This window comes from Liolophura sinensis, chromosome 3 (genome assembly GCF_032854445.1).
Source record: "Liolophura sinensis isolate JHLJ2023 chromosome 3, CUHK_Ljap_v2, whole genome shotgun sequence".
Lineage (NCBI taxonomy): Eukaryota > Metazoa > Mollusca > Polyplacophora > Chitonida > Chitonidae > Liolophura > Liolophura sinensis.
This window is the reverse complement of record NC_088297.1, coordinates 9,589,360-9,733,538: the sequence shown is the minus strand read 5'-3', so window position 1 is coordinate 9,733,538 and position 144,179 is coordinate 9,589,360. Positions and strand designations below refer to the sequence as shown.

At 40.5% G+C, this 144,179-nt stretch overlaps 7 protein-coding genes and 1 non-coding gene across 8 annotated transcripts in view; 3 read left to right on the top strand and 5 right to left on the bottom strand.

The window, feature by feature from the left end:
• The first annotated feature begins 781 nt into the window (after positions 1 to 781).
• On the top strand, positions 782 to 5,253 carry LOC135464100 (galactoside alpha-(1,2)-fucosyltransferase 2-like). The gene is made up of 2 exons (XM_064741591.1): positions 782 to 856; positions 3,774 to 5,253. Exon 2 carries the CDS (start codon positions 4,004 to 4,006, stop codon positions 4,847 to 4,849), a length of 846 nt encoding a protein of 281 aa, XP_064597661.1. The 5' UTR covers positions 782 to 856; positions 3,774 to 4,003; the 3' UTR covers positions 4,850 to 5,253.
• Positions 5,254 to 10,492: 5,239 nt separating this feature from the next.
• LOC135463871 (endoplasmic reticulum-Golgi intermediate compartment protein 3-like) lies at positions 10,493 to 29,304 on the bottom strand. Its single transcript, XM_064741327.1, has 13 exons — positions 29,137 to 29,304; positions 27,567 to 27,725; positions 26,683 to 26,802; positions 26,199 to 26,230; positions 23,604 to 23,671; positions 21,888 to 22,053; positions 20,541 to 20,598; positions 19,400 to 19,431; positions 18,333 to 18,429; positions 13,688 to 13,752; positions 13,180 to 13,316; positions 12,677 to 12,732; positions 10,493 to 10,881 (listed from the first exon to the last, which is right to left on the bottom strand). The coding sequence occupies exons 1-13, from the start codon at positions 29,231 to 29,233 to the stop codon at positions 10,802 to 10,804; spliced, it is 1,167 nt and encodes a 388-aa protein (XP_064597397.1). The 5' UTR covers positions 29,234 to 29,304; the 3' UTR covers positions 10,493 to 10,801.
• Positions 14,102 to 14,173, bottom strand: Trnap-cgg (transfer RNA proline (anticodon CGG)). Its single transcript has one exon. It is a non-coding gene; the product is annotated as a tRNA-Pro (tRNA).
• Positions 29,305 to 37,744: 8,440 nt separating the features above from the next.
• Positions 37,745 to 47,784, top strand: LOC135463331 (acid-sensing ion channel 3-like). The gene is made up of 8 exons (XM_064740592.1): positions 37,745 to 37,890; positions 40,202 to 40,760; positions 42,629 to 42,730; positions 43,517 to 43,706; positions 45,015 to 45,089; positions 45,701 to 45,797; positions 46,157 to 46,248; positions 47,639 to 47,784. The coding sequence occupies exons 1-8, from the start codon at positions 37,745 to 37,747 to the stop codon at positions 47,782 to 47,784; spliced, it is 1,407 nt and encodes a 468-aa protein (XP_064596662.1).
• An 8,360-nt stretch (positions 47,785 to 56,144) lies between these two features.
• On the bottom strand, positions 56,145 to 66,797 carry LOC135463330 (acid-sensing ion channel 3-like). The gene is made up of 8 exons (XM_064740591.1): positions 66,652 to 66,797; positions 64,583 to 65,141; positions 59,971 to 60,072; positions 59,288 to 59,477; positions 58,815 to 58,889; positions 58,069 to 58,165; positions 57,060 to 57,274; positions 56,145 to 56,290 (listed from the first exon to the last, which is right to left on the bottom strand). The coding sequence occupies exons 1-8, from the start codon at positions 66,795 to 66,797 to the stop codon at positions 56,145 to 56,147; spliced, it is 1,530 nt and encodes a 509-aa protein (XP_064596661.1).
• A 5,793-nt stretch (positions 66,798 to 72,590) lies between these two features.
• LOC135463329 (acid-sensing ion channel 3-like) lies at positions 72,591 to 81,297 on the bottom strand. The gene is made up of 8 exons (XM_064740590.1): positions 81,193 to 81,297; positions 79,769 to 80,296; positions 77,571 to 77,672; positions 76,791 to 76,980; positions 75,174 to 75,248; positions 74,524 to 74,620; positions 73,914 to 74,005; positions 72,591 to 72,727 (listed from the first exon to the last, which is right to left on the bottom strand). The coding sequence occupies exons 1-8, from the start codon at positions 81,295 to 81,297 to the stop codon at positions 72,591 to 72,593; spliced, it is 1,326 nt and encodes a 441-aa protein (XP_064596660.1).
• Positions 81,298 to 108,755: 27,458 nt separating this feature from the next.
• Positions 108,756 to 115,960, top strand: LOC135463328 (solute carrier organic anion transporter family member 2A1-like). The gene is made up of 7 exons (XM_064740589.1): positions 108,756 to 108,930; positions 109,596 to 109,682; positions 109,982 to 110,200; positions 110,901 to 111,113; positions 112,739 to 112,752; positions 115,088 to 115,239; positions 115,804 to 115,960. Exons 1-7 carry the CDS (start codon positions 108,756 to 108,758, stop codon positions 115,958 to 115,960), a joined length of 1,017 nt encoding a protein of 338 aa, XP_064596659.1.
• A 21,402-nt stretch (positions 115,961 to 137,362) lies between these two features.
• Positions 137,363 to 144,179, bottom strand: part of LOC135463857 (uncharacterized) — a 12,019-nt gene continuing 5,202 nt past the window's right edge. Inside the window, exons 3-4 of the mRNA XM_064741313.1 lie at positions 144,123 to 144,179; positions 137,363 to 138,617 (exon numbers count right to left, since the gene is read on the bottom strand). The exon at positions 144,123 to 144,179 is cut by the window's right edge and continues 657 nt beyond it. Coding sequence (XP_064597383.1) covers positions 138,130 to 138,617; positions 144,123 to 144,179 — 545 coding nt within the window. The 3' untranslated portion in view covers positions 137,363 to 138,129. The remainder of the gene's footprint in view (positions 138,618 to 144,122) is intronic.

Here is a 144,179-nt window from a genome sequence, read left to right as displayed (position 1 = left end):
TCATTTTTACTTTGTGATTAGTCAGTGTTGGTAAAGAAACAGTAACCACGTGCTACCATGGCGACAAGCGAGATCGACATTCATCATTTTGACTTTGTAATTAGGTCACTGTTGGTAAGAAAATGGTATTCACGTGCTACCATGGCGATAAGCGAGATCGAGACTTAGCATTTTAACTATGTAATTAGGTCAGCAATTGTCGGTAGTTTATCCCTGCCATCCCCATTTCTTATACCTATAAAAATGGCCACCATCGTATGAGTGAAAAATTCTTGAGTTCGACGGTAAGGCAAAATATAATTTCCCATGGTTATCACAATCACTTCTTCTTTTATACCCTTGTTGTGGGTCGAAGATCATAGTTTGTTCTCCGCGGTGAAATCCAAAACCAGGGAAAAAACAAAAAACATTAAAAAAAAATTGAAAAAAAAAACACACATAAAAAACACAATAGGCCATCGTACTAAAAGGTAACGATCCGTGTCAGCATTATACACAATTACACATTTTTATTTAGATATATCTCAAGTTACTTCAACGCATGTTCAAAAGCAAACAAATTTACTTATGGATCAAATCGATAACCCGCCTTTTAACAGCCAACCACATGGAACACAGTCACGCGCGAGTGTTTTAAGTGTGTTTTTTTTAAAATGACTGTGCAATCTTATACCGCGGATCAAGGAAGCGTTTTACCGGAGTCACTCTTCCTATTAAAGCCACCGTGTGCGACAGAGACACGAAAGATCACTCCGATCTTTCGTTTTGCCAACTGGAACAATGTTACAAAAGTCACAATTTTCTGTGTGGTTTAGAAAACGGACTACCGCTCCATGTACACCAAAAGACCTACTAAGTAAGTTTAATTGTTGGAGTCATTTATTTATTACCTTTGTTTTGTTTTGTGATATTCACATCAAATATGAACCCAGTAACAGGACCGATAACAGTAAATTCTCCACCCAAGCTTATATTTTGCCGGCGTTTGTCCGTCTCTGTCTGTATGTTTGTCAACAAAATTAAAACTGAAAAAGTTAGTAACAAATTTTGAGGAAATTTTGAGAATGAGCCAGTTCATTGAAGTATGGATCCAGCAAATTTTCCTCGCTGTTAAAAAATAAAGTAAGCTTTGTGTTACGAAAATGCGGAATTCGCACAAAGAAAGTGATCTCCCCAGAGCTCAGATGATACCACTTGAGCCCCCACACGAGCTGTGCCCTAGTGATTGACATGTGGATACAATTTATGTCATGGTATATCCGAGGTCGTCTCGATTTCCTTTCTTCTTCTTATACATACAATATACCATAAATCACTCAACTTTTCTTCTTCTTTAAGAACATATCTTATCTACTTTATTTGTCTTCATTTTCTTATATATAGAATATATATTCTGTCCCCTGAATTTGTTTTCTTCCTCTTATAAAATATATCTTGTCCACTCAGTTTGCCTTCTTATCAAATTTATCTTGTGTCCACTCAATTTGTCTTCTTACAGAATATATATTCTGTCCCCTCAATTTGTCTTCTTCCTCTTATAAAATATATCTTGTCCACTCAGTTTGCCTTCTTATCAAATTTATCTTGTGTCCACTCAATTTGTCTTCTTATAGAATATATCTTCTGTCCCCTTGGTTTGTCTTCTAAATATAGCTTATGTTCCATCGATTTGCCTTCTTTCTTATAAAATATATCTTCTGTCCACTTATTTAGTCTTCTTGTAGAATATATCTTCTGTCCACTCAATTTGTCTTCTTACAGAATATATCTTCTGTCCCCTCGATTTGTCTTCTTATAGAATACATTTTCTGTCCACTCAATTTATCTTCTTCTTATCGAATATGCCTTCTGTCCACTCAATTTGTCTTCTTCTCATGGAATATATTTTCTGTCCACTCAATTTGTCATCTTTTATATCTTCTGTCCACTCAATTTGTCTTTTTCCTATGGAATATATCTTCTGTCAACTCAATTTATCATCTTTTATGTCTCCTGTCCACTCAGTTTGTCTTCTTCGTATAGAATATATCTTCTGTCCCTTCGATTTTTCTGCTTCCTCTTATAAAATATATCTTCTGTCCACTGAGTTTGTCTTCTTTTAGAATTTATCTTTTGTCCACGCAATTTCTCTCCTTATAGAATATATCTTCTGTCCCCTCGATTTGTCATCTTTTATATCTTCTGTCCACTCAGTTTGTCGTTTTCGTATAGAATATATTTTCTGTCCGCAGAATTTATCTTCTTCTTATCAAATTTCTCTTTTGTCCACTCAATTTGTCTTCTCCTTATGGAATATATCTTCTATTCACTCAATTTGTCATCTTTTATATCTTCTGTCCACTTAGTTTGTCTTCTTCTTGTAGAATATATCTTCTGTCCACTCAATTTGTCATCTTTTATATCTTCTGTCCACTTAGTTTGTCTTCTTCTCGTAGAATATATCTTCTGTCCATTCAATTTGTCATCTTTTATATCTTCTGTCCACTCAGTTTGTCGTTTTCGTATAGGATATATTTTCCGCCTACAGGGTTTGTCTTCTTCTTATGAAATATATCTTCTGTCCACTCAATTTGCCATCTTTTATATCTTCTTTGCACTCTGTTTGTCTTCTTCTTGTAGAATATATGTTCTGTCGATTCGAATTATCTTCTTCTTATAGAATATATCCTCTGTCTCCTTGATTTGTCTTCTTATAAAATATATTGTCTTCCCACTCAATATATCTTCGTCTTATCGAATATATCTTCTGTCCACTCAATTTGTCATCTTCTTATCGATTATATTTTGTCCACCCAATTTGTCTTTTTCTTATGGAATATATCTTCTGTCCACTCAGTTTGTCTTCTTCGCAAAGAATATATCTTCTTTGTCCCTTCGATCTGTCTTCTTCGTCTTATAAAATATATCTTCTGTCTACTGAGTTTGTCTTCTTTTAGAATTTATCTTCTGTCCACGCGATTTGTCTTCTTATAGAATAGAATATATCATCTGTCCTCTCGATTTGTCTTCTTTTCATGAAATACGTCTTCTGTCCACTCGATCTGAGGTCTTCTTATAGGAGCACTCCAGAGCTTTCTGTAACCATGTTAGAAAAGACTGCAGTTGTTCCGTGAGACAATTTTTTTACTATTATAGGGCTATAAAACGTGAAGGCCCGCCATCTGATAACGCACAAATCCCTCTCTAAAATGTGATTTGGCCATACATGAATTCCACACGATTCAGAGGTAAACGTCTTAACCACTCTTATATGAGCATAGGAACCTCCGTGGCCGAGGGGTTAGCAGGCAGGCTCGGCGCAATGACCCAGGAGCCTCTCAACAATGCGATGAGTTCAAGTCAAGCTCAAACTGGCTTTCCCTCCGGCCGTACGTGGGAAGGTCTGTTCGCAACATGCAGATGGTTATGGGCTTTCCCCAGGCTCTGCCAGGTTTCCTCCCAGCATAATGTTGACCGCCCTGGTATAAGTGAAATATTCTTGAGTACGGCACAAAACTTAAATAAGTATGTATGAGTTTAACACTTGAAAGAATTACTTAATTTGTCATTTGCGTCTGTCCATTTCTTACCATTTTATATATGTGACCAGGCTTCTCCCTTCCCTTTGCATTTTTGCAAAGTGTTTGTATGTTAAAGGTGATGACAACACAGCGTTTTAAGTAATTGTAAACTAGTGACGTCTAATAAATTGCGACTAACCTCACTGCATTTTTCTTTTACCTATTTCTGCCTAAACAATGGTGTGGAAATATTGAACATTTCGTGTGTTTCAGATATCTTGCTTATCTTACTGATTGCGTCATGCCTGGCTATTTATTTAGTTTTATCGGGAGGGGAGGAGCATGGAAAGCAACCTTCGGTATGGTCGGTTCCTTACTTACGAGGTCTCTCGGTTGAAAAGTTTCCATTCTTGGTTCCTAGTCAGGCCCCTCGTGTTGGGAAAAAGTGCGGACCTGTACCAGGGCGTCTGTTTACTCCGGGAAATGGAAGGCTGGGAAACATCATGTTTGGATACGCCGCCACGCTCGGCATTTCTCGCCGACTGGGAATGACTCTTGTTCTGCCATCTCACAGCAAGCTGTTTGACATCTTTGAGGTGCATGCAGATACGATCGTGAATGTAACAGAGGCTAAACACGGCATCCGCTATGAGCGATTTGCATCTGCCTATGATCCAAAATTACTGGAAATCCCATGTGAAAAGGACATTTTTGTTTGCTGTTATCTACAATCTTGGAAATATTTCACGGGCTATGAGAATGAGATTCGCATACAGTTTCGATTTCGTCCAAGCATTGTAAGTAAGGCCCAGTCCGTCTGGGACTCAGTGATTTTTCCTGCGACAAAGTGGAATTCCTCCACCCTACTGAAAGACCAAGGAAGCATGAGGGTGGGAGAGCCCCGTGGGGCGGAAAGACCAGTCTTCGTGGCGGTCCATGTCAGGAGGGGGGACAAGGCCCATCATAAACAAACTATCAAAATGGGTCACAGAGTAGCCAGTGAAGAATATTTACAAAATGGCTACCGTTTCTTCCTCAATCGCTACAACAACAACGTCATCTTCGTCGTCTCCTCGGACGACCAGGCCTGGGTGAAGAAGGTGGTGCCGTCAGGGATCTCGGTGTTTGTGAGTTCTAATCGGCCGGAGGTAGACATGGCCGTGCTGAGCCGCTGTAACCATACCTTGATGACAGTGGGCACATATAGCTGGTGGGTGGCCTGGTTGGTCAATGGCACCACTGTATATTACAAGCACTTGTTTCAACCTGGATCGTACATTGCCAAACACCACAACAACACGTTAGCAGACTGGGGTCCTTCCTCAGTGGATCGGCATGGAGTAACATAGGCCTATTCACGTCAAAGGAAAAGATCACATAGCCTATGAAAGTACAACTGGTACACAGTATTGTGGCAAAAATGCACATATACATAATTTTGTCCACCAGCAGTATACAAATTATGTAATTTGTGCAACACGTGTATAAGTGGTACCGAGCCCAGTCTGTCTACCAGTGATGCCCAAGTCATTGTGGGTAAAGATGTGATATTTTTAGAGAGCAAACATGAAGTGAGCATCCACAGAAATGCAAATTGTGTCTAAAATATATTTACTATTTCAGACATTTTCCCCATGAATTAGATGCAATCAAATGTTCGAATTGTAAAGTGGACTTGATGGACCATACTGCTAGTGGCAAGGTATGCTCCGAGCTCCGACAAAAAGTTTAAAAAGCATAATTTTCTCCCGGGCTTTGTTAGGTTTCCTTCCCCCATAATACTGGCCGCCGTCGTATAAGTGAAATGTTCTTGAGTACGGTGTAAAACAGCAAATAAATAAATAAATAAAAAGCATAATTTGCTGTGTGTGATTTAGCACAATCGAATTATCGCAGTTCAAAGTAAACAAAATCGCAAAAGTCCGGCCATTTTATCAGATTTAACCAATCATGTGCGGGTTATTTCTGTAACACAAGGACGCAAGTGTTTCCGCTTGTGTCAACTGAATCTTTCCCATTTAGCCACCTTTGGAGCCCATTAGCGACCTTTCAGCGGGGGGTAATAACAGCTATTCCAACAATAATATAAAAGACAACATTGGCTCAAATGTAACCCTATAAATGCACCAATAAAGTATCAGACAAGAAGTTAAAAAAAAAACATAATTTTCCCCTGGGCTCTGCTCGGTTGTCTCCCGCCATAATGCTGGCCGCCGTCGTATAAGTGAAACGTTGCTGAGTACGGCTTAAAACACCAAATAATTAAATGAATAAATAAATAACTACATGAAAAGCATAATTTGCTGTGTTTATGACTGAGCGCAAACGAAATATCGCAATTCAAATGTCAACTGAACCTTTGCCGTTTAGCCGCCTGGTGTACGAGTGCCGCGACATCGTGTCTCCGGTTGAGGTAATTTGGCGCATCCTATGACCCAGTAAGAATTCCAGATTCGATGGTTTTAGCGTTATCAAGCACGTAAGAAAAAATGTTTGTTGCCGTTGAGGTTTGCTTCCGAAATGGCAGTAGTTATAAGATCTGTATTCTTGTTTTTTAAAATCTGTGTTTGGAATGGGCAAAACTACTTGTCACGAGACAGTCTATATATCCAAACAAAAGTTAAATTTGGGTCATATAAAAGGCCAATCCTATAATTCAAACATTGAATGCACTCTTTAATAAAATTCTGTAAAATACACGAAATGTAAAAAAGACTACAGTACAGCATAGAAAGTAAAACCAGGGCAGTGACAGTTGATAGATAGTTGACAAATGGTCACATGTAACCGGTGAAATACGGCCTCTCGTCAGTTTATATATATATCGTCATTGCTCATAATCTGACAGGTGGGGAGGACTTAGTGGGGGTGTTTAATGCAGTGCCTGGAGTAAAGAACCGACACTTGGGAACGTTTATGACCAAATTTCTCACGTAACGCACAGATATGCCACAATGGTAAAAGGCAAGTAACTCACTTCAACGAAGGTTACTTTTGAGGCCGTTTCGGTGGCCTAATGGTTAGAGCGTCCACCTCGAAGTCGGGAGACGACGGGATCAAAGCCGGGAGATCCCGAGATCAAACCCGTGTTGGATCATACCAAAGACTTTTGGTACTTGTTGCTGCCTCGTTTGGGGATCAGCACTGAGAGGTTAGAGCAAGGAAACACGACTGGTTGGCCCAGTGTCAATGTTATGTGACTGGGTGGGGTGTGATGTATGGTGTCTTCAGTGATATGGTGATATTTCAGTGGTGACAGCACCTTGGCGACATGGACTCGCCCTATCACCCTGCCACAAGAAGACATGGTACATATAGGAAAACCTAACGACTCCTTGTCGTCATAAGGCTGTTAAACCCCAAGCATACACACATAGGCCTACATTTAGAAACGGCCACGTGCGAATCGTCGACCACATTGTCATCAATGCACCGCGAATATGAGCTACGGGATCAACACGTCGTGCGTCCTCACGTGGGTTTAAGGTTACACATGCACAATTCAGGCAACTGGGTTCAAGATTTGCCACCGGACTGAAGAATGAAGGAGCACGTGGATACGTCAGGTTTTTAAAAGGCCCCGGGTTCAGGCCCAAATAAACAGAATGTCTTCCACAGCCCACCCCTGTACAAATGTGAACGTGAACAAAAAATAGGCCGCTCACGATGTGTCAAGATTACCATCAAAGTACACCAATATAGTATAGGCGTTTTGCATGACAAACTCGTAAATCAGCATGGGAAGCACGTAAATCTGCAAGACAAGCACGGAAATCTGCATGACAAGCACGCAAATCTACTTGACAGGCACGCAAATCTGATTAGGATGCTTTTCGAAATTTTATTTCAATCTTGTCATTTCGTCTCCAACCAATGTAACCGCTGTAAATCCCGACTAAAACTGTATACCCTAATGTTACTGATAAAGTATTTAATTTGACACAATGAAAATTAGAACTGTGGTTTAATTATGTAGAATTTTTCTACACAATACACAAACTGGATTACACCGATAGGCCAGTGAGTTCATATGACATGTTGTAAGCTATAGAGAAATTCTCAATGGAATGTTAACGACAACACTGTATTAAACCACGGGGTTCAAAACTATACGATAACAACACATATAGGTCTGATGTCAAATGAATATGAATAATTAAGAATACGAATCAAAAATAAAGCGGAAGAAAAATATGCTTTTTTATCAAACATTATTATACGACTTTTATTTTAGAAAATCGTCTTAATTTAATTTCCGTATATTTGAGAAGATATATATGAACAATCACCACCAAGAATGTTAGTTAATATATTCAACACCCTGAAAATGAAAGTAATGTCTTTTACCCCGTTCACATAGCCAAACTTTAAACCATATCAAATCTGAACTGGTTTAAATCGAAACCAGTTGTAAAAATGCGTGCGTTCACACGAATATATGGCCAAGCCGGTTTTAAGTCAGGATTTGACCGTTCACACGGTCACATTTAAGTAATTATGACGTCATCCTGCCCTCTACCTACCCGGGCCTTAAAGTCACGTCGCAAACTGGCTCAAAGCCACTATCTCAAGTTTAACCAGCTTAACGATGCCCGTGTGAACGGGGTTTTTGCCTTTGATCATGTGTGTAAACAAGAGGACAAGAAAAACAGACATACTAACAACATAACGACACAAAACAACCATCCACGCCATTCAAGGAAGACAGAAGGAGTGGGACTGTTACCCACAGTATATACTATACCACTCAATGAGTGTTCTTTTGTAGTCTTACGTTAAGCGAATAGCGCGGTCGGAACTCCTATTTTAAATTGACTTTCGAATCTGGAAACAATTTCACAAGACAACACTTCCGATGTATCTTATTTTCCGGACATGATGTAAACCACAGATTCGAAGGTCGTTTTGAACGTGTTACTTTTGCTCAGAAATGGACAATCCACGACACAATCCTTGTAGATCAGTTTAGAAATGTTCGAAATTCCACACTTCTCTGTGGTTCATCCTAGCATTTCCTAATACTTACAAACATGAGGCCACTAATTACGATAGTCTTATAAAATATGATCATCTCGGACTAGCAAAAAGCAGTCTCATTATATTTGGTCGTCTATGTCTACGGGTATACACTGAGCATACGCAATATTTACATCTTGGAGCCACTGTATGTTTAAGTTACATGCTCTGTGCAACGAGCAGAAAACTTGATAAAGTCATGCGCCTAAATCTCCAGCTATCAAATCGTCTGCCACAATTTACAGCCATCAAATCGTCTGCCATAATTTACAGCCGTAAAATCGTCTGCCACAAATTACAACGATCAAGTCTTTCACAACCTTCAATAAAACGAAAACTGTAACAATCTTCAACCATACAATCTTCTGTCCCAATCTACAGCTACAGAATCTTCTGTAGCAACTTACAGCTATTAAGTCGTCTGCCCCAATCTACAGCCATCCAGTCGTCTGCCGCAACACTAAGCTATCAAGCAGTTTGTCGCAATTTACAGCTATAAAATCTTCTGTCGATGCAATCTACAGCAAGTCGTCTGTCGCAATTTGCAGTTATAAAATCTTCTGTTATATGCAATTTACAGCTATCAAGTCGCCTGCCGCAATAATCAGCTAATAAGTCGTCTGCCGCAATTTACAGCTATCGGGTTGCCTACTGCAATCTACAGCCATCAAGTCGTCTGCCGCAATCTACAAGTATCCAGTCGTATGCCGCTACAGGTATCAACTCGTCTTCTGTAATCTTCAACAATCAAGTCGTGTGTCTCAGTCAAGTCGTATTCCGCAATTTTCAGCTATGAAATCGTTTGTCGCAGTCTACAATTATCAAGCCGTATGTCTAAATGTTCAATTATCAAGTCCTCTGTCGCCATGTTCAAGGACAAGATCGTCCCTTTTTGTAGTTAGCAATTTAGGTGCTTCTTTATGAGCAACAAATCCACCACCCACCCACTCCACACCCAACCCCCCAAAAAGAACAAAAATAATACTGCTTGGAACGTTTTGAAAATTCTATAAATCACTACATGCGTTTTCCTTTTTCTTCTATCTTGAACTAATCTTTCACGTCAATTTGCCCTGATTACCACTACAAAATCTTGATAAAACATCTTGTACAGTGTTACTCTATTGACAAAAATGGACGAATGTTTGCACTTAATTCACCATGAATACATCTGGAAAAGCTTTGGTTTAGAGAGTACCACATAATTCATGGAAAACATCAACATGCATGCATACCAATAAAACAGTCTCAGTCAAAAACACACACTTTAACATTTTTCCAAAAAAGTAAAATTCCCCTATATGCGTAGGACATAAAAGATCGAGAGTAAAATCAGAACAGCCACAAGTGCACGACTATGTGAAAGTTTACAAATGGTCACAAGTTAACCGTGAAATTGTAAATAACTTTTTCCCATGATATTGACGCTCTACCTGTATTCTTTCATTGGGGATTTCTTGTTCTAAAGTATGTTAAAATAACGTCTGTATGAAAATATAAGACATACGAACCAAAACGAGAGTCACCTATATGATAAAAAAAAACCCAAAATGGCACAAGCCTATAGTGAGAAACATTGCACACAAACGCGGTCTTTCTTCAGAGAAGTCACGGTATTCTCACTTCAAAGTTACAAAGGTTTTCTCAGTTTTCTCTATGAAATATATACGTGGATCTTCTAGCCTGGATTTTCAGGCGTAATTCGATCCTTTCAGAAACGTCACAAACGACTAGGTTCTAAGAGCTAGTTCGACCACAATCATACAAGTGAAACGTGTTCTTAAATAGCATAGTCTTAAGTTGCAAACTTATCTGTTAAAATGTAAGTGCGTGCATGCTGGTTTCCTAGCCGTAACATTATCGTTATTTGCGATTAAAATCTTGGTTTGGTGAGGTTAGGCCTGAAAGTGATTCCCACATAACTCTCATCCAGACATGAGGTTCCATACATGAGGTTCCATACATGAGGTTCCATGCCTGAGGCTTCCGGCAGCAGTCACTAAACATGAGGTTTCATGCATGAGGTCTCCGGCAGCAGTTACTAGATATGGGGTTTCGTGCAAACTTTGCCAACTACCACATAACTATATGTATATAATATATCTCGGTGAGCCTTCCTGGGAAGCAGATGGTTAAACATGTTAGCTGAAACAGTTCATAAAAACAGAGATGCATCAAACCAGCAAGCAGTAATTATTGACTTGAGACAAAATCCAGGTGCCATGAAAACAGTAACAGAGATGAAAGGAGTTGTTTATTACAGGTAAATTATCCAGGTATCAGGGTCATGACGCTTTGCCCAGGTCTATCTTCTGCTGAATTGCCCTCGCTGAATGATACACCATGGAATCCACCAGGCCCGCCACTACAACACACCGAACCACATGTGTGCATAATGATAACAACAACAGCAACAAAAACGACGACTACGACGATATTAGCAATAATAACATTCAACAACGACACTATAATAATAATAATAATAATAATAAAAATAATAATAATAATAATAATATCTTTATTAGTCAATTTACAACGAAACTGTCCTTCCCCAAGGTCTTCATACACAAAAGAATATTTAGGAAACATCTACTCCATTGTCATTTAACACAACACTAAACTCAGCGTCATATAGTTCCATTCACCATCCAAGATAGTCGATATGGGCAGGACTAAATTTATCAATATGTGCCCTAATTAGAGGGCAGTCGTATTAAGTCTACCGGACAACAAAAATTAACATTAGCAGAAGCACCTTACATACTAATACACATATTATTGTTTCTAGATTTCGATTTGTTTTTTCTTTTGGCAATACCTCGCATTTTTCTTTGTCTGTTCTTTGTGATATTACTCCGCTATATCCACTATGAACTGTTCTCATACAAACTAATCAGACTGCCCTCCCCTGTTCGCATATTTGCTGAAAATATTTTCCACTTCATTACCCATGGCGAACCTGATATACACTACCTGTTGAACCCTGTGCCGTACGTGCTTCGATTCCAACCTTATTTTTTATTTACCCTAGTTCTATTACCTTTTCACATCTGAGCGAGCATTTTTCAATGTGATTCATGCACTACTTCAGTTTGGTTTTGGAGACAGAACTGTCTTTAGTCTTTGTGTTGGCCTATTTCAGGGCTTCACAAAAAGCATAACTTTATCAGTTTATGCTGAACAATGCCCTCAGAATATGCTTGAATAAACATGAACAAAAAAAAAAAAAAGAAAAGGTCTGATGCATTCTAAGAGATTTATTGAAAGGCGTTTACTGAATGACGCATTCTGAGAAAAGACCTAAAGAATATATATATATCAGTGCCAAAAGTTATATTTTTTGATCGTTATAAATGAACTATTTTGCGTCAATTTTTAGGACAAATACATCATCTAGCTCACTTTTTTTTTGTTTTTTTTTTGGCTGCACTAAGAATAATTTATTTTATACACAAAAGCAATCAGGTTTTTTGTTGGAAAATGCCCAACAAAGAAACCATGGCATCTGATAACTCTTTAAAGCATTTCTCCTACAGAAATTACTTGTTTATTTATTTATTTAGTTGATTGGTGTTTTATGCCGTACTCAAGAATATTTCACTTATATGACGGCGGCCGGCATTATGGTGGGAGGAAACCCACAACCATCTGCAGGTTGCTGGCAGACCTTCCCACTTACGGCTGGGGAGGAAGCCAGCATGTGCTGGACTTGAACTCACAGAGACCGCATTGGTGAGAGACTCCTGGGTCATTAGGCTGTGCTAGCGCGCTAATCAACTGAGCCATGTAGGCGCCCCAGAAATTACTTAGCCGAGATTCTTGTACTTATCTTCTCATACTTAAATGGATACGTTTTAATGTTTATTAAAATGTCTTTCTTTTAGTGTGCTTTTAGATGCTGCACATTTAAAAACCATTGTGTTCCAAAATCCAAGGTGAACAAGCCATAAAGTTTTGATCAAGCTCAGATATTTTTCTGAATAGTATCTGGTCAAACTTGAGCTAAAAAAATGCAAACACACAAACAAAATAACACAAAAATGTAACTCAATGACCATCATGTATTTACTCCGATATTTTCACTTTCAGTTTTGAATCAAAAACCTCTGTACACCTAGTTCAATTTTAAGCCACAATCATCGATTTAATCATGTGCTTACCTGTAAATATACCTCCAACTATCGCACAGACTCCAGTTAAAAAGTGCATGAAGGACCTGAGCAGGGGAGAAAGAGATTTACAGGGCTGTGATAAATACACAAGAAACAATGTCTGCTTATTTATTTATTTATTCATTTATTTCATTGGTGTTTAATGTTGTCCTCAAGAGGTTTATGGGTGAAGGAAATCAGAGTGCCCAGAGTAAACCAACTGAAACAGCAATGCAGTAATGTAATAAATGTAAATCATGTAATAAATGTAAATCATGTAATAAATCGGTGTGATAAGCTTCGTAGTTAAATACCATCATTCACACACTGAAATCCTTTTTCGTTAGCTTTGTTCCATAGTATTTCCTTCACATAATTCTAAAACAGTCCACCAATTTTCTCTGGGAATTGAAATAGCTCTTCAAGGATTTGTAGGATTACTGAAGTTACTGAAATCAATGTATTAATAAAAAAAAGTCACTGGTCTCACTCCATGGAGAAATTTGTCTCACCTCTGTTTTTCTGTATACTTCACCATCATTGGAGACAACTCGTACATGAAAAACACTCCAGGCAATCCTGACTCGCCCGAAGAATGAGATACAACTTTTGAGTGCTTTGTCACAGAAAACTGATTTGTGTACAATGTCTGAAAACAAAAAATAAATAGCACAAAACAGTTAAGAATATAGATGTATACTAAATTGTAAAAGTTTTTTTTCCACACATTTATCTAATACATGTATATGAAGATAACTGGAAACAAGGACAAAATTCAGTTTTAAGATTTCCATCCATTCAAGTGACACTAAAAAATGTAAAATCTGAAAAAAAAGAATGAAATGAAAAATCCATGTCTTTATTTTCTCCATTCTTGAGTTTCCTATGATCTTCCTGTTTTCAGGGCTTTCTGATCATATAACTAAAGTGTCTATCAAAAAGTGACAAGTAGTCATAAAAAATATATTATTTACTAGTATTTCATTTTTTTATTTATGAATTCATTAATTTTCTCCCTACCTGTCCTGTTGTCTTGACGTATGTTGTTGGAACAACTTTCACAAAGTACTGGTACATCATTTGTACTGAAATAAAGAAAAAGAAGATATATTATGCTTACCAATAAATCCTGTTATTTACAGTTATATTTAGTGTTAAAAGTGACCTGAAATTGAAGTACAGCTTTCAAAATACAATCATGTATTAATTAAAAAGAAAAAAAAAACAATATCTGAATTTCCCACATTTACTTCTGCTTCTATCTAAAAGATTTCAGTCACAGCATATTAACTTTAACTCAGATATATTTACTTCAAAATCTTCCTCGATCCCAAAGATTTATGAGAAGAAAAAATATTTAAATACATGAATAAAACACGTACACATGTAACACACCGCACCAACCTGAATTATTGAAAAACTAAAATCACAATTGGGCCAAGCCGGGAATTGAACCCGGGACCTCTCGCACCCGAAGCGAGAATCATACCCCTAGACCACTTGGCCAGCACGCTAACAACCGCTACATTTACGGTATCATCAACGGCCTAAGAATCGCAATTTTCATTCGCAGTACCTGTCTTCATCTTCACATTTACTTCAATTTGACCAACAGCCATGACAAATACAAATAACCAAAATCTGAATCCACAAAAATTTTCCATGAAAACAGCCTAGCATTCAGTCAGTCCGGTTGTTTACGTCAGCAATTATTTAGCGGAAATGTACGAGACTCGTCGACATGCAACTTCCGGTTTAAATTTTGCCATCAAGTGCATCGCAAAATTTACAAATAAAAGTCCCCGCCGTCATAAATTCTCGACAGTGAACGGTAAGAATCGTTTCAGTGCTTGAGATAATAAGAATACCTATTTGCAAAGGTACCGTTCGTTTAATGTGAAACGATAAAAGCTTGGTTTCGTTCAGTTGAACATCAAACTCAAGGGCAATGGTCCAGGCAACAACAACAACTTCACGTGTTTCCGTGCGACACGATCTTGCGCTATTTTCAATCTGTGAGCCGGAAGGCATCTCGTTTAGCATGGACCAGTTTTCATAGTAATCAATGGAAGGGCATCAGATATTAGCATTTTCAGGACTATAACACACACAGTCGTTCTACAGTTACATTTCATGTGATAGTCTCAGCTGAACGTCTTTCAAAGTTGCGGCTATGACCTGGTATTTCCCATCAACGTAAATGTAAATCACAATGTTCACTGTTCATTTCCAGAGCCCGTAACAATGCCTGCCCCTCCCCCCAGTGGGTACACCATGGGGCGCTCAGGCCCCAGCTGTTTTGACAGGATGAAGATGGGATTTATGATCGGTTTCTGTGTAGGCATGGCGTCTGGAGCATTGTTCGGTGGTTTCACTGCATTGAGGTGAGCGTGAAAAGATTGCAACTTCTGCCTCAGTTAGATCACACGTCAACCTAACCATGAGCAGTTTCTGTTTGAAATACTGTGTAGTTACACATCTTGCACCTTCATCGCTCAGCATTGTGGGATGGAAGTGGGGGTATGGTCTACAAACAAGATGTTGGTGAAGTTGCCTGTGTGGTGTTCTGATAATTTTTCATCCAGTAAACTGTCGAATTTCATTTTTTTTTTTTGGATCAGAGGACTGGTCCTGTATTGGCATGGGAAGGTCCGAAGATATATATTTTGCAGAGTGTAAATCATTTTTCTGACACTTATTTTGCTTGATCCATGTTAGTGCCAGTACATCTGTGTAATTTTAGTAAAATGTTTTTATTTTAATCTATAACAATTAACTACAAACAAAATTACTATGGTTATTTAAATTTGATAGCCTGGTTTTAAAAACATTGTGTACGAGCAGAAAAATGTTACTAACTCAATAACACAAGTCTGCAAGTAAGCACTTGTAACACTGGGCCCAGTTGTTCAAAAGTGTGTTACCATTAAGCCCAGTATTTTCTGTAGACCAGGCTAAAGCGTCATTTACTTTGTAAAGGTTTAAGCTTGGCTTGAATAACTTTATTGCACTCTGGCCTCTGTACATTGATAAACCAGACTGCATTAAAGCAAATTGGACAATTCAAACAACATAACGAGGCCAAGTCAGGAAATGAAGCCTGAACAGGAAGAAAACATTTCAGAGAATGCAAAATTATATAAGTGTATTTAGGCAACTTATTATTTGCGATGGTGTCATAAAATATTTCATGGACACTGGCTTAAATTATGAGTTCTAATTGTTATTGTTACACTATATCCTCATCCTTTTAGCATATGGAAGAGTAAATTTCAGTGCAATTTATGCATATTTATAATTAGGTTTAGACAAAACTACATTTGTCAATTTCGGGGCTTCACAGTATAATTATATCAGTATAATTTTATCAGTCCACTTAGAAGAATGTCCCCAGAATTTGCTTGATTAAACACCTTGCAAACATATGAAAAATTTGAAGAATAACAGTATTATAATATACATGTATAAAGATATACACATATGCAATTTTCTAGATTAACTTTTATACAAACATTGTGGTTTTTTAGTTTTAACTGTTTTAGTTATTTTCATGTGCTTTTAAACATGTGTGACCATTTTTGTTTCATTGTTGATCTTTTCATTACCTTACTGATAGTCATTCCTTATTTTCAACTCCAGGATATGGCTGAAATATTGCCGATGTGGCGTTAAGCCATAGTCGTTCATTCATTCATTCATTCATATAGGTGATATAGATGTGATCAAGTGGTTCAGTGTTATAGAACACAGCAATTTTATCACTTGTCCTTAAATATTAGATTTGCAAACTGAGCATGCGTTTTGATTGTGTTTGTAGGTATGGAATGAGGGGAAGAGAACTTGTACAGAACGTAGGAAAAACAATGATTCAGGGTGGAGGCACATTCGGAACATTTATGGCAATAGGAACAGGCATCCGATGTTAACACTTGCTAAATTCTGGGATCAAACAGGATAAAACTTTCCTTCCTACAGCGTGTGGAAATTTACTGGAGGCCGACAACCAAGGCTTTTAAGGCATTCAAATGGACGATGTTCTGGTTGCCATGAGGATGTAAATTTCCTGATGCCGTTTTTGTTTATCTCATGTTTCACTCCAGCAGCGTCCATTTAGGCATAGTGTTGGAGAAATGGAGAAGGGGACATTACCTCTACCAGTTACTAATTATGGCATTCTACTTTACGTATTACATGCACATAGCAAATCAAAACCTGAAATTTAAGATTAAGAACCACACAACAGTACTGATAATATGTGTATGCTGTGAACTTTTTTTTCAAGACCTGAACATTATGGATTTTGGGGGCAATGAAATGGAATGGAAGTGTGCCGTGCTGGATGTTGAGTTGGATAAAAAGAATTAAAAAGATAGACAAAACTCCTGGCCAATCAAAAATGTTCAAAATCTAAATCTCATGCAACTTAATGGTTTAAGAATCCAATCTCAGCAGCTATGCCCTACATCCTGATACATGTCTGTGTTGAAAACCTTGATGGGACAGTTATATTTATGGCAGAAAAGCTTACAATATCATGCATGGCCAAATCTGAAAGTTAAAGTATGCACGTCAGGATTCCCATGGAAAAGAATGTGATTTTTGTAGACAATATTTTTGGTGTTGTAATAATACAGCAATTTAAATAAAATGTTACAAGTGTATTGAAAGATGAAGTTTGTTGAATTTACTTTGAACTGAGATATCTCATATTACACAAATAAAATGGTGCGCTTTATAAACTTAGTAGGATGCTGAGTCGATGCATGTTTTGGTCTAGTGTTGTCTTTTAACATGTAAGCGTGAGAGTACGGAGAGATTCTGAAAGTGAGTTCCCCGAAAGTCCTGCCACCTTGTTGATCAGAGTGATTGACAGATGAACAACAACGATAAGTGAAATATTCTTGAGTATGGCATAAAACACCAATCAAATAAATAAATAAATCTATTAACACCACTCTCAAGAGTTTTTCCCTTATACGACAGAAGTTAATTTTATGGGTGAAGGAATCCAGAGTTTCCAGGGTTAAACCTACGACCACTGGCAGCTTACAGACAAACTCTTCCATGTATGACTCACAAACATGCACACCATACAGGTGAAGTGATCTTCAACGAACGTTTGACTCTGAAAACAATCACAAGAGCACTAAAAGGCCAGCACCTTAACCACTCAACCCTTACCCACTTCCAACACAACAGATTTAAAACTTCAAACTTTCTCCATAACAGTTTGGGCATAAGGCTTTATTTCAAAACCACCCTTTTCATCTCTTGTACAAAATATACCTGGAGATTATTTATTTATTTGATAGGTGTTTTACACTGTACTCAAGATTATTTCACTTGTACGATGGTGGGAGGAAAGCTGGTAGAGCCCGGGGCAAATCCACAACCATGCGCAGATTGCTAGCAGCCCTTCCCACGTACAACCAGATAGGAAGCCAGCAAGAGCTGAACTTGAACTCACAGTGACCGCATTGGTGAGAGGCTCGTGGGTCATTGGGCCGCCCTGGTGTGCTAACCATGGAGATCTCCCCTCACTCACTCCCCACCCCCACCCCCTCACTCACCCTCCTCCCCCCTGTGGAGATTCCTGAAAAAACAATTTGTTACAAAAAATGTAGCTTTCCATGCAATAAAGATTCTAGAAGGGAGAGTCTCCTACCTTCAGTGGCCTTCACATTTAGTCCATCTAGAGGATTCACAATGCCCGGGTAATCCTTCCCAAAAGACAGGTGGTTGATTTTGTGCGTGATGTTGAACTGAAAGAGGATGTAATTATTCATTTATTTATTTGATTGGTGTTTTACGCCATACTCCAGAATATTTCACTTCTATGACAGTGGCCAGCGTTATTTACGAAGGAAACTAGGCAGTGCCTAAGGGAAATCCACGACCATCTCCAGACTGTTGGCAGACCATCCCACATACAGTACATGCAGACAGAACTCAGCATGAGCTGGACTTGAACTCACAGCCACGCGCTGCACACTAACCACTCGGCCATGGAGGCCACCAGTAGATAGTTAAGGGGACGGAAAAACTGGCAAAGGTCTGAGCATACCAGATACAGAAAAGCAGCTCTCCTATTTTTATGTGCTGACAGATGGAGTTCTAAGATTGGTGGGTAATTGTGTACAGACTGATCCTTGGCTAAATATCTAATACTGAAAGAGAGGGCCTATCACTCAATGAAAACGCCTGTTCTCAATAAGTGAAATTCGCCACTACTGGGCAGCCATGGTCAATTTAGCACCCAGTCGAGAACAGTGGCCTTTGAAGTTTGAGGCTGCAGCTGCTTTGCACGGCCCAAAAAAAAAACCGTCAACATTTCAAAGTAACATTCTTTATTTTGCATTTTTAGTTTCTCCTTTGTGTTTACTATAAGTCACTGTGAACGATGACAGAATTTCCAATGCAGAATTTCAATGAAACAGATATATAATGCAGTGAGCATGCCACCGCTAGGTTAATCATAGGTAGTTGAGTGAAAATTAGCACCCAGCTCTGTGAGATGTTGCAATATTTTTAGTAAAAAAAATGGCAGCCGTCTGAAATGCGAATGTGACTTAATGGGCCTATAAGAGATACAAGTTCTTGAGGAATTCTGCGTGGGGGTACTTCCTGTCTGTTAGCAGAGTTTAATACTTTCACTACATGCTGTAAATCATTCAATCAATGACTATAAATTCCATGCAGTGTTACAAGCTCAAGTACAGAGTTAATTCTCACCTTTTGCCCTGCAAAAGCTTGAAGATCGTGCACTGAAAACAATAATTAGATGCTTTGATTAAAAACGTAATTGTGAAAGATCTTTTGGATCACATACTACACAATTTTCACTGAAATTTCCCTCTGAGCATCTTAAATTTTCAAAGTGCTTTAAATTTACTGAACTAAGTGCATTTATTTGCTCAGAGTTTTCAACTTTTCGGTTGGTCTGATTTATGGGTGGGGAAAACCGAGTAGAACCCCATGGGACCTTACCTCACCTTACATGACACAACTTCGACTTAAAAGGATTACACTAGTCTCAAAACCTCTTTGTCTTAAATGCAAGGTTAAATGATCATTATCGAGAAAGTCTGAATTGTTTTCGTAGATTGTTAAATAATTGCAGCATCAGGGGGCTAATACGGAAGCAAAAGTCATTTTCACTTTCGACTGGCGTGACATCAAGCACGAACACGTGGTATCACCATATGCTGATGTATGACCACTAATCACGCTGTACTTGAACACAATTCTACGGACATTCCGGCATAACTGCCTTCATGTGTGCATGCCTGATTCAACATCACATACAAAACATCATGTTTTTCAAAGATGTTGTTTTTGACGACTCTTTAGTTTTTTTGCATTAAATACTTCTAAATAATACATCCTTTTGAAAGATGGTGTGAATTTTGTTGCAATGAATTCTTTTCCATTTTCCCGCCGTATTCCTGTCAGAACTCAAGAATTTTAATGCTAAAGCTGAATTACTAGTTGGGGAACCATTATCTGCTGGGCAAAGTGAGTGAGTGAGTGAGTGAGTGCTTGGGGTTTAACGTCGTATTGAACAATTTTTCAGTCATGTGACGACGAAGGAATCCTTCGGGTGTATGTAATGTGCCTCCTTGTAGCAGGACGGATTTCCACTACTCTTTTATATAGTGCTGCTTCACTGAGACGCCTTACCAAAGGCAAGTAAGCCGTCCCGCCCAAGCCATTATGCTGCTACAGGTCAACCAGTCCTTGCACCATCCCCTTCATGCTGAACGCCAAGCAAGGAAGTTACAACTTTGGTGTGACTCGACCAGGGATTGACCCTGGATCTCCCGCTCCCAAAGCAATACTTCTTCGTAAAATCAAACAAGAGATAAAAACTTACCATGAACATGATGCTGCTGAAAACTCTTACCAGGTGCAAAATGGAAATTTCCTGCAACCTACAATATACACAAACATATAAGCCATACAATATACAAAAACATATAAACCATACAATATACAAAAGCATATAAACCATACAATATACAAAAGCATATAAACCATACAATATACAAAAACATATAAACCATACAATATACAAAACCATATAAACCATACACCAATGTTTTCATACAGGACAAAATTTAAGTAAGTTTCCAGCATGAAAACAAAATTGACGAAATTTTATTTCTAATTTTGAACGGTAATATTTGCACAGACAAGGCTGATATTTTGAAAAATATAATGATTTGGCAATTGTCTTTGCTGTTAGCCATTTTCTGACAAAAATCTCCAGCATAAGCACTCAAGATCCTTCAAAAAACAATTTTTGAAGTGGCGTATATATAATATAATGCAGACAGTATCTGAGTTTTGGCCACATCTGAACTTCTTCAAAAATACAGGGCCAGAATGAGTAATATAAATGGATTTACTATTTATTATTATCTATTAATTACTGACTGATATTATCAACTACGATAAATAAATCTGAACTCTTCCGTTACACCATTACACGTGTGGTTATTACCATAGTCTTCATTATCAACAATGGAGGAGTTTTGTTGTTGTACTCTTTTATAGCTAAAGGTAAAAAAGTCCTACTGTATCATATGACCTGCAAAAAATGTTAGACAAATATTACTAATCACATTTAACACGGGCGTCTGACAAAAGGTTCACAAGAAATTATTCAGAGTAGATGAACAATGGAGAAAACTGTGGAGCTGAATCCTTGTGAACTTTGGAAATTCTTAGAGGAAAGACGTGTCATTTGTTGCTCTAGCTCATGGTGGGAATGAATGAATAAATGCTTGGGGTTTAACCACGTACTTAACAATTTTTCAGTCGTATGACGATGAGGAGTCATTAGGTGTGTGTACATATACTGTGTGTTCTTGTGGTGGGGCGAGCCCATGCCGCCACTGGAACACAGTGAGTTAAGTCACTGGTAAATAATGTCAACAAACGTTGCCCAACATTTTTCACAACTCACATGATACAGCAGGGCTATTTGTACCTTTAGTAACAAGAGAGTTTGAACTTGAAACTCCCCTATTTCAACACAATCCATGGATTTTCAAACATTGATTCTTCACCAATGCCATATAGGTCAAGAAACCCATATTTTTCTTTCACCTTTTAACAGTGCCTATAAGAGTGTTGTCCCTTTGTCAGAACTCTCCTGTGGTTTTCTACATTTAGTCATAGTTAAGGTATATGGAAGGACACTATCAAAGGACTTCACCTTATTGACTTGTAGGTAGCCCATAACTTGACACCCCTCATTTTTCTGTGACATCATTTTGTCACTCCAGCCTTCTCGGTCACACTGCTCTATTCCATCGGGGTTGTTAAACGCCCAGCCTTTTTTCCTGTACGCCTCTCGTACCTCCTCACAAGTGTTACAACATCTGTAATTATAGAGTCAATCATTGTCACACCTGTACAGGTATGTTTATATACAAAGTGATCATACTGCATGACCCATAAATCTCACCCAGTTCCCTCCTCTGGCTGTGTAATCGCAGTTAGTACTGGGCAGTCTTCACTTAGTAGCAGAGAAAGGCTAATCAACTGTGCATTCCTGGATAAGAACGCACAATGCCCGAGGACTTTATTCGGGAATAGACAGCTACGAGGTCTTTCTCCCACCAAAAGGGTTGCATTAGTGTTACATAATAAATGATTTCTGTGTTTAGTGGCGGAAGGAAGTGAGGATAGGAAGTGCACAGATAGAACGAAGGCTATGTTTAGTTATGATTCTTTATGTATAGCGAAATGGCCCAGATATGTTTTAGGAAAAGTCAGGCTGCCATACATCAGCCTGTAACAGGCTTCATCATAACATCTTTTAACCATGCTGTTAGCTCTGCTCTTTACGATTTATTTATTTATTTATGTGATTGGTGTTTTACACTGAACTCAAGAGTATTTCACTTATACAATGACACCCAGCATTACGGTGGGAGGAAAATGGGGCAGAGCCCTTGAGAACTTAACAACCATCCGCAGGTTGTTGTCAGACCTTCCCATGTTCGGCCGAAGAGGAAGCCAGCTTGAGCTGAACTCACACTGACAGCATTGGTGAGAGGCTCCTGGGTCACTGCCCTGCGCTGGAGAGTTAACCATGGAAGGCCCCTCCTTACAATTTCTATCTTATCGTTTCAATATTTGTATCCAGTTTCAATAGTGACTGGAGCAGCACTTTGAGCTTCTCCTGAGGTTCCATGATTAAACCTGCCTATATAAACACGAAATGACAAAACGCAACAAAGATTGGTTGCTGTGAGATGACACAGACTTAACCTAAATATCGCTGATTGCTTTTTAAACCCTCTGGTCTGGAATTCAAAATAATAACAATATACCAGCACTGACAATCATGAATTGTACTAGTGTAAAAGATCATCAGACGTTTGTATTTCACCTGAAGTTTAGATTTTTTCAAATGATACATTTTGCTCGATTCTAAAGGATTTATCCACCATTTTTTTAATTTGATTAATTTCCTATCAGAAAAACTTCAGTGTTGGCATGAAAAGTATCACTTTAACGCCTTCTGAAAGTGCCAGACTTTAGGTGGCATTCGGTATGTTTGTATGAATGTACGCATGGGGTTTACTTTGTACTTAACAATTTTTCAGTCTTTTACTTTGGGGGCCTCCGTCACTCAGTCGGTTAGCGCGCTAGCACAGCGTAATGACCCAGCAGCCTCTCATTAATGGCTTCCTCTCTGGCCATACATGGGAAGGTCTGTCAGCAACCTGCGGAAGGTGGTGGGTTTCCCTCGGGCTGTGCCCAGTTTCCACTCACCATAATACTGGCCGCCGTCGTATAAGTGAAATACTGTTGAGTACGGCGTAAAACACCAATCAATCAATCAAATAAATAAATAAATAAATTCACTGTTTTGACAAGGACTGAAATACAGCAGATGCCCTCAACATTATTTAATACTCACTTTTTATCAACAGTTTCAGCCCCGTAACAACTTTCACAACGATCTGGATCTAAATCTTTTTTGACAGCCTGCAAAAAGATTGACACATTTGGGTATTTATTTTTTTGATATGTGTTTTCTGTGTTGTACTCAAGAGCTTAAAAAAACATATATTCCTTTAGCTTGCATCAGACAAAAAGTTTCTGTTTTCAGTGGACAACAACGGTCACCAGGGTGTATTCTCCCATATCCTGCAGCCGATGCCATATGTGTCTGTTGACTAGATTATCTCCCTTTGTTCGGCTAACGTGATTTGCCAGTGCATCAACAATCAGCCCAATGAATAAGGACAATCTGTATTCCCAGGGTCTTGGGAGTTCACACAGATTTAGGCGACATACGGCGGGGGCTCTCGAAAACTACACTGGCTAAAAGCTGTGATTATAATATGATAGGTGTTTATGTATATTCATTCTACTAGCAACTGTGAAATAATGCCCTTTACCTATGTAAGTTTGCAAAAGCCCCCACCTTGTCTCCTCTATATCTGTATGAACTCTCTGACACCCTTGAAATGCCAATGGAGCTTATTGATGGATCATTCGCATGGACCATTTGCGTAAGGATGAGTTCGTTATGCAGTTTACTCACTGAGACGAATATGGAAATATATGGTGTCAATAACCTTTGTATTGGGCTCGGTTAATGTCTTGATGTTGTTAACCGAAAACTCTTCTTCATGTGTGGTATGCTTTGATGTAACAACGTTGATTGAAGAGAGAGTATTAGGTTTGGTGAGTTTGGCATAATCTTGTTTCAAACCCTTTAAGTAAGTTCTCCAAGCGGAATGTTCAAAAAAAAACAAAAAAACAACAAATGTACTCCCCACAATGAAGGGTCACCACTGGTACTTTTTTTAAGGTGATGTGTGTGGTTTTCACAATGTTTTAGCTCTCATGGTGGACTAAAACTTGAAGAAATGTCATAACTAGGTTCTGTAGACTTAGTGGTGATCTCAAAAAGTTTATGTTCACATAGACAGACGGATGAATGGGTGACACCATACTGACCGTAATATAATGCAACCAGGGTTACTGACAAGTGAGTGATAAAAGAGGAACCACATGATCATATAACAGTCATATACACTCACTACAAATGGCATCTGTAGGGTGTTCACCATGGATTAAAGAGGAAGCACCCGAGAGTTTTGGCCCAAAATCCATATTCAATACTCAAATCAAATTTCTGTATTCACCTATAATACCTCAAATCATTGTCTTTCAAAAAATATCAGGACAAATACCTGTACTATTTATTGTTTAAATATGATTTCAAAGTTTATTACTGATTTTAAACAGTAACACATGCACAGAAAAAGACCAATATATTGTGAATATTTTGTAATTATTCGGGCTATTCTAAAATAATTCATACACATTTCTACATAGATGGAGGTCTTAGCTACACATCGGTGTTGGGAGATGTTTGCTACACATCCATGTTGGGAGATGTTTGCTACACATTCGTGTTGCGAGATGTCTGCTACACATCCGTGTTGGAAGACGTTTGTTACACGTCCGTGTTGGGAGATGTTTGCTACACATCCATGTTGGGAGATGTTTGCTACACATCCTTGCTGGGAGATGTCTGCTACACATCCATGTTGGGAGATGTTTGCTACACGTCTGCGTTGGGAGATGTTGCTACACATCCATGTTGGGAGATGTTTGCTACACATCCAGGTTGGGAGATGTTTGCTACACATCCGTGTTGGGAGATGTTTGCTACACATCCATGTTGGGAGATGTTTGCTACACATCTGCGTTGGGAGATGTTGCTACACATCCGTGTTGGGAGATGTTTGCTACACATCCAGGTTGGGAGATGTTTGCTACACATCCGTGTTGGGAGATGTTTGCTACACATCCATGTTGGAAGATGTTTGCTACATGTCCATGTTGGGAGATGTTTGCTACACATCCATGTTGGGAGATGTTTGCTACACGTCCGTGTTGGGAGATGTTTGCTACACATCCAGATTGGGAGATGTTTGCTACACATCCGTGTTGGGAGATGTTTGTTACACATCCATGTTGGGAGATGTTTGCTACACATCCATGTTGGGAGATGTTTGCTACACATCTGTGTTGGGAGATGTTTGCTACACATCCGTGTTGGGAGCAGTTTGCTACACGTCCGTGTTGGAAGATGTTTGCTACACGTTCGTGTTGGGAGATGTTTGCTACACATCCGTGTTGGGAGATGTTTGCTACACATCCATGTTGGGAAATGTTTGCTACACACCTGTGTTGGAAGAATTATCCTACACGTTCGTGTTGGGAGATGTTTGCTACACATCCGTGTTGGGAGATGTTTGCTACACATCCATGTTGGAAGATGTTTGCTACAAGTCCGTGTTGGGAGATGTTTGCTACACATATGTGTTGGGAGATGTTTGCTACACATCCGTGTTGGGAAATGTTTCCTACACTTCCGTGTTGGGAGATGCTTGCTACACATCCCTGTTGGGAGATGTTTGCTACACATCAGTGTCGGGAGATGTTTGCTACACATCCTTGCTGGGAGATGTCTGCCTTTGACCAAATCACTTACCTCCACAAACTGCTTGGATTTATCTCCAAGTCCTGAAATCACAAACAAACACAACGTTGTCTGAACCGAGAAAAGATTTTTCTTGTTTTCTCCGAGACATACCTAAGCAGTATCGGCATATATGTACAGCCAAACTGGACAAACACTGTCTTTGTAGCTCATATATAAAAAAACAAATTCTTCATAGTATTATATTCCTGTATATTGATATCTGTTAGTATTAAAATCCTGGGAATTTGCTATTAAGCATAGATCTGTCATTTTTGTGCACTGTTTATGCTATCAGTAAACCACAGAATGTTACCATCAATCATCTGTCATTTCTCTGTATTTTATGGGTTAAAACTGCTTACAACTGACATCATATGAAGGTTTGAGGTGCTCCAATGCAGAATAGGTCAATGTAAGTTCTTACATTTCTGAAAAAATGTAAGGTGTCAGCTTGCATAATGGTTAGTAGTAAACTTGATATGAAACCAGATACCTTCTTTATGAAGTCTGTCATCGATAGGATTTCCATCCAAATCAAGACGTTTTTTAAATAAGTTATGATCAACATCAATTTGTTGTTCTCCTGACACATCCATTGCATCTATGCTTAAATCTGTAAGAAAAGAAAAAAAAAAAAACAAAATTCAAAATATAAATAAAGACAGACCATACACATAAATATTGTTTGCAGAAATGAATGCATAAAAGGGTTGATCAAATATTGGCCAGGGATAATCATATCCTCAGAGATAATGTGTTGAGTAAGATTAGAACAAATTTTAGTTTGTTTCAGATGACAGAGAGATTGGGCTAGATACAAGTTGTGAGTTCAAATCTTACTCTAGCCAGAAGTTTCAGTGGTCTTAAGATTGTTACTTTAGTGTTGAAAATTCAATAGGTATACCCTGATCAGAATCATTTCCTTAAAACTCACCTAAATTCTAAAAACTGGGGTTGTTTAATTTCCTAAGGATTGTTGTACGCCAAATTTATTTATTTATTTTTGTATGTCTATTTGTTATTGATTTGTGTTTGAACTCACTGTTGAGCGGCTTGTATCAGACATCAACCACACATGGACCCATGTTGTAGTACAAGTCAGTTACAAATAATTCAGCAGATTTCATGAAGCTTAGGTGAATTTTTTTATTTTTACACTTGAAACTGCACATGGACTTGGACATAGTTTCAAGTAGAAAACTTATAAAATACATACAGACAAACTAGAACAAATCCGAATACTGATCTATTGCTAAAGTCTGTCAGGTTGTAACCACAGTATAAGTCACCTCTGGTTATGAACATTGGTGCTGATGTGCTGTTGGAAACACAATCTGGATTATTGTCACACATGAAGAAACTAAAACTAAATCTTACAGCCACAGGGCATTCTTGGGAAGATGATATCAATGTTGATCTTCAGTTTTTGACCCCTGGACGTGTCCACGAATAGCTCTGGCTGCACTTCCTTAGAGAGGTAATAGTTCAGCTCTGATAAAAACAGGATCAGCATCAGAATCCCACTTACAATGGTCACTGCAATGGATAAACAAATTACATCAACACTCAAAATGATCAAAGTTAAAAACTACAGGTAGATGACTCCTGTCATCATGCCTTCAGGCTTCAGGCCTTTATCTTTCATGAAATTTACAATACAGAAGTTGAAATCGTATGCTCCATGAGGTAAAATCATGAGCGTTAGCAATGCAACAAAGCTTTGTTAAAATTGAACCACACCACCATATCAACGGTAAATGAACTTTAGGGCTTAACCCCTAACCACTCGGCCATAGCGTGCTCTCTGAATTTTCTGTATTTGATTTATTCACTCAAAACTATTTCACTTATATGACAATGGCTACCATTATGGTGGGAGGAAATCAGGAACAGCCCGGGGAAAACCCATGACCATCCGTAGTCTGCTCATGGGTCTCTGTATAATATTATAAATCCCTTGCAATTGTCACTATGTCAGTGTTACACATTTACAGTGTCACGGTTCAGCTAGAAACATGTTGCTGAAGGGATACAACTCGAATCATTTACATTGTATTGCAGAATTAGGTGAACTCATTTGCTAGATGTCTTGCAGTTGAAGTAAGTTGACCCCCTTAAAAGCAATCGATCTGACTAGCTCTGTAGGGATTGTTTCATAAGATTACCTTGAACACCTCTGTACTTCCCTTGCTAGTTTTAATATACTACTGCTGGGCACCAAATAATTTGTCTGTTCATAGTCTTAGTCGTTTCAGCTAATAATTCTCGGCAGATGTTCCCATGTGTCATCGCTAATAAATCCTCACGAGCATGAAATTATAGTGGAAACTGGATAAATTCTCCAACCGCCATGTTTGAATGCATACTCCTAACAGCCCACACAAGGGAGATAGCCACTGACATTACTAGCAATTTTGTGCATCTTGTTCAATCTATTCTTATATTGTTTCAGAAATTTTTTTTTATTATTCAACGATATTGATTATGGGTTCTCTCTATGCCATTGCTGGTGAGACTGATCCTAAACAATTAGCCACTATGCGTGCCAAGGGTCTAACTTGCCTGATAGTGGCAGTGGTAATTGTATATATGATTGGCATCACTTTGAGGACTATGCATTCAAGAATGGCGGTTTGAGTTAGAATTTATCCAGTTTCCACTAGTTTTATGCTTGTGCAGATTTATTAGCGATGAGAGATCTAGGCCTATTCCTACACCTACCTGGAATAATTATCTGTGAAGACTATGACTTCGGAGTGACAAATTATTTGGTGCCCAGCGGTAGTATATTAAACCCAGTAATGGAGGTACAGTGGTGTGCAATGTAAGCCTACGAAACAACACAGGGCTGTGATAGTATACGTAATCACAACCTTACGGAGCTACGATCTGACATGAAAACTTCACACTCTTGAATTGAGGCTTTGAGTTGGTTGTTCGAACCTACCTACAGCACCACCGTACGTTTTCACCCGAAAATCTTCCAGCGTTTTGGGGTAGGCGTCGAACTGACGCAGCCTCCCGAGCAGATCTTTCGTTTCCATCTCGGACGCTAATGACAGATGTAAATAAAGTCAAATGTTTAGGAGTCGGAAATCATCCGAGAAACGAATCAAACAACGACATGTGGAAAGTCGTATTGTGTTTATTTACCGACACAAACAGAAGAGTGATAACAAAGGGAGACAATCAGGACGCAACACGCACATCTAGCGCTCTAAGAAAACTCTGAATAGCATTTTCTTTTTCTGCTTTCGTTTCTTTATTTTGCGAGCTTACATAGACATCAATTAGAGACTTTTTCTTTCATTTCGAAGCTGTCAAATCTGAAAAATATGTGCCACAACGTATAGACAGTAGTTACACCCAAATTAGCCTACCTTATAATTTATAACGCTATGGAATTACCCAACCATAGGGTATCAGTTCAAAGGGCAGATGTTTCTTGTAGTTTGACACTCGGCCATGGCGATGTTCGTGGACAAAAGCGTCGTGTTTTAGCTGTCCTGCTCGTCCTCGTTCGTCAAGGGTGTAAGCATTTGGCCTTGTTTGCTGGGCCGACTTCAGGGAATTTACGAAAACACAGCAGGACCTTCTGATTGATGACATGCCTTTTCATTCGGATCTTGGGGAGATATTTTCGTAATAAATCTGAATTGCTAAGGAAAAATAATGCAAAGTCGCCATATTTTTCTTCAAACAACGAATCCCCCTAGGAAGTTTTCTTCCCAGCTCACCCTGACAAGTTACTGCCGTCTCCTGCCCAACACGTACGCATTGTGATACGGGTATATCCGTTCTCAATTCCCTGCTCATAAATGTGTGGTTCAAAATGCATCATTCCCATACTCAAACTAAGCGCAAAATCCAATTCATTGCATCGGCTTCTGTCTATCCACAAAAAGAAACTGCGCTGGAAATCGAGAGCAAGAAGGTTTTTTGAAGTGACCCGTGACGCTTTAAGCGCTAGTGGTTGGTGAAGTTCATAAGGGCCTCTGCAACAGGCTACTCGGCGTGAATTGTCCGCCATTGCCATATCCCCAGTGCTGAACTTCAACTTCTCAGCTTCCAAAACTTTAAAGAATTTTTTACATATTTTTCTGTGATAACTGTGTCCTACATCATTTTTTCTATGTATATACAGTGACAGAGTTGATGTTGACTTTAGGCATATTAACGGTATGCCTGTTTTAGGTGCCAGGCGCAGTGCAGTGGCTTCCTGTTGGTTCTGTCAGCTTTCCTGTTTATTCTGTTAGGTTTCCTATTGGTTCTGTAGTTTTCCTGTTACATGGTTGGCTTAGGTTTCCTGTAAGTTCAGCTAGGTGTTCTATTGATTCTGTCAAGCCTCCTGATGTTGGATTTATCAGTTTTCCTGTTGGTTTTTATCAGGTTTTCTGCTGACCATAGTTCTTTCAGAGCTTCTGCAATTTTCAACAAATAAACCTGATCATTAACGAATGAAGGAAATAATAATAATAATAATACAAAAAAAATCGATAAAAAATAAATATACACTCAAAAAATTAATCTGTTAATTTTAACAGAAAGCCTGTTGTCTAAGTGATGCTAGGATATGTGTTTTATTATTATAACGCAATTCTCTCATATTTCATCATAATATTTTGTTAGTTTAATAAAATCTGTATGCTGAATTAACAGAATATGTGTCTTATATTGTACAGAACAATCTTCTGCGATAACTGAATACATTCTAACATGACTCAGACAAACGATTTTTTATTAAAATGAACGGATTAATTTTTTGAGTGTATATTTCACAGAACTCTTTTCCTTCGGTTGGTGAGGATTGCTGTTATTATTACCTGCATGTAGGTGTTTAATTAGTAAACGTCGCAAACTGAGGAACGGTGACTGAGAGGTGTTGACTGAATACGCAATGGCGTGCTGTACGGGCTTATATAGTCGTGGGACTATAGTCACTGGAATAAATCCGAATACACAGTAAACTCTCTACCTTGTGTATATATGGTGTCATTACAAATATTGATTATAGCTCTCTGTCATGTAACTATATAGGTAAATGTTTGTAGAACACATGAACAGAGGCTTCGTTGAAAGCACCTGCTGCACATCGAAATGACATTTCTCGTCATCATTTTTTTCCAGATGCTTTCATACGGACTCGTACCGTTGTTTCTCAGGTATGGGCTCTGGTTAAAGTGTATATATATTTTACTCGTGGAAGGTGTTATGTTATGTAATGTTTCGTTGTATTGGGCTAAACGTCGCTTTCAGTATAATTTGGGTAACATCATATTTGTACTTTTAACACTTTTCGCAGTTTCGTCATTTCATTAATTTTTTCATTAATTTAATTTATTTGATAACCAGACATGGCAGTCAAACTATCGACCACCAGGCATGACATTCCATCCAGCCTGTCACACTATACCAACACCAGACAAGACGTCCCGCCCTGCCACACTGTACAGCCACCTGACCTGACGTCCTACCCTGCCACACTATACAGCCACTAGACATGACGTGCCATCCTGCCACACTATACAGCCACTAGACAAGACGTCCCGCCCTGCCACACTATACAGTCACTAGACAAGACGTGCCACCCTGCCACACTATACAGCCACTAGACATGACGTGCCACCCTGCCACACTATACAGCCACTAGACATGACGTGCCACCCTGCCACACTATACAGCCACTAGACATGACGTGCCACCCTGCCACACTATACAGCCACTAGACAAGACGTCCCGCCCTGCCACACTATACAGTCACTAGACAAGACGTCCCACCCTGCCACACTATACAGTCACTTGACATGACGTCCCACCCTGCCACACTATACAGTCACTTGACATGACGTCCCACCTTGCCACACTATACAACCACTTGACATGACGTAACGCCCTGTCACACTATACTTACACTAGACACGACCTCTGAACCAGTCATACTATACCGAAACCAGGCATGACGCCCCACTCAGTCACACTGTACTGACATTAGACATGACGTTCCACCCTGCTACACCATACTGACACCAGACATGAAGTTCCACCCAGCCACAGTATGGTCACACCAGACATGACGTTCCGCCCAGCCACACCATACTGACACCAGACATGAAGTTCCACCCAGCCACACCATACTGACACCAGACATGACGTTCCATCCACCCACACTATACTGACACCAGACATGAAGTTCCATCCACCCACACTATACTGACACCAGACATGAAGTTCCACCCAGCCACAGTATGGTCACACCAGACATGACGTTCCACCAAGCCACAGTATACTGACACCAGACATGAAGTTCCATCCTCTCACACTATACTGACACCACACATGACGTTCCGCCGAGTCACGGTATGGTCACACCAGACATGACGTTCCACCCAGCCACACCATACTGACACCAGACATGACGTTCCACCCAGCCACACCATATTGACACCAGACATGGCGTTCCGCTGAGTCACGGTATGGTCACACCAGACATGACATCCCACGCAGGCACAGTATGGTCACACCAGGCATGACGTTCCATCCAGTCACAGTATGGTCACACCAGACATGACGTTCCACCCAGCCACACCATATTGACACCAGACATGACGTTCCGCTGAGTCACGGTATGGTCACACCAGACATGACGTTCCACCCTGTCACAATATGGTCACACCAGACATGACGTCCCATCCAGTCCCACTATACTGACACCACGCATGACGTCCATCCAGTTCCACTATAGGGACACCAGACATGACGCCCATCCAGTCACATCAGTGAAATATTCCCGAATGCTGCGTAAAACACCAATGAAATGAATAACTAAATAATAAAGTTATCCCAAAAGACTGTCACCCTTCTGGTGTTTGATGTTTGACGGTTATAAGCCAGCAGTCCGATGAGGATGATGGTTGTAAAGTCTATAAACAAGAAATCTATATTTGGTGTGCCAAACGCTTTGATTTTTATTGCTTTCCTTACACTTAATGTAACTATCGGATGTACAGCGCCTATTAACAGTTCTCGCCTCATGGTTGGAATAGTGCCAACGTTTCGTTAAGCCATGCATAATCACTGATTTATAAAACAGTCTGGTTTGAGCTTATGGAATCCAATCGAAAAGTCAAAAACGTCTGAGCTTCTAATTACTTAATTATTGACCAATTTCTAATTTTATTACGCCTAGATGAATTTCATCCTTTTATAAGCTTTTGCATCATTTGGTTTCCATGGACAACAAATTTATCTACAGTCTAAAGGCTTGCCTTAAGTCTTCAGATCTTTTATTTGGAATTGGAAATCAGTGCACGAGTTCGCCGCTGAATTTATGAGAAAAGTGAGCTCGTGGATTTGAAGGATACAAGAAACGCTTGTCTTATTTATTAATACGGAGTATATGAGGTGGTCTAACATATAAAACTACAAAAAAAAGCTTCTCGGTTTTCTTTTTGAGGCGTAACTTTCCTATTTTCCTAAGGCCCCACTGGTTAGGCCGATAGTTAAATAGCTATACTGAGGTGACGTAAACCGTGATAACTGTCAAAATAACGTTGATGGGAGGAGAGCTAGACTTGGCTAAGATGGTCCCGCGTTCCCAGTTTGTTCATTGATGACATCGTTTCTCAATATTTCCGACCAATGACGGAAAATATGAATGAAACAGAGATGTTATTAAGAAATATAAAATTTGTCTCAGCAAATTAAACTAAAAAAACGATTTTTAACGTGTAAGTTAGATCAGAGTCTAAGGCACTCCTGGGTATTCCATCAACTACCCTCACTGGTGCATGAGTTAGTTCGATGGAGGAGAGATAGGGTGGTAGGGTGGGGATGGGTTAACAAAGGCTGTTTTTGTAAACGGTGTGGAATTCTTGAAACAGAACCAAAATTACTAGAAATGGTCCTGTTTTCAGAATCACAGTAGTAACAGATTGCCAGACAAGATGAAACAAAATCCGATCTGTTTTAAAGGCTGTTGACTAGACAAAACGAAACAGGGGATTATCTTTCCCAAAAACGCCCATGTTAAAAATGACCCGTAAACGAAATTGGCGATTCTAATGAGGGCGGTACATGTAGCGACTGCTTAGGGTACATTTGTGGTGACCTTATTGGATAATTACTTTCTAATTCACGTACTTTATACTTCCATGGAGTGGAGGATTTTGCCAGGAACATGACATTCATTCTTACGACGGTAAGGAAAGTGTGTGTGGTGGTGGCTAGGTGAGTGGCGGGTGGGGTTGTGGGGGTGTGGTGGGCGGCTTGTGAGGTTTTGTCGAACGTATCGGATGGTTAGTTCATGATCAGATCTTTTGCTATCAATTTATCTTTTACGTATTTGGTGGCTTTGTTTGATGTTTAAAGTTATACTCAACTAGCATTCCTATACACATGTTCAAAGTACATGTCATATTGTTGGAAAGCAGGCTTATATCTCCTCTCTACCATAATTTATGCTACCAGGAATTGTCTAAAAGGCGTCTCGGGCCACCTGAAAGGCAAGAGTTTCCGGGTCCTAGGCCGGTCGTATAAGGCTGGAATAATATACTTTCGTAAAGTACAAGACGTTCCCACGAAGAGGAAAATATGTGGATTTTTATTCGGTTCCTATTACAATTTTAGTGACCAAACACTCGTCTAGAAGCGCGTCTTCCGAAAGGCTAAAAGCCCGGGATCTGAACGGGCGTCAATTGGTTCCTGTCATGTTTGGCTGATACAGTAGTACCGCGGTCTCATGATCCCAAAACGACATTCAATCAAAACGACTAATCATCCCGTCTTGCTAAATATACCGCGATTTCACTTGCTAAAAACCGTCTTAAAAAGCGTTTTTGTCTGTCTGAGCTTTCGGGGGCCAATTCGACCCCTGAACCATCGATCGTTTTTGGGCTGGGATAGGCTTGTTCATCAGAGGAACATCGTTAAATCAATACTTGCGGTTGTCCCGGACTCGTCTAACAGAATCGGATTTGCATCTAACGTTTGTGACAGAAGACCAATTGTCTTGCACCCATATGATGTGCAAGTGTTTGTCACATAGGGGAAAGATCTTCAATAACTTGCCAAATGTCTGCAGTTTAACACCGACATTCTGGTTACCTGCACCCATAAAGTAGGCTTAGTAAAAGTGAAAAAAAAGTGAGTATTGCGCTAAAAAAATTAAATGAATGTAAGTAGATGTAATGTGATTGGTCGGGAAAAATTTACAACATCGTATAATGCTTCTTCAATTGATTTGCACTCTCTCTGGTGGAGCTCTGACAGAGGTGCCAATGGTCTCTGCTCGAACTTGCACCCGAACTTGGAATTCTGTTGATAGAGATCCAACATGGTCGCGACTGCAGTGTATCTATATACAGTATATATCGTCTCGCACTTGACCTTCTGTCACAGTTCTATGTTTCATGTATAAATACACACAATGAATGCACTCTGATAAATGACGTCCGCTCCGAAGAGCATTCTGCAGACCACGCTCGATCTTATCACGTGACTTGATGAAATGGACGAGTGACACACCCTCAGACCGCTACAGGCAAATTCGCATTCCCAGACCGTGCGTTAACCTTATACGTTCATGGAATGCAAAGGTCACCGGTTTGTCTCAGTTGTAACATTAACTGACAAGTTTAGGAGGGCAATGTAGTGAGGTTCTAGTTATTATCAGGTGATAGGTCCATTAGTCTTGTCCGTCGGCTGTCATTTACATGTATTATGGCGTTATCAATTCAGACTGAAAAATTAGAAAACATCTCATTTGAATTGTCGCCAGAAATATTATACGCATGTACGCTTGGAGTTTCACCTCGAACTAAACAATTCTTCAGTCATATGACGACGAGGAGTCGTTAGGTGTGTGTACATATTCTGTTAAATATTAAAAACTGGGACAATTCGACTGGTCTTATATTTGACATCAGTTGAAACTTTTTTTAAACGTAAAAAAGTATTTTTTTATTTTTCATTGGTAAATGAATTAACCAGTGCCACAGTGTCGTCATAATGTTCCAATGAATAAGCCATGTCGTTTTTGAGAAAATTATAAACTGTTCAAATTTGTACAGTTTGTTTCTGGCCTAACGTGGGCCATAAAGAATATATATTTACACAGGGTAACATAAAAATGTAACACAATCATCACGATGTATCTATTTTGAATATATGTATGTTTGCTTGAGATTTCACGTCGTACTTAACAAACGTTCAGTTATATGACGACGGGGAGTGTATGTGAACATAATGGGTGTTGTTGTGGCAGGACAAGTCTATGCCACCAAAGTGCTGCCGCCACTGAAGTATCACGCCAAAGACACCAGACATGACGCCCCAGTCACCTTACATGCGATATTATGTTACATGTTACATGTTATCATAATGTTTATATACTCCACAAACCTCTCACTGTTGAGAGCCAAGCGATCTAGCAACGAGTGTACCATTTTTAAAGTCTTTGGTATGACCAGACAAGGGTTTGATCCCGGGTCTCCAGCTTCGAGGCTGATTAATACAGGCAGGTGGAAAGGTGGAAAGGTCTGTCAGCCACCTGCGGTTGGTCGTGGGTTTCCCCCGGCCTGTGTCTGGTTTTCTCCCATCATAATGCTGGCCGCCGTCGTACAAGTGAAATATTCCCCAGTACGGCGTTAAACACCATATTTCATAATATTCAATAATTCATCAAATAAATCATATTAATAAAATACAGGCGCTGACTCATTAAATTCGCTGCAGCCGAGGACCCGTAAAACAACGCAAAAGACAAAACACCAGGCAATCAACAGTTTTGTCTGTTATGTATGTGTTTTTACCAAACCATTCACCAACACAGTGCTGAATAACACTCCTGTGACGTGAAAACGTCATGATTACTCCTCTCCACATATCGCTAAATCTGACTTACCTATCTTAATTACCTATCTCTTGTTAAAAGGGCAGAAAAAAAGTAGTCTCCATGGTTGCATATATAGATAAAAATAAGGAAAATAGTACGTTAACCCTTTACTCAAGCACTGCTCCTGAGCCAATCCCCTGGCTTCGTACAATAGCTTGGCTGTAGCCTGTATAAATTCACTCTCTCTAGTAGGCCTACTGGAACGAATCGTGTCTGTTCCTGACATGCAAATGCTGAGCTACCTCCAGTTGTGTGGGTCCATATCTAGCGTTGGTTTTCACAGTGCGCACAGATGGTTGCTCTTCTGCAGAGGCTTTGTCGTTGACCTCTAGTCAGGTGACGTATCGCACCTCATCTCTGTAGTTTGCTGTCATCTTGCCACATTGTAATTAAATAGAATTGCAATCAAGTCGGGAGCCCTCCGTAAAACAGGGGTACACATCCAATTAATCATTCTTGGGTTGATTTCGCCACGTTGATTGTTGGTGTGTGTAATTGCTCTCGATGTTGGAGTTACTGAATACCGGAGTTGTTATTTTTACAGCTGCTATTTTCGTGACTGGTTGAGCCCCCCACCTCCCTCTCCCCCTTTCCATTAGTAGTGTTTAGACAACAGCTAGAAACGGCGAAAAAAAAAATTTGTTGGAACTACTTTGCTTTTGCTATGGCATCAGAGAAGAACCATGATACGGACCGGACCGGTGACAAACCTCGACATGGGATGTTAGGCATGGTGGCGGAGTTTTCCCAAGACACATCCCTACATGGCGTCAAATTCGTTCTGCAAACTTCTGTATCTACGCCTAGAAGGTAAGTTGACAAATCCCACCTCTTTTTTTAAGAAAAAAACTTAAAATAAACGCTTGACGTCACAATTACAAGCTCGCCATGTGTATAACTGTAGTGCGTTTTTTGTTATAAAGGCGTATATTACTCATGTATCTCCCGTTTGAACACTCAGTGTATTCATGTATGTGGAGGACAGCGCAGGGGGTGGGGGTAGGGGTGGGGTGGTTGTGGGGTTTACTGGTAGACATGTGGCGTTCAGATCATACATTTATATTATACAATTTTATTTTCTCTATATTTTTTAAAATTTATATATTTATTCTTTGGTGACATCTGAAACAAAAACGTTTGAAGTTTTCGATATAAACATGCAGCTTCAATCTAAAAAGCATAATTCAGTTTTGTCAAAATTTGACATTGAATGAATATCTCCGCATATGCTGGTGCCTTCATGTTTACACGTTAACACACTTGAAATATTAAACACGAAACCAGCATATTTCACAAAAAAACGAATATTGCATACCATTTTAATTTATTTATGTTGTGTGATTTAAGTCGTACTGAATAATATTTCACTTATACGGCGGTGGCCAACATTTTATGGTGGGAGGAAACCAAGCTCGGGCAAAACACAGGCTGCTCTAAGGACTCCTTCGTCGTCATACGACTGAAAAATTGTTATGTACATCCCCAATCCCAAACACTCACTCACCCACTCACTCATACACTCTCATTTCTGGCCGCCATTGGTTCACAGTATACAATAGTATGTACAAAATACTGTTTCCGGAATTCCGAATATGAAAGGTCATTTTGATAGGTATTTTGATTTGATACGTATTTTGATGATAATAACTATTGTGAACACAACTACGATTACGTTTATGAACATAAAATGCAGTTCCAAAGTCGTATAAAGTTGTGAAAAATGATGAATCTTTAAATGATTACATTTGCTAAAAAACGTGGTATTTGCTGATGCTAGTACAACTGCGCACTTCGCGTCCTTGCTAAAATGAGTTTTTTTTATGGGTGAAAGAAACAGAGAAAAACACAGACATTAGGCAATTTACTGACGGACAATTTTACACATTTGTTTATAACTTTTTATATAATTTAATTGTTTATAAATTATGCACATCTCACCATTTCTGTTATGTCCACAAAACGCCTGTGACATGTTAACATTGACTTAAACATACAAAAATTGACAAATTCTCTTTGAATGTTTTTCATGGACTACTTAAAAGTCTATTCATCCTGGCACTCTTTATTGGATCAGTTTCGCGCCTCTCGCGCGCATGCGTAAACTCATACCACGACATAAGATCTCTGTAAAACGCACTCTGCCTGGAGTAAAGATCTAATGGTAGCTATCTGTAAGATCGCTTGGCCATCTTCTTAGCTTAGCTTCCATATTAACATTATTTCTGAAAGCTAAGATGGGAAGAATGAGATAGATCTCAGATCTAAACATTAGCATTGCTCGTAACGTATAACAGATATAGCAGATAACCAGTATATATAGTGCCGAGGGGGGTGGAGAGGGAGGGGGGCGTGTTGTAGATCAGTGAGTACAGTGAGTACAAAGTAGGCGACTGCTATTTATTTATTTTTTTATTTATTTGATTGGTGTTTTACACCGTACTCAAGAATATTTCACTTATACGACGGCGGCCAGCATTATAGTGGGAGGAAACCGGGCAGAGTCCCGGGAAAACCCACGACCAATCGCAGGTTGCTGTGAGACCTTCCCACGTACGGCCGGAGAAGAAGCCAGCATGAGCTGGACTTGAACTCACAACGACCGCATTGGTGAGAGACTCCTGGCTCATCACGCTGCGCTAGCGCGCTAACTAAGTGAGCCACGTAGGCCCCAGGCGACTTCTAAACAAAAAGCATAGGAGATGTCGGGTCAATACCTTCTTTAGACGGGGAATTTGTAGTTTCCTCCGCTCTCAGCAAGCGTACAGGTTCTTGGTGACAATAATAAACACTTTCAAAAACTACAGTTGTACTTGCATTACACTAATATGGCGTTCAAACATGTACGCCACACGTGTGAAAGGCCGTTAGAGACTTGCCTATGGTCGATGGTTTAATTAACCGCCATTATATCAGTTCGATATTTGTAATCGAACAGCAGAGGTTTCTACGTTCTACTTTGTTTACAATCAATATCATATCCTGTGATATGTTTTTTGTTTTCTGTATATTTTCACTTCTTTTGTTAGTGATATACCGGTATCAGAACAATGTAGTTTGATTTAACTTGAGAGACTATATATGAAGTGCTAACTTGGATCTTTTTTTCATCTCCTCCCTCCAGAATACTCTGGACAGCGGTTATTTTTGCTCAGCTGGCTGCCTTCTTGGCTGTTATCACTGGTCAAATAATCCATGTTAAAAACCTACCCGTCCTAACTAATGTCGTCACAAGCTACGAGGACAAGCTAGCCTTCCCGGGGGTCACCATCTGTAAACCACTTTCCACAACTACTCATCCTGACCTCGACCCCTTCGAGAATGACGTCTTGATGAACCTCGATATAAGAAACCGAACTTTCTTCACGTCACTTTCTGATGAGGACTACGCCAGAATCGACACCGGTGAAATCTATCAAAAGAGGTTTCTTCTTGAGGACAAATTTCTGCGGTTTTGTGTGTTTGCGCACGTTAACTGCTTACAACTCGTCAAGACAAGCCTCGCGAGAAAATTCCTGTGCGAGAGTGTAAATAGTATTTTACCAGACGACAGGTCATGGTCACGTGATGCGGATGACCCTGAGACAGCCAATAAATCAGAAAGGTTAATATCAATGACCCCCGGTCTGGAAGCCGGCCTTCGACTTGTTCTGAGGATGGAAAAAGAGGATCGCGGTGTTAAGGTGAGCCATAAAATTGCTATTCATAGGTTAGTTTTATTTATTATTGGACGTTTTCTTGAATGTTTTAAATGTTGAACTGAAATACTTCGACTGTATAACTTGGCCTTGAACCAGTATTGTCATAGCGATATCTGATATGGTGCTGGTTAGAAGTGTTTGGGATGGGAGGGGGAGGGGGCGGGGGCGGCTATAATTGTCAGTGGCGCGTTATTGGGCATTTATTATTAATTTAACCATAATTATACCAGTGATTTCTCCCATAAAATTGGCCGCCATTTTACTTAGAAGTGATAAATTCTAAAGTATGCTGTTAAAGAAGTATCAAATAAATGAATGAATAATTAAATAAAAACTTCCAATGGCGGAAGTAGATGTTACATGAACCTACCGACAAGAGGGTAAAGTCATCCTCTACACGCGATATGTCTAGATTTGAGGTAATTCAAAGTTGTTCAACGGAAAGGAAACTCCACATGACGTAAAATCCCTAGGCATATCTATAGTTGATCTATTATTTACGAATAAAAACAGTTATGCATAAACAAAGTCATATATAAACACGACCCAGCCTTGCTGTTTATATTGGATTAATGGATTGCCTGTAGTAAGGCACGAGATAAGTGTGTCTAAATCCATAGTGAGTTTGATAATTCTCCTGACAAGCCGTACGGAAACTGTCCCTGGGTATACATTTATTCAGTCTGGATTATTTTCTCATGCATACAATCTCCTGGGAGAAGACAATAGAACTGGAAGCTTGGCGTAAGAGGAGGCCAACCGTGAGATCTCTTTTTTGGGCCATGGGTAACAGAATATGTCGATCTCTCTGGTTTAAATTGAACATGAAATTTCAGTATTATCGTTAATAGGGATTACACTTTCTGAACATAGCACAGATTCTAGTGCTGAAATTTGGCTGAGATCACAGCGGGTTTCGAACCAGCTACCTCAGAATCAGGCACCAAATCGCCAGCAATACATGTCAACCCTCTAGACCAACAGGCCTTCCACAAAAACAGAAGGTAGTTGACAGCAGACTTTACAGCGAACATACATTACCCCTCTGATGATCACAACTGACGTCACTCTCTTAGGTGAATATATCAGATAGGTACAGATATCATTTTAGAAAGTGGATTAAGTAACAGTATTTATCGTTAACAGGGAATACACTTTCTGAATATAGCACAGATATTAGTGCTGAAATTTGGCTGAGACCACTGCGCGTTTCGAACCAGCGACCTCAGGGTCTGGCACCAAATCGCCAGCAATACATGACAACCATCTAGACCATTCGACCAACAGGACTTCCACGTAAATATCATGTTCGCTGTAAAGTCTACCGGTCAGCTACCTTCTATTTTTGTGGAAGGCCTGTTTTATTTTTCAGGATTTTATGTACAATTTATGTTTAATGTTGTTTTCGAACTTTAAATTATTTCTTTTTGTTTTGACTGTTTTCATAAACCTCTGTTTCCTTTCATTTGCATGCCTTCCAGTTGTCGGTGTACCTTTATCTCTTGTTCATGCACGCCTTCCTGTTGACACAGCACGATTACCAGTTTTCACTGCACACCTTCCTTTTGTCTGTGCACGCCTGCCCATCACTGCACGCCTTTCTATTGTCAATGTACACCTTCCTATGGTCACAGCACGCCTACCAGTTTTCTGCGCACGCCGTCCTACTGCCACTGTACACCTTCCTGTCGTCAATGCACGCCATCCCTTTGCCAGTGCACGCTTTCGTATTAATTTGGCCATTAAACCGGCGTATTCCGAAGATGTTATATCATTATATGAAACCGTCTGGTGAAATAACATGACAGATGTATGGATAATTTATGGCTGTCCATTAATTTGACTGACAGCTGCTTCTTCACGAGCCTGACAAGAAAATACGGGCCGTGAATTCCGAGTTCCTACAGTTATCTCCCTCCAGTGAAAATTACATTGGCGTTAAAGTGTTCAAGGTATGTATGGTAAAACAATAATGCATCTATATTTATAATCAGTTACTTCTGTTAACTGAAGCATACAGAGAAGAAATCGTTTTGAGATTGCTTAATATACGGAACAGACAATGACGATAGTGCAGTGTTCTGAGGTCAGTAAAATTACGAGACACTGTATTCACGGAGTTATTGGAAAATAAACCATCCATCGTTTTTTTTACACATGTTCATCTTTCTCTGCGTGGATTTGAACGTTGCTCTCTGCTTATTTTTAACCGTATCACAACCGTATACAATGTCTTCTTACCGGGGCGCCACTTAGAAGATGCCATGAATAAAACTTCAACAAATCACAGCATATTACCCTCTGGGCTGACCAAGAGTTTGGCTAACCTGATTTTTTTGAGCGCCAGTACTATTGCGGACATCAAGACTGAACTCCGAAATTCTGCGTGCGAGGAGAATCTTGTAATAGACCCTGAGCGATTGAGAGTCATCACAAAAGTACTTTGATTTTACTGACTTGATTGCATAGTTGTCTTTTTATCGCCGTACTGGAGAATTGTTTCATTTATATGACGGTTTATGGGTAGAGGTAACTGGAGTGCCCTGAGTCATCTACAAACTCCGAAAACAACGAGAGCTGGGTTCGAACAAGGGGCATTGGGGCCAGTGAGCCAGTGAGAGCACCACCTAGAGTTTGAAAAAGAGCGCTTAAATTTTAGTACGAACAATGCGTTAAGCGAGATTTAAAAGAAATGAATAAACAAGGGTTTACGTCATATACGTTCTTGTTTTCTACAGAACAAGTTTCAGCCTTCGCCTTACCGAGCATTCGGGGACCGGAAGTGCCAGGTGACGACGGGTGACTTTCGGCACCCTCTGGTTCCCACGGGAAGGTACACTCTTCGAGCCTGCCAGGACGCGTGTGTGATTAAGGGAGCCAGAGACTTTTGCGGGTGTCAAGTGGATTATGTCAATAAGCATACTGAAGGTAACCATGCCATTAAGACGGCTCTGTTTGTTCACTTAAGAAATTGAAATTGTATTGTATGGCACCCAAAATAGCTAATAGCTGAATTCTCCACATGACATCTCACCCACTCACGTTGTACTATAAATATGACATAATTTATCGCGTTTAAACTTACTGCTTCACCCCTGTAGACCACGGGCCTCCATGACCCATGTTAGAGGCTCTCACCAATGCCGTCGCTTTGAGCTCAAGTCCAGCTCTTGCTGGCTTCCTCTCTGGCCAGAGTGGGAAGATCTTCCAGAAACCTGTGGATGGTTGTGGGTTTTATAAGGGCTCTTCCCCTCTTCCCACAATAATGCTGGCCATTGTCATATAAGTCAAATATTATTCAGTACAGCGTAAAATATCAATCAAAATAAATCAATAAACACACTTCAGACCACAGTGTGTTGTCTAAATGAGCTATATAATCAAGTGTCGTCTGGAAAAATTGTCTGGCTCTAGTGTCAGAGAAACCCTTCTGCCAGATGGGCACAAGTTTAGCTGAATCAAGATGGTTTTCTCTGCGGCGGACAAGGAATTGATCACATATTCAAGTAAAACAAAGTAGAACATCATTTTGAAATGTCCGGAACATGCGTTTTTGACTCTATTTTGATTTTGGTCCCATGAACAGAAATCTTAAAGGATGGAATTGAAATTTGGTCTGTATACTTAGGACATAATGGCTTTTGAGTGTGTAAATTTTTATAAGGTGACGTAAGAGGGTTTCAGAGATTTTGGTTCAAAGTACGGCCCATTTTTTATGCCCACCCGATATACAGACACATGTCGTGTGTGGCCTATGCTGCCAGTATTTGCAAACATGCTTTTTGTTTAAATATGGGCCATGCGGGTGAAAGCCAGTTAAGCAAACCATTAAGATGATCTACACTTGAAGAAATAAGTCTGTGCAGGACACAGTTGTTTATTTAGCCACAATTGTAATGAAATAAATCATGTAAACGTATTAGAGTAGAATTCAGATTTGATTTGATTGCTATTTAACGTCATATATACTCAGGCATTCATTAATACGATGGAGATCATTGTTAAAGAGGAGAAAACCCGACGTAAACCAATGAGCTACTGACGAACTTTGCCATGCGCGACGCACAGATACAAACGAACTTTTTACACCGCCCAAACGACATACGAGCGTCAGATTTGTGAACCCTTCCCTGTAGGAAAAAGATAAGATTGATAGCTTCTTGTAACCCCCACATTCTGATTTAAGTACATTAGCTTTGAACTATCTTTCACCATCTTTTTATTCTTACTCCACAGAGAAGATGTGCGATCCGATACGGCTGATCGATTGTCAGATTAAGATGGTAGAGCGATTCCTTAACAACAGTCTCTGTAAGCTGGTTAGATACTCGCTAGCAATTCGCCCTCATTCGTTAGTAACATTCACATTTTGCACGACATTCTGAACAGATCGAGTCTCTGATAACTTGTTGTCAGAAAGTACATGTATCACTTATCTATATAGTTTAAAGACCATAAAGAGGAGTGATTCGCTAAAAATATAAAATGTGAATTTATAAAACACTACATACTGAATACTTACTTGTTTCATACCGCAGATCAATCCACTTTCATATCTATATCTCATATGCCATGTGGGATTTTTTTTATACATGTATGTATGTTTTTTCCCACGAACTAATGTATGCCCTAGTTCGTGTTGTTTGGAAAAATCTGGGTTCACAAAGATTATATCAGTATCATCATTCTAGTTAATCGTAAATTGTTGATCAGAAAGAACCTGTTCCGGTACGCAATGTATTTTTAACACTATTAGGGGGGATGATGTACGACATAAGTTACGAAAACATAAAAGCTATACGAAGTTTCTTATAGGTAGCTGGCCTTAATTGTAAGACAACACCCCCTATAAAAAAGGTACGACAACATCTATATTGCCAAGGCCTGATGAAAGTTGATTCTGTCTTGGTCTGCCATTTTAGCGGTTGCCGTATGCGACTGTCCATTACCGTGTGAAGACCTAGTGTACGACACAACCCTTTCTTCTCGCCCCATAGGAAACGAAATGGATAAGGACAGGTAACAATTTAAAGTACAGCAACTCTGTCAAATACTTTCGGTTCTTTTGCCGTTGTGTTCCACGCGCCTCTGTTTTCTTGTGGCATGGGAAAACTAACAGATAACGACGAGTAACAAAGTCCAGTTGTTTCAAAACGTAACGTAAGAAACAGGGATAGGTATCAAAATCCAACAACTGTGTTTCAACCCGACTAGTTCCTTGGAAAACGTAACAGATAAGGAGAGGTAACAAAATACTTTATTTTTTATATTCCCCCTTAAAACACAACTCTGTCATTTAGTCCCATGGGAAACATAAGAGATATGGACATGAAACGTGTAAATCCCAATACACATGTAAAAGGCATCTAATTTTCTAGGAGGAATAACGTCCTTGTCCATATCCACTTTGAGCGCCTGAAGATCGTGTCCACAGAACAAGTGCCCGACTACACCACCGGCGACGTGTTTGGTACTGTCTGTTTTATTATGTATATTACTTATTTATTATTTATTTTCATTTTGTTTTTTTAACGTCTTATTCAATACTTTCACCCTTACCCGACTGAGATTAACTTTATGGATGGAACAAACCGGAGTGCTCGGGGTAAACAACTAGCCCTAAATAGATACAAAATCAATTCTGATTGGCTCGTGTGACAGTTAGGCTGGTCCAGGTTATGCCCTGCCCACGCAAGGCAAGACTTTTATGGCAGGCTGCGAGTTTCAACCCAATACACGTATATATGTATTAAGTTTTATGAGGCAATTTATACACATATATATGTAATACGTTTTATGAGACAATTTATACACACACATATATATGTACTACGTCTTAAGAGACAATTTATTTCCACCGACCTTCACGTAAGACCACATTAGTCCGCGCGTTAAGACGCGCGTGTTTCAATCATAAGGATGTACTAGGGTTCAATTCCGGTGACGCCATTAGTTCAGTCTAACACCGTTGATTGAAGACTAGTAGTCTTTCGTCCATATGGCGTACACATACGTGGCAAGTATAAAAGTTCTTCAGTAACTTGCCATAGGTCAGTGGTTTACCCCGGTCTAACTGTAATCGTATAATAAGTTTAAGTGTGCTTTGGGTTCTTAATGATTCATTAGCTATGTGCACATTAAAGTGTGGCTTTAAACAAAAATAAGACAAATAAATATATGGTTAGAGTATCTTACTAGACAGTGCTACTCACGACCATGTTTCGCGAATGTATTTATTCATTTATTGGATTGGTGTTTTATACTTTAGTCCAGAATATTTTACTTATACGTCGGAGATCAGCATTTTAGGAGGAGGAAACCGGGTTAAGCTCGGGGGAAACCGACGACAGTCCGCAGGTTGCTGGAAGAGGAAGCCAGCATGAGCTGATGCCATTATTCGTTGTATGTTTTACACGTTTGGACACAGTCGCCAATTCTTGCTTGATACTGCAGAACGGCAATATCACGTTGATTAAGCTCGGCTTACAAAAATCATAATCACTCTGGTTCCAGAGTGTCGACTTTTTATCTACAGCAAGCAACATGCATGACTTGGCGCAGCTTGACCGTCTAGGGTGTCATGTCTGGTGTCTTCTGCTAAGCTTTCCAGTAAGGCAGCATTGCCGATATGTCGGTATAAGAAAATTCCTGCTACAAGCAGAAATTATGTTGAAAGCGACATTAAATTCTAAACGAGGGAATCAAATGATTTACGCCAATAACAACCAAATATCTTGTGGCGATGAATACATATATGTTATTTGTCAGCTAAACACTAATGAAATAAATAAACAAAATATTTGTCAGTTACGCCATTGACAACAGAAAACAGTATGTTTCTTGTCTTCTTGTCTTCCCAGCGTCTATTGGCGGTCAGATGGGACTGTTCCTTGGTGCTTCCATCATCACAGTGATAGAGATCCTGGAGCTGACAATCAGATGTATGTATGGCTGGATGCGGAGAGACTCGCGAAAGACAACCAGCCGGGCGGACGTGAACACGTAGCAACTGTAAACTTGCGAACGACAACCAACCGACATGTACAAGTTAACAGGTAGAGACTTGCCGGACGGACTTGGACAAACCACGAGGTTTAACAGGGCAGAGACTTTGCGAACAACAATCAGTTGTGCGTACATAGCTAGTGCTGGTTGTTTCGTTCGCGTTGCCAGTTGATCAGCCGTTGGCGGTACTGGTGGGTGAGACGTGGGCTGTGCTGGTTGGCGCGTTGACAGTCTTGTTTGGTGGGGTGTTGGCGGTTGTCTGGTTGGTGAGGCATTCACGGTGCAGGTTGGTGGGGTGTTCACAGAGCTGGTTGGTGGTGCGTTTGCGGTGGTGCTTGAGATTAAAAACTTTATAATTCATTGTGCGATAATTTTGGCACAATTAAGATATGAAACACTGATGCCACTAACTCTGCGTTTTTGGGACCCTCTAGCAAAGGCTCTAAATTGGAAGAAAGGCCGACTTGGGAAGCTCTTTGAGCTGTTAAACTCTTTGAATTGTTATACTCTTTTGGTTGAGAAACAAATCGAGTTGGGCAACACGCCAAACTAGGAAACGCTTTTCAGTTGGGAAACAGCCCGGGTTGGGGAAACGCTTTGAATTGGGAAACAGATCAAATCGGGAATTCTTGGAGTTCGGAAGCAGGCGTAATTTGGAAACGTCTTGAGTTCGGATAGAGGCTGAGATGGCAAAAGCTTTAAGCTGTGCCGAGCTTTGAAAAGCATGGCACACATTCTGTGGAGTTGTGGGCGAATATGCACACGTGTGCACCACCTTTATGTTTTGTAGTTGATTAAAGAGTGATTACGCTTAAATGTGAACGTTTACACATTTTTGGTTATTTTCCATACACTGCCCCACAAATATGAGTGTTTTTCAACCGGTCTTTTAATTGCTAACGTCTTTGCCTTACTAGATAACAATACTGTTGTATCTAAAAGATTCAATTTGTTGTATAGGCCTGTGTTTTTCTATGAATATAGGTATATAATATATGTGTCGAAACAAACATTCGTATACCAGCCGCCAATCAACATGGACGTTCCAGGTCAACAATCGCAAGTCCAATTCCAAAACCGACTTTTAACCCAGCCCAAGAACTAAGAAAGTATATAAGGTACGAAAAGAGGACGGAATCACGGAAAGACAAGCAGTCAACAGTTTTCAGTGGTGTACGAGGTATGTTCTAGGCAGCTGAGTGAAATCAATATTCAGATCGTGTACCATGCTAGTATATAACATGTCGATAACAAAATGTGTATCTCAGTTGCACTGTGATTGCAACTGTTCATATATCCAACATGGCAATCTAATTCAACACGATGAATATACGATATCTGAGTGATGCTATAATGTATTTTCATATTGCAACTGTTCTGATTATTCTGTTAAATATAACACACACTTTGTATTAATTCAACGTAAAGATTCTACTAGAGTAACAGGATATTATGTTGAATATGACGCAGTGCTGTGTTATAATATACAGACTAATACAGTTATACAGATAAATTTTTTGAGTGTAATTCAAGCTTAAATGACCGCTTGATTTGGTTTCGTACCTTCGCTTCGTCTAAGCCGGAGGAGTTTATAAGATACTGTACATATTTTATGGAAAGAGTTTACATGGCTTCCTTGAATACGTCTTTGTGACAAACCGAGCCAAATTAGGGGCCTATTCGATTATTGCATATAATACCGAAGTTATTTCAATAAATTATTAGGATGTTAATCGCTACTACAGGTGCATATATTACCGAAGCATAAATTATATGGTATATAATGTAATGTTCTATGTCATATGCATGAAAACTGTTAGGATGGATGCTTTTGATTTTACAATGTACATGTATATAAGGCTATACCAGCTCTTACAAGAGGTACTGGAACAATGTATGTAGAATTGTTAACAGTGGATCTATTAATATTTCATAAAAATATTGTATCTTATCTTATCGTGTCTTATCTTAGTTCTGTTTATTACTTCCACTAAGAAAGTTAGAAACTAAGAAACGGACAGACAAATAAACGTCGACCTATATATATATATATATATATATATATATATATATATATATATATATATATATATATATATATATATATATATATATATATATATATATATAGGCCGACGTTTATTTGTCTGTCCGTCAGCGAATTGACAAGAAAAGTTATTGCAGGGATTTGGAGAATTTCTATGCGCAGATCAGTCAAGGGCTGAAGACCATGCCATTAAATTTTCGTGCTAAGCTGGATTCGCGGCACCGGCCCGGATAGCACAGTTGGTATCAATCCTCAATCCTTGATCGAGTCACACCTAAGACTTTAAAAGAGGAAGTTGTAACTTCCTCGCCTGGCGTTCAGCATGAAAGGGATAGTGCAACGACTGGTTGACCCGTATCAGTATAATGGCTCGGGCGGGGCGGCTTACTTGCCTTCGGTAAGTCGTCTCAGTGAAGCAGCACTAAATAAAAGAGCGGTGGAAATCCGTCCTGCAACAAGGAGGCACATTATACGTACATGCACCCTAATGATTCCTTCGTCGTCATATGACTGAAAAATTGTTGAGTACGACGTTAAACCCCAAGCACTCACTCACTCTGGATTCGTGGCCAAGAGTTTTTGTAAACGAAACTTCACCATTTACAGACATGATAAACATGCTTTTTGTCTTTTTTTATTCATTAGCACTGTATAGTTAAAGACGTACAATATAAAGAGTAAAACCAAGGTAGCCACGACAAACTCCTTAAGATTCTTCCTCTTTGATTTTCGAAGTTCAAATTAGGACACATTTGTCTAAAGATAACATTGACGACGTTGACAAAGTTTTGATTTCTACCTCCCCCCCCACCCGCCCCTTCCAAAATGATGATCTTATTTCAAATTTTGACTTAAGCCACAAACGGTTTTGAGAAATCGGCCCCAGCCCCAGACCTCGGGCCAGGATGTTTAGTCCACCTTTGCTTGTATAGTAGGATAGTATCTATATTTAGTTTGCCCCCTCGGGGTGCCTTCTGGTTTCGGCGTGGGACATTTGAACCAAAATGCTTTCACTCACGCATGGGAATGCGGGCCAGTGACCAAAAGGCAAGGCCACAGCCTATCTTATTATTTAAGATTTTCTAAATGAAGATTAATTTGAATATGTAAGAAGTGGCGAGTAGGACGTGCTCTTCTCGGCCCCCCCCCCCCCCCCCCCCCTCAAGCCCCCATCCCATTCCCCGGATAGCACAATACTTACCACCGTTTCTTGAGTACGACGTTAAAATCTAGTCAGAAGAATAAATAAATTAAGATCTGTATTTTGCTACTACGTGTGTTTAAGCGTTTAAGCAATAGTTAGAGCAGTTAGAATAAAACCCTAACTGAGGTAATCCGACAAGACGCCAGACTTCACCGGTTGCGTGAGGCCGATTGCTAACAATCACACTGTCGTCGCTGCTCTGGTTGTACTCTCCATGCTGTAGTTTTGCATTGGGTATTCACTGGGAAGGTCTGCCAGCAACGTGCTCTGCCCTGTTGCCTCCCACTATGATGCTGGCCGCCGTAGTATAGGTGATATATTCTTAAGCACGGGGTAAACGCCGATTACCCACATCAGTGAATAAGTAACCGCGCCCAAAAAGTACAGCAACATTACTGATTGGAATAAGACTTGCTTTTATGATTAAGAATGTCGATCTTTATCGCTGTATTGGCTTATACATGCAGCATTAATATTCAAAATGGCGTTGTGCTGTTTTTGAGCATAAACTTATTGCTTTATGCTCTTCTGCTACACTTAATGCCAAGATGTCTCTTCCAGTAAGAATAAATTAACTTTACGTTTCCCAGAGATAAAGCCTTTATCGCCGAGTGGAATACGGATGTCAGTCGTGCAGACAATTTGTTTATCATATAACTGATTGTCTTCGTCATTCTGCTAATCTCGTGAGAATACAGTACACACGCGGTTCATTCATTAGTTACTTTGGCTATTTGCCAGTTTCTATCATGACTGAGACATTAAACAGTAGCCATTTAAATAAAATCATTGACCGCATCGACACCCTAGTGGTTAGAGCGTCCTCGTCGACGTGGAGACACAGTTTTTGTAAAATGGCATTGCCAGCTGTCTCCTTTGACCGGTACTCAACATTGTGAGGTTAGAACAAGGAAACAGGACAGAATTACCCGCTGTGAGTAAAATGTGATTGGATGGTGTGTCATATCTGGTGTCTTTGGCATGACACTGTGGCAGGGCTTTCGCGGCATTGGCAAAAAGACGTATTAATAGACACACACCAAATGACTCTTCGTCGTCATATGACTGAAAAATTGTATAAGTAGGACGTAATAACCAAATGTAGATACATACGTAACAACATGGGTAAACTAACCTCATACAGACGGCGTTTTGTCGGATCCAAGAGATTGGTAGATTTACAAATTGATTGGTTGATTGATCGGTAATTGTTTAACGCCATGCAAGACTTATTCAATTGCGCGGGCGAAGAAACCCGGAATGTCCAGAGTAAACTATACCGACCTTTGGCATGCTACTGACAAATAGTCTTGTACGCCATATTTAGCGTCTCATAAGAAACCATCAACTTCATCAACGAAAATAACCCAAAAAATATAAATAAAAACGCAAATAGAATTCTTTGTGTTGTATAAATAGTCTAACTTTTGTTCGATTTGGAATAAGTTGTTGAGTTAGTAGGCTCCTTATCACACCTTATGAAGTTAGTCATGCCTGAGAAAAAAACAGCACCCTAAACGCCCCACCAACCACCAACCACTCGGCCAGTTGTTTTTCGCAAGTTTGTATACTGATTACTCGTCTGTTCGCCCGGCTAGTTGTCTTTCGCGAGTGTCTCTGCTGATGACTTGTCAATGTCAGCCCGGTTCGTTGTCTTTCGCTAGTATCTACTCTGGTGACTTCTACGCCTATCCATCTGGTTGTCTTTCGCCAGTCTCTTCTCTGGTGGCTTCTACGTCCACCCAGCTGATTGTCCTTCGCCAGTATCTACTCTGGTGACTGCTACGTCCGCCGGCTCGTTGTCTTTCGCTAGTATCTACTCTGGTGACTTCTACGTCCGCCGGCTCGTTGTCTTTCGCGAGTCTCTACTGGTGTTACTGGACTGTACCTTCGCTCGAATGGTTGGCTTTCTTGAGTCTCCAGCCTGGTTACTTGTCTACGTCCACCAATTAAGTAAGCAGGTTAGTAAGTTCATCATGACTCAGGCCAAGAACATGATATAAGAACAACTGGACAATTTGTAGAACTTAGATGGCGGTTTTACACATAGCTATATATGGTAACAATTTTTTATATCTTGGTTTGAAGTACAGTAATTTTTGACGGAAAAAAGATTTCTTAATTTAAACCAGGGCGAGTATAACACAATTTTGGCAGAAAAGGGGCCCTTTTGTGAAATTTAGCACACTCTGCAACACAGTGGTATTCATCCCCAATGTCAAAATTACATAATTTACACGTTCTTTCTGACCGAGGAGTACTGGACCAGCAGCCAGATTCAACTGGTAGGTAGTGGTTAGACATCAGAAATTTTAATGAAGATTTGGCTTTAAATGGTAAATTGATTAAATAGTTTTCATGGCCGAAGTTACGTTAAATCCCAGTATTCACTTTTTAATTAGCACCTTGAAAATCCTATACATGTAATAAAACAATTTTACAACAAATATTTTGAAAGACACCCGGAGGTGTTTAAGATCTTGGAAAAGTGTGTACAGCAGAGCGACTGGGCGATACGATGGCCGAGTTTCGCTCACATACCAACCACCTTAGATTACGCAAATGGTTTGTCTGACACGGAATCCATGGAATTATGGTAATATAAGCGTCATGTCCGACATTCGATAATACCCTTGAAGAATTTGGCGCAGTTTCGCAGTCCACAGGTTATATGTTTTTATAGCCAAGTCGAGCGATAGGCTGCGAGAGTTGGGCCAACTGGTTGTGACTTGCAGTGATGAGAATAGATCGCCCTGTAGCCTCGTGGCCGTTGTAGGGCAAAGGCTAGCGGCTCCCTACAGTTGGTGTCACAGCATGTTGTTTCAAACAAGCAAGTATCTAAACATCTTCTGCATTCCGGGAGTGATAATCTGGACTTCTTTTCTTTTCGTTTGGCTTTTTGCCGGGGGGGTGGGGTGGGGGGGGGGTGGGGGTGGGGGGGGGGAGGGGTATAAGCCTCGTCCATCGGCCTTTTATTTTAGTAAGCATGGCTGAATCATCCTACGACTACGATCGAGTCCTCCGTAATTAAAATGGTGTTTTTGATAAGATCTGGCCCATATTTTCTCAACTCTGTGGCATTTTTAGGCCATGCATGTAACTCTACGGTGCACAGCGCTGTGCTACCGCAGTCGCAAAGCCACAGTTGGGCATGGAATATTCTCGAGATTAGTTGTAAAAGTACAGGGGTTGTCTTCTTTGCACTGTGTTGTACCAACAGAGAAGACTCACATGCCTGTAGGGAATGCTCGATTTCAGCGAGCATGAAAGCATCTGTTTTGCAGTCTGGAATGTCCAGCGCTGGGGTTCTACCTTAAGAACTAAATCGATTCCACACGGCTTGCCATTTTGTAAAATATTTAATTATATATCTAATTTTCTCTTATTTTATTTTCCTCTCTAAACTGCCATTTGTCTCACTGGGTCCGATCCACGAATTTTGTAGTTCATGTTAATCGAAATTTATATCTTTGAAGTAGCGGTACATATTTTGCAATGATACGTGCTCTGTTTGTTTTGTTTTTCCATTTCGGTTTAAATATTTCCAATAACCTTTTCGTTGATTCCTTCTTAAAAAGCTTCCCTTTAGAATTTGAAGGCTATACTCTTTATATTTTTTCTTTAAAGTCTTTTTACAATCATTGCTGGCCTGCATTAATCATTTCTTATTAGGTTCAGTTCTATGCTTATATAATTTTTTTACCTAAGCGATAATACTTTCGCTTTTCAAAGCAAGTACCTTCAAGCCAGGGCTTAATATCTTTGTTTTGTATAGATACTGGGATTGTAGGTGTGAAGTTTTAAGACCAAATGTCTTATAGGCTGCCGTAACAAGAATTTCTGAAAGCCCATTTGAAACACAAAAATAATGACTTCTGTAAAATTGTTCGAACAATTAATTTCATTGAGAAGTAGGTTTTTTTTGTCAATATCTATATCCTCATTGTATTATTATGAACTTCCTGCATTCCATTTTTTTTAGGTTTCTTTGGATTACTTACAGTTTCATGTCTATATGTTACGTCTTCTAGTTCAAGAAATAAATTAAATCGAAAGATACAGGGCAGGACATATCAGAGTACAGTTTACAAAAATGGTGAACTTCAAAATAGCTTATAAATTTCATTACATCCCATAATCAATAACACCAACGTTTTGACAGGTTGTTTTCTATATTTTAATATACCTGTTTCTGCTTAATGGTCCATTACAAATGAACATATTCTTATTGCTACATACTTCTAACAGTTCATAATTGTTAACTTTGCAAGTGTCCTCGCTGTGTCTAACAAAATACAACCAGCATCCATTTCATTTGGAAAGTTTGGCTTCCGTTTCGGCCGTAAGTGGGAAGGTCTTCCAGCAACCTGTGGATTGTCGTGAGTTTCCCCCGGGTGTCATCATCACTGCGTACTTCTCCTGCTGGTTGTGGGTCAGTTGTAATACTGTCAGCCTTATTTAATGTACGGCTATTTTCTACGACTACTTTCAGTGCATATATCAGATATAGTGTTATCTAATTCTAATCACAACTCCTCATTTGCATAAATAGAACATTCGGGTAGGATATACACAACTCTTAAACAAACGTCAGCGTAGATATTAGTGCTTTTCTGCTATATACTAATCAAAAAAATTTAACTGCTATCAATAGTTAGTACAGATACATCTAGATAGAGATTGTCCTTTACTGCTATAATTATACCACCACATCTGACATATGATCTACAGACACGGTGTTTTGGAGTGGTTACATGCCCAGGGATTACAGTTTCGTCAAGTTCAGTCTCTGCAAAACCCCGCCGGTTGTGTTTCGTGGGTCTCGGTACTGGTAACTTGACCACGCCCAAATGATTGAATTTCAAGAGTCTCTAACTTGGTTACTTGTCCAGTCTCCAGCCTGGTTACTTGTCTGCGTCCGCCCGGCTGGTTGTCTTTCGCGGGTCTCTGTGCTGATAACTTTTCCACGCTTAACTGAATGATTTTCAAGAGCCTCCAACTTACTTGTCCATATCCTCGGCAGATTTCTCGACTGGTTCACTTTCGCGAGTCGCCTGGTTACTTGTTGACCTCCACCCAGCTGGACGTCTTTCGCGAGTCTCTACCGTTGTTACTTGTTCACATCCACCGGGCTATTTGTCTTTCGCACGTCTCTCCGCATCCAGCCATACATACATCTGACTATCAGCTCCAGGAGCTCTGTTACCGTGATGATGGAGGCACCCAGAAACAGCCCCATCTGACCGCCAATAGACGCTGGGGGAAGAGAAGAAAACAAGAAACAATTTGTTATCCACAATGTTATCTATCCATAAAGCAGTCACACATCATATACAGTGCATATGATTGAAAGAATCTTGAACAATCAAAATGCCGAGGCCTGTCGTATTACTGCTAGTGTATATGCTTCGATTTACTTTGCTTAGAATTATAGGTCGCTTTCAAGCGTGTAGCAGGCCGGTTCTAAAGGCACCAGTCGTGACATGAAACACGGTCCAGATGAGCAAAGGATTTCAAGCTGTTAGCGGTATGTCCCAACAAATGTGGTACTGATTTTTATAAGCCGAGCTTAAGCAACGGGAAATCGCCACCCAGAAGTATATCAAGCGAGAACAGGTGACTCTATTCTTGATACCTAGATACATGTATTGAGTAATCGCTTACAGAATTGCAAGAAAAGTTCTGAAGATGGTGATCATAAAGGAGAAACCTTACATGGCACCGTCTAGGATGATATTTATTTTATTTGAGTATTTTAATTTACTACGAACTCCCTTCACCCACTAAGTTGACCACAGTCGTATAAGTGAAACATTCTTGAGTATACGGCGTTAAATCCTAACCAAAAAATAATACAACAGTAATATACATTATATTTATTTATTTATTTGATTGGTGTTTTACGCCGTACTTAAGAATATTTCACTTATACGACGGCGGCCAGCATTATAATGGGAAGAAACCAGGCAGAGCCCGGGGGAAACCCATGACCATCCGCAAGTTGCTGCAAGACCTTCCCACGTACGCTCGGAGAGGAAGCCAACATGAGCTTGACCTGACCTCCCAGCAACCGCATTGGTGAGAGGTTCCTGGGTCATTACCAACTGAGCCACGGAGGCCCCAGTATACAAAATAAGACAGACAGCACCAAAGACGTCGCCGGTGGTGTAGTCGGGCACTTGCTCTGTAGACACGATCTTCAGGCGATCAAAGTGGATGTGAATAAGGATATCATTTTCCCTGGAAAATAAAACACTGTTTAGCGATTTATTAACATCTGGCAGAAAAAGGTTTATTGCACATATGGTCTCTAGTAATTTGGAAGTTATATAGATGTAATAAGGTTGTACAGTCCAATAACGACCAGAAAATATATTTTGTTGTCACATTGCCGGAATAGACAGGTATCCATCATTCATTTTGGGGATAATGCTTATACGACGATACATGGACGCTGGCTATGGCGCATGCGTGTTTTAAAAATCCACCCTATGATTAAGTACAAGGGGTAAACAGTTGGAAACAACACTAACATACTGGATATCGTGTTCAATTTAGACAGATGCTCTTCGTAGTTAAAACAGAAAGACAAAGAGTAGTTAGAGCATTGAGTACATGTATTTGGCAGAGGCACTGAGATTACTTACACGTCCGTATCCCTTATGGTTCCCAAAGGACTAAAAGAGAAAATCGTGTTTATAGAACATAAAGTACTTAGTGGAGATTGGGCTTTGTTACATAGCCTTATCTGTTACGTTTCCCATGGGACTAGAGAACAGAGTCATGTCGTAACAGTGGCTATAGAACATGAAGTACTTGACAGAGACATTTTGTTACCTGTCCGTATCTGATACGTTTCCCGTGGGTCTATAAGAGAGAGTCTTGTGGTAACATTGGCTATAGAACATAAAGTACTTGACAGAGACATTTTGTTACCTGTCTGAATCTGATACGTTTCTATTGGTCTATAATAGAGAGTCTTGTGGTAACATTGGCTATAGAACATAAAGTACTTGACAGAGACATTTTGTTACCTGTTCGTATCTGATACGTTTCCAATGGGACTAGAGGATAGAGTCGTGTGGTACACTAGGTCTTCACACGGTAACGGGCAGTCGCACAAAGGTACCGCTAAAACGACAGAAAAAGAAAGGATTTACCTTTATCAAACTTGGATAATCTATCCTCTGGAACACGTTTGCAGAAGAAAACGCTTTTTATACTTTTTATATTTCCAGTTAATGATCATTGAGTACATGTGCACTAGACAAATCGAGGTATTGCGTAGGTGTTTAACATCACACTTATTTTTGCTTGTTTGTCCAGTGCACATGTACTCAATGGTCATTCACTGGAAATGTAAAAAGTATAAAAAGCGTTTTGATTTTGAATGATTCACTTGAAGAGAATTAGATATATCAGCGAAAAACCTCTATTCGAGATGTCCAGAAATACAAACCGTAAAATTTGAGGTTTCCGCTGAAATATCTGAGCGATTTGTTTTATTTTTGCATGATTCTCTTCAAGTAGCGGTGCTAAACACCTACGATATACCTCGATTTGTCCAGTGCACATGTACTCAATTGTCATTCACTTGAAATGTAAAAAGATAGATCACATTTTTCAGTCACTAAGAAAGCAAAAAATTCATAGACAGGATTTGAGGGAAGTCTCTTTTAAAGATTCGTCTGGGCAGCAATAATACTAAAATAAAAGTAACAAAATAGACGGCGGACCAACGAATGAGAGCATATTGCAAGCGGTTAACCAAACAACTTACGGAGAGTGTTGTTCAAGAATCTCTCCATCATCTTCGCGTGACAGTCGATCAACCGTAACGGATCACACGCCTTTTCTGTTGAGTAGGGAAAAAAGATGGAGGAAGATAATTCAGAGTTACTATGCCTAAGTTAGAATGTGGGATAGTTAGCATCTTCTACCCGACAACAACTTCAACAACTTCAAACGCATAGACTGTGAGCCCTCATATTATAATTCATTCATACATGTTTGCAGATATTGCTTTGGTTGTGGATATTTGCAGAATGGATACAGATTGGAGCCTATTAGGCGACATAATTTTTATTTACGGTGTCTACGGTTATGAAACGGTAAATTTAATAACGATAAAATACAGTCAATGTGTCCATCTATGAGATCTGTATTATAAACCCATGCGGTAGTCTCTAAAATAAGGGAACACAAAAAAATCTCAGAATTCATCAACGTACAGGGTTAATCAGGGTTAATTACCATCAGCCCATCCACTGGCGTAATCCAGTTGACACCCACAAAAGTTTCTGGCGCCCTCAATCATACAGGCGTCCTGGCAGGCTCGAAGGGTGTACTTTCCGGTGGGAATTAGAGGGTGCCGGAAGTCACCCGTTGTCACCTGACACTTCCGGTCTCCAAATGCTCGGTAAGGCGAAGGCAGAAACTTGTTCTATAGAAATCAAAATTGTATTTTAACTAAACTCTACCGAAAGCCTTTTCCACATTTTCGTTTGTGCTCTCAGTGTCAGTCTCTTGACCAAGAGGTCGCGTGTTCGAATCCAGCTCTGGCGGTGGTGCACTGTGGTTTAACCCATCCATGGTCCTGACCGCCGTGATATAAGTTCAACATTTTTGATTACGACGTTAAACAAAAATCTGTTAGATCAAACCAATTCTAAGGATAACCTTTAATCGCCACGTGGTTAAGCTTTAGACGATTGGTCGAGATTGTAAACCATCGTTAAGATACTGTGATATATTCAGCGTGTTCGGTATAACGCTCTAGTGTGTTAAGATCTGCCATCTATAAGAAGACATAACACACGGCTGAATGGTCCTTCAATACATATTAAGCAATTTCGAAAAGATTCGTTCTCTGTATACTTCAATAATTATAAATAAATATGTACAACTATGGCTGAATTATAAATGATCATACATACCTTGAACAACTTAACGCCAATGAAGTTTTCACTGAAGGGAGATAACTGTAGGAACTCTGAATTCACCACCCGTATTTTCTCGTCAGGCTCGTGGAGGATCAACTGTCAGTCAAAGTAACGGAAAGTTATTGGTTCTCCGTATACTTGTCATGATGTTTCATCAAACTGTTTTAAATAACACCGTAACGCAGTCAGAAGCAGACGGCTTCACAGCCAACTTTGGTATGTGATGGTGGAAACTCTAAAATTTTCAATCAGGACATGGGAATGATTCATATACATTGCACTAGGCCATGTTTCATATCGCATTAAACATTACATAGAACACATTCGAGGAAGCCATGTGCCCCATCGAGGACGAAACGCTGTTTTTAACCAGAAGGATCGCACACAGAAGATCTCACGGTTTATTACCCTTTACTCCAAGCTTGTGGTTTCATAAGCTAGAAAGATCAAAATTTCATCGTTGCGAGACAAACAAATCTACGTGATCGTTTTTAAGCATTATGACCCTCGACGGTTACGTACAGTTCAGCAAAATCCTCGTGTTTTATTCCACTCGTTGTGACAGCCTGGACTAAATGGGATTCGAGGAAAGTTCCAAATCAAAAATTTAGAAAAATACGTTTTAAGAAACTGGATTGGAGCTGAATTCTGGGCTGTCTCCGAAGGCTGTATTGTTGTACCATAGGCATAAATAATCAAGTGCTCTAGTCTGTCACACCTATGATACGCTACGCGCATGCGTACTGAGACAAAACCTGAAACCTTTATTTGGCTTGTTTTGTTTTGTTTTTCTTCCCGGAAACACCAGGAGGGAAATAATTTAGCATGCAAATCAATGTATACCCAGACAAAGTCCTCTACAATGAATTATTGACAAGACTATCCATTTAGCCCAGCTTATCACGCTTCTTACTACAGGCGTTAGAACAATCTGATATTAACTGAAAGGCTGGATCCTTTTGTTTATGCCTTACTGTTTTAATTTGTTTTAATTTAATTTAATTTAATTCTTTATTTATTTAACGAGGATTTTTCACAGCCTAATGGCTACTACGGAGATCTTGTCAAAGCATCATTTAATAACATAATAGCTAACGAAGTACATACATATAAATATGGGAATACATATTTCAGAAAACGGAATATAAGTTGAAATAAATTAATTATTATTTACAATGTTAACATGTTATTACCATTATCATGGTCATAAAACCTTTCTGTATCATTGATAAATTTATGTACACATTGAAAAACAAGTTCATTATCTTCGTAATTTAGATCTTTAGAGCCAAACAAAAGTATATTACATATATGTCGTGAACATTGTGGAATAAAAACAGAATAATTTACACCAGGTGAAATAATTTGTGTGAAAGTATGTAGCATGTGCTTCCTATGGGTGGCAAATTGAGAGCAAATAAAAAAAAATAATGAAAGTTATCTTCACATGTATTATTACAGTAATGGCAAGTAGTATCTTCAATAATATTAGACTTAAAAAGGTCTGCCCGAAGAGCGCTGAGTCCCATTCTCATTCTGCAGTGCTGGACAGATGAAAAGTTGCTAAAGTCATTATATAACGCTATAAATCACCAGATGTAGTAATAATTGGTAGAGATAGAAATTTTTGAAGTTCTTTAATTGAAGAATGGCGAATATGTTTAGGTAAATTATTCCAGTCATTAGTTGTTTTCGGGTAGAAGAAAGATTTTATATACCGAGACTGCATCTAAATATACGTAAATTTTCATTATACCTTAACCTATATGTATTATACTCTGCTGACAGACTTGGTAATAGGGACTGTAGATAAGGTGGGAAAAATCCATTTACAATTTTAAGAAATAGCAGAATCCTATGTTGTTAACTCCGAACATATAGTGGTGTCCAATTGAGTTCACTCAGCAGAGCTGTATCTGATGTACGACGCATTTCACTTGTACAAAGCAAAGCTGCGCGCCGTTGAACATTTTCCAGTTTCTGGGAAAGCGCAATGCTACAGTTATCATATAATATGTCGCCATACTCTATTGTAGATCTAATGAGGCTATTGCATAAAGTTATTAAACACTTCCTTGTTAATATCCTTTTCACTCTATTTATAATACCTAATTTCTTATTACATTTATTTACGAGTGATCTTATATGTTCGCCCCAATTTACCATATTGTTGTAGAATGATACCAGGGTGTTTATGGTGCTGAACGCTCTTCACTTCAATACCATCAATAATATAGTTTTGGGTACATCGGGTTCTTTTTCAAGGAGACAAGTAAGTATACAGTTTTCTGTGCATTAAATGTTATCAGCCACTGTTTGGCCCATTATGACAATCGACCTAGATCTCGATTTATTTTATTTTCAGATGTAATAAACTCAGTCATCTCTTCGAACAAAGATGTATCACCAGCAAAAATATTGATATTACATTCAATGTTCACATTTATGTCATTTACAAAAATCAAGAATAGAAGTGGTTCTAGAACGGAGCCTTGTGATACTCCACTTTGAATAGAATATATGTCTGAATCAGCTCCGTTTAAACAAACTTTAATTTTTCTGTCAGATAAATAATTCTGAATCCATGTCAGTATTGGGTCCCCATCACCCAAATGTCTCAATTTAAACAAAAGACCCTCATGCCAGACTTCAACAAAGCCTTGCTTACATCTAGGAAACTAAACACGTGTCATTACAATTATCCAGACTTCTGTATACATCGTGTACAATTTTAGTTAACTGACATATTGTCGAGTCGCCATGTTTAAATCCAGAATTATTCGATATTAGATGGTAATGGTTGATACAATATTCATACAAGTGCTTATATACTACTTTTTCTAGCACTTTAGAGAGAGAGGGTTGTAGAGAAACTGGTCTGTAACTTGACATGTCATGTCTATCTCCATTTTTAAAGAAAGGGCATACTCTAGATAGTTTCCAAGCTTATTAAAAGACTCCTGACTGAAGTGAGAAATTAAATAGTTTAGTGAGGTTAGGTGCTATATTTTCCGCTGTATTTTTGAGCATGAAATTACTAATTTTAATCAGCACCAGAAGCTTTCCTAATATTTAGATTGGACAGAAAACCAGCTACTTCCGTTTCACTTGTATGTATACAATTAAGGCGTGCAGCAGTGTAATAGGTGAATGGATTTATTTATTTATTTATTTGATTGGTGTTTTACGCCGTACTCAAGAATATTTCACCTATACGACGGCGGCCAGCATTATTGTGGGTGGAAACCAGGCACAGCCCGGGGGAAACCCACGACCATCCGCAGGTTGCTGGCAGACCTTCCCACGTACAGCCGGAGAGGAAGCCAGCATGAACTGATAGCGGCCGCATTGGTGAGAGACTCTTGGGTCATTACGCTGCACTAGCGCGCTAACCGACTGAGCCACGGAGGCCCCCATAGGTGAATGGAGGTAAAGCTGGTATTACTGACGGAAGAGTTGAATGGCTTACAAAAAATCTAACGAACTAATTAGCTTTTTCAGTATCACTTGATACATTTTTATCGTTAACGATTAAAGAAGGGACAGGTGGTTTCGCTTTTGAACCCAGCAGAGATTTCATTATAGACCAATAAGACTTGGAATCTAAACTGGGATTAGAAAGTTTTCCCTTTAGTTTTTCACCATATCTTAATATTTGCTTTTCTCTTAGTGATATTAGCTTCACGCGTATATATACAAAAAGGAAATCAGTCTTCCTCTTAAATTTTTTAAACATCTATTTCTTATTCTTAATTTATAATGAACATCATTTGTCGCCCATGGTTTATCCCCTGGTCGTTACTTGCTTATTTGGTAATGCTTCCCCACAACAAGATAAGAAAAGATTGTTCCAAACATACAATTTATCAGCCATATCATCGAATATGTCACAAACGATTTATTCGTGAATAGATCGACTATGGATAGCCTACGCCTCAGGGTCTTTCTGCTGTGCGGTGTCAAATATCAACCATGGTCCAGGTTATTTCCTTTGTACAATTGTGACGTAATCTCTTCTAATCTGGATTTATGGTCCCCTAGACAGAGTTATCGTTCTTGCCCACAGGTATACCTGCTTCAGCTAAACGACCTGATAAAATTTATTTTTGGGGTTATTGTTTTATAACACTACATGGGAAAAATAGAATTATGGAAGAAAATATATGTACTACGGTACACATGTGATAATCTCAACGAACTTTTGGACACCCTATGTCTTAAACCTTAGATAACGGAGTTGGAACGGCCCTGTTTGGTCTACACGAATATCAGACGAAATATCAGGCCATATATACCAACGCAACAAATGCCGGTACTTCAGTCAACGCGCTCTGTTCAAGGGTGTTCAATTTAATTGCCTGACAATGGTGTTGTGAGAATTTTTTCCACATGTTACTGCTGTTCGCTGCTGGATCATTGGAACTCTTTTGAAATTGAATGTAAAAACGTTAATGACTAGTACATTGTCGTCATTAATAGCGACGTCATCTGGTGCACCAGCACCAAGCCTTCTTAGAGATCATCTTATACATGATGGAAAAATTCAATTCAACATTCAAAACGTTCAATAAAAATTCCAAAAAAAAATATAACTACCATTACTGACCTTCACACCGCGATCCTCCCCCTCAAGCTTTAGAAGGAGGCTGAGACCTGCTTCCTTACCAGGTGTCCTTGATATGAACCCTCTCGATCTATTGGCTGTTTCAGTTTCATTCGTGTCACGTGACCATGATATGTCGTCTGGTAAAACACTATTGACGCTCTCGCAAAAAGAATCTCTTGCGAGGCTTGTCTTAACAAAATGTGAGCAGTTACTGTGTGCAAACATGCAAAACCGCAGAAATTTCTTCTGAAGCAGAAATCTCTTGTGATAGATTTCCCCGGTGTCGATTCTGGCGTAATCCTCAACAGGAAGTGACGTGAAGAATGTTCGGTTTTTAATATTGAGATTCATCAAGACGTCATTCTCGAATGGCTCGAGGTCAGGGTAAGCAGCCTTGGAAAGTGGCTTACAGACGGTGACCCCCGGGAAGGCTAACTGGTCCTCGTAGCTTGTGATGACATTGGTTAGGACTGGGAGTTGGTTAACATGGATTATTTGACCAGTGATGACCGCTAAAAAGGCAGCTAGCTGTGCAACAATAACCGTGGTCCAGAGTATTCTGGAGGGAAAATAAGGGAAATAAGTCAAAATTAACACTATGTACCAAGCACCGGGTTCAAGAAGTGATCTTAGTCTTAAGTCAAAATTTCCAATCGTTATGAACTTTTTATTTCCGATCTAACATGGTAAAAATATTGCTTGACAACGTATATTCTGGGTAAGTATTTATTGTACCACAAATTTCAGCTAAAATAACGAAAAGGAACATACCAAATTTAACAATTAAAATTTTGACTTAAGATCGCTTCCTGACCCTGGGGCCAGTGATCTTCAGTAAGACCAATCTGCTTTATTTAGATACCGATATATTCAAAAAGAAGAATAAATAAACCAAGAAGAGCAATGAAAATAGGGGAAAAATCATATATTATATTGGTTGCAAACAAATTAAATAAAGTAAACGATTGCAATTTGACTATGACCGATTAATTGCTCATTAACGCCATACACAAGATGATTTCACCGATATAGAGGCGGTTAAAACCGGAGAGACCGAGGTAAACTAACGACCCTAGGCAAATTACTGACGGCCTTTCGCACGTGTGGCAGTCACACTTGTATACCATATTGGTCGGAGGTAATTCGTCTTCAACGAACCTAAGGCTGCTCAAATGGTGACAACCTATTGTCACCAAGATCATCTAGGAACGTTGAGAGCGGAGGAATCTCCAAATTCCTTGTTGGAGGTCTCTTACTGACTAAGCTACGCGTCTTCCCTCCACACCCACGCACTATAAACACCGGTTATCTTAGGCCTGTGCATAGCACCCAGAATGATGACATCATTCTTTACACAAGGTAGTTTGGAATTTATAGTGATGTAATTTTGTGACATGGATTTACGCTTGCGCTCGAAGGATTGGAATCGCATCATAAAAAAGGAAAATAAATAAACAAAATTAAATTGGTTGTAAGATAAATCACAAACTTATCAGGGTTTATTTCTGATCCGATACAAATTTACGAATTAATAAATTCGGATCAAACAGATAAACGAACCTCTAATTTCTCGAATTTTGGAAAAATCTATATACTCAGATCAAAGTCTGAAGTGTCCTAGGGGTTTTCTGGACATAAAAAAATGTCATAAACTATTGCTTCCAATTTATTTTCTTACATCGTGTCAGATATAAGAGGACTGTCTGATCAAAGACTTAATGGCACAGTTGTTTCTCTGCGGTATATCACTGTCCTCCGCAATTATAGTGTGTCACAGCTCGTCAGTATCCTGCCAAAGTCGGTGGTTTTCTGTATTTCTTTGAACTATTAAACAGCAATTTTAACAAGGACGCGAGGAGACAGTGTGGGGTTGTACTAACCGGAATAAGATGCAAAGCGGGTTCTACCATAAGTAATATTCCATTTAAATACTCATTGCAGTTGAATTGCAATTGTAAAATAAATACCTTCGTTAGCTTTGATAAAACTGTGTTCATTAGCCACTTCCTGCGACATAAGTGCAACAAACGGTTTTACAAACAAAAATTAACGGATATTGGTCGGCTTACCGTCTAGGCGAGGACACAGACGTTTGCAGAGCGAATTTGACGCCGTGTAGGGATGTGTCTTGGGAAAACTCCGCCACCATTCCTAGCATCTGGCGTCGAGGTTTGTCACCGGCCTGGTCGGTATCGTTGTTTTCCACTGATGCCATTAATGAGATCAAATAATTCAAGCAAAATGTCTCGCTGGAACGTTAATCAACCGCGAATAAATCTACGGGAAGAATAACGGAAGTGCAATGTTGAGGCATCCAAACGTGTATCTGTCTGGTACAGTTACACACAGCAACAGCCAACTTGACTAAAAACAACCAAGAGGAGTCAACGAAAAATTATACTTCTGCTTGCAGATCTCTCCTGTCTTAACTGAACTTCAGTAATCCGCTTGCGATGTATATGTAGCAAGATGAAAGCAATCTTCAGAAGTCGATCCTACGTACCAGAGGTCAACAAGTAAAGATACATGGAACAGCCGCCATCTTTGCCGAACCTGAAACGAACGCAACCTATGGCCCTATATACTCGGAGGCTGTTTAGTGAGTATGTCCAGAACAGACATGAATCTATTCCAATACAGGAGAGAGTGGATTTATAGAGCTTACAGTTGGGCTATTGTACAAGACCAGGGAATTGGCTGAGTAGCATTGCTTGAGTGAAGGGTTAACGTTATTGGTTAAATTAATGCGCCACGCACTAATTTCTCTCATAAATGTATATTTATGGTGAACTATTTTTTTCTGCGCTCTGAGCTACAGATAAGGAATTAAGTCAGATTTAGCGATATGTAGAGCGGAGTGATCACAATATTTACAGCCGATATTTCAGCATTGTGATGAATTATTTGAAAAACAACAAAACATACCCTGGCAAAATCGTTAAATATCTACTCAGTTTTTTACACAGTGTTCAAGCTGTTACGTTTTATCTGTTACGTTATTGAACTGAGCTAGGGTACATACATGGTGATGGATGAACGCTTTACATTTTTCTCTTATTTTGTATACACCCTTAAAACGCAAATGTTAATTTGTAAGCACTTTCTAAATGTTAACCAAGTTCAAGTCCAGCTCACGCAGTCTTCCTTTGCAGTTACACATGGGAAGATCTTCAGCAATTTGCGGATGGTCGTGGGATTCCCCCGGGACTTGCTCAGTTTCCTCTCACCATAATGATAGCCGCAGTAGTATAAGCGAAATGGTCTAGAGTGCAGCATACACAAGTAATCAAATAAATAAATAAATAAATAAATCAGTAACTAATACATTAGGATAGCATTAAATTACGACGATTTCGGAGGACTGTGTTAAAGTGTTAAATTTCTCAAACTTTGTTTGATAAGTTTGATAAATTTTTTCCTTCCCCACTACTGCCAAAAATGTTCGCAGCGGTGGTGAGTGTGACAGCGCGTCGCAATGGCCCAAATTCCTCTTACCAATGTGGTCGCTGTGTTCCAGTCCAGTCGTAGGTTTCCCCCTGGTATTGCCCGCTTTCCTCTAACCAAAATGCTGGCCACCAATGTATAAAGCGAAATATTCTTGAGTACGGCGTTAAACACTTATCAAATAAATAAATAAATAATATACCAAAATACTATTCAGGCGGGATGTTGTCTGACAAAGTGTTGGTCAATTCGAACCATTAACAGCGTTGTGAAGAGTCCCTGTCCATCAATGCTAACACCGACAAGATTTATGATCATATTGATGATGTTACAATAGCCATAGCTTGACCACATTTCCCTCCTAATTTTATCGGTTATTAATGTTGCAAATGCGATAAACCGAGGGCTTTTGCTTCCCGACAATATACACACCAGAAACTTCTATAGAGCATGTACCCCAGGGGAATAACTCGTCATACGAGTACTGTTATAAGTTGTTATCAGTTGATTTCATGACGAGTGACAGCGGCTGCTGAAGGCCCTGGGAGTGAGAAATTGCCGGTACCGATCTGTTTTGCTAAGAGGTGTTTCATACATCCGTTTCATTAAGTCACGTGATAAGATCTAGTGTCTGCAGATTAATCCTCTCGGCGGACATCATTCATCTAGACGTGACAGTAATCTGAGGAAAGTTAACAAGAGACCGTATTTCACCAGTTACTTGTGACCATTTGCCAACACTGTCGCCACTACTCTGGTTTTACTCTCTATGCTATAGTTTATTATATAGTCCTACTGTTATTTTATACCATACTGTAAAGAGACTGTAATGGAAAGTCACTTATGGGGCAATATATATATTTAGCGCACAGAAGACTTTCACTCGCGGGATGTTTTTCTAATTTGAAGTGAAATTTTAATTAATGTAATTAACGCGGTATTGCTCAAGAATCATTCACTTATACGACGCCATTTGCTGGAGCCCCAGGGTATATCGACAGACTTGTGGCAAATAACTGAGGAACTTTCTCACAGCTGACACACACATATGTAACCACAGAAAACGATCGACCTAAAGATCGTATAGCTGGCAGACACTTGATCTCCTGTTGACTTATCTATAGAAAAGGTTCTTGTGGGTCGGACAGATGGGGGTCACGTAATCACGGAGTCCTGTGGATTTTAATTCACAGAAAAGGTTCAACCTGTAGGTATAGCTGAGAGTTACGTGATCTTATGTGGACTTAATCGTGTATAACACCCCCTTAATACACCAGGAGCGCTGTTCGATAAAAGCGGAAGCAAGATAATCTCCATAATTCCCCGTTCAAAGCTGGGACTGAACCAAGATCCCGTGAGATCCAAAGACACACATATTAACCACTCGGCCACGGCCCGGTTTCACAGTCATTTCACAGAGCGTTAGTAACACATGTAGGCATACTTAGCATTAATTCAAGTTATGTGAACATTCTCTTCAACGAGGCTACGAAAACTCCGCCAGACTACCCCGTCTATTGTCAATCTTTGACAGATTCCTCACTAAAACCAAAGAATATGAATATTTAATGGAAAATCATTAAAGGGAGTTGGAGTGTCACAAGGTTTGTCTGAAGGTTTCTAAGATCAGACGGTTTATTATCTGTTCATTTATTTGTTTATTTATTTGATTGGTGTTTTACCCCGTACTCAAGAATATTTCACTTATACGACGGCGGTCAGCATTATTGTGGGTGGAAACCGGGCAGAGTCCGAGGGAAACCCACGACCCCGCAGGTTGATGCAGACCTTCCCACGTATGATTATCTGTTCATGCTTCCAGCTTCAATATACATGGATCAGATAAGATAAGATTTGATTGATGTTTTACGCCGTACTCAATAACATTTCACTTATTCAACGGGTACCAACATTATAGTGTCAGAAAACCGGACAGAGCCCGGGGACTTCCCGCAGATTGCTGCGAGACCTTCCCACGTACGACTGAAGAAGAAACCAGCATGAGCTGGATTTGAATTCACAGTCAACCCACCACACACAAAGGGATAATTTCCTGTAGGTCAATCCTATCGCTTAATTGTGAAGAATCGTTTAGGAAACTCCCGGATCTGGTTTCCCTATCACCACCAGATGTCCTGATCACCACCAGATGCCCGGATGACCTCTTGATGCCCGGATCACCACCAGATGGTCGGACCACTACCTAATGGCCGGATGACCCCCAGTTGTCCGGATGACCCCCAACTGCCCGGGTCACCACCAGATGCCCGGATCACCACCAGATGCCCGGATCACCACCAAGTGCCTGGATCACCAACAGATGCCCGGATCACCACCAGATGCTCGTGTCACTATTAGATGGCCAGATCACCACCAGATGCCCGGATAACCACCAGATGGTCGGACCACGACCTGATGGCCGGATGACTACCAGCTGTTCGGATCACCACCAGATGTCCGGATAACCACCAAATGGCCGGATCACCACTAGATGCCCGGATCACCACCAGATGCCCGGATCATCACCAGATGCTCGGGTCACTACCAGATGGCCAGGTCACCACCAGATGCCCGGATCACCACCAGATGGTCGGAGTACGACCTGATGGCCGGATCACCACCAGATGCCCGGATCATCTGCAGATGCCCGGATCATCTGCAGATGCCCGGATCACCACCAGATGCTTGGATCACCACCAGATGCCCGGGTCACCACCAGTTGCCCGGATCACCAGCAGATGTCCGGATCACCACAAGATTCCCGGGTCACCACGAAAATTGATTGAATTAGCCCTCATCTCAAAACGAAGATCCTTTTGTGTATTTTTTAAAGCAAAGTCGCTGGCGAACATACACACGGACGGATATACAGGCAAAGAAAGGTTGGCAAAAACATCACCCCGTTGTCGAAGGCAATGAACAAAAAGAAAAATGCTGAACTACATTTTTAGGAAACATTTATTAATTCTTTCGACCGCTGATAATGCCAGTGTATCCGTACGTTTTGTAATATACACAGCATGTATACGTTACAAACAATCCCCTCTCCTTCCACAGTTTGCTTACACACCAATTAAAACACCAACTTTTCCACATCCTTTTAGCTAATGTTATACATATATATATAGCAGCGACGAAAACCATATTGATTTATTGATATAATATTGGCATCATGTATACTAATCATGTGACCTGGGATCAACCCTGGGTCATGGCAAAGACTTTAAAAATGGTACTTGTTGCTGCATCGCTTGGCGTTCAGGACTTACAGGTTAGAGCAAGGAAAGAGGACAGGCTGGCCCAGTGTCAGTATAATGTGACTGGGTTAGGTGTCATGAGTGATGTCTACGACACCACTTTGGCTGCATGGACTCTACCTGCCACAAGAAGACACAGTATTTCTACACACACCTAATGATTCGTCGTTGTTGATATGACTGACAAATCGTACGACGTAAAATCCTAAGCCTATATACAGACATGCTAATTATGTTCATGTATAGACCCTTTGGTTTAGTTGGTCAGAAGGATTTATCAATGGAAGCTATGCATGCAAAGACTGCTTCCATAAAATATATATGAACATGCGTGAGCATCCAACGTTTAAAAAAGAAAGCGATTAACAACTGATGCAACATCAGTTGATATCTAAGCCAGAATTAGTGAATAATTATCATATCAACGGTAAAAATTCATAAAAATTAAGCGTACACAGGCAAATCTCGCTATCATGCAAAGAAACTTCAGGGGCAATGACACAAATATATAACAGTCTTAAGATTGGAACAAACTAGTCTTAACTTGCGGTTTTATGCTTTGTGAAAGTGTTGACTTCAGGCTGAAGTTTCTTCTTAGTCATTTATATACATTATAGCTCTATGTGCCGAAACAGTAATGTCACTGATTTATCGTAGAAAATTGTTTTAAGCAAATGGATTAACTCAAGCTCCATGATGCTTGGGACATGCAGCGATGATAATGGTTCTTTTGGGAAACTCCTAACTCGCGGCCAGCATCAACCAGCATCACGACTCCCACACCAATGTGCACCGTGAACGCCCAACCAACCATCACGGCAAAAACTGCACCAGCATTACATACGCCTCACCAACCAGCACTGCGAAAGACTAAAATCAACCAGCACCACGAATGTGCCTTCAACAAGGTCCGTGAGCGCTTCAACAACCAGCACCGCGGACGACTCACCAACCAACATCGCGAACGACTCACCAAACCAGCAACGCGAACAACTACACAACCAGCACCGCGAACACCTCACCAACCAGTACAGCGAACTACCCTCCGACCGGGTGCGCGAACATTCCAACAACCATCAAACAGCAGCGAATATTATAAACATGAATGCGTCTTTTGAGAGAAATAAAACCGAACAAGACAGCTATGCGGTAGGTCCGCTTGGCTGGTTTTCTTTCGCGAATATCTACCCCGATTACTTGTTTACCTTCAATCGACTGGTTGTCTGTCGCGAGTCTCCACACCAGTTATTTGTCTGTTCGTCCATCCCGCTGGTTGTCTGTGGCGAGTCTCTGCGGTTGTTACTTGTCTATGTCCGTCCGGCTGGTTTCTTTCGCAAGTCTCCACGCATCCAACCGTATAAACATCTGATCATCAGCTCCAGGATCTCTGTGACCGTGATGATGGAAGCACCAAGGAACAGTCCCATCTGACCGCCAATAGATGCTGGGAAGGGATAAAGGCAAGAAACACATTGTTATCTACTGTCAAATGTCAAAGCGGGCATTTAGCGCTAGATCCATGTAGGTTTTTACCAAACAAAATATCAAGACTATGTATTGTTATGCAAGAATTACACATTTGTTTGCTTAGAATGTAACGTAGCGTTCAACAAAGTTTCGAAGAAATCAAAACAGTGTCTTGTTATTGCAGACTTGTTCCGATGCCCACCTATTTACAGTACTGTCTCTGTTGTGAACTCGCAGCCGAAGACAGAAGAAAGATGCTGTCTAAGAAAGGATAAAAATTTTTGAGTAGTTGGATTTATCATACACCTATCTGTCGACGGCATCCCATACAAGCATCCCATTTTGTATCACGTCATGATGACGTCAGCACTCTTTTTGGGACTACTTTGACCTCCCTGACCTTGTCTGCACCCTCTACCGGGGAAACCCCTGAACTATATTTGATATGTACAATGCTGACAAACATATGAGCAATCCAATGTCACTGGCTATCCTGCGAATTCTTTCCAAGCTGAAATTTCAATGTCGTTGAAAACTGCATTAATTGTTTTATTATTAATCAAATTAGCTCAGTTATTTTCCATTTTGATATTTAATTTGTTTATGTTATTGCTGTGAATCACACGTTAGTGACATTTTCATGTAACCTCCACGGTGACGTCAGCACTGTTTCTCATAATCCCGTATTGGGTAAGGATACCGAATGAAAACGTGGTCATATTGTTTAAAACTATGGTTATTGGTTAAGCATCATCAAGTGGAACATTTTAGATTATTTTTCGAATTAGTTTCAATCAGTTTTAAGAACTACATTTACTTTTCGTTGCGTAATTTAAAATTTATTTCGGCTTATGTTTGTTTGCGGGTTTACGAGTGACGTGATCAGGCACTTCGGTGCAATGGTTGAAATTGTAAGTTTGCCAAATCAGTCTCGATGATTTCGTTGAATAAAGCGGTATATATGATGTGATGCTCAGACGTACATACGGTATATGATAATTACCCTTCGGGCTCGGCTGATTCGACAGCCCGACCTCAGACAACTCGACGTTCATACATCATAGTGGATCATGATAATCTCTATGTATTACACGTGAGAAATTACGCGGCGTTGAAATCAAGTGAATACCAAGTTTTTAAATATAAAACAAATCAGACAGTACCAAAGACGTCGCCGGTAGTGTAGTCGGGCACTTGTTCTGTAGACACGATCTTCAGGCGATTGAAGTGGATGTGGACAAGAACATCATTTCCCCTAGAAAATAAAATATAGCGATTTACCAACATCGTGTAGAAAAGTTTTACGTAATATGGTCTCTCTTTGGAAGCTATGCAGATTTCATGTTTTCAGTCCAGAAACTGCCAGCTTTGTTTCTACTTGGCGGTTAGTCATGATGATAATAATTTTGTAGATATTGCTTAAAATAAGTGATCAATGTTTGGGCAGAACTTAATATATGGCGCATGTGTTTTCCAAAAATGCGCCTCACGATTAAAGGAAAATAAGTAACCATTCCCAAAAACAATAATACCGAAGGCGCCCTGCCATTCTAAGGACAGGGAGTAAACATCCAAAGCAACAACAAAGGCGCAATGCAATTCTAAGGACGAGTACAAACCATCCGTAACAAAAACAAAAGGGGTGTGGCTACAGAAAGGGAAGCTTAATCTTTGTTAACACTGTTCGAATTTTTTTTTCGTTTCTAATGGAACTAGAAGTCAGAGTCGAGTGATAACAATGACTATGTAACAGGAAGTATTTGACTTTATTACCTGTCCTTATCCATTGCGTTTCTAATAGGACTAGAAGAGAGAGTCGTGTCGTACACTAGGTCTTCACACGGAAACGGACAGTCGCACAACGGTACCGCTAAAACGACAGAAAACGACAGGATTAGTATTTAACAGAAATTGACAAGCGATGTTCTCGAACTCTTTTTTATAGGTGACGACATCGCAGAACAGAACAAAAGTTCACCATCATGCAGCTTCGTACAGCACTTATTAAAGTTTTTGTAACCTTTGTCGTACATCATTGATTGAAGGCTTAGTAACCTTTGTCGTACATGGCTGTTTGAAGGCTTAGTAACTTTTGTCGTACATCACTGACTGAAGTCTCAGTAACATTTGTTGTGCAGCACTGACTAAAGTCTCAGTAACATTTGTCGTACAGCACTGACTAAAGTCTCAGTAACTTTTGTCGTACATCACTGACTGAAGCCTCAGTAGCTTTTGTCGTACATCACTGACTGAAGTCTCACTAACTTTTGTCGTACATCTCTGGAGTCTTCGTAACTTTTGTCGTACATTACTGAAGTCTGCGTAACTTTTGTAATTCATCACTTTTGTCGTACATTATTGAAGTTTTCATAACATTTGTCGTACATGAACTGCAGGCGATTACATACATTAATATAACTTACAGAGACTGTTGTTAAGGAATCTCTCCACCATCTTAGTCTGGCAGTCGATTATCCGTATCGGATCACACATCTTTTCTGTGGAGTTGGAATAAAAATATGGTGGAAGATAATTCAGAGTTACTTTGGTTAAGTTAGAATGTGGTTGGTTAGTGTCTATCATCTTCCGAATGAGAAGTCAGAGAAGCTGTAAACGTTATCCAAGAGTTGACGCTTTTCATCCGGGGAATATTTCACAAAATTTCAAAAGTTTAAATAAAAGCTTGTTCATACAACGTAACTTTGAGTTGATGTTTACTGGTATGTGGTAAATTTTCCATAACGATCTAGTAATTCAGGAATAAAACATCGTCTACATGTACAAACCTTTACTGATACGAGTTATATTTGCAGTCAAGTCATTTTATTCACGTCTACTTTAAATTATAGTTTACAGATAAACTTTAAATATCTCAAAATATATTACTTATATAAGTAATGATCGGGCCTTGTGAGAGTGTACACTAAAAAAAATATTGTGTTCATTTTAACAGAAAGTTTGTTATATGAGTGATGCTAGAATGTATTTGTAGCCGAGTGTACACTAAAAAAAATATTGTGTTCATTTTAACAGAAAGTTTGTTATATGAGTGATGCTAGAATGTATTTGTAGCCGAATGTACACTAAAAAAATTATTGTGTTCGTTTTAACAGAAAGTTTGTTATATGAGTGATGCTAGAATGTATTTGTAGCCGAATGTACACTAAAAAATATTGTGTTCATTTTAACAGAAAGTTTGTTATATGAGTGATGCTAGAATGTATTTGTAGCCGAGTGTACACTAAAAAAAATATTGTGTTCATTTTAACAGAAAGTTTGTTATATGAGTGATGCTAGAATGTATTTGTAGCCGAGTGTACACTAAAAAAAATATTGTGTTCATTTTAACAGAAAGTTTGTTATATGAGTGATGCTAGAATGTATTTGTAGCCGAGTGTACACTAAGAAAAATATTGTGTTCATTTTAACAGAAAGTTTGTTATATGAGTGATGCTAGAATGTGTTTTTTTTATACTGCGTCATATTCAGCATCATATCGTGTTATTCTGATACAGTAATAATGTTAACAGAATAGAATTAACTGATTGCGTGCGGTGTATTTAACAAAATAAATTGCCACAATAACAGAATGCATTCAAGAATCACTTAAACAGCAGGCTTTCTGTTGAAATAAACGTTATTATTATTATTATTAATATTATTATATTTTAGGAGCATTAGGTGCTTCGTTCAAGACACTACGTGGTGTGCATATCTGTACATCACACGTGGAAAAGTTGGTCAGCAACATGCCAAAGGTCGGTGGTTTACCTCGGGATTTCTCCATTCTTAGTACTAACTGCCATCGAATAAGAGCAAGGCGTTAAACAGCGATGGAATCTAATCTAAATTCTGCTCTGGATAATACATTTACACGAATGATAAGGTTATGTGTGTACTTAAGTCGGGCTCATTTTTGGGCTATTTAAAATTACGCTACTTGTTATATCCAGGATACCAACTATCAAACGACGTCATACAAACATCAGCTTACAAATATACTAATTAGACAAGCAAGGCCATCTTAATTGCCTGCTTACCTTCAGTGTGCTTTTTGATATAATCCATTTGACACCCACAAAAGTTTCTGGTGCTTTCAATCATGCAGGCGTCCTGGCAAGCTCGAAGGGTGTACTTTCCGGTAGGAACTAGGGGGTGCCGGAAGTCACCCGTCGTCACCTGGCACTTCCGGTCCCCGAATGCTCGGTAAGGCGAAGGCTGAAACTTGTTCTGTACAAAACAAGAACGCATATGTTGCAAAACTTATCGAAAGCTTTTCTTTCATGCTCTGGCTGCTTAGGCAGTTAAAGGCTTGGAAGGTTTCTGGTTGACTCCTGTTATATCTTGTTAGTCTTTCGTGAAGGCTAATCTAATAAAGTGTCATATCTGGTGAAGTATCGTATCTGGTCATATCTGCATAAGGATCAGCCTAGTATAAGATGACATCTCGTGTGGTAATATATGACTAGAATAAAGTAGAGAAGCAAAGCTTAGACAGATAATGAAGTAAATAGCGACGTTGGATACCAGGCAAAGAAAAATGTATGAAAAGACAAGGAATTTCAGTGAACTTTGTGAATCCAATATCTAGTAATAAATTAATTCCGTCATTTAATCTCCTTCATTTTAAGTGATCTGTATGCTTGAAAATAAAATAAAATAAAATAAAATAAATAAATAAATAAAAAATAAATAAATAAGTAAGTAAATATATATATATATATATATATATATATATATATATATATATATATATATATATATATATATATATATATATATATATATATATATATAAATGAAGTTTTAATTAACCATACCTTGAACACCTCGACACCAATGTAATTTTCACTGAAGGGAGATAACTGTAGGAACTCTGAATTCACCACCCGTATTTTCTCGTCAGGCTCGTGGAGAATCAGCTGTCAGTCAAAGTAACGGACATTTATTAGTTGGTCTACTGTCACTATACGCCTTCCTGCTGCCTTTGTCATGTGATTCCATCAGACGGTTTCAAATAACAATGTGACGTTTTCAGTTTTGATTTGATTTGATTTGACTGATGTGTAAAGCCATCCTCAAGAATCTTTCCCTTATACGATGGCAGCCTATTATGGTGGAAGAAAACCAGAGTGCCCGGGAAAAACCATCGACCATTGGCAAGTTAATGATGAGCTTATCTACGTGTGTACAGAAATGGTGAGTGTTTCTAGAAAATATATCGGTAATATTTTTGTAGAAAGGCGTGAAGCAGAATGGTGTGCAGTGACAGTAGTTACGAGTACACTGACAACAGGTGAGTGAGTGTTTGGGGTTTAACGTCGCACTTAACCATTTTTTCATTCATATGACTACATTCATGTAGTGACCAAAGGAAGGCATGAGTGACATTAGGAAGGCGTGTAGTGACAATATGAACGTGCGCAACTAGAAGAGAAAGGCGTGCAGTGACAATAAAAAGGCGTGCGATGACAATAGAATGGCGTGTAGTGATAATATGAATGCGGGTATCTACAATAGAAACAACAGGAAGGCGTGCAGTAATTATAGGAAGGCGTGCAGTGTAAACAGGATGGCGTGAAGTGATTATAGGAAGGAGTGCATTTAAAGATAGGAAGCCTTACAGTGATTATGGGAAGGCGTACAGTGACAATAGGAAGGCGTGTAGTGACAATAGGAAGGCGGGCAGTGACAATACGAACTCGCGAAACTACAATAAAGTGACAACACTGACAATAGAGAGGCGTGCAGTGACAGTAGAAATGCGTGCAATGACAACAGAAAGGTGTGCACTGACAATGGGAAAGCATGCAGTGATAATAGGAAAGCGCGCAGTAACATCATAAACCAACAAAAACACGAAAGTCATTAAAAATTCGAAAACCAGATTAAATATAGTTTTGCATAGTTTATATGTAATATCCTGATTTAGGTTTAAAAATATCATCTTTAAAATATCTACAACATCGCCACCAACGCTGTCAAACAGTGTACACACTGAGTCAGCTGTCCACTCTTCACGCCGAACATTGGTGAAGTCCACACATTCGACTTGGCAATGTTTCATGCAGAATTAAGCACTATACAGAAAACACTTCGAGACCCACGTGTCATGCCTCTGGTCTAATTCTTTCCACCCGGAAGACTCCATGGGGGTGGGAGGTGGGGGGGGGGGGGTGTTTGGGTGGGTGGCTGTGTGGGGTGGGTGGAATAAACCAGAGTGAAATAACATATAAACCAATATACAGTTTTTAAGGACCGAATCATTCCGCTTTGCCTCACTTCACGTACCTCTCACTGCAGGAGATCGGCCAGTGTAATATAAACAGCAATGACTAACGGTTTGAAGTTGTGAATAATAGATGAATATGAATATACCTAAGGGACTCTTTCTAGATATCAACTAATGGTTCAATTAATGCGTTGTAAGCTAGATGTATCGTCCCCAAGGCTGTGTAATCCCTCTTGTCGGTAGGTAACACCTACTTAAGCTAAAGGACCGGAAAAAAATATATTTTCACATTTTTTTACCTGGGAGAAATAGCGTTATGTGAGAAAATGAAAATATACGTGGTAGATTTGTGACACTAGTAACTGATATTTCTGGATACACTAGGGCGTATACACTGTATTCATGTTTTTTTGTACTTATTGTTGGGGATGGTGTACGGTTTTAAAATGTAGACGAATCGTGGCTAATGGCCGCAAATAGGCCATTTTTATCTGCTTAAGTTACATTTTAGGCCCAGTAACGTCTTTAAGTCTAATCGTCATCTAAATGAAAAAACATCAACGATCTAGAACTTTTATCGCAGAAAATACGTGTGGCGTTAACAGAGTGCAAGTTTTAATCACGTCATGGTTATTTTCTCCCCCGCTTAAAGAAAGACGTCACGTGACACCTACCTACAACAACATTGGTTTAAGTTCAAGTTATACATGATGCCCAAAAAATTAAAAATTAAAACTGTCCCCTAATGAACGAAACTAACTAATAAGCGTCACATTTGTTACTCACTTTCACACCGAGGTCTTCACTTCCCAGCTTCAGAAAAAGTATTAGACCGGCTTTCAGACCGGGCGTCCTTGATATGAAACCTTCTGATACATTGCCTGTTGTAGTTGTATCCGATTCAGGCGACCATGACCAGTCGTCTGGTAAAACACTATTGACAGTCTCGCAAAGGTAATCTATCACAAGGCTGGTTTTCACGATATGGGAGCAGTTATTGTGTGCAAACACACAAAACCGCAGAAATTTGTCCTCAAGAAGAAACCTCTTTTGATAGATTTCACCGGTGTCGATTCTGGCGTAATCCTCATCCGAAAGTGACGTGAAGAAAGTTCGGTTTTTAATGTCGAGGTTCATCAAGACGTCATTCTCGAAGGGGCCGAGATCAGGATGAGTAGCTGTGGAAAGTGGCTTACAGATGGTGACTGCCGGGAAGTCTAGTTTGTCCTCGTAGCTTGTGACGACATTAGTTAGGACGGGTAGATTCTTAACATGGATTATTTGACCAGTGATAACAGCCAAGAAGGCAACCAGCTGCGCAACAATAACAACGGTCCATAGTATCCTGGTGGGAAGAGATGGGAAACAAACCAAGTTAAACTTCATACCTATGATCTTCTGTTAGATAAAACTGTTTTATTTTTATATTGATGCAGGTATTCCCAAAAAGTGAACCAAGAAAAGAAACGAAAATAGAGGGTAGGTTGGGTTGTGTGGGATTACAGGACATGATAGTGATGGTAAACAATGCAGGAAGTTCATATGTTGGCTGGCACTCTAATTATGACTTGTCTTCCTTATTTTACTGGCTGTTAATTTTATTGGAGGAGAAAACCGGAGAGCCCCAGGGTAAAGACAGTTTTCACCTAATATTCTTGTTCTTTCTTGTTGTCTCGTACTGACTTCTGTGCGGAGAGGATCCTTGTCTGTGCTTTTTATGTATCTCTCGACCACTATATTTCCTTAGACTATCTCCCTGAAGCCAGTAACTACCCCTCAGGTAGTTAACGGCTTATTAAAATAACTCATATTCACATACACTGTCAGTAGTAGAGAATGTTGCAAACGTGTCGGATTGCGGAGGAGCAGGTGTGACGTTGAGTGTGCGCTCCACTAGGTGCATGTGCGTGACCTCAGCGCATGCGCGTACGTCACGCGAGGCGCGCCAACGGACCAATGAACGCAGCTCCTTCAGCAGGCGCGTGACATCACGCGCGAGAGAAGCCCTTTCAGCCCCATTTCGCACCAAAATTAACCTATGGGTGAACTCCATTTCGCGCTAAAACTGACCAACGAGACGCGTGACGTCACGGCTCATGGCTCTGTCGGTGACGGCACTAGAATGACGGTGTCTTCTTTGTGTGTTTTCTAGCCTGAATAAGCTGCGCACCACGCCCAGGTGGAAAGAATGGGAGGCTGCCGTCACCGACCTTCAAGGCTACACGGATGTACTCCGTAGTATATTTGCGGATGGTATTGTCAATCAGGGTCGTCTGCAGGTCGCGCGAGCTCACACTGAAGACGTCTGCCGACATGTCAAGGATCCTCGACCCATTCAGCAGTATTATGTAGAGATTGTTTGCCCCACGTTAATGTACGAGGTACGACTACCCCCCCCCCCCCAACCACGCTGAGTCACTACTCTATAGGCGCTCCGTGTTAAATGCATGAACACTGGTGTTTACTCACTATACACGGACGCAAGGACGACACCGGACTATGTCTCACACCGGCCGCCTCGCACCGGCCGCCCCGCAGAGGCCTCGCACCGCACCGGTCGAAGCGGCGTCAGAGAACGCTCGCGGGCAGAGACAGACTTGGTCGATACCGGTCTCCGCGCATTGTACTACGACCCCGACGGTCCAAGGGCTTATAGCGGCGTTCAGCCATTGTTGAAGGCAGCTCGGCAACATGGACTCAAAGTGAATCGGGCGCGCGTGTCGGCTTGGCTGGCCCAGCAATATATGTACACTCTGCACCGAGTTGTGGCTGGGAGTATAGACAGTCAGTGGCAGGCGGATCTGGTCGACATGGGAGCATTTGCCAAAGAGAACGACGACAACCGTTACCTACTTACCTGCATCGATGTCCTCTCCAAGTACACTTGGCTGGTTCCACTGCGCACCAAAACCGGTGCTCGTCTGATCGAGGCGTTTCAACGCATTTTCAAAACGGGACGTCTACCGTTGTTCCTGAAAACGGACGAGGGCAAAGAGTTTCTGAACAGACCGTTCCAGGCATTTTTAAAGGACAACGGGGTGTTTTTCTTTCACACATTTAACGAGACCAAAGCGTCCGTGGTAGAACGGTCTAACCGTACTTTGAAAGGACGCATGTACAAATATTTCACGGCTCACAACACTCGGCGGTGCCTGGACGCCTTACCGGCGCTGGTCCGTGGCTACAATCGAACGTACGGCGGGCTCCCATGGAAGTCACCACCCAGGACCAGAAAGAAGTGCGTCAAGCCTTGTACGGTCCACCCACGTCCAAACGATCGGTGTACCGATCACGTGCTTATAAGTAAAGTGAAAGGGAAATTCGAAAAATCGTAACTCTCGAATTGGAGCACCGAAATGTTCCGCATCGTCCGCACCCACGCTCGTCAGCCTGTCGTGTACACAGTAGAGGACTTGAACGGGAAATGGTTGCTCGGGACGTTTTACGAGACCGAACTGCAACCGGTGACTGCCGCGACAGATAAGTTTTGTCAGATGGAGAAGATCTTAAAAAGGCAACGTCGCCGAAGAAAACTGTACTATTGGGTGAAGTGGGTCGGCTATCCACCCAGCTTTAATTCTTGGGTGCCGGCCACTGACGTCAAACGTATTTAACCCCGATGATGACGGAGGTAACTGTCACTCCCTATCGATCTACCTCAAGGAATGGATCATTTGGTACAAGGCACTGTGGGGGCCGTGCTCCGAGTTCTCTTGTACATCAGTGGGTGGGTGGATTGGCCGTGGAACTCCTCCAAGACCAGTCGACCCTTCAATATTGACAAGGGCAACTGAACAAGACGCTCTTCCGTTGGTCCGGGAAGCCTTTGCCCCCATCGTCGTCGCCGAGTGACATCGCGCGTCGGCTTGACAGCACTGTCCCAAGAGAGGACCTGACTTCCACCCCGCTACCCACCACGGCGTTTACCACCGAGCAGGACGCGTCCACGCACCAAGCCATCACGCCCACGCTGTACGTGTACACGGACATTGTCGAACCGCGTGTGGTGAGAGACACGCTGGCGCCGCTCCTCCGGCTGGTCACCACGAAAAGGAAGCACGGACAACACATCTCCAAGACCTTCCAACACGTGGAATACATCCCCGTGCGGCGCAAGCAGTAAAGTGGTACTTTACTGAACGTGGTCCAGAAAGGTGATTTGCGCCTGGAGATGCAGTTTACCAGGCCATTAAACCATTAACGTGGTGTGCTACACCGAATTCTACAGTATCATAGAAATGGACAAAAGCCGAAACGCGCTCTGTGACTTCGCCAGTTGAAAAAACAAAACAACATGGACACGGTGCAATTGCGACGTGTGCTACAGACGGACGTGTTTACTCGCGCCGTGCTTGGGGATGTCTACCTCGAGACCACCTCCCTTACCAAGTGACCAACACACCCTGGGCCGGCTTTATCAACACAGACACGGGCCTCCGCCCGGGACAACACTGAGTAGCCGTCTCCATAGACGTGTGCCCAGACCCACCCTGTCTCCGGGAAGAATACTTTGATTCGTACGGATCCCAACCCCTCCACACCGATATCACCGCTTGGCTCAACCGGAGGACACACCACTGGATGTGTGAATGATTGGCGGCTGCGGAGTCTGGACACGGCCGGGTGTGGACAATATTGCGTGTACTACTTAACCCAGCCGACTCGAGGTCGTCCCATGCACGCTATTGTACATACTTTGGACATGTCGTGCACGGCACACGACATACTTGATGGTGTTCGATTGGGTGGACGGCCAGTTTGGGGTCCAGCCCCCGTTTTTTATCACTCCACCAGCCAGTGGGCTGTAATAACGTTCTTTCCATGCTTTTTTCCTGTTCGACATTTTATGAAATAAAAATGAATAAAGAGAATTTGACGCTCGCATACAGGGGTGTTTTGACTTGTAATTTATTTTAGCCATCAACGGCAACACATTATAAGGGCATGGTATATAACCGTCGGGAATAGTCAGGTCAAATATCTAGGTAGGTGGTGCTGACACCCTCTAGGAGTTCTTTGCACCTGTAAAAAAATAGGTAAAAGCGTCTTAGCGCTGGGTATAAGAGAGCATATTGTTCCGCCGCTGCGCATACCTCGTTTCACACCACTCGCCCTTTTGTGGTCGCCCAACACGGAGAAATAGACATCCTTGTCCACGCCCCGAGCACAAACGCTTTTGCAGGAGAGTTTGTCTTTACTGTTCGACTTCCCGCCGTAGCAATAGCATGTCTTTGAAAACAAACTGACGATAGCGTCACCAGTCCATTCGACTTTGAAAAGCCCCGGCGTACGTTTATCAAAGTCGTAGTGGTCGCGTCGAGGCAACCATTTGTTCCACTCCGCCTCGTATATCGCCCGCAGTTCAAGCTTAACCAAGGGTTTCGAGTCCGGGTCAGACCAGGCCACGAAGCGGTGTCCGTGTCCATCTCGCAGTACTACCAGTCCGACTTGTTAAAAAAACAAGTCATGAAATTATAGTGAAACTGCAACATACGGAGTTTGGCATACTGGCAAGGTTAGGTTGTAACGACTGGTCCTCTTGCTGCTCACCACTTCGAAGATGTCGACATCGATTTTGTCGAGGATACGGCACTATACACTCTCCAGTAACTTGCGAGTCTTCGTCAGGTCGCAGATTTTCATATCCACATGCCAGTCTTGGTTTGTCACGGTTTTGCCATAGCCGGAATTTCCCAACAACTTCATCGTTTCCCCGATAAGAGCCCTGGACAACGTAGGTCTCGTTGTTGTCCACTTACAGGCGCAAGTCTTGAGGTGTCAACTTTCACCGGTTGTTGTAGCGTAGCTCAACCTGGCATGGATGATTCAGGTGACAGCCGTGGTAGGGGTAATACGTATACGGGTCACACCTCGTTCGTGGTACCAATGGAAAATGATGCTCGGCCCGCCCACGATGTTTTTCTTTAGGCAGTCTTGCATGTCTTTGTCTTTCCCACCGATGAACGTGAACACTGGGTGCAAATCGTAAAACAAGTAATGGAAGATGAGCCTTGGTATGCTAATAGATGTCTTTGAAGACATCGACGTGCATGGTTTGGTAGAACACCACCATCTTCTCCGCCGCCACCATGAAGGGGTTCACGTCCAAGTTGTAATACCACCGCAGCAAGTCTTTGACGGTAAGCATGCCGTGCTTCCTCCACGTCTCCTGCAGTGTCTTGTACTCGGCGTACGTGCACGGTTGGTGGGATAGTTATCGAAACCGTGGCAGGGTGGGAGCGCCGTTTCCTCCAGCCGGTCGAGGGAATCTAAATAGGTGTAACAAAATTTCCCTTTGCTGAAGCGGCAGCCGTAAGCTTTCCCCCATTTGTCGTAGCTGTAATTTAGGGCCAGGTAATTTCCAATGTCCATAAATTTCAGCTGCGGCGTGCTGAGGGCCATGTGGTTATTGCTACGCTTGATAACACATTCCAAATCACCAGCCTTGACCAGGTGGCGATAAAGCTGTTACTTGATCAAGTTCAGGTCGTAACTGCGGGAGTTGAAGCGAGGACGGGGAGCTGGTTGATATAGGCGACGAATTTGTCCGGCACCCCCCGCTTGTAAGACGGCTTGGTGTCGTTGGGATCGATGCGCTCGTCTAACTCGTCCAAGATGTAGGCATAACGCTCTGTGAGATAGGCGCTACTGGTCTCGCTGATGGTATTGAGGTAAGCCATCATTCGCTCCACGAGCGGATGGGGATCGCCGGTAGAGATGAAGCACACAGGCTGGTTGTAGTCAGGCACATTGGAGTTCACGCTGCCATTTCGTGTTGAAACGTTGTTGCTGCGCCAGGGTGAGTGGATCTTTGCTGGGGAGATGATCGATGAGGAGTTTACACAGGTCGGCCCGACTCGCCACGTGGTACGGAGCGTCGAGTACCCGGGAATTATTGGTGCTGGGGTAAAAGTAACCTGCCCCGTCTCCTTGTGGCGAAGGATATACCCGAAGCTGTAGTTGACGGTGAATGGGGTGGGCTGTTCCTCAAAGATCGCGTTCAGGTAATCGTCTATAATGCCCCGATCGGCCTACACCAGCCTCCCGCAGTAAAAATGGCTCCGAATCAACCGCCAGTACTGCCGATACAGTTCCCGTAGATCACTCTCACTCTCACTGCTAGGCAGGACATCGTCGAGGAATTGGATCGGGTCGAGCTGGAATTTCTCTGCCATTGCAGGGACGTCCGGTTCGAAGCAGTTTACGGGGGGGGGGGGGGGCACTCAAGCTGGCTTTGGAGCTGGCTCCGATGGTGGTAGTAGTGGTGGTGGTGGTGGTGAGGAATGCGGGTCTGTAACACGGAAGCATGTCGAATAGCAGAGTAGTAGAGTAGAGTAGAGTACAGTGTAGCATAGTTTAGTATAGTATAGTAGTAGAGTAGAGTTTAGCTATAATATTGTATTGATATACTATAGTAAAACTACGGTCGGAGAAAGGTACGGTCGCATAGGACGGTGACTGGGTGTAAAAGGTCTGGGACGTGTGATGACGCGACACTCCGCGCGCAGTGTGTCAGCCGGCGTCCGTGGGGGCTTGCCGAATATTTATAGTCTAGTATAGCTATAGTATCGCATAGTATATCTATAGTATCGTATAGAAGAGTATAAGTATAGTAGAGTAGAATATAAGTATAGTAGAGTAGAATATAACTATAGTATGGTATGTTTATTTATTTATTTATTTATTTGATTGTTGTTTTACGCCGTATTCAAGAATATTTCACTTATATATAGTATAGTATAGTATAGTATAATATAGTATAGTATAGAATAGAACAGTGTAACTATATTACAGTATAACTATAGTACGGTATAACTATAGTAGTCACATTCCCTTTTAACATGTGGGCTTAGATGAACCATACAGCGCCAAAGGCTGATTCCCGTCTATAACCGTGTCAACAAGCGGCCCAGAGTTATTCCCCCCAGAAATTCTCTCTCACAAATGGTATTGCTGGTTCTGATGTACGAAATACGGCATTTGTTTACACTCCATCGTATGATAAATACGTTAGTTTCAGTCGACGGCCGTCATGTCTAGCGTTGTGTTGTACAAAAAACATCAACTGAGTTCTGTAAAAAAACCTAGGCTATCTTTAAACATGTGGGCTTACAGGAGCCACATAGTGCCATCTATGTTGCCTAATAATTATTGATTTATTCAATTTTACATAAAGGGCACCAAATCCAGAGAATATGACCACAGAAACCTGTTAGGCAACATATAGGGAAAAACAATAAGCTTATAACTTGGAAACATACGGTTATGTAACAGTCGCTGTGCCAATGCGCAAGCAGTTCACTAGTAAATCTCAAGTATCGAAAATTGGACCATTCATAGTACGAAATTGGACAGCTGAAAATGACACAAATCCAACGAATACACTATCGCTGATATCGATTTGACAACAGGCATTGTCCTATGTAATATTTTTTGCTGGACAGATTTCTACACCCACCCTGTTTCCAACCAGGAAAATCACGTGGTCTCTAGCTTCTGGACTGTCTGATAGAATAGCTTGTCACGTCGCACAATTATCTGTTGGTATCGGCAGTCATACCTTTTCATGTATGTGCAGAAGCGAATAGCGGCGGGCGATGACCTAGCGAGCATTGGGGCAAGTGGGCCTAGATTAGCCATACAGTGATGTCCCAATAATTATTATTTTATTCAATTTTACATAAATCCCTTTAACCAGATGGGCTTAGATCAGCCATACATCGCCAAAGGCTGTTCCCCGTCTATAGCCGTGTCAACAAGCGGCCCAGAGTTATTCCCCCTGAAATTCTCTGTACGAAATACGGAATGTGTTTATACAGCATGATCGTATGATAAATATGTCAGTGTTAAGTGACGGCCTTCAGGTCAAGCGTTATGTTGTACAAAAAACATCTCACGAGCTCAGCAAAAAACACCAAGGCTATCTGGAAAGCTGAAAGCGAATAGCGGTGGGTGATGATCTTGCGAGCATTATGGCAAGTGGGCATAGATTAGCCCTACAGTGCCATCTATGATGTCCAATAATTATTGTTTTATTCAATTTTACATCAAAAGGCACCAAATCCAGAGAATATGTCATCCTCCTCCTCCCCGTCCTCCTCTTCGTCCACCTCCTCCTCCGTAGGCCATGATGGCAGCGTAGTGTCAGTAGTAGGGCCTATACGAATGGCTCTCTGGGTGAACGTGGTCTGGTGATGTCTAGGCTGGTAGAATAGCCGGAATAACTCTCACTCTCGTCACACACGTTTTTTTATCCCGTCAACGCGGGCGTAAACGAAATTCATGCGCCAAAACCGCGCGGTCACCCATTGGTCAGTTTTGGCGTTAATGGGGCTCACCCATTGGTCAATTTTGGCGCACAATGGAGCTGAAGGAGCTGCTCTCGCGCGTGACGTCACGCACACCCATTGGTCAGTCACGCGCATGCGCCTACGGACTCAACGACACACCTGCTCCTCCGCAATCGGACATGTTTGCAACATTCTCTACTACTATTGGCTGTGATGTGGCTGTGATGAGTATTCACGGAATTTTGTTAGATGAATGTTATCAAGTACACCATAGTGACAACTAATACATCTCTTTATCTGTTTTGCATGGCTTATGTAACTGTCGAGTTTAGATGTTGTGGGAATACCCGGAAGCCAATAAAGCTTATTATTATTAAACAATTGCTATATTCAATGTGACATAATATATCTCCTTTTCCCGTGCATACTTCCGGTTTCACGTTGTGTTCAACATTTAGTAGACACTGCCTTAGGGTGCCATTTTGTCTATTAACATTCCAAAACGGGACGGGGCAGGACCGACTACTTAGCCAAGAGCGCTTTGTGAAAGTAGGGCCTGCTTTGTACATGACACGCAAGGAGGGTTTCTATATAATAAATATTGTGGGAACAGAATCGCTATCCGCGACACCTGGTGTTTTAATTCCCATATATCCTTCTCACTTAACATGTGAATAACGTATATTCAATGACAATAGTCATATATCGCTTGTCTTCTGCCAGCTGGGCACACATGTACACACTATACCCCCTGTACGAAGGAAAATGAAAGTGTTGCATTTGGGAAAGTCCGTCACTTAATTGTCATGTGTCGGTGGTTTACTCTTGGTACCCCCCTTGCATCAGTGATTAATCAGTTTATATATCAAACCATCATTCAGTCATGCCTGCCCACATATGATATCAAGCAAATCAAAGCCAAACATCTTACATTTAAGCCAACATCTTAAACCAAGTTGCTTAGCAGCCTCTCGTGGTTAACAATACCCATGGCACTCTACATTAACTACTGTGCTTCGTTACAGTAATACCGGTGGCACGCTACAGTAATACCCTTGGCACGCTACGGTAATACCCGTAGTACACTACAGCAATGCCCGTAGCAGGCGGCTCTATTACTGGTGGCATGCCGCTGTAATACCGGTGGCACGCTACAATAATACCCGTGGCACTTGGCAATAATACCCTTGGCACGCTACGCTAATACACGTAGTGCACCACAGTAAAACCCGTGGCATGCTGCAGTAATACCGGTGGCACGCTACAGTAATATCTGTGGCACTCCACAGTGCTACCAGTGACATGCTACAGAAATACCCGTGGCACGGTACAGTACCACCAGTGGCTTGTTGCAGTAATATCCGTGGCATATCACAATTATACCGCTGCCGCTCTACATTGATACCCTTGCTATAATGTAACCAATGTTTCCCCAGAGTGACGGCTGCGACGCGCTGCACTGATATACCCGCAGGGAGCTTTCAACCTTGCCTTGGAAAATGCTGAATGGAAATGGGAAAAGAAATCAGACTGAAGTCCCTTTACAGACAATGTTTGATTTTTACAGACATCTAAACAGGGCTGATAATGAAAACATAGGTCTACCCTTAAACATGGCTGATAGTATTGAGGTCCCCAGTGCATAGGTAAAGATAACATTGCCTATAAAGCATTTGAAAACTGGTAAATCCTAATTCATTAAATCCACTGCCAATATTTTTCTATTGCAAGACAGGGAGAAAATTTATCGATAATTCTTTTCTCTCTCTCTATTTTTTTATGAATGACCTCAAGGATTTCTTAATCAACAAACATTGTACTGGTATTGGTGTTAAAAAACATCATAGGGAACATTTTTTACATATATTGGTTATTTTTTTTTACCAGATTTCCAGAAACCTTTTATTCCAACTTGTGGAACTTAAACATTATTGCACATAAAACAAAAGTTCATGCTGGGTTCATGGTTCAAGGTGAAAAAGGGTTTTCAATAAAAAAAAATGTCAATAAAAATAGCTGACCATTGCAATGATTTGTTGGGGTAGAGTTGCCTACGTCTAAAGGGAAGAAAACTCTTGTAAAATGTGTTTTAACTGCAACATATGTTCTAAGGCGCTAAATCAGAAAATATCACATTCCGGTCTACCTTCAGCTTAGCCTATTTGATACCATGGTACGGCCCATTCAACATGTGGATGTGAAATATGGGAAATGGATGACCGCACAATAACTGAAAATGTCAACACAAACTTTTCGCGTCAGATATTGTGTATCGTGAAATGCACTACACTACACATGGTCTGTGGAGAGGCTAATTAAACAGAAAATCAGCATTAAAAATTTTATTAGTTTTAAAATTATCCCGTTCATTTGCCTCTGAAGCAGAAATTTGTACTAACAAAATTTAGAACAAGTAAACAATATACCTTAGGTTAGAGCTTATAAAATTGTCATGAATGGATTCCTGCGCCCATATTTCACCTTGTATATTTAATTTATATTTATATGTTGGTGTAAAAACGTGTTTGACTTTCATGTTTGGTGTACACACAGGCCCAAACGCCGTCATCTATATATAGGCAATGCACTGTAAAGCTCGTATGTCACAAGGTGGTCGATTGTATTGCACTGAATTGTATTTGTTAACTTACCCTCTAGGCGTAGACACGGAGGTTTGAAGAACGAATTTGATGCCGTGCAGGGATGTGTCTTGAGAAAACTCCGCCACCATTCCTAGCGCCTCGCTTCGAGGTTTGTCACCGCTCCGGTCCGTATCATGCTCCTCGGCTGATGCCATGGCGAAGACCAAATACCTCAAACAAACTTTTCGCGCTCTCCAAACATTAATGAAGGGAATATCAAACACCTGCGTATGTAGCTACTGTAAAAATAACGGAACTCCTGCGCTGAAGCACTCAAACGTGTTTCTCTTCAGAACATTTACACACAGCAACAGCAGAGCGTGGCGAAAACAACCAAGAATAATCAATAAGATGCATACATTTGCTTGGGAAAGGCTCCATTCGTAATTGCTGCTATGTAATCTATTTACAGTGTATCAAGATGACAGCTAACTTCAGTGATGGGGTCTATGCGTCTCCTGGCTAGAGGTCAACAAGAAAGCTTATGTGGTAGAGCCGCCATCTTTGAAGAATCTGATACCATCGTGACCTATGGACGTACGTTCCCGGAGATAGCTGAGTGTTGGTGTCCAGGTCAGACACGTATCGTTCCGGAGAGAGTGGGTTTAAACAGCTTATAGCCGAGCTGCAGCACGGGACCAGGGAACTAATACAGGCGCAATGATACAGAGTAATAAAGTAACGATGCCTGGTATATTAATCCGCCACACCGCTAGTTACACTCATTATTGTAAAATTTTTGGGAACTACTTTTATAACATTTATGTTAGCCTGAAGATTTATTTTATTACATGTGTATTGTTTTCATACCCGAACACCTGCAGAATTGGGATTTTAGGTTTCTGCCCGCAGCGAATGAAAGCCCTCCCTTCTCCGCAGGCATTCTGAACTCAGAACTGATGTCTTAAGGACATCACAGTGGTAGAGCACAAATCAGCATTACCACCAACGCAGTGTCAGTGCATTTCTCATTACACGCATAATGCACGCGAATCCACTGTACAATCCACGTAACATTTTACGTATAGAACCAGTACGAAGTTTGGTAAGAGTAAAATAACCATAAAACACACCCATATGTGTATAAGCACTGCCCGTGTTCACTTTAACGGTTTGTCCGTAATGTTCACTATAACGGTTTGCCCTTTGACGGGTTGATCAACGTTCAGTTTTAAGGGTTTGTCCGTAACGTTCCCTTTAACGGTTTTATCACAACGTCCTATTTAACTGTTGGTTTACAATGTTCTCTTAACAGTTTGTCCGTACCTTCACTTCATAGATTTATCAGTAACGCATAACGTTGTTCATAATGTCCCTTCAACAGTTTGCCCGAAACGTTCACTTTAAAGGTTTGACTGAAACGTACACTCTAAAAGGTTTATCCGTAGTGTTCCTTTCAACGGGTTGCTTGTAACGTTCATTTTAACTGTTTGACCGTAACGTTCATCTTAACAGGCTGCCTGCAACGTCAACTTCAATGATTTATCCCTAACGTTAACGTTAACGATTTCTGTAATGTTGACTTTGAAACGGTTTGTCCTTTGATGGGTTGCTCAACATTTAATTTCAACAGTTTGTTTGTAACGTTCCGTTTAACGGTTTATCCGTAACGTTCCTTTTCAGGGTTTGTCGGTAACGTTCATTTTAACCGTTTTTCCCTGTCGTTCTTTTTAACGGTTTCTCTATAAAGCTCCCTTTAACGGTCTGTCCGTAACGTTCCCTTTAACAGTTTGTCCATAAAGTTCCCTATAACGGTTTGTCCGTAATGTTCCCTTTAACGGTTTGTCCTTAACGTTCCCTTTAACGGTTTTTCTGTAACGTTCCCTCTAACCGTTTGTCCCTAACGTTCACTTTAACAGTTTGTTTCTAACGTTCCCATTAACGGTCCGAAAGGCTCCTTTTAGGGGCTCGTCCGTAACTTTACTGTTTGTCCCTAACTTCCCCGTTAACGTTTGTCTATAGCACTCCCTTTAACGGCTTGTCCGAAAGGCTCCCTTTAACGGTTTGCCCCTACAGTTCACTTTAACGGTTTGTCCATAACGCTCCCTTTAACGGTTTGTCCATAACGTTCCCTTTAACGGTTTGTCCATAACGCTCCCTTTAACGGTTTGTCCGTAACCTTCCCTTTAACGGTTTGTCCGTAACGTTTATTTCAACGGTTTATCCGTAACGTTCCCTTTACGCTTTGTCCGTAACGTTTAGACCGCTGTTTATTTTAACTCAAGTAAATTTATTGACAAGGTGTAAATCTATTTTGTATCCCATTTATTTTGTGATAAGCAGCAGAACGTGGAACAAGTGCCTTCCAATCTTCCAGTCAGTGGTTAATCTGCACTGACATGTCAGTATGACTCTGTTCGAAACATCGGCTGTATCTATACAGTGTCTAAACTTAACTAGTGGGTCGAGAAGATCCTCCAACGTATATTTTTCGAATTCATTTTCATTGTACATTCGACACCCACGATTTAGCACTTTTTGAGTGTATCTGCTTTGTCTGCCATATACACGTCTATATGTCTACTATATACACGTCTATGTGTCTAGATAAAAGAGAGGTGGAAATCCGTCCTGCAACAAGGAGGCACATTACATGCACTCTAAGGATTCCTTCGTCGTCATATGACTGAAAAATTTTCTGGAAAAAAAAATATATGCTTCTATGTGACTACAATATTGATTCTTGTATACGAAATAAGACATCAATCAAATAAATAATTAAATACCATTCGACCACAAACTGCGTCAAAAGGCAATCGCAGCATGTTGTTCAGTATATCTTGCTCACAATCCAAATCTCATAAGCTTATTTCATTACTCCTTATAGAGAGGTCCTGTAACGATAGCCACGCTTTCAAATCTCAGATAGGCATATTTCTCCCAGTGCGCTTTGTCTGCCCGATAAACTCCAACGGGTAGGTGGTTGTCAGTCGTCGCTGTAGACCACACATGATTAATAAGTTATTAATACAGAAATTACACTTTGTTGGCATAAATTCTTTAGCTAGAGAAAGGTAATTAAGATATATAAGTCAGATTTAGCGATATGTGGAGAGGATGTTTTCACCTCACATGACTGGCTTTTCTGCATTGTGATAGTAAATGACTTTGAAAAAAAAAACATAGCATGACAAAACCGTTAATTGTCTCGTGTATATTACACCACGCTCAAGTTGTCACAGTTTACCACAGATACAGCGAGAGAGAGAGAAATCAGAAGTGAACTGTAAAGGTCAATGTTGCGAACCTTAAAATGTTGTCAGAGTACATAAGTACATAAATGGTGATGGATAATAGTGTTATTTGTTCTGCTATTTTGTGTACCGTTGTACAATTTGTGTAGCTTATATTCGGCAAGGAATTAATCGCACAAATTTGCACTGTCTATATTTCTGTCAGAAAAAAAATGCCAAAAGCAGAAACAACGTGACTTGTTGGAATTTGGAACATTGTAACGGGAAAGTTGTTGTGGTCCACTCATAAGCCGGTCAACATATGACAAAATACAAACACAGGTCGTTGATTTATTTATTTATTTACTTGATTGGTGTTTTATGCCTTACTCAATAATATTCCCAGGACGTTGAAGCAGTAAATATAAGCGTCAAGTCCGACATTCATATACCATTCGTAGTCCGTAAAAGGCGTTCCAAGTCGATAATCGCAAGATCCATTTCCAGAACAACGTTTAACACTAAATCCCAAAGACAAAGGTATGTAAGAAATTATACAAATAAGAAATAAAGCCGGTAACACACAAGAGAGAAGCGGTCATCAGTTTTCAATGATGCCGGGCAGACAATGAATATTCCAGGCATGAATTCCATATCAAAGTTCAAATTCGTAGTCCGTGAATTAGTTCCAGGTCAAATAACAATTAAACAAGTATCTCAGAGGCGCGTAAGCCATAGTTTCAACTGATGTGTGCTAACATAGCTACTGTTAAGGCGGTGTTATTAGATGAACAACATTTATTGTACCCTGGCTCTGACCAGTTTCCACCCACCATAATGCTGGCCGCCGTCGTATAAGTGAAATATTCTTGAGTACGGCGTAAAACACCAATCAAATAAATAAATTTATTGTACCCAGCTCTGACATTCACTTAGCCGCATGGCTATTTGAAGGTACTGACAGTATGACTTAGTGCGCATGCTCATTACAGGATAATCATAAAATCAGAATTTGACATGGAACCGATTACATATGGTAACACCCCCCAACCTTTTCTCCCCTTTTTCTGTACGGCGTTTGATGACTCCTGGCTTCCAGTAACTGGATATTGTATTGTTACAATCTGTCCAGGGTCAAGAGGAGGTAGGTGTTTGATCCTGTCGTAATACTGCTTCTGTATAACTTGTTTGTTTCCGGAAACGATCTGTTACTGATTCTCTGTGGATATCACATGGAATCTTTCTAGGTAGGTTCTCCTGAATTGGTCTCCCCAATAGGTGTTCAATTGATGTAGGAAGGTTATTGTCAATCGATATTGATTTCAGGCATAGGCAGGGTCATGTATGGGCCAATCTTGGATTGTTTTGCTTTAACGAGTGTCCGCTTTTCAATCGTGACTTGGCTTTCCATGAATCAATTACTTCTTGGGTAATATGGTGAGCTGGTGTCGTGTTGAAAATCGTCTTGAACAGGTAGGAGTCATATTTAGGACCATTTTCGGATCTGTCAAACTGAGGTATTCCCTGTTCACAGAAGATCTATTAGAGTAGTTCTATGACGTGTATGCTGGTACTCTGGTTTGGGGATATCTTCCTGACAAATGGGATTTGGAGTAGTAGGCGACCATCAAGAGGTATTTCCTCTCCTTCGAAGTGGAACGGATCAGTCCCTATCGTATTCCAGGCTCGAGGAGGTATCTCAGTTTGGGTAAGGGGTTCCTTTGACTGAGAAGGTTTGTGTCCTTGGCAGGGGGCACATGTTCTGGTGATCTCATATATGTCCTTGTTAAGGTTTTCTCCAGAACACACAGTTTTTTCGCTCGTAGTTTGGTTTTTTTCACAACCTTAGTGAGCAGCGTGTAATTGAAATAAAGATGTCGTTTTGTATCTTCTGAGATATCACGATTACTGTGACCTTTCATGATAATGGCATCGTCTACTGTTAACTCATGGGGAAAGGGCCAATAAGTTCTCGTGAATGATGTAAGTTCCGCTTGCGTGGACGGCCATCTTGTGTATACGACTTCCTTTAAAGCGTTTAACTCTGGGTCCTTGTTGGTTTCTGTCCTAATCTGACGTGAACTGAGGACAGACTTCGTTGAATCTGCACATCCATGTCCGGTATAGGCAATTGTTTCTTCTGGACAAAGACGTGAGAGCGCGCCTGCAAAGAGCATATCTTTGCCAGGTTTGTACTTGATTGTGAGATCGTAAGCTTGTAATCTCAGCAGCAATCTCTGTAGCCTTCGAGGTGCTGCGGTGAGGTGTTTTAAGTGAATGGACTCCAGCTGTTCGTGATCTAACTCAACGGTGAAGTGCCTGACAACAGGTAAGTGCGAAATCGTTTGCATCCATACACAACAGCTAAGAGCTCATGTTCGATGTTGGCATACCTTGTCGCTGCGTCTGTCAGTGCTTTACTGGCGAAGGCAATTGGTCTCTCTTCCTGCACGAGGGCAACGCCTAGTCCCTTTGTGGAAGTATAGACTTGGAGCGTTGTCTCCTTTGACGGATCGAAGTAGGCCAGGCTGATTCGAGAACTGATGAGTTGTTATAAAAATGATTTTTGGTGGGAGGTAGTCCATTCAAAAGTAGTGTATTTCCTCAAGATTTCTCTCAGAGGTTCTGACTCCGTGCTGGAGGTCAAGGAATGTTTGAAGTTCCTTGATGTCTTGTAGCGGCTTCATCTGTCGATTGTAGATACTTTTACAGGATCCGGCTTGGCTCCGTCCTGACCATAGATTATGCCGAAGAACTTAATGTTGTCCTGTCTCACCCTTCTTTTGTCGGGGCTGAGCTTAAGGCCTGTGTCCTTACATCGTTGCATGACGTTTTGTAAGTAGAGGTCATGGTCTTCTGATGAAGATCCCTAGATAATGATGTCGTCCGTGATGCTGATTGCTCCTTTACAACCCTTCAAAGGATTGATCAGTTTTTGACTGAAAGACATCCTGTGACATCTTTAGGCCAAATGTCATCCGTCAGAATTTGTATCGGACCAAAAGGGGAGTTAAATGTTGTCAGGTAGTTTGAATCCGTGCCTAGCTCTTCATTCCCATATCCACATTTGGCATCTGTTATGGTCAAAAATTTTGCCCCATTTAGTTTTGGTAGAATTTGTTCAAGTGTTGGCGTCACATGATGGTCTCTCTTGATTGCTCTGTTAAGAACCCTTGGGATCAATGCTTATTCTGGCTATGTGGCTTTTTGGGGGAGGGTGGGGGAGGGGGGGGGGGGAAATTAGGCTGTTCACCCACGCTGTCGGTTCTCTCTCTCGTACTTTTGTCATGATGTTTTAAGATCTTTTTCATCTAATTCCTTGTGAATATCATCCTTCATACTGATGGGAATGCGCCCAAGAGCACGGATGACGAGTGGAATGGATAGACCAAGCTTGAATTGATACTTGTCTTATTGTGAAAGAAGTTCTTTTTTGTCGCTAATTGGAGGGATTTTGTTGAGCTCTGTTTTGACAGAACAAATCAAGTGACGTTTCTATGGTGGCTGGACCGGTCAATTCTGTGACATAGAAAGTTATTGTGGCTGTCTTTTCTTCTTGTGCATGTACTGTGTGCTATTAATGCGGGTGCCTCCATAAGCAGTCAGTATCGTTTTATTGTGTTTCAGGGTGTTCACTTTCGGTATCCACTTTCGTTGATATTCTCAGGAAACATCTGGGAATATATCCTTAATTGCAGTATATTTCCTTGTGCCCAGTGTCCACTTTGGCCTTCCGTGAAGTAGAGCCTTTGCGTCCAATGTCAATATTAATAGAGACATAGGCTTCGTCCTTGTCCCGAGATAATGATTTACTTTCCCCGATACTGTCCACTGTGAATGATCCAAACGTAATATGATCAAACGAGGTGAGGTCATCGGGCGGCGGGTGAAGGTTCAGGGAATTTATTTTTTTGACCTTTCCGCGGCTTCCCTCGGTTTCAAAGGTAGTGACAGTATGACTTAGTGCGCATGCTCATTACAAGTTAATCACAAAATCTAATTTAATATAGAACCGATTACATATCGTAACGATATCGCACTTAGGATGACCAAATTTTTTTAGTTTTTAATATTCGTGACCACAGGAAAACAGTGGGATGTTTCTGGTACGGGTACGGACAGTTAGAATCGCTGACAGCATGGTGTCAGACAATATCACAGACCAGTGGCTTTGTCTCTGATGACCATCGCCGGTATATAGATACCTCTGTGACACGTGAACATCAGGGGACCGTCTGGGGGAATAAGCTTATTATATGTAAGTGATGTTAGAGACTATCATCACACGGATTAATGGCTATATTTTTCTTTTCATTTATTCGTTTCATTTGATTTATTCCCGCAAAGCCACTTTGACACGAGAGGTACACACAATACACATTACAGATTAAATGACGGAATACTTTTTATCTGTTATAGTTATCAAAAATCCATGACATCAAAGACATCAAGAAAAAGCAATTTTACTTCATTTAAGATCAATAAAACTCAAACGACGTCATCAAAAATGCCACATTTCCACAAAAAATGTACACCGCTCATCGCTTAAAGATATGTACATATACATTGCAAAATGAATCCTGGCTGACAGATTTTTTGAAAAAAGAATACCGGCTAATGTACAAACAAATCAGTACAGTATATTCTGTTTATATCTATATATGATTACATTCATTCATTCTTATCATGGAATATTATTTCAGCTCCATATAATCCAGGTTGTAAATGCCTACAAGTAATTCGCAGCGAAGGCTATCAGACAATGTTTGCATATAAAAATGATTAATACGCTATGATCGTACAAATAGTATTATTCGTTTCCTAATATAAGTGCTGTGATATTTAATAAGTTGTCAGTGGTACATATTTCATACGTGGGAAGGTCTGCCAGGAAATAAATAAACGGTGGTCACCTGGAATATTTATAGATTTATTTGGTTGGTGTTTTACGCCGAACTCAAGGATATTTCACTTATACGACGGCGGCCACCATTATGGTAGGAGGGCACCGTTCAGAGCCAGGGCGAAAATCACAACCAAAATATTTTCATAGTTTTAATGACGCTTGGTCTGGAGTCGAAATATATATATAAGAATGTGGAATTCATCTCTAACACTCTTCTGTTTAACAAAAGAGCGCAGAGACACAGGTGTCGAGGTACGTTTGTGTGTGATTTCCACACACAACTTAGACCCAATTTACATAAAATTTATTTTATAAATATGCAAAAACAAAGACATTTCTATTCCGAAATGCCGGTATTAAACTGTATATAACAACAAGCTGGTAAGGAGAAGGGGCTACTGAACGCCCTGGAGGAGAGAAGCTGTCGGTATATATATATATGTTAAATGTCTAATCTCTGTTAAACGTGGTTCTGCACACCCTCCTCAGTATAAAAGATGAAGCTATAGTTTCAAGTGGACAAGTGAAAACTGATGTATATGTAGAATGCTATCATTCAGTTTTTGCGGGTTAGGGAGGGGCTGTAAACCATATAAGTGCATGGTATTTAGGTACTCTAGCGTCTGCAAGTGCATGGTATTTAGGTACTCTAGCGTCTGCTTCTCCTATTTACAATAAAGCTTAGTTTTTTAATGTTGGAAAAGGTTTTATTTCCCACAAGGGAAAATATGAAATTTGAAATAATGTTCTCAAATAATTCGTGAAGTCGTGCTTCATCTAAATATCAAATGAAGCAATGAAGGTTTCACCAGGCATGTTTCAATAGTGAGCATTAAGGGAATTCATGAAGGACATGAAGAATCTATTCCTTAAAGCCGTTTTTTTGAAATTCTGACACATTATATTAAGGTAAGATTGATGGGGTGGTCACAATCTGAATTTAATTTTTAAGGCTAAACATAAGCTGTATTTTAAATTTAGTCTTAAAAAAATAAACTGGGTGCTTTTCGTAAGGGTTCTAACACGATGAAGACTTCAGTGCGTTTATTATATGGCCTGTAATCGGCAATACTTGATTTAAACCTGGTCTCCGTGGCCGAGCGTGCTACGCGCCTCTCACTAAGAGTTTGCGTGACCGAGAGGTTAACACAACAGAATGGCTCATGAGACTTTCATCAGTGCAAGTATGTATGTATATATGTATATATGTATGTATGTATGTGAGTATGTACGTATGTATGCTTAAAATTTAACGTCATATTTAACAATTTTCAGTTATATGACGACGACGTGTCCTTAGATGTTTGTACATATATTGTGTCTTCTTGTGGCAGGGCGAGTCCATGCTGCCAAAATGCTGCCGTCACATTATACTGACACCGGGAAAACCAGTCCTGTATCCTTGCTCTAACCTGTAAGTCCTGAACGCCAAGTGAGGCAACAACAAGTACCATTTTTAAAGTTTTTCGTATGACTCGACTCGGGTTTGATCCCGGGTCCTCCGACTTCGATGTGGACGCTCTAACCATTATGCCACCGATGCAGTTTTGCTTTCATCAATAAGATCGCTGTGAGTTCAAGTCTAGCACATGCTGTCTTCCTCCCTGGTCGTACATGCGGGTTTCCTCCGCCGTGTGCCCGGTTTCGTCCCTCTACTGCAATACCCACTGTCGTCGTATAAGTGAAATATTCTTGAATACGGCGTGAAACACCAATAACCACAGCAAATTTGTATCTGGAGAAATTATATGCATGTACATACATCCCAGAATGAAGGCAAGGAATGACAAAAGTATTGTTTATAATCAGAATATATATAGGCTTTCTAGTTTAACGGAACCGGCGTTCCGGTTAATAAAATAAATAAAAATGAAAAAAAAAATCGGTAGGTGTATATTGAGAAATCCCATAGTGGTCTGTTACAATATTTTTGAAAGCTGAAGATGATCTGATGTTACCTCATATTCCAGGTCTCTGATGAGATCAATACTATCATGCCTGATCGATTTTGTGTACCTGAGAGTGTCCCATTATACAGGTGTGTTTATCCAATACTCATCGTTTGCACACACTTTGTGCAGGTAGCAAGTTTTGATAATAAATTTAATGTACATTTATTCTCGGATCATTTGTTCACATTATCTTTTTTCTGCTGTAAAGCTATTTTGTTGTGTCTCATTGACTGATATAAAACTATAACAATTTCATGTTAGTGTCATGTTGTCTCGCATGGCCATTGCACTCAGGTAATATTAGAGGAATGCTGCTACGCCGCGCGTTATGCTGTGTTAATTGTTAAATGCTGTGTAATGATACTATAGGCAAGACAAGGTTAAAAACACGAGTATACAATTAGTAATGGTCGTTGGTTCTTCCACCATAATACTGGCCGCCTTCGTATAAGTGAAATATTCTGGACGCACGGTGTATAAGGCCAGTCAAATAAATACATATTATCTATAAATAAATCAACTTTTGTAAAATACTCAAAACAAAAAACAAATTCCTCTAAAGCAAATATTTAGTTTCTTTTGAAATATGCCAAGATTTATAACCAAGGTAACATTAATGATGATAACATCATTACGTTTTTCTTTTCTTTCAGATGAGATACATCAAGAAAGCAAATAAACACTAATCAAGTAAATAAATAAATAAATAAATGCAACAAGTATATTGCAAAAAAATAGCATCACTCTCACTGCTGGTGGGGCCTTGGTGACAATGTGCGGTCGAAGTCTCTCCTGTGTTTATTTCCACAATCTTAAATACGTTCGTTGAAAATTCAATTTAGCTAACAAGTCTGTATATCAGATGTTAAAACGTTCGCCAGTAACTTGCCAAATGACGATGGTTTACCACGCGAAATCTCATTTCTTTCACCCATAAAAGTGAAGTACTTCCGGGGTGACCACTGTTGCGTCGAAAAACTGTATAGTTTAAAGGGATCATTACGCCTCAAGAAGAAAGCTATGAAGTTTTTTGTACTTTTATATGTTTGGGCACATCCTAAGCTGCATATATACAAAATGTATCTTTTTAAGAGCTCGTTTCCAGACTGTTACCTCATAGGCTTGCACATGTAATTTCTGAACATCTTTAGACAGGTACACGTCTTTTGATTCTTTAGCATGCATAGAAAACTCTGAGATCGGTTGGTCATGTTCCCAGCTTAGCTTCCACATTAACTGCTCTGCATCGTTGCGTTCACCAACCCGGTCCGGTCGCCTGCACTGACCTCATAGTGTAAAAGCTAATCGTAACGAAGACAGGTGTTCCACGATCTTTAAATACACCTGAATCCGTGTCACCTCCCTGTGCGGGAATAATACAGAGCATAACATCGCAATTAACACAAATGTAACCGACGCATCTCAACGCTTCGCAAATCGCCATTTTTTAATCACGTGATCCCGTTGCTATAGGGTGGACACGGCTGCTCTTCGTATATTTAAGAACATCGCTATTACGATAGTTTGCCTGAGTTTCTTCTGTTCATTATTATGACAAAATTAAACTTAAGACGCCCACACAAGTTGTCATTCGCCATCTTGATTGTGTACATGTTTTTATTTTGAAATCCGAACGTTCCACGGGTTTGGCGGTAAGCAGTGTGGCTTGCTGTCGATCCGTCAGGTAAATGTGTGATAATTGTGACGCTATGGTCTGTATTATGCACGAATAACTCGGTGATATGAAGACAGAATTACCACAGGATAAAAGTTATCCCCTTTATTCATTCTTTATCGTTATCTTTCTTATCAGACAGAATTACCACAGGATAAAAGAAAACATGTTTCTTGTAGCCTACGGCTTTAACATATTGAGGACAGCCGACCGTGCTCTGCTCGGCTCTCCCGCCAAATTGAGGACAGCACGCTCGAAAAGATCTAGTTCCGGGTTGGTGAATGGACGAGTGCAGATCTGCATTTCCGAAAGCTTAGCTTGAAAAAATGAAACAGATCTCATTCGGAGTGCGAAATTCAAATGCTGCCCTATTTAATCCATCAGTTACATTTGTGTCAATGGCGACGATATGGGCTTTATTATCCATTGATAATGAATTGATGTGAACCGGAAGTAGAGGAAACCTTTACTTGCGGCGTACAGCTTTGACAATTTGAGGACAGATAAAACGACAGGATCAAATTACAGTTAGTAAATGCAATAACTCAAAGGGGTTAATGAGGAAGCTAAGCTGGAAACATTGCCAACCTCTCTCAGAGCTAGCTTTCTGAGATAAAGGATCAACAGGTGTGTTTGAACTGACATTACTGATCATGATTTTGCCGGCGACAAATTATTTCCTACAATTTCTTAATCCAGCTCATGCTGGCATCCTCTCCTATCGTTTGGCACAACCTGCGGATGGTCGTGGGTTTCCTACCGTGCTCTGCTCGGCTCTCCCAAATAATGCTGGCCGCTGTCCATCAATGTACACCATTCTTCAGTACGGCGTAAAACTCCAATTAAACACAGAAATAAATACATGTACGATATATGTACTTCTGATAACATTCATCAACCCAACGGAGAACATGCCGTTTCCGGTAATCAAAAAGAGTAAAGCATACTCCCTGTAAAATCTACTGGTCATCTACCACATATTGTTTGTGGGAGGCTTGTTGGAGGAATGGTCTAGAACGGTTGACAACTGTTGATGACGATGATAGATTCTTTTCTCTGAGGTTGTTTGTCGAATCTCGCAGTGGGCTCTGCTAATTTTTAACATAGGTGTGTGTCATACAGAGAAAATGTAAATTCCAAATAAAAGCAGGAGTGCTTGCTAAAACCTGTACCATCGTACTGTCGTGTGTGTGATACATCCTTGACATGTGGCGTTACACCATAATCAAATAAATAAATATACAACGGCGCTCAGTCTTATAGATCGAGGAAACTAAAATATAAACAAGTAACAGACTAATAAGATTTTGTCACATTAAAGCAAGTTTAATTTGTATACTGCTGGAAGATAACTGACCTCTGATACACTTTGCCTTATGTTAACATTGTGGCAAGTGTTGTTCTTCGTCGTAAATATGTTTTGTTAATCGCACTGAAATATGATTTGATCATCAGTCATCAAGTATAGATACATGCAAAACATAAAATATATGATCAATGAGGAGTAAATCTTAGATAGTAAATCTTGTTTTGACTGCATTAAAGTATAATTTCGTCAATTGTCCTCCAGTATAAATACAATCAAAGCATAAAATGTGAAGTCTAATGAGTCCATGGGATACACGAAAAATATTAAATTGCAAATTCGTGCTACAAGCAGAATGATTACGTATTCTCACGCAGTCTTGGGTTATCTAGGCTCTGTAAACCCTTTATTCATTCTTTATCGTTATCTTTCTTATCAGACCCCAAGTTGATTCTGCTTTTTGCGATGCCATATTTGTTGACTTATTTGAATGTTTTTTTAATGTTCTATTTGATGTAATAATTAATGGAAATGTCAGAAGCGTATACAGCTTTGAGATTTGTGCTCTTTCATGCATGATGGAGTTTTTAAATGAAGGTCCTAGAAGGTAGAAGGTCCTAGACCGCATGCGTGACAAACGCCATTAGCAAAATGAAAAATCACCATCGACGAAGACCCCATTTCACTTTTGTTTCTCCCAGTTTTTTGTTTGCTTAACATATTGCTCCGAAGCGTTGAGGTAAGCCTGTAGAAGAAAAATTAACAGATTTATTTTTTTGAGTGCACGTTTTCTATTGTGGGCTGTGAAGGATTCAGCCCAGTCCTGTTTTCTTTTATTTTCGAATGTACTTGTCTTTTCGACGTAAAACTAAGCCGAAGTCCATGTAGAGTTCAAGCCTGACAAAAGATTCACATAACCGGCACTATAATTACTGAATTGCCAAAGGTAACGATGCTTTCATGTGTGACGCGAGTCGTCGTTGAAACCGATGTGTCATGCGCACTCGAAACTCAATATCTGGATTACATACTGCATCAAACAATATTACGCAATAAACATCAGGTGAACGCCTCTCCAAGTTCGACACAATTCCATAATAGGCTTTATTGCTTGATGAATGACAAACGTCATATGTCTTGAAGTATGGTGGAAATTAGACTATGTTATGTTATGCGATGCTATGCTATTTTATTCTGTCCATGCTGTGCTATAATATATGCAGTGATATGCAATCCTTTGCTATGCTATATTGTGTTGTGTTGTGCTATCCGATACTCCTTTGTGTTGTTTTGTGCCGTGAACTGCATTGTGCTGTGCTATACTGCAGTGTACTGTGCTGTAATACACTGCACTATGCTGTGCTATACTGCGGTGTACTATTCTATGCTATGCTGTGCTGCACTGCACTTTGCTGTGCTATACTGAGCTGTGCTGTTCTTTTTTTCTGCTTTATTGTGATATGCTGCACAATTAACAGGGCGTTCCTGCAACAGCCCATAACCATGCATGATTGATTATTACGGGATGTTTGTGTGTGTGAGGTTTTTTTTGTCAAGGAAGTAACGCTTGACTGCAAAGATAACGTAAGTAAAACAGATTGTGACAGAGTTTTCTACATATAGGCCCTAAAGCATTAGAAACCACCCATGCGTGACTAAGGTAATACGATTTCGGCTCATGATTTAACTGTATAGTTTTTAAAATAAATGCCCCCAAAACAGTGAACTTGTTGTTACGCTGAGAAGGCTGATGTTCACATGTTTTCGTTCGACATTTTATTTATTTTTTTTGTTTGTTAATTCGGCTGTCTCACAAGTGACCGACAATTCGAGAACTGCTTAGAGCGGGTTTCAGTGTGTGTTTAGTGAAGACAGTATACTACAGGGTCTTAACATCAGTGTATTAACTTGGGATTTTCGGATCGAGTTGTGAAGTCTGATAAGACAGCAGTACTCAAGTACCCTTGATACAACCCGTCTCTTACTCGATATACGACTAACCCTTCAGATATCAAACACTTTGGAACACACGTTTTCCCAAATATGTAAGTATACAGTGAAGGTATATTTAGGTGATAAACCTGTACATATAAAGCAAAGGTATTTATTAGAGGGCAAACCTGTAAGTATAAAGTGAATGTATATATCAGATAGTAAACATGTAAGTTTCTATATTTATTTATTTATTTATTTCATTGGTGCTTTACGCCGTACTCAAGAATATTTCCCCCTATACGACGGTGGCCGGCATTATGTGGAAGGAGGGCAGAGCAGGTTGCTTGTAGACCTTCCCACATACTTTCGGGGAGGAAGCCAACATGAGGTGGACTTGAACTCACAGCGACCGCATTGGTTGGAGGCTCCTGGGTTATTGCGCATTGCCGGTTTGCTAACGTCATCGGCCACTGCCGCCCTTAGCATATAAGTATAACTCAATGGATTTATTAGATGGTAAACATGTAAGTTAAAATAAATGTATTTGTTATATGGTAAGCATGTAAGTATAAAGTGAACGTATTTATTTAGTGGTAAACATGTAAGTATAAGCGAATGTATTTATTACATGGTAAATGTTTAAGTATAAAGTGAATGCATTTATTACATGTTAAACGTGTCAGTATAATGTGAATGGACTCATTAGATAGTAAACATGTAAGTATAAAGCGAATGTATTTATTAGATGGTAAATATGTAAATCCATAGTGAATGTATGTATTAGATGGTAAACATGTAAGTATAAAAGCGAATGCATTTATTACATGTTAAACTTGTCAGCATAATTTGAATGGACTTATTAGATAGTAAACATGTAAGTATAAAGCGAATGTATGTATTAGATAGTAAACATGTAAGTACAAAGGGAATGTATATATGAGACGGTAAAGACGTTCAGTTAGATCTTACTTGTTGACAATAGTAACAGCCCAGACTTCACAATCTACTAACGAGTTGTTTTACCTCGCATTTCTGCCAACTACTGGATGATGGTGGGTATATGGGATTTAGTTACTAAATCCTTTTGGAGATCTGACTGATATAGGTTTTGTGTATACAGGCACTAAGTCCTTTTCAAGAATCTTCAAACGTCTTTGTCGTACGGAATGGGTAAACTTTATTTTTTATCAGATATTTCTTAGGGGTTAGCAGTAGAAAACGGCAGGTTTATATGGAATATAAGGATAACAGCCTATACTTACACATCATAAGCTTTGAATAGAAATTAAAAGTGAAGGTTACAAACGTGACGAAGAATCCTATTGATTCTGCGCTAACAATTTCAGCCTGATAGTTCTGTTCATTAAGTAAACTTCACAGTGGAGAACTGGTACCTAGTGCATCGCACGGTGTCGCTGTAGGTCAAGCGTGAAGGCAATGACTCAATCTTTGCGACAATAGCTGTGTTATTGCGATCAGACTGCGTGGGCTGAGTAGTGACTCAGACCTTCCACAACAGCGTGACACGTTGTCATAGCATTAACTCTGCTCACCTAAAATGTATATTTACGGGGGAAAAAATCAGCAAGTTTCTGAAAAACAATAATCTTGGAGTGGCAGCTAATCTTACGTAACCTCAAACACAGCACAGATATTGTACATGTATCTCTCCAATAGAAAATTGTTATTTTCTTATCTTCATGGTTTTAATGCTGTATATGTAGATGCTTAATGCTTTATGGTTTCTTGTGCTTTTGGCAAGATGTATCTTGTATTACAAGTCAAGAGAAAGCCATATTTACATTACTACCGTACTACAAATTTTGTAGGACTGCCAGTAACCTGCCGCTGGTCGGGTGTTTTTCTTTGCACTGTTTCCTCCAGCTCTAACGCTTGCCGCTGTCGTATAAGTGAAATATTCTTGAAGCACGGCGTATAAGGCCAATCCAGTAAATAAAATAAATTTAATTTTGTAAAATACTCAAAAGAAAAAAACAAATTCCTGGAAGGCAAATATTTACTTTTTATCGAACTATACCTACATTTATAACTATGCTAACATTATTGATGATGTTATAATTAGGTTTTTCTTTTCTTTCAGATGATGTACCAAGAAAGGAAATTAACACCAGGTCTCATATTGGTATTCATTCCACAGGGTGATTTTTTACTGAAGTCAAAAAATATCAATATGCTGGGCAATTTAGAGCTAAAGAAGTTCAAATTGTAAAACATTTACCTGAACAAAACACTTGTTACTAGTGTTTTGGATCAAATTTTATATTGGCTTTGTAGAACTGGCCTTAGATCGTTTTGCTTGATACAAGGACAGCATTTACTGAGAAAATGATGACCAGCCGACGTGTGGATGGCAGGCGTTTTGTGCACTTTACGTCATTCAGTGACGAGAGGGAATCTTGCGACGAAGATGACACCGAGTCTACAACCGGATGTGGACTCGGCGCATGCAGGCCAAGCTGGTTACAAAAGTTTGCCACAATTCAGAGTTTCGTTGGGTTTTACGCCGTTGCGAATATCTTCACCTTTTCCAACCGGATGTACTTGGTGTCTCAGCTCAGCACGATAGAAAAAAGATTTGGGCTCAGCAGTGCTCAAAGCGGGGTCATTCTGAGCTCATCTCAAGCGACATTTGTCCTGTGTATTTTGTTTTTCTCCACTACAGTCAACATTCTCACATTCCCCGGATTTTGTCAGTTACGTCCATGATAGCCGGAGCGACTTCGCTTCTCTTCGCTACAGCACATTTCATCCCACAAAATGACGGCGCAAGCCACAGATCTGCCTTTTCAAGCAACGTAAACTCTTCAGACAGCCACTTACCAAGCGACCATTCCGTGAGATTCACGTGCCTCCCCATCAACGGCTCATACAAAATGGAAGAACCAATCTGCGACGAGGTTTCAGGAGCTTCCGGAAACTATATAGCCTTGGGAATATTTCTGACGGCCATGTTGATTCAAGGAGCAGTTACTGCCCCTCGTGCGCCACTAAGTGGCACATTTATCGACGACAACAATCCCGTTCCGATGAACAGTGGAAAATACATCGGTTAGTTGCATCTGTGCATCGAAACAGACATTTGTATACCAGACGTCAACCGCTAATGCATAATGTGAAAAGTAGACTTCCTGATCAAACGTATATACAGCATTCTTCATCATTCTACGTCACACACAGTCTAAAGTCAAATCCTCAAAGATCAGTACCATATATAGAATCACCGTCAAAATTCTTTCTTTATTCACCAGTTTCATTTACCAGTACAAGACTGTTGTCAATGTATAGGCAAATACACATACATGCATGTATATGTACAAGGATGTTGTCAATGTATAGGCAAATGCACATATATACCTAAGCACACTTACAAAAGTATGCGAAAAAGGATATAAATGCATTATTTAACGGATAACAAGATTACGAGAAGTCAAGAAAACGAGGGAAACATGAGGGTTCAGTTATTTTCTAGATTAAATTCTTTTATTTGACTTTTAAATGGTGATGTTGAACTAATGGATTTAAGCGAAGTTGAGAGTTTATTCCATTCTCGCGGACAGCCGTGTATGTGACTGGCTAAGGTTGTGTGAAAAAACGATTGGTAGAGATCGTGAGGATTTGATCTTTGATCGTGAGGATTTGATCTTGTGCAATATAAAGCAATTGCTATGTTATCCTTAACATGATAATTGTTTGCTTGATTACATAATTCTCAGGAATCTTGATGGGAGTGCTAACCTTCTCAACAGTCGTGTCGTTTGGAAGTGGTGCTATCAGTAGTTGCATTTTCCACACTCTAGAAGGTAAGAGTAAAGATAAATTCATTTATTATTTATTATTTAATTCATTTATAAATTTATTATTCATAACGTCTACAATAAACACATATCTACCTGTAACGCTGACCATTTAATGCGTAGCAATCTTTTTTGACAATTTTCACTCAGACTGTATATAGCATAAAATTAATAGCATATTTCGTATCGTTCATGTCTTGACGATGCTGATATTCCGAAACACAGTGTTTTATGACAACTCTTAGGAAACCATTGGTAACATCTGTCTGTTTCCGATTTTTTTTTATTCCTTACTATAATTCCAGAAACCAGTCTGACTCCTGGAGACCCCCAGTGGATAGGCGCCTGGTGGCTGGGATTCCTTGTGTTGGGAACCTTGAGTATAGTCTTCTCCTTTCTGATTTTGTTTTTCCCAAAGCGCCTGAAGGTAGCGTCATTGAAAAGCACTCCGGCTCGGGAGGTGAAAGTCAGCAATGAAATTGGTGGACACACAAGTTTTAACCAGATTTTGAGTGGTTTTGTTGGTAAGTCTGTCTTTTCAATGAAAAGTGTTGACTGCTTTTCTTTGCATGAATCCGTCCTGATGTCTTGCTATATGTGGTTTTTGTTCTTCGGTGGTTTGTGTTGAACGTTGTTTTGGAAATTAGTCTCACGATTAACGTCCATATGTGTTGACGCATGTATGATTCTACGACAGGTTACCAGTAACAGTTCGTGTGTTTTTACACTGTCATATTGTTATATTTTTCCTTGTCTCTACTCCAAGCAATCAAAAAAACTGTTCTGGCTGCGGGCGACCAGGTCTGTACTGGTTAGTATCTAGTCGTGCATAGCTTCGTACTGCGACGCGTTCCTTGACGTCTACGTTGAACTTCCATGAATTGTGAAGTTATTACCCCCTTTCCTGAAATTACAATTTCACATCGTTTTAACCAAGTATTTGAATATTAAAAAATACGCAGATATATGGATGATTTAGCTGAAAAAAATACTGCAATTTCATATACTCCGCCTGTCTTATTCCATATAAAGGAATCCAAACTGCTCCCAAACCTGTTCGTTACAGGACATTCAGAGCAAATTCAGCATTTATCAACATGTAAAAGACTAGTGATTTTCACACGATGCTCTAAATTTGCAGTGTACTGTATTCCTAGTTAATCTGTAAAGACATCTCACTCCTCGAGTTTATTCAGAGAACGATCTTTTTTTGTTCATTTACAGAACCTCTGAAATGTGTCTTCCGAATCTTGAGGATTCCAGTTTTTACACTGGTGGTACTGACCATTACGATGCACACTTTTGCCATACTGGGAATGGTGTCTTTTTTCCCGAAGTACCTAGAGACACAGTTTTACCGGCCTGCCTATCAAGCGAGCATAATGGTTGGTGAGTATCAGGGAGCCTGTCAGGCTCTGGGTTTAAGCACAGTGGTTGGTAAGTAACGGGACGTGTATTAGGCGAGTATTATAGTTGGGAGTAACAAAGCGATTGTCTCAGTCGAGCACAGTGGTTAGTGACTAACCGGAAGTCTAGGAGGCCAGCAAAAATGATTGGTGAGCAACAGAGAGCCCATCATGCGAGCATAATGGTTGGTGAGTAGCAGAGAGACTATCATGTAAGCATAATGGTTGGTGAGTAGCAGAGATCCTATCATGGAAGCATAATGGCTGGTGAGTAGCAGAGAGCTCGACATGTAAGCATAGTGATTGGTGAGTAAGAGAGAGACTATCATGTAAGCATAATGTTTGGCGAGCAGCAGAGAGCTATATTGTAGGCATAATGGTTGGTGAGTAACAGAGAGACTATCATGTAAACATAATGTTTGGCGAGTAGCAGAGAGCTATATTGTAAACATAATGGTTAGTGGGTAGCATAGAGTCTATCACGTAAGCATAATGGTTAGTGAGCGGTAGAGAGCCCGTCATGTAAGCATAATGGTTGGTGAGTAGCAGAGAGACTATCATGTAAACATAACGTTTGGCGAGTAGCAGAGAGCTATATTGTAGACATAATGGTTAGTGGGTAGCATAGAGTCTATCACGTAAGCATAATGGTTAGTGAGTGGTAGAGAGCCCGTCATGTAAGCATAATGGCTGGTGAGTAGCAGAGAGACTATCATGTAAACATAACGTTTGGCGAGTAGCAGAGAGCTATATTGTAGACATAATGATTAGTGAGTAGCATAGAGCCTATCACGTAAGCATAATGGTTGGTGAGTGGTAGAGAGCCCGTCATGTAAGCATAATGGTTGGTGAGCAGCACGAGGATTGCCATACATAACGCAGTCTTACAAGACGTTCGTGGAGGATTTCTTGTCTTCCATACATATGACACGCTCAACATTGCCCTGAGGGTGAAGATCTGTGCCTGACAAATGGTAGTCACAAGTTCGTCAGTTACCTGCCAAAGGTCCCTGGTTTACTCCGGGCACTCCGGTTTACCCATGAAACTGGTCACCATTGTATGTATGACACATTCTTTGAAAAACTCTCTTGTACTTTATCAAGGCATTTTGTAAATAATCCTTTCCATAATGTTATTTAAGACATGGGCCTTTGTAATTCAATAGTTTTATGAAATGTTTGAACGAAACAACAGAGTATGTTATATCTCAGACTCCTGACGTCTTCTAGAATAATCCCTTTGGTGCATACAAAATGATATGTACATTGCCGTACTTGTGAAGAAATATATGGCAATGCCCAATTGCTTCAGGTGTTTACCTCCATCACTCACCAGGAAGTCAGGTCCAGATCCGATCTTGGACAGGGAATTTGTTCCCGCGACCGTCGTGCGACCGCTTACTCTGTATAATTTTCTAAGTCTTCCTCCGATATGGTGTGCATATATGTACGATGCACGTGAGAAAGCTCCTTAGTAACTTGTCAGAAGTCCGAGGTTTACTACGGTTTCCTCTACCCATCATATAAGTCAAAACATTCTGGAGTATGCCGTTTAACAACAATCAAATAAACAAGTACAGACCAGCAGTTGTAGCTAACTGCAACCAGTAAAAGTTTTATACATTATTCTTGCTGCCAGACTCTTTCTCATTTCAGGCGTCATATCGTTGGTAGGGGGATCACTCGGGCCTGTGGTTGGTGGGTTTGTGACGTCACATTTTCAGCTCACCAATCGCGGCAATCTTCGCCTTATATTGACTGTCTGTATATTGCTGACCGCCAGCTGTCCAATCGGGATGCTGTTGGCCGGGCATCCCCCAGAGCTGGTCAAGACGGACTTTAGCGGGTAAAGTACACAACTTATCACATCATTGTCCGGATTTTCTCTCATATGTTTTTTTTTTCTTGTACATTTGCCCTCAGATCGAATTTCCTTCCCACATCATATTCATATTTGATCATTTGTTATTTATCTATATATCTATACTAAAAATGATCATATTTTCCAGTGACAGAACGCGCACCTGTTGAATTATTATAGTGTTTACCTAACACACAAGCCTTCATTAAGGATATGAATCTTATTTATTTCCTGATATTGCTTTCATGGGATAATTTCAGATTCCAATTTCATTTTTCATTCCATTGCCCAAATGTATATATGCTGCGGGGGGGGGGGGGGGAGGGGGAGGCTCGTCAGTATAATTATGGTTAGATGTATTATACGCGAATGGGTATAGATTTTCAGATTATTTTTACATCAAAACTCATCATATATAGTATAGAATTCTCACTGGTTCCATTGTAAAGTTTCTCAGGACGTATTAACAACCTACCAGATCCTGGGAGTGACATGTTCAAAGGTGTCGTTTTCGTCATTTTCCAGCCAACTTTGCCGGGTTTTTTTTTTTTTTTTTTTTTGGCAGCGAGCCATCGTGTTCACGTGGCACCTTGCAGTTTCATTCAGACATCGAATACAACAAACATCAGGAAAAAGAAATCGTACAGGTTTTCTATATCGCGTGTACTATAACTCTATAAGAAATGTGGATTTCATCATGAAGTTATATTTCAACTGACAGTATTGTTGGCAGGAAAAAAACCGTAATACGATCATGAAATAGCCATAAAATCAAATTTTGTCATCTATTGTTATGAAGGCATTGCTGTAAAAAGTGGGGTTCTTGTCTCGTTGTCTCGAATTGGAGGTGTGCGCTAAGTGAGTTACCGTATCTGTGCGGACGCCTCGTACACTATAAAAAAACGGTTAAATTGAGCACAGTATCATGTTTTGTGAGCGATACTAAAATAGATTATGTTATTGCGACATAATATTATTTTATGTACAACACAATATCCCGTTACATCAACACACATTATCCTGGTGGGATAACAGAACAACTGATATGTCATATATAACATAATAACTTGTAGCAATAACATCTATTCTTCCGTCACCCAGAAAAACTTTGCATTCAGTGGATTTTAAAGATTGTTTTTGGAGTTATCTACTATATCGCGTTACCTTCGGAAAACTTCTACAACTTCTTCCGTTTTGTTTTACCCTGTGTAGGCACAATGAACAATTGGGGTCAACCCAAACGCAAAAATGCGTTTCCGGTTGTACGTGTGCCAGTGACGTCATGGAGCCTGTATGTGGGTCAGATGGCGTGACGTATTATTCACCATGTCATGCGGGCTGCACTTCCGGTAATCACGGGGTATGTAAATTTGTGTGGCTTAGCACACATACATAGAAGCATATTATATATACATAAGAAATTGACATCTCAAGTCAGAAATCATAAGGCCAATTACGAGACTATCTCAATCCCCAAAAGAAAAATGACAATAAATCAGGCTTGAGCTTGCTTCCTGGAAAGCCAACATCTTTTGTAATTTTAGTTCGATACGGTTGTACTTTTCAATCTTTTGTTCCCCTCATTTATCCAGATAATATATCTTCCTAACGCGCAAAACGAATGCCTTGTCAGCCTCCTTGGAGAATAGATTTGCAGAATCAATGGTTCAGCCATTCTCTGTTTCCTTCCATGCGACTGTATGTTTTGAGTTTGAAGAATCTACGCATATTCTAGGATAGTCGATGCGCGGGTTCAAACCCCGTCCTTGGACAGGCAATTTGTAGCCCCCTCCCCCCCCCCCACCCCACACCGGCATCACCCCCCCCCCCCAACCCCCGCCTTCAGTGTTCAAGGGACCTGGTGACAATCAGAAGTTGAATGCCTTCCTCTAGTTGTTTGCGCCGTCTTAATGTTCCTTAAAGGCAACTTATACCCCAACAATAAAGTGTGCATATCTGCGCGTGTCACGTGTCAGAAGGTTCGTCAGTAACTTGCCAAACGTCGTTGGTTTACGCCGGGCACTCAGCTTTCCTCCTCCCATAAAACTGATCACCTTTGTGTATGTAAAAAATCTTTAGCTTTAATCAACAATCAAATAAATAAGTAAAACAAAAATAGATGTGTTGTCCATGTCTTCCGACAGAGCTACTGGAACTGCAGTTGTACTCTCGGGACGGCCGCATCCGGGCTGTGTCAGCAGGAAGACCCCACCGTCTACCCTCTCCTGGTCTACGCCACAGCAGTTTCCTTCCTCTCCATGTTCTCTACCAGCGCTTCCTTCATGATCATTGTCAGGTAAGACAGGGTTGGAAGGAGACATTTGAGGGGAGGGGGTGATGTGAGGACACATAAGGAGGGGAGATATTTGAGGGCTGGGGAGTGCATCCATGATAATCATTGTCAGGTAAAGTAAAGGCTGATATTGCGAATTGCCTGATGGGTAGGAGGAATTTTCTGGGTGATTGGGAGGGGTGGTGGGGAGTGGGAAGCGGGAGGAGGGGGGCTGCGGGGCGGGTGCAGTAAGAAAAGCACTGACATTGGTGGTTCTGTGGCATCAACCAAGTTTACACGAGCAGGATTTCTGGCAGAACCGTTTGGAATTTACCCCTGTTTGCCATGTACTTCACAAATCTGACGTAAAGCCGTAACTAAGCCAACATGAGCTGAATTGAATGATAGGCCAAACCAAAGAGGAACCGGAAACGTCTTATAAATAGGTTTTGTCATTATTCTGTTACATTTCATAAGAGTAATCATTACTTGCCTCTTTCATTGATGACGTTTAGTTTACACAAATTGCTTATACAGTATGCATTTAATACGAAGCATTAACGCAATCGGAGTGTTTCTCTGTTACAGGAGTGTGAGAGAGGAAGAGAAGTCTTTGGCTCTAGGGTTATCGTCCTTTATCTCCACTCTCCTGGGTAAGAGGATGATTTATGGGTTCTGGACAGGTTGTCTTAGCCATGGGCTATGTTCTTCATACGTAGCCATCACGATGCTTTTCCGTGAATAGCAACACTCAGGTGACCAAACGGAATTTGAAACTCACGCATGCTCAGTTACGACCGACAAGGTGGTTTTCTCTAGTATTATACTGAGGCAAAGTTCCGTCTCCGTTCAAAATTGTTTTTTCTCACACTGTCCGATCGTGGAGAGTGAAGATTTATGAAATGAAACCATGAACTTCGAAAAATCTCCCACACTTTCCAAGATCGATGCCGTAGAAATTAATTTTCCTCTGAAAACCCGGTATAACTGAAAGATTGTAACGGCGTTCTGTCCTACATCTGTTTATTTCATTTCTCTTAGATGCGTAACTTTTGAAAAACTAGATTGTGGGCTCCCATGGCAACCGACAGTCGATAAACGGACCAACCAAGACGATTTTACTGTCGAGCCAATTGCGCTCCAAGTCAGAGTGTTAAGTATCAGTAGTAATACAGACCAAATTCAGCCTGGCTAACCGTATTGATACTACATGTATTCATTTAGCCAGGACATCTCCGCGTTCTATATAGTATTCACGGCTCATTTGTTATACTTGAGTTACCGGTACACACTCTACTTATCTGTTTGATCAGTGTTTTAAGTTGCATTCAAGGATATTTCTCTTTGCGATAATGGTCATAATCCTACAGCTATATCAGAATTTTCCATTATGTCAAGCCATTGCAGTGGTTTAGTTGATTAAGAGATCTCGCATATGTAAGAGATCTCGCGTAAGTAGGAGATCTCGCGTCAGTACATGAAACACAGAATTAAAAGCTTGTAATCTTTGAATGCATTGGTGTTATTTTATCCACAACCAGTTGAGAAGCCAGTGGCAGCATACGCGACCGCGATGCCTCCAGTGAATTCAGTTTAGCGCTGGGTAAAAGCACCTGTGGACTCGAGCACGGGCCATAAACCTCATCGCTGTGAGTCTGCGCAATGGTAACTCGGGCCCAAGCTGAATACATTAGCCATTGTTCCCTTGCAATACATGAGTGATACGTTACCAGGTAGTTAGAAAACACTACAAAAATAAAAATGAACAGTAGAATAATGCACGATTTACTTTAGTCGGGAACAATTTAAAAATTGAAAAATTCCAATGAATGCATTTAATTTAGATTTATTTTCAGTTTGACAGAGAGAATTGTTATCTTCTACTTGTAGGTCATTTTCCAGCACCCTTCGTATACGGTATGATCGTGGATTCGACCTGTTCTATCTGGCAGAACAGCTGTTCCGGTGGAGGAGCATGCGCAATTTACAGCCTCACCGACTTCCGGCTTAAAATGTTTGGAACCAACATGATCTTTTTCTTCACTTCTGCCCTTCTAATATCTGTTGCCATACTTCTTCGGAAATCACCATCCCAGGAGACCGGCTTTACCAAGACAGTTTTAAAGAAGACTTCCGGAGAACCTGTGTCAATGTATGCTGTGTGGATAGAGACATCGGTATAGGCCAACTCTGTCACTGGTTGCAGCTTTTTGTCGCTTTGAAATCAGCATTTCCGTTATATCCATCTGGATCAAACCAGCCTCATTCCTAGCCTTACGTTCGTTGAAAACCATTGGACTTCCACCAATACGACCTACAAGTCTGTACGACACACATGGAAAAGTTCGTTAGTAACTTCAAAATGCGAAAGTTTACTTCGGGAACTCCCCAATTCATAAACCTGACCAAAATCTAAATCAAGCCAGAAAATTTTTACAATGTGTTACGCTAACATTGCTGCCACACTTACAATTTTATGTCTGTCAACTTAACAGGGAACCCTTCAGCTTAAAGTACTTAGAAATTGCCGATGGTTGTCGGTTTCCCCCAGGTCCTGCCCGGTTTCCAACCCTCATAATGCTGGCCACCGTCGTGTAAGTGAAATATTGAGTACGCCGTAAAACACCAATCAAATAAATAAATAAAGTAACTCGAATCTGAACTCTGTAGTCGACTGTTCGATCATGCCTTTGTCATGACGACTTGAGGGCAAACCAGTAACGCAGTATCTACTCAGGAGAAGAATGGTCTGTCCAACTTGGGCCAGATTCGCCACAGTGAGTGAAATGGTACGTGATTACATCAATAAGGCAACCATTTTGGTATTCAATTTTAATATTTTTTTCGCATACCTCTCCTGATACTAATTTCAACTTATTTGCCAAATAGACTGGGAATTCAGAATTGTTTAATTTGGGTCCGATAAAGTTTTCCCCAGCTTCCGTTCGAGTTGTTCAGAAAAGCCATTCCATGTCATAACAATGATAAAACATTATAATTCAAGGTTACTACATTATTTTACTCCACCATTTCATTAGCCCGTACTTGCTTAACGGTTCTAGTACATTCCTTACATCGCATGCGCTGCTCTCTACGTTTGCTTTACGTCACTGTCACCACTAGCATATTCTGTACAGGAATCTTGAACAACGCCGAGGTCACTGGGATCGGGGTGGCGAGGCGGGAAGCGATGTCTGAAACCACAAAATCTGTTTCAACCTTTGTTTCTAATAATACTTTAAACACATCCATTCTCTTTATCTAAAGTATACAAAACTCGATTCTAACGTACACCTGAAACAATTTTATTGATGAATGTTGATTAGACAGTTCCGCGCGATGACATCAGTGGTGAGGCTACGCCTAAAGAAGCATATGTGCTACGCACAAGGGACAAGCTTGTTTACTGGTGGCGAGTATTGATGTAAAGCGAGTGTGGAGAACGGCACTTGCGGTATAAGGAGTATGACGTTCCAGCTGTTGGGTTTGGGAAAAGAGAGAGCAAAACAACAACGCTCAGATATCATGTCACCATGGAGAGTGGGTGATTAGTATCACAATCAGTGAAATGTTTCCATTGTCTTCTTACAAAAATAGGTAAGCAAAGTTTAAACAAAGGAAAACATCGCACTAAAATGGAATGTTTTATTTTAATACATTCATGATGTAATATAAAATTTTGCTAGAAACATTTTTCAATGAACAGAAAGCCGTGGAATAGAGCTTTATTAGTAACCTGCAGCCATCGAATGTTATAACATGGTATCGTAAGCAGCAGGGTTTATTCAACAAATCATGCGCAAACTTGTACAAGCGCGACTCTCACGGTAACACTTACGGAAGTGATATGGAGCCATAACATTTAATTCCGCCTAACACAGAATTACCCAAGCTTTGTAGAACTCACAATACGCCCGGGAGATTCACCATATAAGAAAACTGATGTCCGCGATTTTCCACAAGATATAAGCAAAACGTAAAAAGAAAACATGCGCTAACCCGCAATACAGCGTCGACATCCCGCACAACGTCCATGTCGTTTTGTAATATTTCCAGTCCCATACTTTGAACGGCCCTTGTTAAAATACGGGATGGGCAATATTGATAAAAAGTTCGACCGACAAGCCGACAGGTAGATCAACACAGTGTCTTACAGAGCTGCTTGTAATAAAATTTTCTGTTTCCGAAAAATTTCCCCCAGTTCTCATTATCGACGATGAAGTCGCGTCGAGTAAAGCCTAATTTCCTACAAGGCACACGACTACAATCACAAACCACAAAAAACAAAAAAAAAACGACAGTGATACCTAGTATTATACCTACGACACCCCAACACGATGCGACGTAGAGACTGTAACATATCTTCAATTCGCAGATGTTGTTTTTACCTCAAATGGATATTACATTGCAAGATCACTAACGGAGTGTGGCTTTTCTTAAAGGAGAAGAAAATTTAAATATCAATCAAATACCATTGAAAAGAGTATGCTTTTCCTCGCAGGTGCATGCCATAAAAAATCTAATATGTACCTCAAGTTGTGTTAGGAGGAGAATTGCCGTTGGAAACTGCGGAAGTGTGGTTCGTACATTTCCGGTAGAACTCTTCTTCCCAGAAGGTAGCAAACAGTACAGTTCGTTTTCCGCTTGACGATCGGGGAACCCGAATGTTGGACGTAGGTTCCGAGTTTACACGAACAAGCCGGCAGTTTTAACGACTCTCATTGGCTGAGAGGCAACACACCCCCAGCATAAATTACAGGGTGTTAAAGATGGAGGACGCGATGTACTCAGCGATTTATGCCAGCTTTGCCGTTTTCAGGCTTACGTGTTTGGTGAGGAAAAATGGCAAAATTATGCAGCAGGCACTACCAGATACAAAAAAAAGTACTCTTTTCAGCCTATAGTGTCACGTTTTTAAGTTTTCTTCTCCTTTAATGAGTTTTGTAAACTCAGGTTTGCTTGGGTGGGAGTTCTAGCATGCTTCTTCGACACCTAGGATACTGGTGTTCATTATAAGGTTCTCTGACGGACGCCTCAAAGTACGGGGTAAACCACCTGACAAGTTGCTGACGAGGTTTCCAACGTGTGACATAGACTTGCACTCCATATTGGAATACGAATTGTCTTCAGCGAACATAAAACTGGGCAAAAGCCCGCACAAATGCCGTACACAGATAACTGTCACCAACAAAACCCATGGACATTGAGAGCTGGTGGAAATTCCCTGCCCATGATGAGGATTGAACTCGCTCCTGATTTACAGGCGGTTGGGAAGGTCACTGTGTACCGTCGGCCGACAGCTTTATGATATGTACGTACGTGTGGTTGGGATTTTACGTGGTGCCTAACAATTTTCAGTCATATGACAACGGGGAGTCATTAGATGATTTATGATATGCCCGCCACAGTGGGCACTTCCTGGTCAACCATTCCTGCCCATATTTGGGCTTCACTTATTCGTATAATTCGCCGATGACTCACTGACTACAGATGGACGGTTAACTGGTGGTTAAGCGTTAAGTTTAGTCTTCTCGTTAAGTTAGTCTTCTCGTGTGCCGATAACCGACGGCCCAATGACATGACCACTATATACACTGTATTGTCAACCACGCGTGTCACTGGTGAGGGCACCAGTGGTTCTGTGACACTTTGTCTTCTCGTGTACCGCCAGCCGATGGCTCTTCACACATCCACCAAAGGTAGCACTTTTTTATGGTGTATCATTGGTGAGGAGACCAGTGGTTTTGTGACGCTTCGTCTTCTCGTGTACCGCCAGCCGATGACTGTTCACATATCGACCACAGAGGGGCTTCATGGTGTGTCACTGGAGATGACACCAGCGGATAAGTTACGCTTCGCCAGTCAATGGATCTTCACATATCCACCACAGGCAGCACTTCATGGTGTGTCACTGGAGATGACACCAGTCGATGGCTCTTCACATATCCACCACAGGCAGCACTTCATGGTGTGTCACTGGAGATGACACCAGCGGATGAGTTGCGCTTTGTTTTCTCGTGCACCGCCAGGCGATGGCTCTTCACATGATGCTTTTCCTTGAACCGCAGCCCACAAATGGGACACTGGAACCTCCGCTGTTCGGCGGCCTGGTGCATACGCTGATGCCGCAACAAGCTGAACTTCCGGGAGAACGACTTACCACAAGCGCTGCACGTCGGGATCTGTGAACCGGAAGGAATGTCTGCAAACAGAAAATAAAAAACAAACATAAGCACGCCACGATAAACTGAATTTGAGAGGAAACATGTGGTGTGTACATTTGTACATACACGGTCACACGGTCACTTCCTTCTGGTCGACTCAGTCATGTCAGCGTCAATGCACGGTGACTAGGTAGGGAGACCTATATGGGGAATCATGTTGACCAGGAAGCTTGAAAGCGTATGTTGTAGAAATATGATTTATTTATTTATTTATTTATTTATTTATTTATTTATTTATTTGAATGGTGCTTTACTGCGTATTCAAGAATATTTCACTTATACGACGGCGGCCAGCATTATGGTGGGTGGAAACCGGGCAGAGCCCACGACCATCCACAGGTTGCTGGAAGACCATCCCACGTACGGCCAGAGAGGAAGCCAGCTTGAGCTGGACTTGAACTCACAGCGAACGCATTGGCGAGAGACTCCTGGATCACTACGCTGCGCTAGCACGCTAACCAACTGGACACGGAGCCGGAAGTGAAATTGCAGAAAGAATACACAAGTATTGGCATATAGTGCGCTTCTTGGAACTGCAATCTTTGGCATGGCGTTCCAATGAGGCATCATTGCCAATTATCACACTGTCTCCTAGGTAGGTACTGAAAAAAAAATGGTTTGTTCTAGAGACTAAAATTATCTTAAACACATGGCTACCGCTAATATCTGCGAGTATAGTCAGGACATATTAAGCTTACAGCTACAATAATGGTCTGAACCTATAAAGCGATACTGAAGGAAAACATAGACGTCTACTGGCATCATATCCAGTATTGATAAACCAATATTGCATCACCAAATCACAATAACAGGCACATGACAACCGCCTATAACTGATATAACATATATTTCTTTTTTTATCAGATAGCAAAAGAAACCCTGATACAACCGAATATGAATAATCAATATAATCAATACTCTAAAAGTGGAGAAAATCAAAATTAATAGTGTTCTTATGCCATGATGTAGCGATCATATATACCTGTGCATACATCAAATACAGTTACAAAATGCAACTCCATCGATATATCGGTGTAACTGATAAAACACAGATGTACGACCGTAATGCAGTGAATAATGAGGAATACATGGGCCTTTCTCCAAACAGACACTAATGTACGACAAATAATGTAAGCTTGAGAGGTAACATCAGCTCCAAGGTGTAAACGTTTACATTCTGGTAACTGACTTATAGCATATATTTGTTGCGAAGTTCTATGATGAAATAAATGTTTGACACTTTTATACGAGACAGATTTGGCAAAACGCAGAAATCCAATAGTTCATTTATTGGTGCAAACGAATGGCATACATATAAAAAAAATAGTTCGCGTCATGTATACACTGGTAAGGAAGGACAGCCTATGATTCTAAAAGGTTGACGTGGTCGAGGGTTTCTTCCCACAATAATGTTGGCCGCCTCTGTATAAGTGAAAAATTTTTGAGTACGGCGTAAAACACTATTCAAATAGATAAATAAATACATAAATAAATAAATAAAAGGTAGGGGCAGGAGTTTGAACGGTTGTTTCACATGACCACCGTTTTGCTTTAAAACGGTATAACACAGAACTAACACAACGAAGAGAGCAGATAAGGGGGGGGGGGGCTTCTGAAAGACACAAGACGCTGCATTTAAGCCTTTAGTAGGATATCTGCACAGCGTAAATTTATGTCAGAATACAACATCCTAAAACCTTTATCGAAAGACATAGCAACTGAAAACAACAGTAACGGCAAAACTGTTCTGATTGCGTCTTGAATGCATCTCAATCTGTCGGTGTACTTGTCGAAACGTGCTTCAGTCAAGTATTTTTTCCATGATCTAAAGTTCAAAACACTAACACATATCTGTTTGTTATATGGTTCTTCTGAGGGTTTGAGTTAAAGATCTGTCAGCTGCCTGCCGATGGATGATAGTTTCCCCCGGCCTGGAACTACCCAGATAAATTCACGCATATATCAGACTGGATATTGTCGTATAGCTGGATATTTTGGGTACGACCGTTAACCCCTAGTGAAATTATCAACAAATTTACTTAATCGCAAATAACAATGCGTGGGTAGACGTGTTGTTCATTAGTATACATCCTGCCTTTAATTCCATGGTGTACTTCCAACAATAAAACCTGTCTAAACTTCAAACCTAACAATTAACACTGACCCGATTTCAAGGGGAGTTAACTCCAGGAGGCAGAATTACGCTCGTCACATGGTGTGAAACGTGGACGCTAGTTCCTTGTGGGCCCGTTTTATATGTCCCCTGACGTGTTCTTTCCTTGTGAAAGTTCTACCGCAGGTCGGACAGGGGAACGTGGCGGCGTCAGACTGGTGGACACGCTTATGTCGAGACAGACTCCTAAGGGTTGTGAAGGATTTGCCACAAAGCGGACACGTCGGACCGCCGTTTGAGCCGCCTGGAAATACAAGGTGGAAGGGCGAATTACTTTGCGACGCGGAATGGTAAAAAAACGAATAGACTGGGTATGGCGGACTTAAGGTTTATGTCCACGTTGACCTATGACGTACAGATACAAGTATATAAGCATTTGATACGACATACACGCTAACTTATTCACTTTTAACTCGCTATAGGTCTACACGTATTTGTGTCCTCCACGCATATTGCCTCTGCTGTCTCAACCCAAGGGCAAATAACTGTGCGATTTTGGTAAACTTCACGACCTCTAGATATGACCTGTATGAGGATGCAAACGTCAACTTGAACCATCTGTGGTCACCTGATACATGCGCAAATACAGTAATACATAAAAAAAGAAGAAAAAAAAACCATTACATTTACATTCTGGATCAAAAGTTAAACTTGGAAACGGACAGAAATTAATACCATACCTAACTAATGAGGATTAGTCGACCTTAGCCTACGACGGATTCGGTTCAAACCGTTACGTACGAGGACATCAAGCTATGCAAACAATCGGGCACGAATAATTTCACTGATAATCTCCTGAGGTTAATGGGATTTAATTCCAGGACGGATAAGCTAATTTATTTTGAAGAAAACCTTCCCAAATTTATGGGATGGTATTGGGTGCGGACGGGATGGGATTGGTTGCAGGCAGGTGGGAGGGGATTGGATGTGGGTGGGAGTTGTTGATCTGTGTGTCAGAAACACATTCATACTCAAATTTTGAAATCACACCATTCTGCACTCGATTGGCCAGAATCGGACAATCGGACAGTTTATCCAAGTAAATGGGTTTTTTTCCCTATTATCGACGATTTCTCTTTCTGTATGCTTCGATTAAATATGGATCAATTTGTAGTCTACAAACCACAACAAAGTCTACCTATATAGGCAGAAAGTTTCTACAACATTATGCTGGCCGCCGTCGCATAGGTGAATTATTCTTCAGTGCGGCGTAAAACACCAATTAAATAAATAAATAATTACAATACCAGGGTAAGCCACACCTCCGCGGCCCCCCCCCCCACCCCCCACCCCCACCCCCACCCCCTATATAAACAAGCCACATTGAGGAAACAGCGTGTCTAACAGAGTTGCTGCCATTTTCCTTGCCTCCGGTAGAGTTCTCTGGATTAAGCCAATTGTGACGGAAACTCCTCGTCAATTTCCGAATACCCAACCTCATTCCAGTGCATGATACATAAGAAAACAGCACAGAGAGTAAATCCAGAGAAACGACGACAGTGTGATAATTGACCAATGGTCACAGGTAACCGCTGAAATCTTGCCACCTGACCTCAGTAAGGGTGTTATTCTAGCCAATCATGTAAATGGTAAAGACGTAACAGCTTAAACATCACTAGCCATACACTCTTGTTGATTATGCCTTAGAACACATGCGCACACATGCGCACACACGCTCGCACACATACACGCACACACCAAACAACAAGAAGTTTAGGCGACATTCATTTTAATCCGCGATAACAGTTTGAATATATCTTAATATGTTTTTAATACGTGAATTAAAATTTTCTCTGCTAATAACCCTATAGGGTTATGAGACGGTATAGAAAGGGATTAATGGACAAAAGTTCTTGACATAATCTAATGAATCAAATGTGATTAGACGCAAAAACCAGAATAAAACGAAAAAGTAAAATGTAAATTTACATGACACACATGGAGGGAATGTAATTATTCATTTCATCCGTCAGTTTCCAACAGAACTCTTACTGTTGGGAGTACGGCGTAAAACACCAATCAAATAAATAAATAAATAAATCTTACTGTGGATAAACAAAGGTTAGAGCATTTCTGGTATCATCACCTGCCCCAGACACAGCTAAAGCTTATTATGACAATTCTTGTATAGCCAAAAATTAACAATCCCAAATTCCTAACTACATGTGATAATTCTTACCGTACTTCTTGTACTAACCAAATCTGGTTTGATTTTGTTGTATGTAAAAGCGCAAGAAAAAAAATAATAATAAAAAATAAATATAAACTATAAGTAACAAGTGTACGCGGAACGACTGGTATACAGACGCAGATAATCTGAGATAATCACAACGTTCGATAACGCATGGTATACAGGCGCTGATAATCTGAGATAATCACAACATTCGATAACGACTGGTATACAGACGCAGATAATCTGAGATAATCACAACACTCGTTAACGACTGGTATACAGGTCCATAACAATCACTAATATAGAGAAACTATTTTGGACACAACACATATAGATTACTGTTGCTTTTTATACAATTAACAAGATAAGTGTAATGCGCAAAGCATCTCTATATATCATATTTACCGAGAAATAAATATACATTGAGAATTGCAACAGTGAAGTGCGATGCATACCGATTTCTAGCATCAAGTATAAAGATGACATCAAATGATAACACTGCTGACAATGACAATCACAATGGTAATGATAAATATCTGGAATGAAGTCGGAAAGTACAAAAAATCTCGTGGAGATATTCACTTATACAGACTCAACAACTTACTGTGTTTGCCAAGATAAACCCAGATATTCGCTTCATGTGAGACACCTACACTGAAAAAATTTATGTTAATTTTAACAGTGTATGTTGTCTGAGTGATGCTGGAATGCATTCTGTTATTGCAGCAGACTATTTTGTTAAATATAACACATATATATTCTATTGAGTCAATATAAAGATTCTATTAGACCAACAGGATACTATGTTGAATATGACAGAATATTACGATATAACAACAGAATACATTCTAGCATCACTCATACAACAGATGTTCTGTTAAAATCAACAGATTAATTTTTTGAGTGTAAAAGGCGAAAGAGCTGACCGCATTGAATTTTTTGAGCATGAAATATTAGAATCTTGTACAGAAATAAATTTAAAAGACGTTACCTTACATTTATCAAAGCTGCGTATGAGATTCCCAGCCGACATACTAGCTAAATTCCTATAAAAAAAAAACGACATGCCTCAAAGCAGAAGACTGTGCACGTACATGCACGTTGTGTAGCTTTCTACCTTATTTTACTACTTATCATACTTTTGCTGAAGATCTGCTATGATTGTTTCTCAACAAGGCACACAGTACTAAGATTAAGGTCCTCCTGCGCGCAAAATGCCACTGATTATACCACACGTTATGTAGGGGCCAGCAAAGGTCATCGTCATACCACAGTGTTTCAATTCAACACATTCAAGTATATAAATACTAGTATAGACTGTGATGATTATTTAAATGTACCTTTAAAATAATCACCACACTTCTTATCTACGTGTTCTGGGGTGCGTAGGCTTGGTCATGGAAAATTATAATCCATTCTTCTTTCAAACAATTACCAGTTTATTGAGTTACCATTAGCACTGACGAAGATAAGCAACTCGACCATCCCCAAATAAAATCAGTCTGTGAAATTTAAAGTAAATAACAGTACACTGTCGGTAAACTTCGACCAACAGGAAGAAGGTGTACAAAGATCGTACAATATTTTTTCATGACAACTGTCTTCAGACAAGAACTTGCACTAATGTTATATGTCTCAACCTTGTCAACGTGATTAGTATTTAAATCACTATATAAAATATAAATGATACACAGCCTCCGTTAACGTCGCACGCGCTTATAACCTAAAGATGTTCCATAGGCAGTGTCAGATTGTTTTGCTTTCCATAGTTTTGTCTTCCGTAAACACCCAAGTTCCAACAGACCGGGGGCCTCCGTCGCTCAGTTGGTTAGCGCGCTACCGCAGCGTAATGACCCAGGAGTCTCTCACCAATGCCGTCGCTGTGAGTTCAAGTCCAGCTCGTGCTGGCTTCCTCTCCGGCCGTACGTGGGAAGGTCTGTCAACCGCCTGCGGGTGGTCGTGGGTTTCCACCGGGCTCTGCCCGGTTTCCTTCCACCATAATGCTGGCCGCCGTCGTATAAGTGAAATATTCTTGAGTACGGCGAAAAACACCAATCAAATAAATCAAAAAATAAATCCAACGGACCGTTATTTCAGAGAGAGTGAAGTGTTGCAGGGGGCAAAAGGAAAACCCTATATTAACCTTCAACACGATGCCACCATGCAAAGCACTACTGTACTGGCATGTGAATTGTGCTTGACTATCCGTTTGCGTCCAATTTTATCACAAAGTAAAAGGTGTCACTCGAATAGGAAGTAACCAAAGCACTAGATTTTGTAATTATTTTTGTGCATGACTTTCCATTCACGTCAAATCTGGTCACCTAGACACGTGGTGCGGTTATTGAAAGTTTCCACATATTACAAGACTGTTACTTACTAAGAAAGTGAAGATTTAAGTATATATATGACGTAATAAACCTCTTCAATGTCTTAGATTTTGATAAGTAATTAATAATGTTTGCGTGGAGTACACCCGTCATGATTTCGTTGGTTCTAGTTTGACACGGCTAACGTCTATCTGGGAGTCTACGCGGGGTGACACGGTGCCCTGAGGCGCAGGTAGACAATGTAGGGTTAAATTCTGCCTCGACGTCATCCAACCATCCTTCGTCGAACTGCTCGATATCTCCACTGAACTATTGTCCACATTTAAACTGAGCGACGTGGAGTTCGTGGCGCCATTGACCAGCGGTGTGGGAAGCCCGGACTGATTCCTCGGTCGTCTAGAGAAGGGCAGCAATGCTCTTCTGGCGCCTGTGTCCCTGTATAGCTCTCCAGATCCCGCTAATGCCGGATGCACACTCCTCACGTGAGCTCTGACGTGTTCCAGCCTTCGGAACTTGGACCCACACACGCTGCAGGCGAACCTCTTTGAATTCGGGATATGAAGTTGCACGTGCCGTTGTAAACTGCCTACAGTGGCGAAAGTTCTCTTGCATACCGGGCACGTCGGCAGGGCCGGGTCAACCCCTGCAAGCAGACCAAGGCTGGTTATAGTTTTTTTCTTCACTCATGGTAACGGACTGACTAAGGTTCTTTTCTTACAAAGCTTTCCGACGACAAAAGAAAATGAATAGAACAACATCCTATGTTAAAATTGTTGTTTTATAATTCGTATCAAATCCGTACTAACTTCCCTTCTCTAATGTACATTTCCCATTTCTTTTAAGCTGCTAAACATTTCGTATCCTCAATATGGCAAGGTATACGCTGTTGTTCAAAACCCAACCAAATCCCTAAAGCTCTTTGTACTGTTTTGTGATTACAAATTGAAGGTTTATTAGAAAGCTTCTTTACAAACTTCCACAAAGGACTACAAACCAGTTATAGGAGACTACTTCATATGAACGACAAGTGAAAACTGTTAGAATGAACCTGACAGAATACCCGGAGGCGGGGACACAATGCTCATATCAACGCAATCACTAAGGTAAACAGATTAACATGCGAAAGTTTATTATTCAGTTGTAAAATAGTTCCCTCCTCACGTTTTCAGATATACACTTATCCTACAAGGTCCTATTTATCGCACATTAACTCCTTGCTAATACACCATCTAGGAAACTATACCCTTTCTCGGCACTAAACCGACAAGTTTCCTTTCTGACTGGGGATGATGGCGCTGTGTCCTTTCTTTCGTCATTTTTGGACTCTGCTACTAGATTTATTTCCTAAATTCGACATAATCCAGCATGCACGAGCGATCAACCGCCACGTATTCCGAATAAACTACCGCCCACAGCCGACTCAACATGAACTGGATTTCAGCATGTGACCCTTTTTTGTCAGGGACCAAACAACGCTTTACTGGAACGAACTGACAAAAAACCCAGACCCTATTTTAAGTTGTCACAAGATTAGGGACTGGGATTTAAGGAGACTGGATAAAAATCCGACATTCGAGTATATCACCTGTCATCCGAAGAAGTGCGTTCATATTCAATATTCGCAAGGCTCATGTGCGACACTAAAACAATAGCAACAAAACACACATCTATGTAAAAAAGAAGACTGAGTCCATCTGTTATAAAGAATAGTACATCATTGGATTTCAACCCGCGAAGAAGATATACAGATCTTCTTTCAGTTACAGCCTCTATGCCTGATTACACAATCTGCACCCGCCAGATGATGGTGGATTTCCCACTGGCTCTACCCGGTTTCCTTCAACCATGATGTTGGCCATTGTCGTATAAGGGAAATATTCTCGAGTACAGCGTAAAACACAAAATAATTAAATAAACAAATCAATCAATCAATAAAATCTAAAGTGCAGAAAGTTCTGACACAATACCCTGCAAATTCAAACATGAAGTCTATTTATTTAGTTGATTTGATTGTTACACCGTTCTGGCGAATACTGCCCTTTGTTAAGAACGACATGGCTTATTACAGAAAACCTGCAGCGATCAACACGACCTAGATTTGAACATGCTGCTTCACGCAGCAAGGACCTGACATTTGGATGACAGCAACACTTTAGACGACTACGGCATTAGCCGTCAATAAAATTTTTCAGGATACATCCTTTTGACAGGAACAGACAAGAAACATTAAGGATGTAAGAATGTTAGGATTTGTCGACGCCAAACACAGATTCTGCCTTTGGCTTAACGTGATTGGTATCAGCAGATTGTGTCTATTCACAATCTTTCTTAACGGTTGCTGTATTTTATAATAACATACATGTAATAACAAAACTTGCAAATCTATGCACATAGAAACGTTTTATTAACACACAAATCTTGAGAAACCCAGTGTATATATGCATGTATGCTTGGGGTTTAACCTAGTATTGAACAATTTTTCAGTCTGATGACGACAAGGGGTCATTAGGTGTGAGTGCGTATATTGTCTTCTTGTGGCAGGACGAGTCAAAGTGCAGCCGTCACTGAAGTATCATGCTGAAGACACCAGATATTACTGCCCACCCAGTCATATTATATTGACACCGGGCCAACCAATCATGTTTCCTTACGCTTACCTTTCCCTGCTGAACGCCAAGCAAGGCAGCAAACAAGTACCGCTTTTAAAGTTTGATCTTGGGGTCTCCATCTAACCATTAGGCCATAGAAGCGCTCAAAAGAAACCCACGCAGTTTCTAACAATTCAACGTATTTAATTACATTTTCAGTGTCTTGTTTGATTTTTATATGAGGAATGAGAGAAACGAAAATGAAAGAACGGATTCCATACACAAGCAATAGCTTGGTGTAGTGTAAAAAATCGAAAAGTTTTCGACATATTGTTTCCGCAATTTTACGGACAGAACAAAAGCCGATGGAACGTTTCATGGTTTATTAATGAAACATTATCATTTCGGTTTCACGTGAAGTGTTGGGGACATACAAATGTATGAACACATTAAACGGCTGGTCTCTAAGCTGGTTCCACTTTCAACACAAACGTCAGAACCAATCTGCAGATTTCTCCCCGGCAAGACGTACAAGATTAATCAACGTTAATCCGCCTGTAACCAAAAAAGCTATGCACATCAGAGACAATCTGTCGCCCCAAAGGCGTGTTTCCAAGACTATCCATTATCAACATGAACATCAGAATCAATCTGTGGGTTACTGACTGACATGGCGTACTGGCTTATTATTCGTTTTCGAATCTGAGCGGATTTTGTTAACTCCTGAAACCGTGCACGATATGCCGACTGAGAGTTTGAGAAGATCGACGACTTCTTGATTGACACCGGGTAGCTGTGTTCCTTCAAGAAGCGATCGAGGTTTGTGGAAAAGCCTTTAAACGAATGCGGATCGTAGTCGTCTCCGGTCGGTTTTTTCAACACAGTGAAAAACTCTCTCAAATAGGTGTCCAGCTCCATCGGCGGTAACGTTTCGACGCGACGCGACTCTTCGTGAGTTTGATACAACCAACGTTCCAGTGTGCACACGACATTCACAATGTTCCTGATAACGTGAGGGGACTTGTTGTCGGATGCGACGATCCTTTTACGAACAGCGTCTCGGTGCAGATGTGATGGGTAACGCTTTGTAGGAGAGGTAGAGTGTGTTCTGACGTCGTTTCCAGATGCACGTTGGAGGGTGGATCGCGAAGGCCCGCTTCCAGACAGCAAAGACTGAGCTGGAACAACAACAGTGAGAGTCCTTGTCAAAAAACTTCAAAGGCACTGCATATAGATGGTTCAGGACACCAGTTCCGATATTTCATGTACGATAGAAAGGTAGCCATATACGTCTCTATTCCACGACGAATCAAGATCGCTTTTCTAGAGCGCAGACCTTGCAAAAAACGTGAAATTTCAACATCACAGTAAGTGTCATGGCTAACAGTAAACGTAATGCTGACTGAAACTAAGAAACTGCCTATATGGAGGCTTTACTTGGTGTTTACAAAAAACATCCACCAAACAACACGGTACACCTTTATGTATGTGATTGAAATATCAAGAAACACATCATATACTGGACACATGTACATGCAGTTCAGACCTGTTCACAGTACACACTTGTGTGTCCAAAACGACATTGGCAATGCAGGGAATCGGTCCAAGTGTAAGAAACTGTGCACCACAAGAAACGAAACTGACAACAGTTGTGAGTGACATCTGCTAGCACATTCGTAAAGTTACTTCTTTTATTCAGTTCTGTTATACTTTTCTTTTACTGTTATATGGCACGCGTGCGACAAATAAAGCTCCAATCATGCACTGAAACAATATATAGGTTATTAAATCGAAAAATGGTAGCCTGCTCCAGTCACAATAAAATATCATTTTTTTTTTTGCATTAGACATTAGAAAATCACTGCACCACAAATTTAACTTTCTGAAAAATTCTTGAGAATGCTGCTATGCACCAATCAATGAAATATACAACAATTATAACTTTTAACCTAATACTTCCCCTACGCATAACATGTTAATGTCAATGATATCTAGACAACAACCACGTGTGCTCTCAATTACGATTGGCGTATGAATTTGCTATAGTTGCCACGCGATACTTAATACCATACTTTAACAACTGTCCGTTGTAATTCATGATAACACTTATTATTGCAACATGGCCTATATCTTCACTCACACAAAAGCATATTTCACATGGAAAACAAGAACCACAAAGACTCGAACTCTCCCAGTGTCCACAGAGATTCAAACTCTCCCACTGTCAACAGTGACTTCGTTAGTTAACTGTATTGTATGAACGACGCCTGAGATCTTAAACTTGTCAATGTATGACAAAACTGATCACATTATAAAGTTTATGTTTTACATACGAAGGCAAACGTTAACAAAAACCAAACTTTTACAGCACACAGAAAGACACACATGAAAGTTTCAGGAAGGATACTTTTCTGGTTAATGCTGATCTTCTTCCTGTAAATTAAAAGGACACTTCCTCATCTACACGAGAAATTGGTAGCGATCGCGTTCTTGTGGCGATTGCATTACTGCATGATTGTTACTAAGCAACCATCTCTTTTTTGGCCATATAACTTTTATGGGAGCTTCGACCAAGTTTTCTACTTCTCATTTGGAAATTTACAGAACTGTGCTGGAATTTTGAAATTTGCACTTTCTTATCATACCTCTTCGGGGCCGATTCTCTCCCTAAACTTAAATCACTGTGTGTGTCTATATCAAATTTAAACAAGCTTACTTAATTAGGTTTTGCAATACGTGTACTGTATGCACATACCCAGAAATCTTAAATCTTGTATGCACATACCCACATATTTAAATACTGCTCTTAGGACAAAATACAACGGAGCAAAGATCTAACCAATCGAATAGGAAACGAATTTTTGGAAAGGGAGCGACGGTTTTTATTTTTATCATATTACTGATTTATTTGAAAAAAAAATTAATAAATAAATATTCAAATCAAGTGATAAAGTAGGTTCCATGGACAGGGTTACAACGATTTAAAATCGGAAAAAGTCCTGTTATACATGAATGAGTTCGTAAAATGTGTATCAATATCAGGAGGCAAAACAATAAAAATTCGATGCCAAAAGGTCAAATTTCATATTATTTTAGCCCATTTCATTTGATTACTAGAATACTACAACCGAGCGAAGACCATCCCAACTACTGCTTGATATTCAACGTACGTTTCAATACTTTTTCCTAAAAAGCGCTACGGTGTCAGCATACAAGTATCAAGCCTGTCTGAAGGTCCATATATTTCTAGTGTTGCATCATGGAATTTCATAGCGAAAGCACCGGATATTACATCTCATGCCCGGCTATAGGTCGACCAGAATTAAGCAGAATAGGTCGACCAGAATTAAGCATAAAAGACGACAGTCAACTCAACCCAAGACCAACTGAAATCCGTGGTAATGAAGTGATACCGGCTCGATCCAACTATGTACGAAGGTAAAGCTACATGTACATGTTTTGCCTCCTGAAATTGATACACATTTTACAAACTACCAATTCCCGAATGTGATACATACTGCATGGAGTGTTTCTTGCAAAGATGCCAACAAGAAATCAAAAACACTTAATCTTCAATTTCCACTAGCACCTTCAATTCCATTCTGACATGTGATTTTTCAAATTCAAATTTTGGTACCATCTTGTATTTATTTATTTATTTATTTGATTGGTGTTTTACGCCGTACTCAAGAATATTTCACTTATACGACGGCTGTCAGCTTTATGGTGGGTGGAAACCGGGCAGAGCCCGGTGGAAACCCACGACCATCCGCAGGTTGCTGCAAGACCTTCCCACGTACGGCCTGAGAGGAAGCCAGAATGAGCTGGACTTGAACTCACAGCGACCGCATTGGTGAGAGACTCCTGGGTCATTACGCTGCGCTAGCGCGCTAACCAACTGAGCCACGGAGGTCTCCAGGTACCATCTTGTAAAGGCTACTCTACCAACTATTAACGGCACTTGCACATCAATGTGTGGTTTAAAGTGCCCCTATGATCAAATGCACGAAAAGCCAACTTTTAAAGTAAACAAGTCATCTCTGTGAACAGATCAACAGAAATCTGTGCGTCGAAACAGACATTCGTGTAACAGCTTTAGACCTAATTGGACGCTCCGAGTCAACAGCTGCAAGGCCAATTCCCAGAACGAAGCTTTACACACGCAACCAAAAGAACAAAGACATTATGTGAAGTACAAGGACGGAAGCACGCTAAGAAAAGCAGTGAACCGCTCTCAATGATGTTGGATGCAAGAAATATTTTAAGCAAATGAATGAAATCAGTATTCAAATCGTGTATATGCTCGGATATAAAAAGTGGATAATCTCGGTTGCGCTGACCATATTTTCCTGACTTGCCAGATTGTTTCGTCCTGACATGGAGACAAAATCTGTTTGGTGTCCACATTTTCTCGAAACTTCTGAATCACCATTTCTTAGTATTAAAGCTTTTTTACGATTATATTTTATTTAACTGTAAAAAAAAAACATATGTATAAAGCCGTGGAAGATGATTTTGTATAGTTGTGACACCGGATACCAAGGTTCAAGAAAGTACATATATACGACTAGAATTAGAGCAGACCATGCCTCCTCAGAATACGGACCAACAACGTGAAGAACTTCTGTCCAAGACATCTTAGGAAGTTGTTGGTTCGACATGAACACACCTCAAGTAAACAATTACGTGAACAGTAACTCACTTGTTACATCCACACATTAAAAGACTTACAGCATACAGAGTAAAACCAGAGCAGCGACGAGAGTGTGAAAATAACTATGTGGTTACACGGAACCTGTAAAATACGGCCTCTTCTCAATTCACCACACGTAATGTTTTATACTAATTGTTCATGAAAACGATTAAAGTCTAGAAAATTACACCCCTACCTAGCACCATGGCTTACACCGAAGTAGGTTAAAAAATGCAATACAGTTAATTGCAATTGTCATTGATTTAGAAATACTCCTGTGTTGTCATCACATTAAACACACAATTATAATACTTGAGCATCAGACTCTAAAAATCCCTCCATGATTCAGGATCAGCTTTTCATGGCATCTATAGGCCAACATTTCTGCCAGCTCCTGACATACGACAATAAAGAATGACCATGTTCTTTGTTGGAAATATCTACGGTTCAATCAAACTCATACATGCCATGCTCTCTGAAATAATATACCAACGTTTCATCAAAACACAAACATGTCTTGCTGCTTGACAAGATTTACGTGTATCAGCGTTTCTGCAAAAGTCTGATATGTCATGCTCTATGGTTCAACCAAAACACAGACATATCCTGCTGTTGACAAGATATACCATATCTACGTTTCAGCAAAACTCAGACATGCCATGCACCGGGTCAGGGATACCTACGATTCAACCAACATGTCACGATCCTTTATGAGATATCTACATTTTAGCAAGTAGACATCATATGTCTCACACTGTTCCGCACGCGAGCTTGGTTATGGCCAAGTTTTCGGCTTTTTTGCGAAGCAGAGCGGATTCCTTTAACTTCCTTAGTCTGGTGCGATACGCGAGCTGAGAACGACAAAACTCTGGTGATTTCTGAATGGATACTGGATAGCTTTTCTCTTTTAAAAAACGGTCGAGGACTGTTGGGAACGCCTTGAATGACTGCGGATCGTAGTCTTCGCCGGACGGTTTTGTCAGCACTGTATAAAAATCACACAGATACGTGTCCAGCTCTGTGGGCGTCAGCGTTTCCATGCGGCGTTTCTCTCCGTGAGTCTGCCACCACCAGCGTTCCAGTGCCGTCACCACACTGATGAAGTTACGAATAACGTGATCATTTTTGTTCTTCAACCCATTTCCCTCCATTATCCTCCGCCGAACCACCTCTCGATGGAGATGGGGAGGCAGAGCAAGCGTGGACATTTTCAAACGGGTGTCTTTCCTGGTGTCTGCACGTGTGGATGAAAGTAAAGGCCCGCTTTCAGACAGCATCGACTGAGCTGGAACAACAACAACAGTAAGTCGCTAATTCAGGGTGTGTTTGATCTCAGACCTGATGCATATCCTATATTACTAAAATGTTTCCAAGAATTCCGGAAAAAAATTGTTCACAGATGCAGCTTATGGCAATTTCGTTCTAAAACAACATTTGCACAGACCTGGTCTTACCCAAGTACAACATTCGAATATCACTGCTATCCAGCAGAGAAAAAGACGCTCAAAATCAATAATCTCAAACATTATTTAACGCAAATACTACAAGGTTGGTAACATGCAACAGGTATGCTGTGATCTCATCCGTTTTGATTTCAATAATCCAAGCACAAAACCGAACACGGAATGCAACAGCGGATGCTTAAGAACTCTAAACAATGCTCTTTCCCCCGATTATGCCAATGCGGAAAGCAATGTATGTATGTATGTATGTATGTATGTATGCTTCAGGCTTAACGTCCAACTTAACAACTTTTCAGTCATACGACGACGAGGAATCATTAGGTGTGAGTACATATATTGTGTACTCTTGTGGCAGGGCGAGTCTATGCCACCAAAGGGCTGGCGCCACTGCAGTATCATGCCGAAGACACCAGAGATGACACGCCATCCAGTCCCATTATACTGACCCCGTTCCAACCAGTCACGTTTCCTTGACCTAACCAATGAGGAAAAGAATCTGGTTGAGGAATTGACTAGTGCCGACTGGGCAGAGCAACAACAACACATGCCTGAATCCAGAAAGAGTTCAGGTGAACCCAATACATGACAGAGCAAATTGAAACATCTTTTTATTCACAGTAGTAGATAGGTAGATACTGACGAATCTGGTAAACATGGCAACCGCGGGAAAAGTGGAATATTTGTTCTTTTAAGTCATTACAGTGTACAATACCAAACATATCAAGTCTTCCGTCATTTCATTCTACTACATCCTAGCGCACAGTGGCATTTCCTGATTTCCCCGGCAAGAAAGAATCCTCGGAAATTTCTCGTGTACGGTTGCCATAACATAATTCCTGAACTCTGGAAAACTGGATCCAAAAATTCTGCTCTAGAAACTAACAAGTCCATCAAAGATTCGTTGGTGTGCGGCGATCTGGATCTTCTAAGCAACCTGCCAATGTGGATGGATATGTTATGTAAATACAGACAAAATGAGAGCGACAAACGATTTGCTACAATTATGGGCATTACCATGACCGTCTGTCGCTGCTGGAATCTTCAAGAATGGATAAATGCTGCCCATCAGCTGGTAACCGATATTCCGGATCATTTGTCACCGGGGTCTAAAAATCCTATTTTCTACAACAAATGTTGCCTGTGTCTGTTGTGCTTAGGAAATTCTTATTACAGTTCAGCCAGATTCACACATGTCATGCTCCTTGTGGTGAAGGTTGGTGTATAAGTCCGGCCCTGAAGTGTGTCTGCACATTGTCTAGTTTATGGCGCGCTAACGAAGCTCCACGGCTTCCTTTAACTTCCTTAGTCTGGTTCGATACGCGAGCTGTGAACGACAGAACAATGGAGATTTCTGAATGGACACTGGATAGTTTTTCTCTCTAAGGAAACGGTCGAGAGTTGTTGGAAAGGCCCTAAATGACTTGGGATCGTAGTCTTCGCCGGACGGTTTTGTCAGCACTGTATAAAACTCACACAGATACGTGTCCAGCTCTGTGGGCGTCAGCGTTTCCATGCGACGCTTCTCTCCGTGAGTCTGCCACCACCAGCGTTCCAGTGCCGTCACAACACTGATAAAGTTCCGAATCACGTGATCATTTTTGTCCTTCAACCCGATTCCCTGCAATATCCTCCGTCGAACCACCTCTCGGTGGAGATGTGGGGGCAAAGCAAGCGTGGACATTCTCAAACGGGTGTCTTTCCTGACGTCTGCACGGGTGGATGAAGGCGAAGGCCCGCTTCCAGACAGCATCGGCTGAGCTGGAACAACAACAGTGAGACACTGATTCAGAGTGCGTTCCCATGAGCAGACCTGGTGCATAGATGTATCCTGTATTCTAAGGCACATAACCAAAAGGTGTCTCGGCATTCGCAAGGTGTATGTCTTCTGTCGTTTACACTGTTTATGTGACCCTATCTTGCTTACATGCTAGTTATGAGTAATTTTTCATACGGAATTCCTTCTGCTGTCAAAACACTACCTTCAGAACATGTGTCCCTATAATAAAGATGTCTGAAAGACCGACTTTGACCGCTGAGCATGGCTACTGGTGCCCCTCAAAGGCTAGATTAAGCCCGTAGAGGCTCATTATATATATATATTTATAGGAAAACGGTGATCTGGGTAGCATAGCAACCACTAAAATATCTTCACCTCTGCAGCCTCAAAGAATTAAAACTGTACTTGTATGAAAAACAAGTGGAGATGTTGCCCCCTACACAAGTTCATACCTCTCTACATACATGTATATGTACCAGATACAAGTATTTGTATAGTAGATATGCAGAAATTGCCTTTTCTGTTTCCCATGGAGATCACTGGATACAGGGTAGATCCCTGAACCACTGCATACAGTACACTCTGCTTAACAACAAACCAGCCCATAAACATCCTTAAAGGCCACAAATTCTTGAAGGACAATCTGACGAATTACATATAGCTTTTTCCATGCCCTCCAACCATTATTAAACCTGCTTAAACATTATATATCTTATATATATATGAGGTTTATCATACCTTGAACAAAGTCATCCCTAATCATGCCAAAGAAATTGCCAAGGAAATGGATTCATGAATTTGTGTGGCCTTCCTGACATAGCATGTGCACATCAAATATCCTTAGAACAGAATTCCTTTTAAACCAAAGATAATGTACATGGATATGTACACAGCCACATGTACATGCATTAGCGAAATATATGTAAAAGTCAGCACTTAACAGCATGTCAGCATTTAACAGCATGTCAGCATTCAACAGCATGTCAGCATTCAACAGCATGTCAGCATTCAACAGCATGTCAGCATTTAACAGCGTGTCAAAATTTAACAGCATGTCAGCATTTAACAGTATGTGTACATGTCCATAGTAAACATGTACTATTGACCGGCCCTGATAGCACAGTTGGTAAAGCGTTTGCTTCCGGATTCAGGGTCAATCCTGGGTCGGGTCACACCTAAGACCTTAAAAGAGGAACTTCACTTGACGTTCAGCATGAAAGGGTAGTGCAACGACTGGTTGACCCATATCAGCATAATGGCTCGGGCTAGGCGGCTCACTTGTCCACTAAGTGAAGCAGCACTAGATAAGAGAGCAATGGATATCCGTACTGCAACAAAGGTGGCACATTACATGTACATGCACTCTAAGGACTCCTTCATTATCATATGGCTGAAAAATTGTTAAGTATGACGTTAAACCCCAAGCTCTCACTCCCTTGAAGTTGTCATACTGGACAGCATTTTTTTTTATATACATTACCAAAGACATTCAGACTTACATACCCTAATTCCTCAACCTTTCGCATATGAAACAGGAATTTCAGTGGAATCTATTTCCATTTTTACAAAAACTCCATTGACTGGGTTGATCAATTTGAGAGTTTCAGTCTTCGGCAAATGTTTCTAAATTATACCAACTTGATTGGGTTAATGGTCGAAGAGAAGCCCCTGATAAAACTGAACATCCAATTGTTCACTTAAAGTCTGAGATATGCCAGTATGCATGTGGGAGTCTCAACATTATGCAGATAACATCCAAAATAACAGCAGAATTTTGTCGCCGTTGGCAACATGCTTCCTTAAGAGACAATACCAGGTGCATCTACATGAAATAGTATGTGAATTGTTAGAATTATTCTTTATTAAGTTTCCTGTGATGTGTACACAAATACACATCACAGATTGGTTAGTACACAAGCAAAAAAAAACAAAAAAAACTGCAGGTTAAGATCCCAAACTTGTAGTTTAAAGGTGAAATTATATAAAATGTAATTCAAAACGAAGCTTTCTAAGAGATTACAAGTTTGCGAAGAAATTTATTTATTTATTTTATTTGATTGGTATTTTATGCCACACTCAAGAATACTATATTTCACTTATACGACAGCAGCCAGCATAATGGTGGGTGGATACCAGGCAGAGCCCAGCGGAAACCCACAACCATCTGTAGGTTGCTGACAGACCTCCCCATGTACGGCTGGAGAGGAAGCCGGCATGAGCTGTTTGCAAATAAAAGAAATTGTTATGAAAACATATCTCATTGGTAAGCCACCATACATGTATCTTTGTTCAATTTACTTGTTAGTTTTGTTCATAGATTCATGTATACATCTTGACTGGTTTGGGAGCCCAAGCAGTTTTTTGAAATAAAATCTTAAAATGGCTCCAAATATGGAGCTCATTGTAAAGCCAATATGAAGGAGAAATTTGAGCTGTATTTCAACACTATCTGGCGTCCTGCTTTTATACATGTAAGTGCTGTCATCGCAGTTTATAATTTGTTCACGATCGTGAGGGTGAAAACAACTGGAAGACTGACTTCTCCTCAATATTAAACATGTATCTACAGGAACAGGTACATGTGTATGTGTAATTACAACTACAACACATGCACATATATCAAAGACACAAGCATGTCGCAGCTTCTGTTGAAATATCAGTTGCAACTATAATACATGAACGTACAGATAACAAAAAAAATAACTATGTCATATTGAATACCCTAACAGCATGTTTAAAGCACACAGAGTAATAAGCCTTAGTACTAACATGACAAAAATACATGTACAAAGAAAGGAACGAAAATGAAGTCATAAAAGAAAAATGTGTGTGGTTTTACTGAAGTTCATGGGTTTAAGTATTATTTATTTATTATTTATCTGACTGATGTTTTACGCCGTACTCAAGAATATTTCACTTATACGACGGCGGCTAGCATTATGGTGGGAGGAAAACGGGCAGAGCCCGGGGGAAACCCACAACCATCCGCAGGTTGCTGGCAGACCTTCCCACTTACGGCCAGAGAGGAAGCCAGCATGAGCTGGACTTGAACTCACAGCGACCACATTGGTGAGAGGCCTCTGGGTCATTATGCTGCGCTAACCAACTGAGCCCCCATGGAGGCCCCTCATAGGTCTTGGAGACACGTTACATGTATTCTGATGAATCTAACACAGTAGAGATAGAGAAAATGGGAGATCTGGAAACATGACAATCCTGATTTCAACAGGACAAGTCTGGCTAAACTACTATGCTGAAGTACCAAGTCTTTCCAAGTATTATACACATGCTGATATCAGAATCCCTTTCTATTAATGAATTTGCTTTTCACTGCGTGCTTGAGAGTGCACACTGTACATGTAATTCAAATTCGTGGATTCCATCTATAATAAGCAATCAATGGTATTCGTGTTATTGTTGCAAAGTCTCAATGTCTTCCACCAATATGGAGTGCAAATCTGAACACGTACATTACAGGTAGGAAAGCTTGTCAGTGACTTGCCAAATGTTGTGTTGGTGGTTTTAAGGCAGAACTTCCGTTTTCTTCAGAAATAAAATCGACTGCTTCCGTACAAGTGGAAAATTGTACAGTATAACATTAACCATCACTCAAATTAATTTAAATACACTTCACCTGCAAACATATGATGGAAAAATTGGTGTGTACTGCTGTATTAGAGTGGATTTACGCGCCCACTTTGTTCCGCAAGCCACATGGTGGCAGGAAAATCTCAGAAATCGCTAAAAATAGACCTCACATGGCCGCAATGTTGAGCAACTACATGTAAGCCTACACGAATGTTCTGCTTCAAAATGGAGCAGTAGGAAGAAGGCTGCCACGGATGAGGAGCGTGTGGTGTGGAAAGCCTTCATGGCTATATTTATTTATTTATTTGATTGATGTTTTACGCCGTAATCAAGAATATTTCACTTATACGACGGCGACCAGCATTATGATGGAAGGACACTGTGAAGAGCCCAGGGGAAACCCATGGCCATCCGTAAGTTGCTGGCAAACGTTCCCACTTATGACTGGAGAGGAAGCCAGCATGAGCTGGACTTGAACTCACAGCAATCACATTGGTGAGAGGCCTCTGGGTTATTATGCTGCGCTAGCGCGCTAACCAACTCCTTCATGGCTATAATAAATCTATTCTAAAGCGTGTAGGGGCATATGGTGGCGGTGCAGTGGGTGCGGAAAACAGGTGTTTAGGTTGGTGTCTTTTGTGAATTGAAGTGAATAAAATATTAAGCGACAAATGCAAAAAACGTGTCCACGCTAAACAGGCTACTTGACATATTACTTCTCAGGTTGACAGGCTAAATTTGCGGGGTTACACTTGCAGGTTTCAATTAAATTGGCAAATGCTAGTTGAAGAATGTAACTCTATGTATAAACCAACACAAAGTGTTGGTAGAGTTACGGGGAGTAATTGCTTGTACTGTGTCGGATCGACAGTAAGCCATATTTATGCTGTAAAGCTGAACCTAATCGCGCTAAGTCGGAGCAGTAAAGTGTTGTATTTAGATTTGTAAATTAGCTTCCAAAACACATATGGGTATTTATTTACTTTAGACTAGGCGCACATTTGTCGTTCGGTGATGCTTTCAAAGGCCTGCATGCTTATCAATGCAGACCTATTTGTTATCTGTCCACCATCTACCCATAATCCGCCTGTTTAGGCACGACATACTCTCAGAGACCATACGTGAAACATGCATTCTGGAAGATGATATGTAGAGATGGTACTTGTGTTAATATTTCGTTGCCCACTGAAGCGTTTTGGCACGACTCACTTGGCACAACATATGAGATGAAGGGGCCTCCGTGGCTCAGTTGGTTAGCGCACTAGCGCAGCGTAATGACCCACGAGTCTCTCGCAAATGCCGTCGCTATGAGTTCAAGTCCATCTCATGCTGGCTTCCTCTCTGGTCGTACACGGGAAGGTCTGCCAGCAACCTGCGGATGGTCGTGGGTTTCCACCAGGCTGTGCCCGGTTTCCACCCACCATAATGCTGGCTGTCGTCGTATAAGTGAAATATTCTTGAGTACAGCATAATCAAACACCAATCAAATAAATAACTAAATCAAACATATGTGAGATGTGCATTCCAGCAGTAGCTGTGTAGCGAATCTATTAGAGCTAACAGTTACATGTTCAGTGAAGTGTGAGTGTGTTTATGAGTCTTGTCACAGGTATTACAATCTTGTGAACACACTCCTCTCCATTGCTCCCAAGCTGTGTCCAATTCCCAAGAATCACAACTAGACACGAGGAATCATGGGATACACTTTTTAAACTCATCGGCTAAACTCTACATGATTTACGGCAAAATTTTTGACCAGTCACATGATGCAAAAGGACTTTTTTGACAGCGACAGAAGAGTTTGGTCTTAAGACTTCCCTTGTGACAATTTAATACCATAAAACCACACACATTTTTCCAACTTCACACTTGGGGGACCAAAAAGAAAGATTTCCTACCTGGACTAAATCCCGAGTTTTGTGGAAATGGCAGTTCACTATCAAGCGATTGGAGTG

What these genes read in the sequence shown, in the direction of transcription:
- LOC135464100 (XM_064741591.1), top strand. Translation starts at nt 4,004, where the DNA reads ATGTTTGGATACGCCGCCACGCTCGGCATTTCTCGCCGACTGGGAATG.
- LOC135463871 (XM_064741327.1), bottom strand. Translation starts at nt 29,233, where the DNA reads ATGGAAACGAAAGATCTGCTCGGGAGGCTGCGTCAGTTCGACGCCTAC. An exon ending in AAGCTTTTGCAGGGCAAAAG is followed by an intron (nt 18,430 to 19,399) that starts GTGAGAATTAAC and finishes ATCCTCTTTCAG; the next exon opens with TTCAACATCACGCACAAAAT. An exon ending in AGTTGGAGGTATATTTACAG is followed by an intron (nt 10,882 to 12,676) that starts GTAAGCACATGA and finishes GGTGTGTTGTAG; the next exon opens with TGGCGGGCCTGGTGGATTCC.
- LOC135463331 (XM_064740592.1), top strand. Translation starts at nt 37,745, where the DNA reads ATGGCATCAGAGAAGAACCATGATACGGACCGGACCGGTGACAAACCT. An exon ending in AAGAGGATCGCGGTGTTAAG is followed by an intron (nt 40,761 to 42,628) that starts GTGAGCCATAAA and finishes TTTGACTGACAG; the next exon opens with CTGCTTCTTCACGAGCCTGA. An exon ending in CACCACCGGCGACGTGTTTG is followed by an intron (nt 46,249 to 47,638) that starts GTACTGTCTGTT and finishes TTGTCTTCCCAG; the next exon opens with CGTCTATTGGCGGTCAGATG.
- LOC135463330 (XM_064740591.1), bottom strand. Translation starts at nt 66,797, where the DNA reads ATGGCATCAGTGGAAAACAACGATACCGACCAGGCCGGTGACAAACCT. An exon ending in GGGAGGATCGCGGTGTGAAG is followed by an intron (nt 60,073 to 64,582) that starts GTCAGTAATGGT and finishes TTTGACTGACAG; the next exon opens with TTGATCCTCCACGAGCCTGA. An exon ending in ATTCTTGAACAACACTCTCC is followed by an intron (nt 58,166 to 58,814) that starts GTAAGTTGTTTG and finishes CTGTCGTTTTAG; the next exon opens with CGGTACCTTTGTGCGACTGC.
- LOC135463329 (XM_064740590.1), bottom strand. Translation starts at nt 81,297, where the DNA reads ATGTCGGCAGACGTCTTCAGTGTGAGCTCGCGCGACCTGCAGACGACC. An exon ending in TTGGTGTCGAGGTGTTCAAG is followed by an intron (nt 76,981 to 77,570) that starts GTATGGTTAATT and finishes TGTTTTGTACAG; the next exon opens with AACAAGTTTCAGCCTTCGCC. An exon ending in AACGCAATGGATAAGGACAG is followed by an intron (nt 74,006 to 74,523) that starts GTAATAAAGTCA and finishes TTTATTTTCTAG; the next exon opens with GGGAAATGATGTTCTTGTCC.
- LOC135463328 (XM_064740589.1), top strand. Translation starts at nt 108,756, where the DNA reads ATGGAAGAACCAATCTGCGACGAGGTTTCAGGAGCTTCCGGAAACTAT. An exon ending in GAACAGTGGAAAATACATCG is followed by an intron (nt 108,931 to 109,595) that starts GTTAGTTGCATC and finishes CATAATTCTCAG; the next exon opens with GAATCTTGATGGGAGTGCTA. An exon ending in TCCTTCATGATCATTGTCAG is followed by an intron (nt 115,240 to 115,803) that starts GTAAGACAGGGT and finishes TCTCTGTTACAG; the next exon opens with GAGTGTGAGAGAGGAAGAGA.